Source organism: Crocodylus siamensis, chromosome 4 (assembly GCF_052110815.1).
Source record: "Crocodylus siamensis isolate JL-2025a chromosome 4, ASM5211081v1, whole genome shotgun sequence".
Taxonomy (NCBI): Eukaryota; Metazoa; Chordata; order Crocodylia; family Crocodylidae; genus Crocodylus; species Crocodylus siamensis.
Genome location: NC_143398.1, coordinates 159,624,373 through 159,738,113, shown reverse-complemented (window position 1 = coordinate 159,738,113; position 113,741 = coordinate 159,624,373). Strand labels below are relative to the sequence as shown.

Here is a 113,741-nt window from a genome sequence, read left to right as displayed (position 1 = left end):
ATCCGGGAATGTCTCCTTGATAAAAGGGAGGCATACACCCAATGGAGAGATGGGGTCATCACCAAGAAGGACTATGTTACAGTCGCCCGAGGATGTAGGGGGGCAGTCAGGAGGGCCAAGGCAGAGATGGAGATAGGACTAGCTTCCCAGATTAAGGACAATAAGAAGTCCTTCTTCAAATACGTAGGGGGTAAAAAGAGGGTCCCGGGTAATGTGGGGCCCCTGCAGGACACGATGGGCAACTTAGTCGTCATGCCAGATGACAAAGCTAACATATTTAACGATTTCTTTGCCTCTGTCTTCCTAAGTAGGGACCAGTTCAACCACCTCCCTGCTGGACCCCCCTCGGGCCCCGGGAGAGACACGCCTGGGCCAGGGGTTAGCGAGAAGTTAGTTAGGGTACTTCTGGAGAGGCTGGATGTGTTCAAGTCCGCTGGTCCGGACGATCTTCACCCTAGGGTTCTACAGGAACTGGCCGAGGCCATTGCGGGACCCCTGGCGCGGCTCTATGAGCACTCGTGGTGCTCTGGTGAGGTGCCGGAGGACTGGAAGAGGGCCAATGTGGTTCCTATCGTCAAAAAGGGAAAAAAAGAGGACCCGGGAAATTACAGGCCAGTTAGTCTTACCTCAATCCCGGGTAAGCTCTTTGAAAAAATTCTCCTGGCACACATCCAGGAGGGCCTTGCGGGGAATGCATGCTCAGGGGCAACCAACATGGGTTCATCAGTGGCAGGTCTTGTCAGACCAACCTGGTGGCCTTTTACGATCAGGTCACCAAATCATTAGACGCAGGGGTTGCTGTGGATGTAGTCTTTCTGGACTTCCGGAAGGCTTTCGACACTGTCTCTCACCCTGTCCTCATCAAAAAGCTGGGAGACTGTGGTGTCGATGCCCACACAGTCAAATGGGTCGCTAACTGGTTGGAGGGCCGCACCCAGAGGGTGGTAGTGGATGGGTTCTTCTCGACCTGGAAGGACGCGGGCAGTGGGGTTCCGGAGGGCTCGGTCCTCGGGCCCGCACTGTTCAACATCTTCATCAGTGACTTGGATGAGGGGGTAGAAAGCACCCTGTTCAAGTTTGCTTATGACACTAAGTTGTGGGGGGATGTGGGTGCACTAGAAGGGTGCAATAGGCTACAAGCTGACCTTGACAGGTTGCAACAGTGGGCGGATGAGAATAGGATGGGGTTTAACACTGATAAGTGCAAGGTGTTGCACATGGGGAGGAAGAACCGGCACCACACTTCAGGTTGGGGAACTCCCCTCTTGCCAGCACGGAGACGGAAAAGGATCTTGGAGTCGTCATTGACTCCACGATGAACATGGGCCAGCAGTGTGGGGAGGCAGTCAAGAAGGCCAACCGTACCCTGTCATGCATCCACAGATGCATCTCGAGCAGGTCCAGGGAGGTGATCCTCCCCCTCTGTGCGGCGCTGGTCAGGCCGCAGCTGGAGTACTGTGTCCAGTTCTGGGCGCCACACTTCAAGAGGGTCGTGGACGATATGGAAAGAGTTCAGAGGAGGGCCACTCGTATGATCAGGGGTCAGCAGGGCAGGCCTTATGAGGAGAGGCTACGGGACCTGAACCTGTTTAGCCTCCACAAGAGAAGGTTAAGGGGGGACCTTGTGGCCTGCTACAAACTGGTCGGGGGGATCAGCGGGTATTGGGGGAGTCCCTGTTCCCCCGTGTGCCGCCAGGAGTGACCAGGAATAACGGTCACAAGCTGGCGGAGGGTAGGTTTAGATTAGATATTAGGAGGCGCTACTTCACAGTCAGGGCGGCTAGGGCCTGGAACCGGCTTCCAGGGGAAGTGGTGCAGGCTCCTAGCCTGGGGATTTTTAAAAGGAAGTTAGATGAGCACCTTGCCGGGGTCATCTGACCCCGGTGCTCTTTCCTGCCAAGGCAGGGGGTCGGACTAGATGATCTACCTAGGTCCCTTCCGACTCTAGCTACTATGAAACTATAATTAAAACAAAACCCGGAAAAAAAAAATTAGGAGCAACCTCCTGTGTTGAAATCTATAATGACAGACCACCCCCAAAAAGTCCTTGGTCAGATGCATCTCAACCCAGTCTGACAGCAAAGGGAGTGTTTTGAGCGTCACAATACCACAAACAAGCAATTTTGGTATAACCAGTTTTATTGTCAAGCTAGGATGGAACAGGTTTAGGCAATGCTGCCTGCATTGGAGGCTATCCTGGGCCACAAATCTGCACACTCCTTTGCCACTGGGCCTGTGATGGCAGAACCTGGGAAAAAACAAGAAGAAAAAAAAAAAAAGTGTTAAGAATTAGAAAGAGCAAACATGCATATTCTACACTACCATGACGACTTTGCTCAGAGTGCTGTTCAAGCACTATTAATATTGATGGCTCTCTACTCTTCCACTGCTGGAGCAACCAGGATACCAGATTCTCCCAGTACACTGCCTCTGACTTGTAAGAAAGTGTGGGCTCTTGTCTTCTGAGAGAAGAACACACATCTTTGTCCAGCACGATCAGACTGTCATCCATACCTTTCATTTCTCCTTTGTTATTTACTATTACTCCTGCATTATCTTCAAAATATAGGAACACCCCGTCTTTTCTCCGGTATGATTTCCGTTGCCGAATTACCACTGCTGGATGCACTGCAGAGAGAAAAAATACATTCAAAATCCCAAGTTTTCAGGTACAGTTCCAACACCCAGGCACAAACTATTGGCATACCGAGTTAAATACTTCTATGTAGGTCCCATTCTCCCTATGTTTAAATACGCAATTGGATAGCAAGTGGCATTTTGTATTATTAATTCAGGGTGCCTGGTTAGTGCTAGCTGACAAAATTAGTGTCAAAAGACATTTATGATCTCACCAAGCACTGATGTCACAAAGACCAATGCCAACATCATCTTTGGCAGCCTTGAATCCAGAACAGCCTAGACTCCTCTAGGCTCTCAATGCAATATCTTTTGCTGGTACAACAACATGCATTTAAAGCAGGTTTTCATCCCAAACAGTTCTGTACAGATACAATGATTACAAGTCCTTGCTATTTAGTTTTAGAGCAGCTAAGTACACATCAGAGGAGCAGGCTTTCTCTGTGCAATGCAGAGGGAAGTATGCAGCTTAAAATGTTATTTTTCATAATAAACTAGCTCAAAGCAACATTACCTCTGAATCTACATAAGTACTTTACCATCCTCAGATTTTAACCCAGCAGTCTAGAGAGCCTCCAAGGTAAAATCAGCTCCATTACCAAATGCAAGGTCTCAGCATAGTATTCAGCAAGAAAACCTAGCATGCTACTATTTACCCAGGACATCTGGAATGGGAGCCATCAAGACTGTTGCACCACTGATTGAAGTTAACAACACATGCTGCTGCCACTTCACCCAAAAGCGATGCCTTTGCTATACCCTTCCACGACAACTCCCTGAGCCACTGAGCACAGACCCAGCAAGTGCTTTTCAGAAGGGGGAGATGCTGTTGGGTGCCTACTTCCCATCTCTCTTAAAGAGTATGCTCTGCTCCTCCTGTAAGAACCGGCTTTCTATCCTATACATGAAGGTCAGTCTACAATGCAACAAGAGGATCAATGTCAGGAGGCCTGATGACATCAAGCACCAGCATGAATCCTGGTTGTGTTTTGGGCACCTGCTGTAGTGTCATGATCTCTACAGTTACCATGTTGCTACTCAACATGCAAAACTGTATTTTATAATCACTTAGCATTCATTTTTGCTGGTGTAACACAACCAAGTTGTGTCCATACAGTATGTTCAACCCTACCCAAAAAGTGTTCTCACTTGTACTTTCTAGGCACTTGGACAATAAAGTATCCTTCCATGGTTGGAGCAGACAGCACAGCAAAGCATCAGCATGTGGAACAATGTTTTCTGGGATAGCCTAGAGCTCAGGGGCAGGATTTTCCACTCCGTGCAGACAACCTATGCCTAGAACTACTCACACTAACAGCTCACTAGAAAATCTATTAGAATGCCCTTGTATACACTAGACAAACTCACAACCTGTTCCCTGACAAGACTCACCCTTCTTCCTGAGCTCAGGCTTGCCCTTCTTGACAGTAGCCATAACCATGTCGCCTACACCAGCAGCTGGCAGTCTGTTCAGACGTCCCTTAATCCCCTTTACAGAGATAATGTAGAGGTTCTTGGCACCTACAGGGGAAATAAAATGAAACCCTTTGCATTAGCCAACCCACTAAAGAAGAAAGAGCCTGGAGACTTTTGTCACACCACTGATTGAAGTTAACAGCACAGGCTACCACTTCACCCAAAAGTGATGTCTTTCTATGCCCTTCCACGACAACTCCCTGAGCCACTGAGCACAGACCCAGCAAGTGCTTTTAGAAGGGAGATGCAACTGCTTCAGAGACGGGATGGAAATTCTTGACCTTGTTATTGAGCAGCAAGTTAAATATTGGCTGAAGCAGGTTACGGGGTTCACAGTATTCAAGGCCAGATAGACCCATTCTAATCATCAAGTCAGATTTTTTGGATAATTAGATGAGGAGGAAAAAAAAAAATCACATGTGTAGTTTCATTTTTGAGTTTGAACATCTTTTAGAAATCAATCCAAGCTTGCTTTAAAGACTATGTGGAGAATACACTATAAGATCCTCCAACAGCTAATCACCTTCTTAAGATCTGCACCTTGTTTCCAGAAATATTTCTAACTTCAGTTTCCAACCACTGGTTTCTTAATTAGATCTTAACAAAAAGAAATGATGCCCAATGAGGAGAGAAGTGCTGGATGAACTGCCTCACCTGTATTATCTGCACAGTTAATCACAGCTCCCACAGGGAGACCCAGGGAGATGCGGAACTTCGCACCGGATGAACCACCACGTCCTGCAGGTTAAAAACAGAGGACAACACATGACTGGGGAGCAGAACACTCACACTGTCACACACACACTTTATGCATTAAGTCAAAAGCCAAATTCTCATCTCAGATATTTCTCAAAAGCCCATAACATGACATTTGCTCCATAGACCTAAAGCTTTTATAGCAGTTATTTTCTTTTGCTTCAAAGATTCTCACATGCCCAAACAGAAGTCGAAAGACTATTACTAAGTTAGCTCATAATAATATTAACCTAAAGATACAATTGCTCTTGCTCAAATTAAGAACTGTAAGAGCTAAACAAGATACAACTGTTATTTAAAGAACGATCTTTAAAAAGAATGCAATAATTAGATTCCTCCACTGAGACCAATGCCATTTTAACGCGCCTGAGCACTATCCATGCAACTAGAACTAAAGCAAGTTCTAGCTTTCACGGGTCCACCTCTAAGATGCTATCCACCCTTGCTTACAAAGCAGCAGCATTTCTCCTCTGCCCTTCTCAGCATTTCGGTGCAGAACGAGCATTTCCACCTGTGGGGCCACTCCAGGCCCAGGACAGCTTGACTTAGACAATGCTCGACCCAGAGGATACATCCACATGAGCCCCACGACTCCCTTTCAAGCCTGGGGCCTCAATTCGAGGACACCCCCCTGCAGCCTTCACGCCCCCCACAACAACACTGCTCACTAATTCCTCCCTGCCGAACACGCAGCCAAAACCCAGGGGTTTCACAGTCTTAAGTGCCTGCCTGCCGACCCCCTGCCCAGTCCCGTGCCCCGCAAGTGGCCCTCCCCCGCTCCAGACACAGCCCCGCAGGAAGTCCGGGCTCCCCCCGCCCCGCCCCCGCAGGTGGCGAGGCCGCCCCGCCCGAGCGGCCGGAGGATGGCGACGGATTCCACCGCTCCCCCACCCCGGCCGCAGCCGGCCGCGCCAGGCCTCACCTCGCTTAGACATGTTGGTTCCGGGGAAAGAGAGAGGGCGGCGCAAAGGACGACGGGATATTCATTCATGACACGAGACGTTGCGTGAGGCCGGAGAGGGGAGGGGTGAGCACCCCTGTCACGTGACGAGGGAACAGCTTCCGAAGGGGAGCTCGCGACCCGTGCGGTTGGGTTGCGTGGACGCCCGCGCCGCGGCCTCGCAGCGTTGGTGGGGCATGTATTTTAGTAGTTTCTAGCCCTGGAGTTTTAACCATTGCACCTTTAGGCGTGCACACGTTAGATTGGCTTAAAATAAGTTGGCCTCACTAAGTGAACTTAAATTAAGCCAGGTCAGAGCATAACATGTATATCTGCTTGACCTGGTGGCATCCATTTTGTGAGCTAGGTTGACATATACACCTGTTCTGGAAGTGGGGGGTGCTTTAATTACTCCTGTAAAGTGCCACCTGTATCAACATCCCTATCCGGGAAAATAGCAGCAGGGGTTTTAACTAAAGCTTGTTGAATGAGCTTCAATTAAAGTGCCCCTGCTGCCATTTTTCAGTGCAGGGATGCTGATGCACTTGATGCTGAAGTCTGCTGGAACGTGGTAATTACTGCTCCAACAGACTTGATTGATGGAGCCTGTGCTGATGCACTATAGTGCAGCAGATTGGAGTGGCATTGATGTACCATCTTGCGCTGCATTTAAATCAACTCTGAGCCACATACATGTGCACACTCTGATAGTTAAGTCAACTTAAAAAAAAAATCTCAGCTTAATTGTCAGAAAGTACATGTGTACACACCCTTTGCTCCAGGCCTTATAAAATAACCCCTGGATACAATGCAGAGGAATCAATTTAGAAAGAGGATCCCTCCCACCCATTAAACTGCAATCGTGCAACACTGCTTGTTGTGATAGCTGGCTTTCCTTTTCAAACAACCGCAGTCACCATTTTTGCTTTAAGGTTTTAACTTGATGCTGAGGAAATCATGACCAAAGGTGTAGTCTTCTTGCAGTGTGTGAGGAGGCAATTGCATACGACTGAGGCATGCTTTTAAAAGCTCTGAAAGAAAGCAGGTAATCTTGTGGGAGATGGAAAATGATCACAGGAAAAATGCCAGAAGTGCAGGAGCATGAAAGAAGATGACTAGGTTCAATAAAAATTATTAGGTTTCTGCAGCGTGGAAGCATCAATTATCCAGGAAAAAAGAGAGGATGTTTCAAGACTCGCAGAGATTTCTGTATTGCAGAAGCTGGGCAAAACCTGACCCCAAATAAGGCCTTTCTGAATGCCTTTCTGGTGGTGGTTAGAATTCAGAAATAGATACGGGTTTAAACATGACTTCCAACACCTTTCTCCTTCCGATCAGATCAAATTAAGACACTCTGGGCATTTCTACATGTGCATATTAATATGCTGCAATAAACTCCAGCACTTATTGTGACAGAGTTTATTACTCCTGGGCACCACCTCTACACATGCCCAGGACAGGAGTACACTGAGCAAGGTTGGAGCATCCCTGACTGTCAGGGGGCCTGCCGGCCTGGGGCACTCTGGCCTGGCTCAATGTACTGCAGAGGGGCTGGCTGGGGCACAATGATGCTCCAGCGTGGGGCTAGCCAGCAGGCAGCTCCCCTACTCAAGCACTCTTGTGCCCCAGTCAGCTGGGTCAGCATCTACATGAGCACTGCTGCATAGTACTTGTACAAGTACTACCCTTCTGTGGAGTTTATAAGTTTATGCTAGCCTAATAGCCCTACATCTGTAGACAGTGAGACTGTTTACTGTGGAGCTAGTTAGTCTACTCTAAGTAAGTTTGGTGTACATGCACCCTCAGATTATAATGAGGCTGAAGTTGCCTCCTTATTTAGAAAAGGAGCTAGGAGCCGATTTCAGCCACATCTATAAAGAGCAGCTCCTAGACTTTAAATTAGGGGTGGGCAATTATTTGGGCTGGAGGACCACTTGAGAGAGTTAGTGAGCTGGCTGGCACACCAGCCTTTGAACTTGTAACCTCTCTGAGCTGTAATCAAGCAGTCAACCTTGAACTAACTACAGCACCTGGCAGAAGCAGGTCTATGACCACAAAGCTTTATTGCAGAGTTTAATAATTTAGCTAAAGCAAGCAGGATGGAGTCAACATTTTTGAGTTTGAATAAAGGAACAACTGCCTGGGGTTGTCATAAATGCTGCATATTTATAAAAATCCTTCCTATTCATTTAGCAAACATTATTTCTAGAAGGAGGAAAAAAGAGGGGGCACCCGGATTTGAACCGGGGACCTCTTGATCTGCAGTCAAATGCTCTACCACTGAGCTATACCCCCTTGTGGGCACAATGCTTGCTAAATCTTATACTTGTTCACTAGCTTCATGGAGTTTCTCTTTCAGCTCTACGAAATTTTAGTTGTTTTGGGTATTGATTCTTTTTCCCCTAGGAGCAAAAACTGGCAAATTGTGTACAGATTCTCTTTGAAAAACAAACCAGGAACTAGGAACCAACTTCAGCCTCATCAATGTTTCCCAGTTTCAAATTGTACTGCTTTATTTCATAGATTTCATAGACATTTGGGCTGGAAGGGACCCCGGAGGATCATCAAGTCCAGCCCTCTTCCCGAGGCAGGAAGTCAGCAGGGATCATAGGATCCCAGCAAGATAAACATCCAAGTGTGTCTTGAAGGTGTTCAAAGTAGGTGCTTAAACCACCTCCGGCAGCAGTCTATTCCAAACCCTGGGGGTTTGGACAGTAAAGAAGTTCTTCTTTATGTCCAGCCTGAATTGGTCGTGGAGCAATTTATGACCATTCAGTCTTGTCATCCCTTGGGGTGCTCTGGTGAACACACGTTCCCCCTGATAAACTTATAGGTGGCCACCGGATCACACCTAAGCCTGTGCTTTTCCAGGCTGAAGAGTCCTTTAGAACAGAGGCGGTTAATTATTTGGGTTGAAAGGCCACTTAAGGAGTTTTAGGGAAGCTATTGTAGGGCAGGTGTGGGGGAGTGCTGGCTCAGCCTGGGGGGGGTATGGGGGGGAATTGATCCTAACTGGCCCCAGCCCATCTGGCCCACACCCACTGCTGGGGGTGCTGGATGGAGCAGGCAGGTGGGGTCTCCCTGGAGACCAGCCTGGGACCCCTGCCAAGTGGATGGGATAGGGCCATAGGCAGGTGGGGAGCAGAGTCCAAGAGCTGGATGGGTAGGCCAGGGTGCCTGGGCAGCAGTGGTGACACTGGCAGCAGACCTGTCACTGCCAGGACTGCTGGGAAGCTGAGGCTGGCTGCCACACCATCCCAGCCCCACTGCACGCCCCAGGGACAGCAGGACTGGCTACTTAGTGCTTGCACCGCAGGCTGGGCTGCACCCCATGTCTGGGCCAGGCAGGGCTGAGAGACCTGCTGTAGGCCACATAAAATCCCTTGGCAGGCCAAATCTGGCCTGCAGGCCATATTTTGCCCACCCCTACTTTAAATGCTGGAGGATGCAAGTGAATGGGAATGGTCATCCCCAGTTCCCTGTCCCTTTCAGCATCCACTCTCTGCCGCTCTGTAACACAGGCCTATTTGATATGTCATGGGGTCATGAGCTTTCACCCATCATGGACAACTAACTGTAAGGTTCCCTTATAAGGGAGTCTACTGGAGACACATCAATTGATTACTTGGGACAACTAAAAAGAAAACAGGAATGGGGTAGTCACAGGTTAATAACAAGGGATTCAGAAGGGATCCAAGCAGAGTACGCTGGCCAGCACCCACCACCCCCTGAATGGAGGAAGCAGGAAGCCTGTGGACACAACCAGTGAAACTCTGCCTGGAGACATAAGTGGAGGAATGACAGAAAGACAGCTGCACACTCACCTGGATTGCCCTGGCCAGAATCTCCTTCCTGGTCTTATAGATGGCCAGCTTGGCCAGAGCCAGGAGGAGGTTGACCAGGAAGTCCCAGCACTTGGTGGCACAGTGGACAGGAAGTGCATAACAAAAAAGATGCAGGGAGAAATGCAGCCAGAACTTCCGCAAGTGGTCCTGGAGAAGGCAAAAGAGAAGCTGCAGCCTGGCACACTCAAGATAAGCATGCATCTGCGTCTCCCTCTGTTGGCAAAAGGGTGTCGGGGTGTCCATAAAGTGTGCCAGATACGTGCCTGTGGCAACAGCTCCGTGGAGGAGCTGCTGGGTTGTGGGATACATACTTGTCCACTGGGGACCCTCACTTGCCCTCATCTAGGGTGTCTTGCCATTTGTCCCCCAGGGAGGAATGTAAGGACAGGAGGATGGATTGTGCAGAGTATGAGCTTGTAGAGCTGGCAGCAATGGGTTGTTCAGAGGTAGACTGGCTCGGTATCCCCCAAGCCTGCTGGGTTGGTGTAAATGACAATTGTTATATTCATAAAACAGCTCTTGCAATTCTTTTCTAGATGAGGAACATGATACACAGATTGCTGAAGGCTACCTTCATTGCGACAAGGCAAGAAGAATTTAGGGCACAATTTCCTGTACATTAACCTATTATGCTTTGCCAGCCTCCCACATTAGGCTTTGAACCTATTAGCTCTTACAGCTATAATCAAACTTTGATACTGAACTAGATACAGTACCTGGCAGAAGCATGTCTATAACCCAATGCTTTGTTGCAGAGTTGAAGTTTAGTTAAAGCAAGCAGGATGGAGTCGGCATTTTTGCATTTGAATAATGGAACAGCTGGAAGGGTCTGGATTTTTCCAGGCTGGGTATTTATGAAATGCTGGGTATTTATGAAAGTCTTTCCAATTCATTTAGCAAGGATTATTTTGGGAGGAATAAACATGAGGAATACCCAGGTACCTTTTAATCGGCGGTCACCTGCTCTACTGCTGAGCTATACCCCTTTCCAATTGGAAAAGGAGCTAAATCCCATATTCATAGGCATGTAGGAAATACTTGTTTTTTTGGGTATTGATTTTGTTTCCTAGGTGCAAAAAAACCTGGGCCTGTTTGCCTGATGGCTTTGTTTCCAAGTGCTTATTTCTCCATTAATGCAAACATCTTTAAATAACATCTGAGGAAACTGGAATGATAGTTCCATGTTAATTGTGGTATGAGGCTCCGTGGAAACAGTGAAATGGAGATAGGAAAAAATTAAATCTTCTGTGCTATAGGATCAACAATAACTTTTTTGATTAACATGACTTTTCAACAGAAACATTAAAATATTTAGGTTTTTTGTATCTCAGTTAATTTTATTCTTAATGAAAATATTTGATTTAAATATTATTTAACATTTTGCATTTGTTTTGCCATGAATGACTGGTGCCTCCTGAGACTGGGGGGGCACCATTTGGAGGTGGCAGTGGTGGTGGCAAGTGATGAGTGGGGACCACCTGCAGATGGCAGCAGCAGTGTGGGTGTTGGCAGTGATGAGTGGGGACCACCCACAGATGCTGATGGCGGTGTTGGTGGTGGCGAGCAGTGAGCAGTGATTGCCTGCAGATGCCAGTGGCAGTGTCAGCAGTGGGTGGGTGGGGGTGGTGAGCAGCAAGCAGGGACTGCCCGCAGATGCCAGCAGCACCTTCAACGGTGAGGAGGGGGCGGGTGGTGAGCAGTGACTGCCTGTGGAAGCCAGTGGTGGCTTTGGCAGCAGCCAGTCTCAAGTGGGGCACATGCCCTCCCCCCATACCCTCCAACACATTGCCTGTGTGTTTTGTGATGTTTCAGTTTTGCTCCCCAACCTCTTCCCTTCCATTTTCTCTCAGACCCCTCCTTGAAGCCCCCCACTGGAAGAGTGGAAAGAAAGTTAAAACATTGAAAAGAAGTCATGCTTTCCTTTGTAATGTCCATATTTTTGCTCCCTCTCCTTTATTACAGTGGGAAAAAAAGGAAAGTAGAGAGAGAAAAAAGATCCAGATCAAACCCTTTTAAAAAGTATAATAGTTACATTTGAGTGTTCATATCAAAATGAAACAATATGTTCATTTTGTTTCAAATATTGTTGGTTTTTGATCGAGAACAAGAAAAAATATCACAATCTCCTTTTTGCTGTTCCCCCACTCACCTCAAAATGTGGGTTTTAATAGGTATGTACAACAACAGGAAATAAATCATACTTGCTTGGTCTGTCACGTCAGCAAAGAAAAGTAATACAAGACATCACAAGCCCTACAAGTACATTGGAGTCTGTCCCAGTGCCTGAGAAAGCAGGGAAAACTTACCAGGAGAGCGGGACAGGGGAGACGCTGCAACGGGGGGAGAGCCCGTGTGGCTCGTTAGCCACGTCTATGTACAGCTGCAGCCGGCAGCTGACGGTGACGTCAGATGCCGGCTGGCAGATTTAAAAATGGCGGCTGCCGCTCCGGGGATGGTGGATAGCAAGGGGAGCAAACAGCTGTCCAGACCGTCCCCGATGCTAGCCCCGTGAAATGGACAGAGAAGAGCCAGCGTGCCGGAGAGAGCGATGCCTCGGAGAGAAGGAGTGGCAACTGGATCGTCGGTGGATCGGTCTCTAAGTGCCAGATCGGGAGAGCAGAGGAGGATTGAGACAACCCAGGAGGATTCCAAGCGCCCCGAAGTAAGTGCCAAGGCGGTGCGTGCAGGAATCACTGAAGAGGGGCGAGAGGCCGAAGGATCACCTGGCTGGCAAGAGATCAGGGCGGGATCGCCACTGAGAATAGAGGATGCCGATTGAAGGATAAGGGATGCAGCTCTAAACAGCCGGGAGGCGTTACTCCCGGGCACGATCATAGGGAGCTGGTGGTGGGTCAGCGAGGTAGTTGGTACAGTAATACCCTTTGAGGAGGCACGTAGCACATGGTGTGTAGGGTGATGGGTCTGTGGTGAAGTATCTATTGTAGTAGGGCTAAGGCACCAATACAGGCTGGTGCGAAGGAAATGGTGTCAGGGCAGGAGTAATCCAAGGGTTTTGGGGAAAACTCGAAGACTAAGGCCGCTATAGAAGCCTGCAGGACCATCACTGAGCAGGCACAGGGAAGTGAAGGCCACAGGTGGCGTGAGGCCAGGGTGTAGGGGTGGCAGGAGCCCTGTGTGTAACCAACGAATCAGACCGCGGCCACTGAGGGACCCATGAACTAGCCCTGCCCCACTAGTGTAACAGCAAGTCGTGGCAGGTGAGAGCGGGGTTGGCAACTCGGGAGGACAAACGACCACTGTAACACCCACGCCCAGTAAAGGGAGTGGTCAATGACACGGAGAGCAAGACTCCTAGTAATGACTCACAAAGGCCCATCGGGGACAGGGTCATTCTCTTTTTAAAACCTTCATAGAGGCCACATAGAGTGATTATGCCCTTGCCTGGCAAGGAAGTGGTTAAAAACTCAAATCCCATTGTCTCATGAGGCTGAAATTCTAACTCCTTAGCATGTCTAATTCACTATTAACAACCTTAAATTGTGTAAATATTAGCTTTGAAAAACAAACCAGAAACTAGAAATAAGGAACTGGGAACCGGGACTAAGGAACCAACTTCATCCTCATCAGTATCTCCTTGGTCATGTCTACATGCGACTGACTGCGCAGTTGTTACTGTGCAGTTATTTCATACTTGCATACACAAGTTCTAAATGACTGCACAGTAACTGTAGTGTTTCCAAAAAGCTTTTTGGTGGCGCTGACTGCACAATAGCTCATTACTATTGTGCAGTAGCTTGTTATTACTGCACAGTAGTGTCATGTCACGCTTTGTGCCATGCAGCGCTACAGCACAGCAGTAACAAGCTACTGTGCAATCAGTGTCTCCTGTAGATGCAGCCCTTGTTTCAAACTACTGCATGGTTTAGAACAGGGATGGGCATTTACTTGGGCTGGAGGGGCTCTTAAGGAGTTTTGGTGAGCTGTTACAGGCCAGGGGAGGCAGTGCTGACAGGATAGTGCGGAGGGAATTGATCCTATCCGGCTCTGGGCCTGTCTTCCCCACACGCACTGCTGAGGGAGCTGGATGGAGTGGGGTCTTCATGGAGACCAGCCAGAGACCCCTGCCAGCAGGTTGTGCTCTGCTGGACAGAGGGCATGGGGCTGTGGGAGAGTGGGCAGGGAGCAGTGTCCGGGAGTGGGATAGGAGGGTGGGACCAGGATTGTGGGCCAGTGACAGCCTGGGATATACCCTCTGCACATCTCTGCAGTGGGCATTGATACAAGAAGGGTCCCTGGGAGGACCTGAAGAACTGGAGGTCTATAAACCTCCTAAATTTCAATTACAAGTCTTGCCTGAGCATCTCAAATCTGTTATAGGTACAGTGATCCACAAGGACCGGGCATGCATGGTACTGGGGTGACAGATCCATGGTGCCCTGATGCAGCTGCAGGATGCACTGTGGTACTGTCACAGGGAAAGTACAGCGAACAGAGCCCGAGGGGCTAAGGGGGAGTCCTGGGACCCAAAACACAACAGGGAAGACAAGGAAAGAGAAAAAGAAGCGGAGATTCCCTTACCTGTAGCTGACGCTGCGGTGAGACCAGAATTGGCGGTGGGACCCGCATGGCTTATTAGCCGCATCTTTTTGAAACTGTGGCCAGCTGTGGGGCGGAACAAGCAGAGCCGGCATGGGAAAATAAAAGGCAATGCAGATGAAGAAGAGGGGAGAGGAGGAGCGGAGCCGCCAGAGGAGGTGTCTTTGGAATCCCGCTTGGAGGTGAGAAGGGTCCAGATGGCCCTCCACGAAGCAGGAGGCTGCATCCGAGGCTGCCGGAGGGAGGATGCCAGCAGCGGGTCGGTGGATGCCTCTCTTCTTGGCAAAGGAGTCGAGGGAGAAGATCCAAGGGCTCCAAACGAGGAAGCTGACAGCAGGGATGGCCCCGAAGAGAGGGTGATGGAAGTCGAGTCAGCAACCCAGGTGGGATCGGCACGGGATTGGGAAGGCTCTCGGAGTCAACCCCAATGAGGACCAGAGAGCCTAAGCAGAGGGAGGGGCTGGAGGAAACAAGCTCCTACCAGCCGGAACCGCTCGGCAAGGGACAAAGTGGGCTGAACTGGTGGGACCACCAGTAGTCCCATTCAGCACTCAGGAGGGATATCAGCCATACCTAGGGGTACCCAAGGCAGGGTTAGTTGGGAGAGGAATTCTCAGGGCTAGAGCAGCCCATTTTGTGTGAGGCCAAGGATTTTTACTGGCAATGTTTTCCTTGATTTTGTTGTTTTGTTTCCCACTTTTGGAGGAGTAGGAAGGAAGGCCACAGTGGGCCTTATAAATGGCTTGATTCGAGGTTGGGTTAGACCTTTGACATCTGTACGGTGTGCCCAGTACATCAAGAGGCGAGGGTTAGACCAAGAGACCTCAGGAGCTCAGCGAGGCTGGGTATCAGGATGAGCTATAGGGGAGGTTGGAGCCTCGCAGAAGACTGCTGTCCACAGATTCCAGACTCCGGATAAGCCCCAGTAGTCAGACCGCACCACTGAAGGAATGAACAAAGTCGTGGCAGGTGAGATTGGGGTGAAGGCTACCCTGGGGCGAGATATACATGCTGTAAGACCACTGGGACGGAGCGATGAACAGTCTTACACACCCAAAGCCGGGCAGCATGGGACTGGATGTTTGAAGCCCGCCAGGTGCAGGTACCAACAGGAGAGGGGGTTGGACATAGCCATGGTGAACCTCGACCTAGAAAAGGCTCTCAACAGGGTGTCCCACCAACTCGTCTTTGTGACGCTGAGAAAGATGGGGGTCCCCCTGACCTTCATCACCTGGATAAGGATGCTGTACACTGATGTGAACAGCTGTGTGCTGGTGAACTGGTTCCTAACTGCTCCAATCACAGTGGAGTTGGGGGTCCAGCAAAGATGCCCACTCTCCCCAATCTTTTTCATTTGCATGGTGGAACCACTAGCCCAGCAGCTTAGGCAAGACCCCAGGATCCAGAAAATGGAGGTCCCTTGGGGCAGCAGGAAAGAAACATGAGTTCTGGCCTACATGGACATCCTCAACATCTATGCAGAGACAAGTGCTTGATGGAAAGAGTTTTGCAATTCACCTAGGCATATGGAATGGTTGTTCCTGGGCCAAGCGCCCGCCTTCTCGCCTGCCATGCCTTGATGATATCTAATTAATGATCTTAATTAGGTGGGAGACTGCCCATTTCTTGCCCCGATGCCAGGGGGCACTAGCTGCAGCTCCGTTCCTTCCCTACACTGCAATCCAAGCCATGCAGATGGCATCCACTGCTGTTAATCTCACCAACCCCACATTGGGCCCCAGAATCCTCCAGTTCAGGCCCCAACTGGATCCCTCCACTCAGGCAGTCTAACCCTGCTCTCATTTGAGGCTGCCTAGCTCCCTGAAACTATTTCCCTTCTTGGGCGTGGTCCCCCCAGGACCTTTGGCCACACAGGCCCTGGCCTCGCCTCCAAGGCCAGTCGGAACCCCAGGTCCTCAGCTGTGGGCATCCCTCATGGTGGACCCCTGGCCCTTTTGACCATTCTGTTCCTGGCCGCAACATTGACCAGCTGAGGGTACTCTCAGTCAGGCCTCTGAGCCTCTATCCCCACCCACTTTCATGGGTGTTCCTTCTGGCCCCTACTAGGGGATAACACACCCAGTTGTGGGAGCTTATTAAGTGGGGTTATTAAGATGCCACAATCCACCTTTCACTGAGGTGGTAACTGGCTTGGCATTTCCTGGAGGCTCCTGCGACACTGAGAACCCTACCAGGTCACCCATTCCCAGCAGGGTGCATTTTTAGGTCATGCCCAGGACCTAGAGCCTCTAAGCCATCTCCTACAGCTCCTCCCTTACCTCCAGATGTTCCAAGCAGCCCTGCAGCCAGGCAATGTTACTGCCTGCCTGCCAGCAGCAAACTGCTCTGTTTATATGGGCGGCCAGGGATCTAAAATGGCCGCCGTAATCAAACACCTGCTGTCTGCTTGGCTGAGTCCTTAAAGTGGCAGGCACCAACAGTGCCCTGCCACAGCATGGCACTTATTATGAGAGCACTGTTCTGCCATCTGGTGCCCCAGAAGAAAATACACATGACCCCTTGGATTCTATGGATGATTTGCTCAGGGGGAGACCAGTATGGCGTACAGAAGCATCACTAGTAACACTGCCCTCATGAGTGTCATGTGCTCCCATCAACAGGTGGCGCAAGTTCCGTAGTGTGTCTAGTTTCTATAAGAGCTCTATAAGACAAAATAGACTGGAGGCTGAGTAATGCTAAATGTCTGGCTGTTCAGTTCAGTCAGATCTTTAACCTGGCACCTGCAGCAGACTCCAAAACTGCTTGCTTTGTGAAATATTTTGCAGGGAACCTGCGAAGATGTTGGGGGGGTGTCCACACGGCCCAACCCATACCTGTGCACATGGGAACCATTATGGTTTGACAAGGTCCTGGAACAGTTTTGGAACAGATACGAGCTACAAAAAGAAGACAATTCATCACCTCCTTTGGTATTACCCATACAGCAATGAGGTGGGGAAGAGGGTAAGCCTACTGATGGTGACAGGGGCCAAGACAATGTATGACCAAAGAGACAAAGCTGTACAGGCACCTGACCAGGCAACAGGGGACCCCATCACTTGTTGGGCGGGGAAGAGGAGGAGGGGGCAGAGGGAGTGGAGGCGGCCCGGTGTGATTGTAATGGCTAAAGAGATGCAGATGGGCACGCAAGTGTGCAGATGCAAGTGTTGTAATAGTAATTTGATGCTGTTTGCCAGGGGCTGTCAAGTGAACCGGACTGGTCATGAGACAGGGCTGTGAAAGTAGAGGTGTATATCTTCTATACATCTAGGGTGCTAGGTCTGTGTTGTCATAGTTGATGGCAGTCTAGCTGGTAGTTTAGATTATGGTTGTCTGGGATGGTTTGGGTAGGGATGATCCTGCCTCAGGCAAAGCATGGACTACATGACCTCTGGAAGTCCCTTCCAGCCCTACTTCTCTATGATTCTATGATATACACATACTTCGGTTAATCCATAAGATATAAATCTGTCCTGCCTTCTACAGGTCTAAACATTACAGTGTTAAAACATCATGTGACAGCATAATATTTCTGGTACTGGAGGCATTCCAAGAGTTTATCCCCCTAGGGATATGACCAATAAACCTACATTAATTTCAGCTCATGGTTATATTACATACTGTTTCTAAAATATTTATAATATATGGATTTTGTCCATAATGTCACAGTTCCTGCTTAAACAAGCTTTGCCCAGGGAACTGTGACAGCTGAGGATATATGTATTTTGGTTGGTAGAACAATTGTCCCAGCTGAAAAGTTTCTTGGATTTGAGCCCAGGTGCCCTCTGAACATACCACATGGAATCTAACCATCACTAGTAGATCTGGGACTGAAAATACAAGAATTGTGCACTAGATTAAATTAATCTTTGTATGCTATTAGAAAGGATTAACACTTGTCCATCTTTTTAAATCTTAATATTAATTTTCAGCTCTAGTGATTCTGTGAATCCCTGTGCAATTTAACTACTACGCGAAAGAGATTTTTGCCTACAGGTGGTAAATGATTTTCATTTATTCTGGGATTGTTTAATCTAATTCAAGATGGCACTACAAGAGATACTTTTTGTAATATTTCATCTACCCAGTCCTCTAACCCTCCCTGCACAGCACTAGGAAAATAGCTTGACAGTTTGGAAGTAAATAATAGGAAATATATGTTTAAAATAATGACTTCAGTAGCAATGAAATACCCTGCCATTTCATGGCTGTATAAACAACCACTGACAGTAAACATGTGGTTTGTAAGAAATGAGAGCAATATAATGGAACACAGTCTTGTATATGCACAAATGTAATGCAGTTTGTACAGTGTCTTTCATGTAAGCTTTATCCCAAAAGGCTAGCACATAATTAGATCACCCTTGCAAAATCATCCTGGAAGTGTACTTGCCAAACCACAAATTCTATTTGCCTTTTATCAAGAAGATGAAAATCTTAACAATGCATAGTTGGGAAGAGACAATTTTTCTGTCTTGCTTATAAATTTTATAAACTGGTATTCTATCAGGACCATATTGTTACAGGATCTTTCGATAGTCGGGCTTACGCAGATCACCCTTTGCCTTATTGGTCAGGCTTAACTTTATTAATGAAGTGCAAAATAAAACAGAATTGATGGTGCTGTGTCCACCAGTGAGCGCACACTCACCACGTCTCACGCGCCCTAGCGACACATGAGACTGCTGTCGTGCTGGCGAGGTGTTTCCCGGATAGGTCGCCAGGATCAGGCGGGTCTGGCGTCCTCCCCTCCGGCTGGCCGGGCCGAAGGTCACTCCGAGTTCGATTCGATCCATAGGGTACGTTCCGTCGGGTGCGCAAAGACCCCAAAGTTCGCAGCGCAATGTCTTTTATACCCTCAGTGATGCAGGGCAGTCTAATCGCGTGTGGCGCTTCTTCATTGGCTCGGAGCGGTGACTGTCACGTTACTGACAGACCCTGGACTTCCCCTTGAGAAACCCTGTGTGGAAAATCCCAACCGCATGTTTCTCCTATACTGCCGCCCTAGAGTCTCTTATTCACTTAGCAGACCTCTAGCTGACGTATGCGAACATGGCCACCTATTACAAAAGGTTATAATGCATAACAAGTGCAAAATGATTACAACACATATGATTTACTGTTCTTCATTGGCTTAATGGCTTTCAAGGCCTCTTAATAAGATGGTGTTTCTGAAAGGTAGTTCTTAATTAGGTGTTGTGAAATGGTATCAATGCCATTTTCTTTGATATTAGAATAAAATATTTGAGTGTCAAATTATTTTGAAAATCTAGAAACATGAACAGATTCTCAGTGACTTGAGAGATGCCAGAATTGTTACCATATTCAAGAAAAGACTTGGATTAGATTGTAGCAATTATCATAGTATTGTACTCCTGTCCATAGCTGGGAAGATCCTCACCAGCTTCCTCCTCAGTAGACTTACTTGAGGATATTCTACCAAAGTCCCAATGTGGTTTCAGAAACTAATTGTTTTAATTAAACTGATGTGGTTTCAGACAGTTCAGAGGTGCAACATATATGACCTTTGTTGCTAGAGAGCAGCAGAAAAAGTGCTGTGAGCAACACTGAGATCTTTACATGGCCTTCATTGACCTGACTAAGGCCTTTGATTAAATCAACAGACAGGCTCCAGAGAACATCCTGATTAAATTTGGATACCCATCAAAATTTGCTACCATTATCAGACTTCTTCAAGACAACATGACGGTAACCATCCCGAGCAATGGCTCAGAAATGGAAACCTTCGCTATTAGAACTGGAGTCAAGCAGGGATGTATGATTGTACCCACACTCTTTTCCATCTGTATTGCATCTTATGGCTAATAGACTTCCACCTAGAGTCAGCATCCAGTATCACCTGACTTAAAATATCTTTAGTATCAACTGGCTGCATTCCAAATCCAAGTTAACCAACATCTCCATTACTGATCTTCAATATGCTGACGATTGTGCTGTGTCTACCCATGCAGTTGAAGGGCATCAGACTTGACCGCTTCTGTGAAGCATCTGAAATGCTTGGACTCACTGTGACCTTCTCAAAAGCCAAGATATTTTCCAACCTACCCCAAGCTAACCAGCTGCTTCTCCACACATTACAATTAGGGTGCATCTACACATGCATTTAAACATGACTAAATTTAATGCACATTAAGCTAATGTGCATTAAGCAATTTTTGACAAATGACTACACATGGAGAGACTTGGCACTAAAGTTATTTGCACTTGGCAATCAAGTTGGTGCCAAGTCCCTGCAGCCCTGCTTTATGCCCCTGTAGCCACCAGGGGGAGCTCTAGCCTCTGGCCACATGGCTGCCAGCACTTGACAGCCACATTGAAACCAGAGCCAGCTGCCAACACTTGGCAGCCATCTTGGAAACTGTGATCTGTGGCTAGCCCCTTCCCTGCCCAGGGGCCTCATGCCCAGAATAGGGGCAGCACATGGTAGCTCCCTCTTTACCCACCTTTCCTCCCCATGCCAGGTCTGCTCTAGCCCCTGCCCCTGCCAGTGACAATCAGCACCCTGCTGCTCCAGCCTGGCCCCTGCCAGTGACAGTCAGCACCCCACACTCCTGCTGGCCATGGTTCTGCCCTCACTGGCCCCTGAAGGCCTCCCCCACACCTGCTAAGGCTGACAGAATGGCTGTGCACCTACTGGTGGGAGCCAAGGCACTGGCTGTGGGAGGCCCTGGCTGACTCACTCCTGCACTTCCTGTTCCAGCATGCCTGCCTGTCACGGGGGCACTGGGGTGCCCCGTGCCTGGAGAGGAATCAAGGAGAGCTGCCGATCATCAGGGCAGCTCAGATGCCGGTTGCTGGGGCAACCAGGCAGGTCATGTGGCCAGAAGGGGCCAGGGCTGGGCCTTTATAAACAGCCCAGGCTGGAGCCTAAGAGCAGTTCCCTCCAGACACCTGCAGGAGCAGGAGCTCTGCGGGAGAGCTGAGCAGGTCAAGGGGATGGTTGCTGCCTGACCATGCTGACCGGCTGCAATGATGCAGGGGTAGAGAGGACCCTGAGGGAGGTATGGTTGAGAGCCAGCATGGTACAGGATTTGTATGATAAGCCTGGGGCTTATGTTATGTTGTAGCCGGCTGCCTAATAGTGTGGTTTAGTTACCATTAGACCGGAGGACCGGGTGAGGCTGTAGGGATGTGAGGAGGCCTCACGGGACCTCTCCAATAATCTGGGGGGTTCCTGGTGCCCAGAAGAGCACAGTGAGTGGTGCCGGGCAGGCACAGCTGTTTGTGCCAGTGGGGCGCGTGTTAGGGGGTGTTAACCCCTGCCCTAGTAGGGCCAGTAACCGAAATGGTGGTCCAGGGGGCCAGGCATGGCTGCGGCCACCTGAGCCCTAACTGGGTGTAGGACCAGGAAAGGGTCCTGGAGGGCTCCACAGTGCTGGGGCGCTCGAGTGCCGCAGTGGGCACAGTGAGCGAGCGCCGGAGAGGCGCTCAGTGTGTGGGGGTTGTAGCCCCAGCCTGAGAGGGCGTGCAGCACGGCAGAGGCCGCAGAGGGGGCAACGGGCGCGAGAAGCGCGGCAGAGGCCGCAGAGGGGGCAACGGGCGCGAGAAGCGCGGCAGAGGCCGCAGAGGGGGCAACGGGCATGAGAAGCGCGGCAGAGGCCCCAGAGGGGGCAACGGGCATGAGAAGTGTGGCAGAGGCCCCAGAGGGGGCAACTAGTGCGAGAAGTGTGGCAGAGGCCCCAGAGAGGGCAACAAGTGCGAGAGGCATGGCAGAGGCCCCAGAGAGGGCAACGGGCATGTGAAGCGTGGCTTAGGCCCCAGACAGGGGGCACTGGTGGTGAAACCAGCTCGGGGGCGCCAGGTAGGGCGCCGAAGCCCAGTGGGGCGAGTTAGGGAGAAGCCCCAGTTGGGCAAGCGAGCCAGACGGTGGACCAGGGGGCCAGGCATGGCTGCGGCCACCTGAGCCCCAACTGGGTGCGGGACCTGGAAAGAGTTCTGGAGGGCTCCACATGGTTGGAGACGCTAAAGAGGCGCCAGAGTAAGGCGCCGGTGCGTGACGAGCACAGGGGCGCCAGAGTAAGGCGTCGGTGCATGATGAGCACGGGGCGCCAGAGTAAGGCAGTGGGGCGTGACGAGCACCGGGATGCCAGAGAAGGGCGCTGGTGCGTGACGAGCACAGGGGCACCAGGTAGGGTGCTAAAGGGTAAGGACTTGATAACGTCCGGGAATAGCTGCGAGGCTTGGGGCATGCTGAAGGGGAGGTAGGAGGCACGCATCGCCCATAAGGCAGGGGTGCACTGGGGCACCCCACTCGGAATGGGGCATAGAGCAGAGCAGTCTCCAAGGCGAGACAAGGCAGCCTCCCATACTGAACTTAGAACATCAGAGACATGGCGGGCGAGTAGAGGGTGCTGAATTACCTAATTGGACACAGCAGGGGGTGCTAGGGAGCTTCACGGCCGCTCCTAGGCCCCACTCCATGACACTGCCCCACCACCCACACACCCCTACTCCCTGCACACCCCCAGCACCACTCTCAGAACACACACATGGTTGAAACAAAAAGTTTTATTTCCTTAACAGCATCCTCCCTTCCCCGCTCCCTCCCCAACACACAGAGCCCCATTCCGCATCAGCCAACATAGTCCCTCCACCACCCTCCCCACCCACCAACAATAAAAAACCCACTTACCATCTGAAGTAATCCCAGGTGGATAGTGGCAGGTCCAGGGTGAGGGCAGGCCAGGAGGTCTAGTGGGCAGGAGGTTCCAGAGGATCTCCTCCCAGGCCCAGGTTGGGGCCTGCTTCGGGGAGGCAGGCAGGACCCAGCGGCTCTGCAGGGCCATGGGCGGGGGCTGGACAGTGTGGGGCATGGATGCTGCTGCCAGGGCCAGGAAAGTATCCAGGACCTAGTGACTGGCATCCTCAGCCTCCACTGCCTGGGCCTAGAGGACCACTTGCTGCCAGAACAGCTCCACACACTCCTGCTCCAGGGCCTCCATTTGCACCCAGTGATCCCACAGCACCTGATTCTGCACCTCCTTCTGGCAGTCTCCCACTCAATATCTTTTGTCTGCCAAGCCTGTACCTACACCTCCTGCACCTGCACCTCCCACTTCCCTGCTGCTGCTACCAGCCACTGGAACAGGAGGATCCAGTCCATTGTGTGCTGATGGCATAGCTGGCACATCCTTGATGTGAGCTCTAGGTCTCTGCTACCCAGCACTGGAGCTGTTGGGATGTGCCAGCTGTGCCATCAGCACACAATGGACTGGTGTTGGTCCTGCAGAGGCAAGAGACAGAAGCCGTTTGTGAGAGTTTGCAACATTTCAGAGATAAGATGCTCTGCACCAGGGCACTGCACAGCCTCAGATTGGGGGTCAGCCATGCATGGGTGCCCAGGGACCATGGTAAGTCAGCCAAGCAGGCCTGGGCCCAGATGGCTGCCAGCTGAGTCCCCTCCCCCCTGCCTCTTCCCTGCTTGCTCCTGGTTGCTCCTCTGGGGCTGGCAGCCTGCTGGGTGCTGGCCACAGGCAACCTGCCTTCCCGGCCCCTTCCCAGGGCAGGACAGAACAGGCTGCTGGCAGCACTTGCTGCTGTAGGTTCAGACCCTGCTCTGCCTTACAAGCCACGCATTCTGCTGGGCTGCTGCCCAGACCATGGCACCTGGGTTTGGCACATGCAGGGCTCCAAGACAACTGGGACAAGGGGTTGGCTACGCTCCCACCCTCCCTGCAGGGGGCCTCTCTGGGGAGGTGCCTCAGGGCTGCCCCCCCGCCACTACTATGCCCCAAGTACATCCCTATTACACATGCCCCGAGCAGTGCATGATGAGCTGTTTGTACAGGCTGAGGGGTGCCCAAGCCACTATGTCCTGCTGGTGATGGTCCTCCTGGTGCCCCAGGTACACCTGCGCTCCTGGTTCAGGACCCGGAGCTACAATGGCAAGGGGGACAAGCCTGGCCTGCCCTGCAACCTCCACTGCCACCTGGAGTGCTACCTGTGGCAGCGCTACATGTCCCTGCCCCCTGCTGCTGAAGAGGATATCGCTGCTAGCATTGCTGCCTCTCTCAGGGTATGAGAGGCCTGTACCCAGCAGGCTTCTCTGTGTACTGAAGGGAGCGGGGGGTGGGACCCGGAACCAGGGGAGTGCAAGCAGGCGAGGCAGGGAGTGGGGGTGGGAACAGGGAAGGCCCTTCCCCAGTGCAGGACTTACTATGTGTCTGGGGCTGGCAAGGCTGGCAGCTTGGCTCAGGCCTCCCCATCAGCAAGGACAAGCACCTGTGCCCAGTGTCTGCAGCCTGCAGTGTGCTGAGGGCTAGCACTTGGCCAGGTCCCCTCCTGGGGTGCTGCTGTCAGCCAGCGGTAATGTTGCCAGCTGTGGCGGGCCAGTAGGGGGCACTCCTGGGTTGAGCCGCACACCTCCCTGCACCCAACCACCTTCCAGGCTCCGAATGTCTCCCTAAGGGCACCTTATGCTCGGCTGACCCCTCTCCCGGAGCACACTCGCTAGTCTGGGGGTAACGTAGCCGCCACCACCCCGAGAAGGGACTGTCTCGGCCCTGTGTCCTCGGGGAAACACAGGCCTAATTGTCCGATGGGTACTCGACCCGGTACAGGCACTTGGGGCACTTCCCCAAGTCAGGGGGCAAAAAGTAAAGTCTCCCTTAGTCTGCAGACCTAAGGGGTCTCTTAGGCATAATTTAGACCCACCCCTCAATAAGTCTCCCACACCAGTCACAAAGGAGAACTTTATTGATTACAAGGGGTAGGGTAAACTAGGGTACAGGATTGAGCAATACCTTAGAAATCCTAAAGAGCAAACAGTGTGGCTGAGGTAGCCATTTGATCACACATCTGTGTTACTGCCAGCTAAATATCTAATCAGATTGAGTAGCTTACTCACAAGCATCTTCCAGAGGCTGGTTGAGTTTCCCCTCTGGAGTCTTGGGGTGAGAGAGAGAGCTAGGTTCAGATGGTAAGGCTTCTCTGTCTCCCCTGCTTTGCTGCTGCTTCACCTCATGGCCGAAGAGAGTGAGCCTCCCTCCCCCCACAACCCATATAGCCCCTGTGACCTCATTCACCTGGTCCAGTGGAGGTCAGACCCAGTTGGCTGTCAGCCAACCAATTTGAAATACATCACCTGTTACCAGGCAGATTCCAGCTCCCCAGATAGATGCCCCTCACCCAGGTGGCTGATGCCAGTCACATAGGCCGAGGGAGCAGGCTTCCCCCTCCCTCAGGAATGCAGCCAGCTCAGGTTACCTAAAGAGACAGGCTGAGGTGTGAATCCTCTGTGCTGGCCCATCTAATCACATTGTCACAGGGCAGAGATTTTGGGGAGAAACCAAGGTGGCCTTCTGCCACACCGGCCACTCCTCTTGGTGCCACACAGCCACTGGCCAGGGCTCCCAAAACAGCTGCCAGGGAGAAGGATGGGGCAGGGTGATGAAGGCCCAAGATCCTTCTTCTGGTGACATGATACCGGAGGGGTCAGGGTGCTACAGGGGGTAGGGCAAGCTGCCCCTGCTGGTGACTGTCGCAAGGGTGTGGCCTAGGTTGCAGGGTGCCAAAATGCAGGTCAGCTCCTACATAAATACAATGGTCTTGTAGGCATGACCAGACTGACCATTGTAGTTGGTCATGGCCAACCACTGTGCCCACAAGGCCTTGACCTTCATGCGGCACTGCCATGCTGACTGCTCCTGCATGCTGTCTGACAGGGCATAAAAAATGTGGGCATTCGAGCACCTGCCCCATGCAAACTGCCTTGGCATGTCAGCACCACCCCAGAGCACCACGAGGTCACTAACCTCCTCCTGGGTCCAGTTGGGGGCCCTGGCAGTTGGCACAAGCGTGCACACGTGGGCAGGGCCAGGGCTTAACAGGGAGCAACTTGAGGACATGATGTCTCACGCCAGCTCTTTGGGCCCTGTGTGGCTGTCCCTGTGATGCCAGCCCTGGACACCAGCTAGCAGTACCCAGTACAGGGGCATGGCCAGGGACTGGGAGCCGTGTATCAGTGGCACTTCACCACAGGACCTACAAGGACAGGAGGTACTCTGAAGGGAGAAGGTGCTGGCCCTGCTGCTAGAGACAGCCAAACAGCAGGCCTGGGGAGATATCAGTCCTGGAGTAGGAGTGCAGCAAGCTGCAGCCCTTTGTAACACTCATCTGTGGTCAAGCAGCAGCTCTGGAGGGGGCAAAGGCTGCCTGTGGCCTGTCCAAGGGCACACAAGGCCTGCATTGGTCCTAGGGAGTGCATAGGCTCCAGCAGCCACCTGTGCAATGTGCCCCAAGGCACAAAGTGACTTTATACTCTGCAGCTAGGTGCTGCCAGAGAACAGCCCAGACCTGGAGCAGAAAAGATGACCAGCCAGGAGCCCTGGGGCTGGGCTTAGGCTGGCCCCTAGTAGCTGGACAGACCCAGCACTGAAGTTAGTGCTGGGTCACATTTATACATGCGTTACTATACGTTAACTAATTGCAACTAAATCTGATACCTGCATTTGCAGGTATCAAATTTAGTCACAATTTTCCATTTTTACTGTGCAGTCAGGTCGTGCTTATGTAGAAGCGCACCCATACTGTGCAGTAAATTAGGCTAATGCACAGTAACCCATCGCCTGTAGATGTACCCTTAGAGGACAATCCTTGGAGAATATTGAGTATTTCCTCTACCTTGGCAGCTATCTTTTCCAAAAAGTAAACAGACATGTATAGTCAACACTGGATAAAATCTGCCAGTGCTGCCTTTGGACATTTCTGAAATTGTCTTTGATGATCATGACAACAGAATCCAATCCAAAATTCTCTTCTACCAGGCCGTTGTCATTCCTACCCTGTTGTAAGCATATGACACTTGGATGACGTATTGGAAGTACATGAAAACTCTGGAATGTTACCAGTAACATCAGTGCCGTCTTCAGAAAACACCTCACATCAATTGGAAGTACAGAAAAATTAATACCGGCGATCTTGTTCAAGACAAAGAGAAAGAGCTATGACCCAATATCATCAGAATCTACTCCTTCCTCTTGCAACTCTTTGCCATGTGTGCAGCTGAACATGCAAATCTCTGATTGGCCTCCTCAGTCATCTGCAGACTCACTGCTGACTTCCCTATTTACTGGAAGACTGGCTTCCTCATATTGAGCGATTGATAGTGTTGATAACAAAAGCTTAACATTTCTTTTTACTTATGCAAGAAAAAATATGACTCTGAGTAAACTTGAAAGTAGAATTTAGGGAGGCCAAAGGAAATCTTATATTGATCATAAGAATTTAAGAACACAAGGGCATCTACATGTGCAATTAATGTGCATGAATAAATTCTGGAGTTTACTGCTCCCAAATGTTTTGCTTCCAGGTGTGCCACTTGAACATGTGCCCAGGAGCAAAAGACTTCAGAGCATACTGGCTGACCTGTTCCACTGGACTTTAAACTAAGCCTGCTGGGGAACGGGGGGACTACCACCACTGCTGGCCTGCTGAGCAATCCTTGCAAAGCCAGCAGGCCAAGGCACTTAAGGGATCCCACCCCTGCCCCAGCCCTGGTACAATCTGTGGGCAAGGCAAGAGCCCCCAAGGGGACACTTGCCTGCCTGTACACAAATGCCAGGAGCTTGGGGAATATCCAGGAGGAGCTTGTCCTCCTGCTCAATGCAAATAATTATGATGTCATAGGGATAACAGAGACCTGGTGGGACTATAGATGGCTATACCCTTTACAGGAGGGATCGAGTAGATAAAAAGGGCAGGGGTGTAGCTCTCTATGTTAAGGAAAGCTACATGTCCCTGCAAGCTGATGTTGGTGACCAGGGTGGATGACTGGAGACTCTCTGGGTTAAAATCCATGCGGAACACAGCACAGGGGACACAACGGTGGGAGTCTACTACAGACCACCCACCCACAGTCAAGAGCTTGACCAGGAGTTCGCCTGGAACTGGCTGAGGCTGCATGCCCCAGGACCACGGTTGTCATGGGTGACTTCAATTACCCTGACATCTCGTGGGAGGATCACTCAGCAAAATCCGAGCAGTCGCAAAGCTTCCTATTGTGTGTGGATGACCTCTACCTGACTCAAGAAGTCTACAGGCCAATGAGAGGTAAAGCGCTGCTTGACCTGGTACTGGCTACCGGGGATGACCTAATCGGCGACCTAGTGATCGATGGGAAGCTGGGTGGCAGCGACCACGAGCTGATCACCCTCACCATCTGCCGTAAAGCTGGCAAGTCAGTCAGCAACACAGAAGTCCTTGACTTCAGGAAAGCCAACTTTGACAAGCTCAGGAGGCTTGTCAGCGAGATCCTAAGGGACCATGACCCAAGGAGGAGGGGAGTTCAGGATGAGTGGTTGCTCCTCAAGGGAGCAATCCTCAATGCACAAGCTAATTCGATTGCATCTCAGAGGAAAGGCAGCAAGAGGGTACAGCAGCCCCCCTGGCTCTTCAGGGATCTAGCAGACTTCCTGAGGCTAAAAAGAAAGGCCTACAAAGGATGGAAGATGGGATTCACCTCCAATGAGGAATATTCTACTCTAGTCCGGTCCTGCAGGGAGCAAACCAGGAAAGCCAAGGCTGTAACTGAACTCCAACTAGCTTCGAGCATCAAGACCAATAAAAAGTCCTTTTTCAGATATGTAGGGAGCCAGAGGAAAAGCAAGGACAACATTGGACTCCTGCTGAACCAGATGGGGCAACTGACAACTGACACCCAGGAAAAAGCCAACCTATTAAATGGGTACTTTGTGTCGGTCTTTCATCAGTCCCATGGGACGCCCATGCCTGCTATGGGACAGGGAGGTTCAGGTGAGGGAAATCCCCTGCCCTCCATCACTGCTGACCTTGTGAAGGAACACACTGAGAGGCTGGATACCTTCAAGTCAGCCGGCCCTGACAACCTGCACCCCAGGGTACTCAAGGAGCTGGCGAGCGTCATAGCCCAGCCCCTGGCACGGATCTTTGAAAACTCCTGGCGCTCTGGTGTAGTGCCCGAAGACTGGAAGAGGGCCAATGTGATGCCTATTTTCAAGAAAGGGAGGAAAGTGGATCCGGCAAACTACAGGCCCATCGGCCTGACTTCTATCCCAGGGAAGATCTTAGAAAAGTTTATTAAAGAAGCTAACATCCTGAGGGATAGCCAGCACGGGTTTGTTGTGAGTAGGTCTTGCTTGACCAATTTTATTTCCTTCTATGATCAGGTGACCTGTCACGTGGACAAGGGCGAAGAGATTGATGTAATAGATCTTGACTTCAAAAAAGCCTTTGATCTGGTGTCCCATGATCACCTCTCGGTGAAACTGGCCAATGGTGGCCTTGGGTCCACCACAATCTGTTGGCTGGGAAATTGGCTCTGTGGTTGGACCCAGAGGGTAGTAATTGACGGAAGTCAATCATCATGGTGCCCTGTGACCAGTGGGGTCCCCCAAGGCTCTGTCCTTGGACCCATACTGTTCAACATCTTCATTAATGATGTGGACATTGGAGTCAGAAGTGGACTGGCCAAGTTCGCCAAACTTTGGGGCAAAGCATCCACACCAGAAGACAGGAGGGTGATCCAGGCTGACCTGGCCAGGCTCAGCAAATGGGTGGATGAGAACCTGATGGTGTTTAACACCGAAAAATGCAAGGTTATCCACCGTGGGAGGAAAAACCTGCAGCGTCCTTATAGGCTCAGCAGTGCTATGCTGCTAGCACTACAGAAGAAATAGACTTGGGGGTCGTCATTGGCCTCAAGATGAACATGAGCCTGCAATGCGATGCTGCGGCTAATAAAGTGACCAAAACGCTGGCTCGCATCCATAGATGCTTCTTGAGCAAATCCTGGGACGTCATTCTCCCCTTGTACTCGGCCTTGGTGAGGCCGCAGCTGGAGTACTGCGTCCAGTTTTGGGCTCCACAATTCAAAAAGGATGTGGAGAATCTTGAGAGAGTCCAGAGGAGAGCCACGCGCATGATCAGAGGTCAGGAAAGCAGACCTTACGACTACAGGCTGAGAGCCATGGGGCTCTTTAGCCTGGAAAAGTGCAGGCTCAGTGGTGATCTGATGGCCACCTATAAGTTTATCGGGGTGACCACCAGTATCTGGGGGAACGTTTGATCAGCAGAGCACCCCAAGGGATGATGAGGTCGAACAGTCATAAACTACTACAAGACCGTTTCCGGCTGGACATAAGGAAGAATTTCTTTACTGTCCGAGCCTCCAAGGTCTGGAACAGCCTGCCATCGGAGGTGGTTCAAGCACCTACATTGAACACCTTCAAGAGGAAATTGGATATTTATCTTGCTGGGATCCTGTGACCCCAGCTGACTTCCTGCCTTTTGGGCGGGGGGCTGGACTCGATGATCTTCCAAGGTCCCTTCCAGCCCTAATGTCTATGAAATCTATGAAATCTATATTGCTCCCAAGTTTATTCATGTACACCATATGGAGCCTGGTTGGAGCAGCCCTGGCTGGCAGAGGACCTGGAGAGGTCAGCCTGCCAGCCCAAGGCCACTCTAAACAGGCTCACATGCTGCAGAAAGCCTGGCTGAGGATAACGGTGATTCAGTGTGGGGTTATCTAGCAGGCAGCCCTCACACTGAAGCACCCTTGCATCCCAGCCAGCCATTCTGTAGCACATGGAGCCCAGTTGGAGCAGCCCTAGGTTGGCTGCTCAGGCTAGGCTCCATATGCTGTGGATTGGCTAGCTGAGGTACAAGGGTGCTTCAGCCTGGGGGCTGCCTGCTGGTTAGCCCTGCACTGAAGCACCCTGTGCCCCAAAATCATTGGTGTAGAGATTCCAGAGGAAACATCTCCAACCATTCTGTTCAATAGCCATTTATAGATCTATCCTCCATGAATTTATCCAGTCCTTTTTGAACCTGGCTATGCTATCTGCCTCTACTACCTCCTGTGGCAATGAAGTCCATAAGTTAACTAAGCATTGTGTAAAAAAGTACTTTTGCTTGGTCATTTTAAACCATCACTTAATAATTTCAGCAGGTCCCCCTATTTCTAATATTCTGGGACTTCATGAACAGCAGCTCCCTGTTCACTTGATCCATACCCTGCATGATTTTATAGACCACGATCGTATTCCCTCTCAGTCTTCTCTTAGGACTGATGAGTCCTAGCTTTTTAAGTAGAAAAATTAAGAAAAAACAGTCACTGAATGCAAGATGTTGTTGTCAGGGGAAATGAGAGTCAGTGAGGTAGAAAGGTACATGTGACAAGACCTACAGACAAGGAAGTTCTTGTACCAACAGTAGGGAAAGCACGGGCAAGAGAGAAGCCATGTATTAAATCCTAGTTTTTTTAAAGCAGGAAGTCCCTTTTTAACAGAAGCCTGAAATGAATGGAGATACAAGAGTGTTGATTGTGGCCTAGGTTGTTGTGAGTGTACTAGATTAGAATTGAAGCATACCTTAAAATAGCAATCATTATACTTCAAGGAGTAGGCATTGGTTTTAATAATGTGCTTAGAAAAAGGAGAATATTAGACAAATGTATATTTAGCTCAGTGATAGAAATATCATACATTTTATCATATAGACATGTGTAATATATTCACCTAAATGGTTTGGAGTACATACTGCTATATTAGACAAATGTATATTTAGCTCAGTGATAGAAATATCATACATTTTATCATATAGACATGTGTAATATATTCACCTAAATGGTTTGGAGTACATACTGCTCACCACCAACCTAGAACTTTAATTTAAAGAAATTATAACACATAATCACACACAGAGTGTACCAGTATTTAAACCAAAGGTCTTTTGTTCTACTATCTAGCTATATTCCTATATAGGTCCTTGGAGTGGGAGACTAGAAAATACGGCCAATAAGCGATCAAGTTTTTATGACTTCCCAAATGACTGTAAATGAATTAAAAATGAATTCAGAAGGACCTGAATGTATAGGCCTATGTATGCATGGAATATTTGGAAACTGAATCAGGTGCATAGACAGGTTGCTTACTATACTCAAACATTTGGGATGTGGCATGTCAACATGACATTAACTGCTGGGCTGGAAAGAGTATGCATCACGAATAAACAAGTACAGAGTCCACTGAAAACAGTTGAAAGACTCCTATTTGTTTCAATGGACATGTGATCAATTCTAAGTTATTGCTACAAAGATTGCTTCTCATTTACACCTGTGTAAACATAGCTCACTGGGAAGAACATATTACTCTAGCTCATATTGTCTCTTGTTTCAGATATACACAACTTCCATTTCTTGTTCACAGGCTCTAGTTTACTTTCCTACTGGAAAAAAAATTCCGTGTAAATTCAGAACATTTTGAAACATAAAAGTTGTTCCAACATCAGTTAATCCACAATCACAGTTGATAAAATGCGGCAGAACTTGGAAATGGGTTATAGTCATTGCTCACTGGCTGAGCATTTGAGCAAGTGTAAAGATCCCTAATTCAAATGCAGGAGCTCTCTGAAGCTTTCGAGGACTTTATCTGTATGTTCTTATGATATGCAGTTTGCTTTCACCATCTTGCTGATATATAATTCTGTCTCACATGGATTGTTCACAATAAGGACCATGCACTTAGCTTACAGTACTATAACAAGGAATTAATCTCCCTTCTTATAACCAAACTCCAACATCTGTGCAGATGTCTTATTTACCAGAAATTAAACAACCCCATGTATCATTAATTAAGCAATTATAAAATCTTACAGAACTTTGTTATAATTTTTAAAATTTTAATTAAAGCACAGGAAATGAGAAGGAAAGGACTAGCAAAAATGAAGTGTAGTTGTGATTGCTAATAAATCTCTTTTTAGTGGGCTAATTTGACTGTCAATTATGCAATGTTTTATAACATTAATCTCCAGGTCTAACATAGTTTTTGCTTTATTGTTTTTTAAATTGACCAGTGCTCATCAGAATTCACAAAGGTTTTAAGGAGGACATGAATGAGGCTTTGAAGAAGAAAACTTTAAATCCTTAATCTAGTGCTTGAATACCAAGCTATACCACTTCTGCTAGAGTCTAGCTAGTGGCCTGATTACAAAATATTTACACAATGTCATTCATTTTCATACGGATATATACACAAACATGTATATGCTCTTTCCCTCTGAAGAGCCCAGTTGTAAACTGTCAAATAAGTGTTTCCCAGAAGGAATCACTGAATTATTAAAGGGATCTATGTTGTAACCGTATTGGTCTGAGAAAAACAGATACCCAAAGCTCTTGGGTCAGAGGTGATATCTTTTATTAGGCCAACTGACTCTGACTCTGACATTGGACACTTCCAGGGAAGAGGACAGCCTAATCTGCACATCTGACCCAAAATACCGCCTCTGATCCAAGAGCTTTGTGTACCTCTTTTTTCTCACGCAAATACAGCTACAACATAGATCCTGAAACATGGAAGCTATTATATTTTAGCCATTTGAAAAAGTTGAAAAAGTAAACTTAAGTAAAAGTAAACTTGTTAACCAAGAAAGGATTTTTCACCTCCCTGACTGACTCTGACATTGGACACCTCCAGGGAAGAAAACAGCCGAAACTCCACATCAGAGAGCATCACTCTCACCAAAGGACTCTGAGATACCTAAGGGAATAAACTTTCACCCTCTACCTCCCCTGTGGAAAATGAAGTTCCTTTTCTATCTATGAGGACTTTCCAATCTTTGAATTCTCCGCAGCCTGAAGAAGGGTGTATGTGCCTGAAAGCTTGCAAAGAAAGGATTATTTTTTGCTACTGTTTAGTTGCTTTAATAAAAGATATCACCTATGACCCAAGAGCTTTGTGTATCTGAATTATTAAAGAAATTTAATGTGTACATACCCTCAAATGCTTAAAAGTGTTGCAGGCCAAAACCTAATGGATGAGTTATCCCTAACAAAATTGACAGTCTTGTCAAAGAGAAAAGACTACACATACCTTAGATATTAGTGTATATACTGACATCATTGTAACTGGGTATCCTTATAAAGACATTGCTAGTGCAGGTTATGGAATTGGGGTTATTACTTGGCAAAATATTGATTAGTTGGCACATCAGTTGGTAATTAGAAAACCAAAAGTTCTGGGTCCTGAATTATCCAAATACTGTAAATTTTACCAGGTTCACACACATGGTTTTGATTTTGGGTCTATTCTTGTTGGATCATTTCCCGGTATTAACCGAAATGCTACTTTTTTGTATCTATATTTTCCACCTTGAAACTGCTCAGCTCTAGCTCACTGAAAATAACAGGGCCAACTTAGAATCAAGGCCTGCCACTCTACTGCCAAGCAAGCTTATTTCATAGATTTCATAGACATTAGGGCTGGAAGGGACCTTGGCAGATCTTCAAGTCCAGCCCCCTGCTCCAGGGGCAGGAAGTCAGCAGGGATCATAGGATGCCAGCAAGATAAGCATCCAAATGTCTCGAAGGCGTTCAGAGTAGGTGCTTGAACCACCTCCGACGGCAGTCTATTCCAGACTTGGACAGTAAAGAAGCTCTTCCTTATGTCCAGTCTGAAATGGTCCTGGAGGAGTTTGTGACTGTTTGATCTTGTCATCCCTTGGGGTGCCCTGGTGAACAAACATACTGGTGAGCACCCTGATAAACTTATAGGCAGCCACCAGACCACCCCTGAGCCTGCACTTTTCCAGGCTAAAGAGCCCCATGGCTCTCAGCCTGTGGTCGTAAGGTGTTTTCCTGACCTCTGATCATGTGCATGGCTCTTCCCTGTACTCTCTCAAGCTTCTCCACATCCTTCTTGAATTGTGAAGCCCAAAACTGGATGCAGTACTCCAGCTGCAGCCTCACCAAGGCCAAGTACAAGGAGAGAATGATGTCCTGGGATTTGCTTGAGAAGCATCTATGGATGCAAAATGTATTATTGAGCAATTTAGTCAGTTGTCTGGTAAATGCAAGATACAGGCCTCCAGAGACACAAATAATATAAATATAATCTGCATTATGCTGTGCATAAAAAATGCGATGAAAATTTATGGCACTAAATTGTCTATATTTATTTATCATAATAACTGTTATTGTAAAATACAGGCTCAATATCTCACCCAAAGACACAAGACTATAAGGCAAAATATCCCTTACTGAAACATATTCCCCCTACTGGACATAAAGGAAAACTGGACACGTATCTCCACAGCACTTACTGACTTGCTGACGTTAAACATTTTTTGCATTAGAAACAAAATTGTGCTTTATTTTGCCCTGTCGATGCGACAGTCATAAATAGGATTTTAAGGGGAGGGTGGAGGAAAAGACAGTTTTAGAAGGGGGCACCCGGATTTGAACCAGGGACCTCTTGATCTGCAGTCAAATGCTCTACCACTGAGCTATACCCCCTCTGCTGGGCCAAAGCACATTAACAAGGCCTTAAGAGAGGACAGACAATTAATTGTGAACACGTGAAAACCAGAGGTGTCAGTATGCCGGGGGTGCTTGTATCTTGTTTATATATATTAGGCTAAAGTGGTGAAGGCAGAATTTCGTATATGTGTGAGGTGTGTGTGTGTGTGGGTGTGGGTGTGTATAGGGACATGTTTGTGGGTAGATACGTGTCCGAAGCATGTGCATTGAATTCCATAGAGACGTGTATGGGTTGAAAGAGGAGGATGTGCGCGTGCGTACGTGTGCAAAGTGTGTGAGCAACGACCTGAGGGGAAAGGTGTGCGTACGTACAAGTGTGAGTGTGTCGGAACGGGTGAGTGAGAAGGAAGGGAGGGGAGTATATTGTGTGTTGTGAGCCGGTGGGCTTAGGGGAGAAGCAAGCGCACGTAGGAATGAGTGTGCGCGAAGTGTGCAAGTGCGCCCACGAGGGGAGGGGGTGGCGGCGCCTTCAAGGGGCAGAAAATATGCACACGTACGGCAGGGACGGGGAGGGGGAAGTGGAGGAGGCGGCTGTGGCGCGGGTACGTGTGAGAACCGTGTGTGCTTAAACAGCAGGGGTGAAGCCTGCACTGCTGAGGAGGGAGAGGCGCGCGTGTCTTCTGTTGCACGGACTGTGGGCCCTAGGTGGTAAAAGATGCTGGGGGGGTGTGGAGAGTGCCTGCAAGTGTGTGTGTGCCTGGAGTTTGTGGGAGGGTGTGTGCGTGGGGATTGTGGCAAGGTACGTGCGTGGGGTATGTGTGTGGAAAGTGTGTGCAAATGTGTGTGCTTGGAGTATGTGTGCGTAGAGTTTGTGCGGGAGTGCGTTTGGGGGGCGGTGGCGTGTGTGGAGCGTGTACCTGTGTGTGTGTAGGTTCTGCGAGTGCGTGCGCGTGGGATGAGCGCGGAACGCGTGTGCGCATGGAGTGTGCACCGGTGTGTTGTGATTGGAGCCTGGTGTGCGCGCGCGCGTGGAAAGTGTATGTGTTCGGAGTACGTGTGCGTGGGGTTTATGTGCGGGAGTATGTATGTGGGTGGATGGAAGTGCGCGCGCGCGGACTGTGCGCCAGTGTGCGCGCGTGGGACGAGTGTGCCCGCAGAATGTGTGCGCATGGAGTATGTACCCGTGTGTGTGATTGGCGTTTGTGTGCCGGGGAGGGGGGAGGTGCGAGTGTGTGTGGAAAGTGTGCGCGCGCGCGGAGCATGTAGAAGCGTGTCCTTGGAGCACGTGTACCTGGGGTGCGTGCGTGGAGTTTGTGAGTGTGCGTGTGGAGCGTGTGCCAGTGGGAGTGCGCGGGATGAGCGCACGCACGGAGCTTGTACCGGTGTGTGTGTGTGCGTGCCTGGGATACGTGCACGCGTGCGTGGAGGGGGGGGTGGGCGCTGCGCGCGAGCGGGGCTGTAGGTGGAGCTGTTGTGCCGGGTGCGGGGGTGTCCCGGCCGCGGGGGGGGAGGTGAGTGTGACTGTGGTGTCCGGGAACGTGTGTGTGTGGCGGGGGAGGGGCTGCCAGCGGGGGTGCGGGCGCGCGCACTATAACGATCACTATCCTTCCTTCCCCGACCCACTTGCTCCCCCCTCCAGCGCATGCGCAGTCGCTCCCCCTCCTCCCTGGCCCCTCCCCGCGGTTCTTAGGGGCGAGCGGCGGAGGCGGCAGCTCAGGCTCGCGCCGGCTGCAGTGGCCGCCCCGGGAGCGCAGCCATGAACCCTAACTGTGCGCGCTGCGGCAAGATCGTCTACCCCACCGAGAAGGTCAACTGCCTGGACAAGGTGAGGAGAGTTGGGGGCTCTCCTCTCCCAAGTGGGTCTTGCAATAGGATCCAAGGGAAGAGGCGCAGGGGTTGTGGGGGGACTCAGAGGGGTCAAAGAGTGGGAGTGGGGGGTGAGAATTTGCGGGGGAGCGGGTGGTGGATGTCAACGGGGGGTGACACCTCCTCTCCCGTCCCACCTCCTTGCACAGAGCTGCTGACAGGCCCTGGCTCCCTCCCCTCCCCCCCCATTCTTACCCTGGAGGTACAGCACAGCCCCCCCCTCTTGCTGCAGGGTATGGGAGCTGCCCTCAGCCTTCTCTGCTGAGCCTCTGCCCCTATGCCCCAGCCCTAACATAGAGAGAGAGAGAAAAAGGGTGTCCCTTACAGAGAGGAGAAAAAAAATTGCTTCTGACTCCAGCCCAGCTCTTTGCCCTTCTTGGAAGAAGCAGCACATAGTTGGATACAAAAGCCCCTTCCTGATTTCTCTGTGAAACTTTAAAACGGCTCATTCTGGCACAGGAGGCTTATGGTTTTCGTTTCTTGTTTGTTTGTTTGTTGCTTTGCTTTCTTGCAAGACTGATTGAAGGTCAGAAGAGGTAGTCTGGAAATGACACCCTGAATTAAAGCAGCATTTGTTTATTCTGCTCTTCTAAGAACACTTAAAAAAAGGCAAATGGAAAGCTTTGTTTAAAAGCAGCCCATAATGGTAGAAATATTATTTTTATGTAATTAAATATAAAACAGTTTCTGCACTTCGAGGCAATTGGTAAAGGAAACTAGCTACTGCTCCTTTCCTCCTGTTAGCAGCGCAGCTGGGTGTCTAAATAGACAAAATGGAAAGGAACAGCTAATGCTTCCCCTCAAAGCAGAGAACCTCATCTGTTTTACATTAGCTGGGTTTTTCACTCCACCGCTCTGATTGATTTAATTCTGGAACTTAGCAACATCTATGCAGATTCTTGATACTGCTCTCATTGCCATCTGGACTTGAGTGTCTTGTTTTGGTGTCTTTTTTTTTTTTTTTTCAGACTGAAAGGGCGGGGAGGCAAATTCTCCTTTTTAAAGAAGCAATTGCAATTGTTGCTATAGATGATGAATCTGTGTGGTGCCCCAGGACAGAAGAGATTGAGAAAATGCTCATTCCATTGATTTCTACTTTCTTGGTTATGAGGACTTTTGGTTGCTGGCATATGACTAATAGTCACTGCCCCAGCAAAGTTTTTCATCATTTCTGCTGGATCCTTCCAAGCTGTTTGTCATTTTCTCCACCCACCCTTCCCAGGGTCTTGGGATGACCAGTTCTCAGGGACTAATAAAGGAACTTGAAGAATGCATGCATTTTGGCTGCAGCATTCCTGAATCTCAGTAGAGCCTATTGCTCGCATTTTTAGTGCATGATGTTGCCTTTTTTTTTTTTCCCCCAACTTAGGAATTTTTTTTTTTAAGTTGAGCTAATAAGCCATTCCTGGTTCCCTTCTTGTTCAAAGTGACTTACGTTGCTGGGCTCAAGGAACTGCACAGTGTCTGAACGGTAGACAACTGGGAGGAAGGATTGTTTTAATTGTATGTTTCAGCTTTTCCTCATGAGCATGTAGATGTTACTTTAGCGGAGTTGATAGCTAGCTTAAAGGCAACCGGGCTAGCACCAATTCTCCACAACTAATGTGGAGCCTGATGCAGGCAGGGTAGCCTATAGCAACAGCTCTTATCTTTAATAGAGAGGTGCAGCCTGCTTTGGACCTATCTCAGCAGGCAGTTTTGTATTAAAGAGGAAGCTGTCAATAGAGTGAAATTACAATGCAGCTTTCAGCTGCAACTTGCATCTGCTTCAGTTGATGAAAGCGATGAGGTTGGGCTTGTGGTGATTCCTGGTGGAAGCTAAATCTTACTGACTTCCCCAAATGTGAGGGGTTATCCCTTTTTTACTGTGTGAAGGTCAACCTGGTTTAACTGTACCCAGCACAGATCCTGGCAGAATTTACCATTGTCACTTAAAAACAGCCCGCTGCCTGCCTTGGTGCTGCCAGTGCTTCAGCTGAGAGAGGGAGCAGTGGCAAGGAGTTTAGGGGGGGGAAAGAGAATATAGGTAGACTTCCATTAGTGAATCTTTAATGTATATCAGGGTGCTATGTATCCTTCAGAACAGAAGTACTTTGGGGGAATATAGGTGGGCATGATCCAACTTTAAGCACGGGGTTGGACTACATGACCTCCTGGGGTCCCCTCCAACCCTAATTTTCTGTGCTGCTGGGATGGGTAAACTAAGATTTTTCTAAAAGTTTCCATTCTGAGCTGGATCTGGCAGCTCCATAGCAAATTGGGGAAAGTAATTGTTCTATCTCACTGAAGCTGCATTGCAAAAATAGCTGGAGAAATAAGAACTCTAGATACTGGAGGCTGAGTAGGTAGGTGGGACTCTGGCTGGTTGTTCTAGCTTCATTGATATTGACAAGGTAACAGCAGAACGAAATGTGTGTGTTTTTAGACAATCTGTTAGGATTTCAGGAAAGGACATATTGTAACTTCTGTATGCTGCCTCCCCCACCCCGTCTTGATAGAGTTCTATTAGTTCCAGATAAGATGTTTGACGAGGCTGACTTCCGCTGTGGAAATGACACGTCCTGTGTCACTCATAACTGGAACAAATGTTGCATGGCTTGGCAGTTGTGGCTATAATTGCTAAATTAAGAAACCCACAAAAAAACCTGGTCAGGCGACTTCATCATTATCTGGTTGTTTTTTGAGGTTTTGTTAAATAGAAGACAAATGACCAAGGGCTTATCTTGCACTTTAAGCAGAGAATTACTACTTGGCCTGAAGTGGGGATATGGTATCATACTTCTTTAGTCGTGAAGAGGTGTAGCAACTCATTCCTTGAGGCCTTGGTCACCAATAGGTATGCAGCCATAGCTGCTTTTGAGATAGCTGATGATCTTTCTGCTACTACTGACTTGACTAAATAGGCTGATACTGCACCATACTGAGTATCTACAAGTGGTCTGCATGAGCTACTTGCTAGCAGTCTGCAGAAGTGGTTAGTTGCAGCTGCTTTCCACTCTTGTACAGAGGTATAGTGTGAACAGGACCTGAGCAGCTTCTTCCTTCAGTTCATCAGAGTAGCCTGCTGAGAGAGACAACACTGCTGCATTGTATGTTGCAGTATAACTAGGATTGCTTCAGGGGGTTGGTGTGTGTGTGAGTTGTTGTTGGGGGGGTTTTTTGTCCCCTTTTCCCCTACCCTTGGGGAGGGAGGGGGAGGCTAAAAGTTACCAGATTTGAAGCTTCTACAGCATTGTACCTATTTGTGAGGTTCTCATGTCCTTTTTAATTAACTCCTGCGAGAGGATGAGTGGGAGCATTATTTGCAAACATGGGCAGTTCATTACCTATGTCACACATGCTGCTGTTCTTCTCACCTCAAGCGCTAGAGCAGGTTGCCTGGATTTCCTGAGTTTTAGATAGAAGGCTCCTCTTCCTTTTGGCTCTTACTGGGGACACTGCTGCAATAATCAACTGCAAATGATACATCAGTCTGAAGCGAGGAGAGGAGCATATGGCAATTTCTGGTGGAGAAAAATGCTGCCCAGACCCAGTACCTGCACAGTAGCCTACATCCAGCTTATGCCTAGTGTAGAAGGCTGCTTGTTGGCTGGATGACAGGATGAGCCCTGCCAGCTAGGAAGGAGTTCTCTGTTCCTTTTTGCTGCTGGAAGGCTGGGTATTCTCTTTGAGAGAAGGATCAGTTGGGATCATAAATACCTATGGTTCTCTCTGAATAAGGTGTTTGTGCACCTATTGTAATATGAATCCTATACAACTTAAAGACAAATTTGTCAACACCACTGCAAAGCAAGTCAGCAGCATCTGCATTTTCTAGATAAATGCTTAAATACTTCTAGAACTCGGGCCCTTAATCTGCCTCAGGCATTTAAGTCTTGGGTAACTCAAGTAAATTTAAACTCCATTGCTAAGTGACTCAGTCAAATCACATGGGTTCAGCCTCCTGTTGCCAAACTTCTTAGGTGTCTGCACTCCAAACATGATGCCCTAAACCAGGGGCCACACATGCCAAGCATGGCATACAGGGCCATTTTGCTCGGCACACCACCACCAGCCCAGGCTTTAAGCAGCTGCTGCCAGCAATGGAGCCCAGGCTGCTCCCAGCAGGTGGCTGGGAGGCTGCAAGGTCTGCTGCAAGCAGACTGGGCTCTGTGGGCCAGCTGCAGCCAGGAGGCCGCAAACAGCTGCTCCAGCATGGCGGCACTCTGGCACCTTCTAAAGTAGACATTATGAGTTTTTTTTGGCACTCCGGCCAAAAAACAGTGCCTACCCCTGTCCTAAACTATGAACTCTGTATGCTTTTCTTCCTCCCAAAATGAAGATGAAAACAAGATTTGCTAACGCAGAGCCCCTGACAAGGATAGGGAGCAAAACTCTCTTGGAAAAAATCTGCATCTATGAAGACATCCTCTTTCACTTGGGGAAAAGCAAACAGAAACCTGCATGTCGTGGGTGACTTGGCAGGCACACAAGGAAAAGTATTAATATGTTGCTTGGAGCGATTGAAGTGAGGCATTTGCCCTCTGCTTCAGCTGAGTCATAAACTCTTTTTTTGTGCTGTGGCTTTTTCAACAGGGTGTGGTACTGAAGTGCAGGTAACACAGACTCTCTTGAAGAGACTAGCAAAGCTGTTGCTCAGCCTTCAGCAGTTAGGCTGAAATAGTGGAAGCAGTGGTGGTGGGATGTGGGGGACCGAGTATCTTAAATGTGTTGTGCAGACCCCTGCTCCCCGCCCCCCCAATCCAGTAGCAAGTACAGAACCAGCTGTTCACCCTGAATTTGGTAACTCTCCCGAGCTGAGAGCTTTGCCTTGTATCCCCCACTGCATACTTGGAGGACCATGTTTGGTATGGGGGAGCAGTGTGCTGTTGGGTGTCAGTTTGAGTGTTTGTTCTTTTATGCTAGTTCTAACCCTAGGTCCATGGTGACCTGAATTTCACTCATGAAGCATGTAACTTGACACTGGAAGCTGCTATTTGCTTGGTTGTGCTCTGCTTTTGAGCTCTTTGCATCCACCATCCTCTAATAATTGAAGAGCCTGTGGGCATTCTATAGGCAGTATGTGGTAGCAGTTGGGCTTGCAGCAGTCCTTCATGCTTGGGTGGCTTGTGCACTTAGCAGCTGTTGCTGTCTTGGGAGACCAGCTGGGAGATGGGAGTCCAGGTTGGTTTCAAGGTTATTCTAGGAAAAGTCTAGAGTTCCAGTAGTAGCTTACAAACACTTTTTCCATGGGGCCTTTTCCAGTGGGAGGAGCTGGTCACATCAGTTGGGGCCAACTGCAGTGCTTGTTCTGTAAATGTTTTAGGTGTTAAACCAACAGTTTCTTGGAGTGTGGTGGCTGTCATAATTTGTAATGCTTGTGTGTCAGAAAAGTGAATCATGGTCTGGATTTCAAGACTGTTTCTTCTGGCCTTGGTATAAGTGGGAGTGTGCACATTGGCATCTGTAAGGGGGCAACTAAGCTGAACTAGTCCTTTGCTGTATGCATATGTTTAGACCTTGGGCCCTGAGCAACAGTGCAGGACAGGCTTGAGGCTGCTGTTGTGGGCCCCCACAGCAGATGTGGGAAACTCAGGATGCCACCATGCTGCCATTTTTTAAACTAGCCGAATCCTCTGTCTCTAGGGTGGGAGGAGAGAGACTTTCTTCTGCTGCCTTGCTTACGGCTCCCTTTTTTTTTTCCCCACCCCCATTTTTGCCTTCTCTTTAGGATCACAGATTCAGTGGTATAAGTGTAATATCATTCCTGGGTGAAACCTTCCCAGATGCTTGGCAGGTCAGAGCAAAAACATGCAGCTGCAATTAGTACTCCCATACCCTGACAGGGAGAAGAGTTGAGACCCAATAGGGGTAATCCTGTCCCTTCTAGTGATGCTAGGGCTCATGGCCCCCAACTATGTGAGCTCAGAGGAGAGACAGCTGGGAAGGGCCACCCAGGTTCAGCCAGCTGGAGTAGAGAAAAGCAGTTGTAGCTGAGATGCTTTGGTTGATCCTCATGTCAGACTGCTGGTTCTCTTGTTGTGTTTTTTTTTTTTTTTTGGGGAGGGGGTGGTGGTCTTATCTGGGACACTTTTTGTCCCCATGTTCATTCCCTTTCTCTTCCCTGAAGCCTTATTCCACCTTCCCTCTTTTTTTCTCCAATCGGGAGCCTTCCCCTCTTCTTGTCTACCATAAGCCCACCTGGGTAGGAATTATTATTTTTTTCCTCTGTACACTGCTCAGTATAAAGTGGGGGACCTGATCATGGCATAATCAAGGTGCTACTATACTACTAAGAATAATCATTCTGATTACTTTTCACTGTTTAGTCAAGGAATCAGTTGCCTGGCCTTCAAGGCTTAAACCATAGGTCCTATAGCACTAGGGACATTGTCGATCCTTGAAAAATCTTTTAGGGAAATCTCTCTCTCTAATCAGTGACCTACCTTCCCTTTCCCTCTCTCCTCCCCCCAGTTACTGACTGCATAAGCCAGAGGAGCAGTTTGAGTTTACAAGAGGTTGGTATGTGGTGTTGTTGGAACTAGGATCATATTCTATTAGAATTGCAGGATTCTCCTGTTAAGTTCTGTTTTTTTTTTCTCTTTCAGTTCTGGCATAAAGCATGTTTCCACTGCGAGACTTGCAAGATGACCTTAAACATGAAGAACTACAAAGGCTACGAGAAAAAGCCGTATTGCAACGCGTAAGTGTCTGTTCCCTTCTCAGCCTTTCAAAATTCCATAAAGTTTGGTTCCTAGTACCTTGGCTGTTTCTTCTGCCAGATTTCCTATAACTATGGGCAGATAACTTGCAGACAGGCAACTGATGATAGCTGTCCCTGCTTGCTTGGGGTGCGGGATGTTTGAATTCTCTGGTAATAGGGAGTAGGGTGGAAGAGATGAAAAATAGTAAAGATACAGAGCAGGAGTTCTCAAACTGTGGGTCACGACCCTCTGGGGGGTTGCGAGCAACTTAAGAGGGTCACAGATGTCTTGGGGGTACACATGATGGCGGCATGGAGTGCTATAAGGCAGTGATGACTGCTGCATGCAAACTCCCTGTCCCCCCACTGCTGCCATCCAGCACTCGGGGTTGCGGTACCACAAAGTTTGAGAACCCCTGATATAGAGTAAGAGGTAGGGAGGTACTTAAGGAGCACAGCTCCTTCAAGGTGCATCCTTTGAATAGGAAAGATGCCTAATGTGTTTCCAGTAATGGCCTTCTTTAAAATTCTCAAACAAGTTCTACCCCTCTGTCAATCTGAGACTAGTCAATTAAGTTATTTCTGGATTGGTACCAAGCTGCCTTTGACTCATTAGTCCTCACTGACCTTCTCAAGATCAGTATGCTGCCAAAGGGACTTTCCATCCTTTTTCTTGTAATGATCCTACTTAATGCAACACTAGGGGATCATTGTTTCACTTCTATGGAGATTTAAGTATAGAGTACTCCAAAATGGAACTCTGACAATGTTGAGAACTCCATTGATCGTTATTGTCCCTGACAGGTGATAGGCTCTTGGAAAGAGGGATAGAGCCATATCTAATATATAAACAAAAACCAAGGACTTCTGTAATCATCTCCTGTACAGGCACATTTTAGTTTTCAGTGTTCCTGTTGCTTCAGTCTTTTTGTGCTGTTGTGTCATGAAAGTGAAACTGACTGGAAACACAGCTTTTCATTGTAGCCTTGATGAGCAGAAGCTAACACAATGGTGATGCAGACTGTCTGCTATTAAGGTGGCAGTGGCAGCAGTCTGGGGCTGGTCCTGCCAGTTCTACTGAATCCACAGGTGAACACATCAAACTGAGTCTTAACATCTTCATAGAGCAGCTTGCACTAGAGGATTTTTGTAGTGGTTTTTCATATGCCATACAATTCTTTTTCTAAGAGCTGTTAATACTACTTGGCATTTGTATAGCATGTTCCACTTACAATTTACCTTAAACATTTAATCCTGACAACATCTCTATAAGATGAGTATTAAACCCACTTAAGGCAGAGGGGTGGGAAAGAGAAAACTAAGACATCTTGCTGTACCAGGTGGTCTAGCAAAAATGTCAGTTGCTGCAACCCTTGTACAGTGTTCCTGTTGCTGACTGCACCGATGAAGCTATAACCATAGCAAAGGGGGAAACTGCCAGTAGTGTGAGGTGGCAGCCAGAGATGATATGTGTCTAATGCCACCGGAATTGGTGTTTTGAAGTGTAATTAGACATGTAGTATTTGGTCAGTTATGACTTGATCAGATTCCCTGATATACAATACTATGATGCAGTGGAAGAATAAGTGAGACTAACTTTATTGGGTTAAACACTGGATCCTAGCTGTGTCCTAGGAATCCTGCTTCTTCATTTAATAGGTAAAATAGGAAACTTTTTTTGTAGAGCAAAATCTCCAGTTTGTACAGTTGTCAACTGCTAACTCCAGCTTTAGGGTACGACTAGTCGGGAGGGTACAAAACTTGAGCTCTGTGGAACCCTTCCCCCTTCTCCTTGTAATTGGGTTTTAGTAGCTGGCAGCTGATTGGTTAGCTATGGCTATGAAAAGCTCTAGGTTGGAGACTATCAGCCTGCAGGCAGGATCCGACCTGTGGAACCTTGGATCTGGCCCTTGGATGTGTGGCTTTGGCAAAGAAAAGCTCTGGCAGCAGGTGCCTCTGACCCTGGCTTGGCTGTTCCAGCTTGCTGTTTGGAAAAAGTTGCTTACCCTCTGCTCTAGGTTATCACAGGAGTACAGGGCAGGATTTGTTTAGCAGCAGGCAAGCCTGTTGGATTCCAGTCTTGATATCCATCCCAAACATCTTGTCTGGCTGAAAAAGCTGATTATGAATGTAGTATAGCCAGCCATTCAGGATCTCACTGAAAGCTAAACCTTTTGACAAGTTGCCTCTAAACTGCACAAAGTACACATAGGAAGCTTGGCCTTAACAGCCCTAGGAATGGACTTTGACTGGTGCCAAAGGTTGTTTACTTCATACAGATTTGCATGAAGTAACCTCTTCTCATTCTTGCCAAGTATGAGTTAAGTGAGAATGCTTTAGTGAGTCTAGAAGAAGAAAAACTGCCTCTGGTATCAGTACAGACTTGTGGAGAGCTTTTAACCTGCCTACCTGCTGTGGGCTGCAAATAGCTTTCCCCTCTCCATCCCTTTTCCTGTTTCATAGCTGTCTGTGCTACCCTCATACCCTCCTCTACAGCTGTTGTAGGCTTAAGCACAGAGGGAAGTAGGAAACGCTGCTAGGGAGTATGCTGTGGAGAGGAGCAGCAGTGTGGCACAGCTGCGTGCTGCCCAACTTGTCCCAGGCTGGGTGTGGCTTTCTGAGACCAGATCAACCTCTTTGCTGACCAGATCCAGGACCATAGGCTGCCCCCACCTGCTTTAAGGAGTCCTGACTCCATGGCTTTCAAACTTCCTAATGTCATAGAACCCTTTCACATCACTACTTGTGCATTGGAGCCCCTATCCCAGTCTTAAGACTGATGCAGAGCCAGGCAACTTGGCCCATCAATGGCGATTTCACTGCCTCCCGGTCTGCTCCGCCCTTACTCCCAATCACTTTGCAGAACTCCTGATGACCTGTCATGGGACCCTAAGGCTCCACAGAACGTGGTTTGAAAACCACTGTCTTAGCTTATAGTATAATCTTTTTTTTTTTATAAGACCTTGAAGCAGTGCATTGTTCCTTCTGACTGAAAGGCAGACCAGTATCTGGTTCTCTAGAGAGAAGCCCTGAGCTAACACCTAGGGTTGAGATCCCTTGTGTGGTGACTTCACCAAGGGTAGGAAGCATTCCAGCTCCAGTGGTGGCTGCTGCTCTGATGAGGATCTGCCTCTCTTGTTTCTTTGTGTAGAACTCAGGCTAAACTTAAGCCACTCAAACTTCAAGTAAAATATGTTATTCTTAATAGCTGCCTCTGGCCTTGAGAGGCTGGTAGCAGCATCACAAATGTACACGAAATTGTCTTCTGATAGGCTTCTGATTTATTTTTTTTTTGGGTGAAACCCAAAGCCAGCATCAGTAGTGCTGTGTGCAGAAGGAAGAGCCTGGAGTCCTCGCTCCTCTCCCCTCCACCCTTGGTGAAAGGGAAGTGGGATAATAATGGGAAATTCCTAAGATTCCAAGGAGTTTGCGCAACCCTGGACCCATCTCAGTTTCTCAACCCCTTCTGACCAAGAATTCCCTTTGATGTTGAGCTAGTGTCTTAACCCTTCAGTGCCCTGAGGGCATGGTTTCTGGTGAAGAGTTGGTTGTCCTGCTGAGTATCTGTGGGGGATGGGTAGAGTGAACAATGCAGTTAACCACATATTGGTGACTTAACAGCTGGGAGTTGGCGTTTTCTTCTTATCTTGTGTCCATAAATGTAATACAGGCCTTAAGTAAGATCTGTTCCGCTGCCAGATCTACTCTGACTTGTTTATAGGTTCTCATCTGCATCTAAACTTCTGGTTTGTTAAAATGTTCCTGTTCAGCTTGCTTCAGAACAGTCTTCTAGGCTCCAGGTGCCTGGTTCATGACATGGCTACAACCAACAACCCTACGGTATACATTAGTCTAAGGACATAGGCAGGCAAGGTTCTTTGGGTAGATGTAATATATGTTGTTAGACCAACTAAGTAGTTGGGGAAGGGGGGGTTCTTTGCAAGCTTTTGGGCACAAACGCCCTCCTTGGTCAGGCATGGGGAGACTGCTGATATTATTCTCCAAGGTAGAGAAGAAGCTAATTTACAATATGCAGGTCTGAAAATGCAAATGAGTGGAAGTTTGGAAGACAATGGGTAGAGATAGCAGGGGAGGAGGAGGAGAATGTAAGTGATCAGCTGTAGGCAGGTTACCTGGGGTATGAGATGTCAGGCAGGTTGTAATATGTCGTCATAACATGGTCCATGACGTATAGGAGATGACACTGTTAGTGACTTGGTAGCATGCAGGCTGCTTGTCTGCCCTTTATCTCGGGTAATGGGAAACTGGTGGTCCCATTTCTACGTGAGGTGGGTGTCTATGTTCATTCTTCAGCCAGGGAAGGATGATATAATTGGTTCCCATTGGACAGTAGTTTAGTGCCTTGTTTTACCAGAGGCATTCTGAATGACCGTGTTCAAGTCGTTTAATCTCTGCTCCCATTTGTGAGATGGGAATAATGGTGCCTCTCTCTGTTTACTAGGATAAATACACTAGACTGCATTGACCAAATGCCAGAGTAATACAAAATGGGTAGCTTCTGTTATCCTTGGCACTTATATGTCAGGGGGTATCAGTCATTTCAGTATCTGAGAACCTGCTGCTTTACTCTGGGTCTTAAGTCCTAGTTCAGCTGTTCCATTTCCTGGTTTTGCTTTCTCAGTTACTGTTGCTGTAGCTCTGTGGCTTTCCCAGAATAACCTGGAAAGGAAGGAGTGGCCAGATAAGGTGAGTTTGCCTTCATCTGACCCTGTGTCTGGCACTGAGAGAGTCTAGCTCTGCCTAAATGGGGCTCACCCTTTCTAAACAGTCTTCACCACTAATTGCTAAAAGTGCAGAGGGAACAGCTTATGTCTGCTAAGGGGGAGAAAAGCAACGTTTATACTGGCAAAGAGGAGACTGCTTTTCTGAACATGCCTTAACACAGGGTCTCCTCTGTCTGAGTGCTGGCTTCCTGCCAACCTCCTAAACTTCTCTTTCTTCAAGAGAGCAGTAGGAAGAAGGCTGGGCTTCCTCCCTGCTATCTGACATTACCCTGTAATAAATCTGCATGCAGCCTTCCAAGAAGCCTTGGCTGTTTCACTCTGCCCTCTGACTCTGTTTTCTTTAAGATGACAGGGATTTGTTTCTACTCATAACTCTCCTTTTTGCAGCAGCAGTTTGGAGAATCTTCCTTTTCATAAATCTCTCCATTGACCCCTCTCAAGCACTAAATTGACTCCCAAGCTCTTTGCAGAATGGGCTGAGCTCATCTAAAATGCCTTTCCATAGTCCTGCACAAATCCTGGCTTGTGAACAGTTCTGTGGAGTCGAGTTCCAAACTTACAGTGGAGGGGAAAGAATGTAGAGCCAAGGGAGAGACCTTGTTTCCAGCTGAAATTGCTGAAAGTGAGGAAAGATCAGGAATGTTATTCTAGATGGTAAGAGCTGTAGAGGAGAGAGCTCTCGTCAAAAAAAGCTGAAAACAGGCTTTGTACACAAGTTGTGCAAGATCAGCTTCAGCCTCCTTAAAGCGATTATATTAACCCATGGAGGCTTCTTAAGACCCTACAGGGTGAACTGCGGGGGAAGGGAGAGACTCCTTTGAAGGAAATAAGGAAATGATGGCATTCATTGTGGATAGGGTACAAACGTGATTCACGCCATAAACCCAGAGATCTCAAATTGGAATCTAGGCTGTTAAAAGCATTCTTACCCATTGTGGTCTTTCTAATTTCTTCACAATGGAAAAAGTGCCCTATTTTTTTTCTGTAGTCAAAAATCAAGTGAGAAGTAAGAGCTGGCATTTTCTGAGTGGGGTCTCAAGTATAAAAAAGTTGAAAACCACTGTCTTCATCAGCCCTAATGAGGTGGGCAGCAGAACCCTGCTGGAGCTGGCAGAGCAGAGATTTGTGGAATAGGGGATCTGGTAATCCTTGCTTTGAACTGACTTGGCCTAAAATTCAAATAGTGTCTCCAGCATTGCTGTGCTGGGATCCCTTCTTACATCAGCACACCCCAAGGGCTGTTCCAGAGCCCTATCAGCTCTTAAAGTCATGTGCATAAAGTGCCTGTTGCTAGTAGGGGGTTTCACGACACGTTCTGTCTGTTACAGCAGGGCCTCTATCCGTAAGCCTTTTTGAAATTGCTCTGCCCACAGCAATGGAGGCCTGACTGTGGAACTGCTGCTTTGCAGTTCTTGGAGCTGAAGCTAGGTACATTAGTCTCTGTAATGAGATCTGGAAATTCAGCATCATAGAAAATTAGGATTAGAATATGGTTTTGCTTTGAGCTCGGGGTTGGACCATTCTCAACTAGATCATTGCAGCCAAGGCTTTGTCTACCTGCGTTTTCACAACCTGTAAGGACGGAGATTCCCCAACCTCTTTGGGTAACCTGTTTTTAGTGCTTTACTACCCTCCTAGTTGGAAAGTTTTTCCTGATATGTAAGGGAAACTTCCCTTGCTGCAACTTGAGACTGTTGCTCCTTGTTCTGTCATCTGCCACCACTGAGAACAGTTTAGCTCCAGCCTCTTTGGAACTGCACTTTAAGTAGTTGGAGGCTGTTACTGAATCTCTTCTCCGTCTTCTCTTCTCCAGGTTAAATAAGCCCAGTTCCCTCAGCCTGTCTTCGTAAGCAAGGATCTTGGTATTCCATTTGCTGTAGAAAAACACAGATTTTCTTCTTTTGAAGGGGGGAAAAATACGGGAAACTCTGGGTTTCCCCTTGCAGGCTGGCAGAGTTCCAGTCTACAAGGGGCTGCTTGGGGCTGAAGGAAGCGAGAGGAGGGCTATCAGAAGCAAGTAGCACCCCATGTCTGTGTTCATGCATATGCGTGTGGTCAGCAATATGGCCCCAGGCAGTGTGGTGAAAAGTAGTTCCCACAGCTGCCTACAGGTAAGTCTTGAGGGGGTGGAGGGCACAATTTGTGGGGACATTGAGGCCACAGCTTGTGCCGAGTCCGCACAATGAGGGGGGGAGTAGGGCAGGGTTTGCAGCTAGGGCTGAGAGTGGTGTCCAGCTGGGACTGGGGCAGGAATGCACGGCCATTGGGCTCAGCCAGGGAGCGAGATGGAGCCATGGGAAGCTCATCCAGAGCCAGCTCCCAGCTGTTGTGCCCCTTCCTGGGGATGGGTCAGGTGCCAGAGGTGACACGTTGGGAGGAAATGGGGGTGGGGGACGGCATGTGCCTTCTCCAGATTTCTGTGCCCAAGTGGGGCATAGGGCTGCAGCCTGACTGGATTGGTGCCAGGTACAAGCCACCTCCGCAGCCCAGAGGGCAGGACCAGACACAAGAGAGCAGAGCAGGGCAGTGAGACTTGCTGCTGCCACCACCACAAACCACGTGCCACCAGGGTGAGGCGTCCACTGCTTGCTGCCACAGTGGGCACCTTGCCTTGGCTGCCACAGGGTCCATGGTGGCAGCAATGGCAGCAAGTCTTGCTGCCCTGCTCCACCTTCCCATGCTGGGTCCTGCCTGCTGGGCTGCAAAGGGAGCTCCTGCCTGGTACCAGTCTAACCAGGCTACATCCCCATGCCCTGCTGTGAGTTCTAAAAACTGGGGGGGAGCAGAATGTGCCCCCCAGTGCACTACCCCCTGCCCCACACTCTGGGGGTGGGGGGGGCAGTTGGGGGAGAGGCAGGGGGCTGTGGGTCAGGAATGAGGAGCACCTCTTGTCTGGTTCACTGCCACCTTCTCCACAGCTGCCTGAGCAGAGGTACCAACGTCCCCGCTCCTCCCCCACCTCACGGCCTTGGGCAGTTGCCTTCGTTGCCTGCCCCTAAGTCTGGTTCTGCATACAGGTCATGCTGGCAGGGAGGGGGCTACGGCTTGGGACACCAGCATATTGGGGCTACTTAGCACCACAAAGCATGGGGGGGAGGGATGGTGTGGGAGGAGAAAGCAGCAGCTAGACCTGCATCCTGGTGAGTGAAGAAGGCGGGGCAGCTCTGATTTTCTGTGATAGAAAACAAACAAAAAAGACCCCCCCCCTTCCCCCCCCCCCCCCCAAATCAAATGCCAAAATAGATACTTATCTAGAACTTATTTTGTTATGACTGAGGCACCGGTAGGCTTCCAAATATCTCTAAAGTTGTAAATATATCTGAAAACTGGACATGGTACTCTAGATGTGGCTTCACCAGTGCTGAATTGAGGGGAATAATCACTTCCCTTGATATGCTGGCAACACTCCTGCTAATGCCTTCTTGGCAATAAGGGCACAATGTTGGCTAATGTTCAGCTTGTTGTCCACTGTAACCCCCAGGTCCTTTTCTACAGAGCTGCTATGTAGCCAGTTGGGCCTCAGTCTCTACCAGTGTGTGGGATTTTTCTGTCTTAAGTGCAGGACTTTGCACTGGTTCCTGTAGACCAGAAGAAATCTCATGAGGTTCAAATCCTGCAACTTGTCTAGGTTTCTCTGAATCCTAGCCCTATCCTTCAGTGTATCTACTACTCTGCCCAGCTTGGTGTCACTTGCAAACTTGCTGAACATGCCCTCCATCCCATCTTCCAGACCACTGATGAAGATGCTGAACAAAACTGACTCTAGGGCCGCTCCACTAGATGCTGGCTCCCAACTAGACCTCAAGCCATTGATTACTACCCTTTGAGCCTGATAATCCAGACACTTTTTTTTTTCTATCCACCTTACATTCTATTTATCCCAGACTTCCTTTAGGTTGCTAGGAAGAATGCTGTGGGAGACCTTATCAAAAGTCTTACTAAAGTCATGGTATATCACATCCACTGTTCTCCCTACATCCACCAAGCCAGGTATCTCATCATAAAAAGCAATTGGGTTGGTCTGGCTTGACTTGCCCTTGGTGAATCCATACTGGCTCTTCCTAACTGCCTCTTCTGCCAAGTGCTTAGAAGTGGATTCCTTGAGGACCTGCTCCATGACTTCTTTTTTTCCAAAGATTGAGGTGAGGATGACTAGTCTGGTTCTTCCTTTTCTTAGAGATGGGTATTACATTTTGCCCTCTTCCAATCACCTGGGACCTTTGCTACAGTTTTTCAAAGATGATAGCCAGCAGCTCTGCAATTACATCAGCCAACTCCCTCAGCACCCTTGGGTATATTGCATCTAGCGCCATGGATTTGTACATGTCCAGCTTTTCTAAATAGTTCCTAATGTGTTCTTTTACCTCGGTTGGCTGTTCACCTCCTCCCCAAACTGCTACTAGGTGCAGTAGCCTAGTGGCTGACCTTGCCTGTGAAGACTGAGTAAAAAGGCATTGAGCACTTTTCTGCATCATCTTCCACTAGGTTTCCCCCCTCATTTGGTAAGGGACCAACACTTTACCTGATCTTCTTCCTTGTTGCTGACATACTTGTAGAAACCCTTCTTGTTACTTTTCCCATCCCTTGCTAGCTGCAATTCCCCTGTAGGATTACTGTATAGTACTGGCCACTGGGACATAGCAAGGGGGTCATGCTTGCCCAGTAATTATCCATTGGTGGAACTGTGGAAATCCTCAGGGGAATGCTATTCTACACTCCAGAAACTGAGTTGAAAAGTTTGCCTCTCTCCCTCTTCCTTGGGCCCTTCTCCTAGATTTCAGAGAGCAGAGCTTGCCTAACTAGTGTAGTAGCATCCAAGATGGGCCAAGATCTGAAAGGAAAGGAGGGACTCTAATGCTACCAAAGCCAGTATATTTAGGTCCCTTTAACCAAGAACAAGAATTGTTTCTGAACTTTCACTGGTGTGAATGTGATTGCATTGAGTCTCTCCACAGGTCTGACCCCATATGCTAGATGTCAAATGTGCAGTCCCCTTGGGTAATCCTGAGCTTGTGTGGCTAATCAGAAGGGTTGTCAGTCTCTGCCTTTGCTCTGTGGAACATACAGTTGCTTCTCTTATTTCTTAAATGCACTAGAATAGCTGGCAGGAAGCTAATGGCCTAGTTGCTCAGCAGCATTTCCCCTGGGGAACAGGACGCAGCATTTATCTAGGCAGCCTTTTCAAAACAGCGGCATCCTTTGTTTGAATTCATACAAGAGAGATGCTGCTGCTGTAAGACTCTGCTCACCTGTGCTGCAGTCATTCGTCCTGTCACCCCTCTGCTTACCCACACCCCAAAACAAACAGTGGGTCCCCCTTCCTCCCCCCACCAAAAGAGGGTGAAAGATCATATGTATTGCCAAATATTTTACACCAGGTAAATTGAAGGGATGTCTGCTCATTTGCTTCCAGTGTGCTTGCTTGATTTCTTCCCCCCCCCCCCCCCAAAATGTTTCTTTGAGGAATCCAGCTTTCCTTACAAAAAATGGCACACCTTAATATGGCTTTCCAGTTCATGCTGAAGCCCTCAGGAAGGAGAGGGGAAAGATTTGGGGCTCCCATCACCCCACTGCTACAGAGTTCATCACAGCCATCCTATAATACACAGATGTAGCAGTTGCTTAGTTGTGCTTGAGTTGGAGCTTCTTCTGCCATTGGAGAGTTTGAAGGGACACTAGTCGAGCACCGGACTTGGGTATTACATAGAATCCAACAGCACTTGCGGCATAACTTTTTTGTGTAGGACTAGAGATTCTTAACAGCTCTCGCTTCAATCATTTGGTCAGTGTCTTTCCATGTGGGACTAACGGCTGTCACTTCTGCAGCTAGCTTCTCTCTTGGAAAAAGTTAGCAAGTGTCGGGCAAAACTGCTCTTGATTTCAAAACAAGCCAGTGATCTTTGTTCTTGGCACTGTTAACTATTCCATCTGGTAGCAGCATATTACGCTAATAAAGTGACCCCTTCCAAGTAGGGAAGGGAGGGGCTTGTGGGGAAAGCAAGGAACAATTGTGTGGCTGGGATGAAGTCCAGGTGTTTATCCAATGGCTCTCTTTTTTGCTGAGTTCCTGGATTGGAATAACTGTCTTTCTGTCTTCATGTATACAGCTTCGCATAGCCGTGCAGCTCTGAACAAAAGCTGCTCTTTGTGCCCATGGAAATGAGCCTGTATTTCCATATGCTGTTGTAGGGAAAAGACCCCAAACATGGGTTTCTGACTGAGGGTGTGGAGGACAAGGCAGAGCGTGTGAAGGAAATGCACTCTACCCCTTGGAGCAGAAATTCAGAATAAGAATCCCTGACTAAGCTGCTTCTGGCAGGAGGGATAAGTGGTATTGGGGATTCCCCCCACTTCTCTTCTAGAGGAGACTGGGCTGGGAGGGTAGTTGAAGGGTGGAGTCTCTTGGGGGAGGGGGTTGGGGGCAAGAGTAGTTTTTATTTGTGTGTTGTGTTGTTTTTTCCTCTGAAGCAAATGAATGCTCAGTGCAGTTAGAGATTCTTCCAGCTGAAGTCACTGCTCCAAGCTGCCAAACAGCCTATGAATGCTCAGTGCTGTAAGCTACCTCTTACCACTCTTCCTTGTTATGGTGGATTGGCCTTCCCTGCCTAATCCAGGGTGTCTACTGAAACTTCTGACATGATGGATGGAGTTGGCGTGGACACTGGTTACATCATGGTGTTGGGCGGAAAGCAAGGGTCTTTCCTCAAGAGAGAGTACATCCCTAGCAGACCTCAACTTTCCACAAAGGCAAGCCAGATCCATTTACTTAGTATAGAAGTGCAATACAAGTGAAAGCCAAACATGTTTTGCTAGTTGCTTAGGAATGGTCAGCACCCCAGTCACTCCCTGGCTTGTTCCACCAGATCTGATTTCTTTCAGTAGATTTGACCCCATGCTCTTGTTTGTGGGCTGTGCGCACAGGCTGTTAAACACATTGGTATGCACCTATGGTGGATGGTATCTGCATGTGCCCAGAGGAGAGCAACAGCTTGCCCTCATAGGCTGAGCTGGGAAGGTGAATTCAAAGCAGCATTCCTGATGAGGACTGCCTACTTCAGTACTATTAGCATGCTGCATGTACAGGCAGTTGTAAGGTCAAGAATTTAGCAGCACAATAGTGATAGTTCTGTCAACAACTCAGGCATAACCCAGACTCCCTCAGATCCTAATACTGCCATCTCTAATTAGGATGGACAAGCTAGCCTGGCTGAAATATATTTCATTTATGCAATACCAGGCTTTTATTTGTTTGTAGAGCATCAGGGTTTCTATTCCAAGGAGCTCCAACCTCGAGTGGTGCTCAAGCAGTAGCATTTTAAGGAGCTTGGTATGAGCTGTATGAAGAGTTGGTACATATTCCCTCTTCCTAGAGCATGAGAAAATGGGGATGCAGCAGCAGCTTTCCCAAGGCCACACACACAGTCATTGGCCTGCTTTAACCACTCTTGACTGCTGGATTATAGCAGAGCTCTTGTAGCTTGCCTGGCCCTTCCCTTGGACCTCACTGTAGTGGCAGACTGTTAAGGGGTGTTAACTTTTTTGGATCTCCTCTGACCACCTTATCCCTACTCGATGCCAAAACTACCCATGGAAAAATCCAGCCTCTTTGCGATGCCCATTTTGTTCCCATAACGAAGCTCCAATTTGCTGCTGATGGAAGGCCATCAATCCTCACTTTGTTTCACCTGCTGTTTGAGGCTGAAACTGTCTGCATCTCCCTGTGTCCTGGGGGAAAAGAGAGGGCTTGGACAGGCAGAGCTTGTTATAGATGTTAGAAGAATGGAGGAGAGAGAAATAATATTGAAATCAAACAACCCTGTTGACCTTAAAGTTCTGTATGGGAACTTCTGGAGTGGGAGAATTAAGAATGCTCTTCTCACTTAAGTGACCCCTTTTTTATTTCTTTGTCCCCCACTTTTTGTTCCCTCCCCCCTCGCCAAAAATGTGGAATACAGCTCCCATTTAAAGGAGTTGTTCTGGATTAGTGAGAGTTGTCTTCCCAACCTTAGGACTGACAGACCACAATGAATTTTCTCTTTTGGCAGGTTGGGTGGGTCACCCAGAAAACAGCACTGAGAAGTCTAAATCCTTCATGGTTGGTCCTAGCTGGAACTTCCTGGGGAATAAAGAGATGCTAGTGCAATGCTTGTTCCCTGCCCTGGGGGAAAGGTTTGAGTGGCAGGAGCCAGTGTCTTAATTGGTACTGACTATCCAGTGGTGTGGCCAGAAGAGTGCAAATAAGTAGCAGTTGACCACAAGTGCTCTTGTAATCTAGGGGCAAGGATTCGCTTCTTCCTAGAGCAGGATGTGGTTTTCCTCATCAGCTGAGAACCCCCTGGGGCAAAACACAGCTATCTCCAGTGTATTGCCTTAATATGGCACTGATTTCCCACAGGCTGTTTGTTTGGGGTGGGAAGCAAGAAAGAGAACCTTGAGAGCAATTGTATATTGTTCTCTAAGCTACTTGACTTGAATGCAGCTGGTTTAGACAGGCAGGCTGCAAACGGATGCTTTTCTCCCGCAGCAGCTGTACACATGGAGAGCTGGCCCAGCCATCTCGGTGCCCTCTCCCTGGAATACTGTTAGAGGAACTGATGTCCCTCCTTCTCAGCAGCCACTTTTGGTTCAGCTGGAGGTTTTCAGGCTCTTGCAAGGGTGGAGGGAGGGGTTTCTATCTCTTCTCCCCCTCCCTTCCATTTTAAACCTATTTGTTTTAAATTTTGTCCCCAAGAATCAGCAACACTTGAGCCCTTTGAACAGCAGGATGTGAACTTCTGTGGCTCTCTTGGTAAAGCAGACTCTATTACTTCCTTTGTTTAACTTTGTTTTTACTGGAGTCTTAATACAGCTGTAAAAAGGTAACTAATGTCACCCCTGGAGGGAAGCTCTTCTGTATTCTAGGCCTGGAAAGGGGTGGGGAAGATAAATCCATAGGAGACCAGAGCTAAACCTCACAGGACTCTTTGATGTCTGGATCTATTAAAAGTTCCTCCTTGCGCTGGCCAGCATTACTGGTGTTTTATATTTGCACCATTTGAGCTAAGCATGGTTCAGTCATAGAGTAGTGTGTTTACCCTTGACCTGGTATAAAAATGGTGCCAAAACAAGGTGGAGGCTATGATGGCAGGAACAGTCCAAACACTCTCTCTGGCTCTGTTTGAGTTGGGGAAGAAGGAAGCTTCCTGTTCTGGGAAGCAGCTGCCTAATGTATGAGCTGCCTTATAAGGACAGGACTGATCTGGAAAGTGATAGGATATAAATGCTCAATGTTTATTTTGATTTTTAGTCAAAAGGGTGCACTGTAAACTAGGCTGGGGGGGCCTGAAGCCAGCTGGGTCTGCTTGGCTTATGAATGGCCAGGAAGCCTGATCTTGCAGATGGGTGTCTCTAGGAGGAAATTGAGGTGGCCATCTCTGATTGGTGTATGAGCAAGAGACTGCTCAGTGAATCTTGAAGGACCCTCTGAATTTTAAAAAGTAACCTCTCCTCCTGGACCTGCCCCAAGTCCTGCAGTCAGTGGGTGTGTTTTGGGTTTTTTTGGCTCTGAAGGTTTATCCAAGTGACTCTCCCCTGGGGGCATATGAAAGCATTGCTAGCTAGACAAGGAGCTGTCAAATGGCACAAAATAAACAGTCTTATCTAGTCTTAATCCAGGACCTGTGGTTTACAATAGCAGAAACACTTGGATGGTTCCAAGTTGAAGACCTCTGACAACTATTGTAGCTTTGGATTTTGCTGCAGAATCTACTTGGTTTTTCTGCTCAGAGTTGTTTAATAGACTCCTTTTAAACATGGGAATTTCACTGAGGATCTGCTTTTTTAAATCCTTCTTTGGGCTGTAAAGCTTCCACAGAGGAGATGTAAACCCACTTACTGGGCTTATAGCAAGACAATCCCTGTAGTTCTGTGTAGAGATGGTAGCTGTTGCATTAGAAGTGCTGCTGCATTACAAATGGAGCATGATCTCTGGTATTCACACTCAGACAGCAGCCCAGAAGACCTCTCGGTGGAAGAGGTGAGCTTTTAAAGGAGACATGACTGATCTGTTGCCTGAGCAGGCAAACGGTGACTGATTATCACTAGGTGGGATGGAGATTTGTCTCCCCTTTGTGAGAACACTTTCTTGTCTCCTTTAAGCTGACTTTTATGTTTCATTGCATTTATGGTGGATGAGGGCTGGGGAGGCTCTTTAATCTCTCTCTTGCTTGTATATAATCATCCTAGATCTCAGGGAGCTGTGGATTAAGGGGCTGTTGCTGTATCAGTCCTGGACAAAGATGCAAACCTGAAGAGGGAAGAGGCTGGATTGAGCATTGAGGCTCTACTTTGTCATGTGTGTCTGTGCCCTATATATTTAAATACTACTCACTGAATCCGACAGCAGCCCCCTGTGGCGGGGGATTTGGGGGCATCCTATTTGTCCGATTCATTAAACACTAATCGAGCATCAGCAGTGACTGCTGACATCCATCCAAGAGGCCTGAAGAGTGAGACAAATCCCACTGGCTAGCTGTTGGCACTGCCCCAGAGACCAGAGTGGCAGGCTTCTCTTAATCAGTAGCACTATATCATTAAAATAATCTGTCTCAGTGTTGCTGATAAAGCAGCTGTTGAGTTGCCAGGCTGGGAGGTCTTGGCATGTGCTCACTATTCCTGCTGTAGCTCATTCTTGGACAGCATCTCAGTGTTAAAATTACCTGTCCAGCTGCTGTAGAAGTGTTTCCAGAACTATGGATTACGTAACAGCTTCCATTCCAAGATCCCTGGAAGAAGCTCAGTTCATTAGCTCTAGTTCCCTCTTCACACTCCCCTACTAACAACACTTTTTGAGCTGGATGGGGCTAAGATGACTTATCTCTGTTTGGCTACTAGCAAAATGAGAAGCAAAATATCCTGCCCCTAAGATGTGGGGTGGGCAAAATGTGGCCTGGGGGCTGGATGTGGCCTGCCAGGCCACTTTATCTGGCCCACGGAGCCCCTAAAAATTTTAGAAAATTAATATTAATCTGCCCTGGGCTGCCTGTCATGTGGCCCTCAATGGCTTGTCAAAACACAGTAAGCGGCCCTCTGCTTAGAATAATTGCCCGCCCCTGCCCTAAGATAACATGGAGTTGGTAGGACCAGGAGTAGAATCTAATACTTCTGCTATGATGTTGATTTAGCTTCTGGGTGGATCAGCTGTCTCCCTCATACTATAGAAAAGGTTAATATTTTTGTCTGAGCTGCTATCACTTAGCAGCAGACTTTACACAAATGTCACCTCTGAGGGTGCGTGGGACTAATTATTTCCTTTCAGTTAGAAAAATGACTGCATTTAAGCAGCTTCCCCTGCCTTCTCAGCTGTCTGGATTTCTCCTTTCTGGAGAAACCCTGAAACTTTCTCCAGTAAGGGAAGGTTTTAGATCTTGTGATCCAGCACCTTTTGGTTTGTTTCTCTCCCCCCCCCCCCTTTTCTAACTGTTTCTGAGGCATTGTTACTTGGTTATGTATGCTTGTATTGGCCAGCAGTGCTCTGTTAATGGGATGTGGGAGGGAAAGAAATTGATCCAAATTAAGCATGAAGTAGGCTGTAGTCCAAGACCCTTGTTTCTAACCTCTGTCAGCATCATCTAGCCAGGATGCAACATACTTAAATTTCTCAGAGTTCAGTTCAGTGCCGAGAATAGTGGCTCAGTTAACCACACCAGTCTAAGCTTGCTGCACAGCTTCTTTTGGATCTGGTGGTGGGATATATCTCTGCTGCTTATAAAAGATCTCACAGTGGAGACCCAAGCACCTAGTGGAACACTTGGTTTCATATAGGCATCTTCTAGGCAAAGAAGAGTGACCCTGCATCTAGGCAGTCTACATGAGTAGAGTTCCTTGCAGTCACAGGTCACTGCATCATGTTATTTTCATAAATTGCAGAGCTTTGGGTGAATTGTTTTCTTTTCTTCTGAAATATAATAGGACTCCTTTCTGCTAAGAGCAGGCCCTTTAATGGTTACAGCAGTGATAGGCACACTGACTACTCTGGTCCTTGGCTTCTGATTTCAAGCAGAAGAAACAGTCCATAGCTTTTTCCCACCATAACCATGAGACAGACCACCCAAAGCAGAGAGGGACAGACCTGACCGCTCTATAAATCCCACAGGTGTTGAGGGTGCAGGATGGGAAGAATAGAGTTTGCATGAATACTATCTTGTGGACTCTCTTCTCTGAACCAAGGCAGCTCATCCAGTGCTTTTTCATTAAGATGTAATTTATTGCTGCCTATTATAATGGCTAATTCTCATGCATATGAGAGAGTTTTTCTGTCTTGTTCCAAGGATATTGGCTAAGCAATGGGAAGCACTGATTTCTTCTAGTGAGTAGCTAGAGTCACTACTCTAAATCACTAAATCCCTGTCATAGTGCCAAAGGGCTGAAGTGGCTGTTCTCTCTTGGTCATCCCCATATCTCTTATTTGTGATCTGCATTCAAGAGTATACTAATGAACAAGCACCAGCTTCGTTATTTTTGTATATTCATGACCAAACCAGAAAAACTGCCCATAGGAAGAAGCTGCTTCCCACGGTCATGAGACAACATAGTTTTACTTATTTATTTTGTTGAATATAACCAAGAGTTAAGCAGTTCTGAAGTCCATCCCTGAGCTGTCCTCCTCCCCCATAGCTTTGGGGTAAATATTTATCAATTTCCCTTTCTCCACCTGTAAGACTGACCTCTTACTTTGGCTTGATTAGCTGCAGTAGCCTTCCCTGAAAATGCGCAGTGGTAGGCATATTGGCTGTCTTCCTGGAATCCTGTTTTTAAAAAGAGCCCTTGCACTCCCCCACCACTTTCATTTGTAGGTGTCAGTAAAGGATGAGGTTGTCTCTTCCATACAGTTGGCAGAGCCACATAGGAAACTGGACTTTTAAGAAGAGGCCATAAGCAATGCTAGGGCTGGCTATATGGAATATGCCATGGAATATGCATAGACCCTGGTTCCTTGATGCAGCCAGCCCTCACCTTCACAAGCGCTCTTTTGTCAGACTGCTTGGCAGAATATGCTGAAATGGATGCGAGGAAAATGTACGTGCTCTGAAATGTGTCTAGTATGTTTTTCCACGATTCAGTGGTAGCATCGTGAGCAATATCTCCTCCCTGTGATGATGCTCTGTAGTCTATAACAAGGGCTGCTTGTAATGGTGTCTTGGCAAGGAGGAGGGGAGTGAGACCCACCTATATCAGTACCCTGACCTTCATGTCTCCTGGTTTGGGGTGGGGGAAGGGATATTGAGCAGACCAGTAAAATGTGACCTAGCTTCACAGGAGAGGATTTCAGTTCTGTTAGGCAGAAACTGCATTTCTGTTTGTTTTCAATCCTTTCTGTGACCACAACTTCTGTTGCACCCACAGCCAGAGGCCACTATTTGGAAGCGCTCTTACATTAGCATGCCCAGAGCATCAGATGTGGTTGCCATAGAAACATAATGATTAGGCTCTCTGCACTAGCAGATAGCATGGAGCTTACAGGCTATGAGCAAACCATAAATGGAGCTCTGTGTTGCTGGTGTGTGGAAATAGTGTTTCTTTTAAATTGCACTTCTTCATGTGGAACCTATATCATACTGTATGTAGTAAAGCAGTTCTCCTAGCCAGCTTGGGTTCTCTGTGTAAAGGTTTCTTCCTCTTAAGTTTTTATAGGGCAGACTTCCTTTCCTCATTCTGTTTATCAGGAAGGCCTGAGTTTGAGGTTGGGGGTGCACCCTTCTTTGGAAAGTGAAGAGTGTTTTTAATGGGACTCAATGGACATCTTCAGATATAGCTTAGTAGATGTGTACACAGCAACGCTAGCAGTACTGGGGCTACTTCAGTCCTGCTTGGTATCCTAAGAGAAGCTAAATTTGATTCCTGTCCTGATGACAGGCCCAGATAAGGGACTGCCCAGGAAAAGCCTGTCTTCAGGATGACTGCAATGAAGATGTGAAGGTTTGGAGATACTTTGGGGCCTATGCTAACCTTATCAACAGAGAATTGATCGTGACTCTCTCTTCCTAGGAAGTTTTGGATCTGAGTGAGTTAAACTGCACTCATCAGCATTAAAAGCAGGCCTTCTTGGAAAACTTACAGCTCCAAATCATTGAGCTGGGAACACCTTGGTATTTGGTATGAATTGGGCAATGACTTCAAGGGACTTTGGGATAAGGCTCCAGATGTGTACAATAATGGAAGTAAAAGCAGGCGAAGAAGGCTCCTGTCCTCTTCTGCCCTAATAAACTGGGGTAGCATAATCATTGGATTAACCCTACTGCTCATTAGGTCCTAATTGCTGCGGTAAAAGCCAAACAGCGGCTTGCTTCTAGCAGGAAACTTGCAGTTTTCAATCTGAAGCAGAAAAATGGAGTACTCTGACCTTTGCACCAAGAGCCTTTCAAAGATTCAGTGCAGTCTGCATTCCAAGCAGCGGAGAGGAGGGTTTCCTTGTCCCTGCCTACAGCCTGGTGTCTGGGTACTAATGCCACTACTTCAGTTTCATCCTCTGAAGCCTTGTGGGGAGGTTAGTTTTCCTTCTGCATAGTGTTGTAGGGACAGAGCTTTCTACCTTGGTAATGTCCACTAGAGAGTGTGTGGGTCAGGGCATTCCAATGGAGGGAGCAATGAGGGCACTCAGTAGAACCCTTTTTATCAGCATCACCATCAGACCTGCTCCTGTGCAATACCTGAAACTATTAGTTGGTTCCTTTTTTTTTTTGTTTTTCTCTTCCGTTTCCCTATTTAAATCTGTCCATGCCCTTTTTTAGGTCCTCTCCTTGCTAGGACTAAAACTGATTTGTAAATGCACTGAAGTCTGTTGTTACCACAGTCTCTTTCCATACATTTGTGTGGCCTTTTAGGTCTGAGATCTGTTCTAGCTGAGCATTCCCCTAGGTTAGCATCTAGATAAAGCCCTCCTTTGCGCGAAGCCAAGGGAAATGTTTATCCACATGCTAGCAATAGCAGTTGGACGGCTGCTGGCGCAGATTCAGTCCTCAAGTGCGCAATGTTAGTTTTTATTTTATTTAAATATTCCTGGTAAGGTTTCCTGCTGGGGGCATCTACCTAAACAATGTGCCAAGCATTTTAACAAGCATGTAACACAGCTGCAGGCAAGTATGGATAATGTGGAATCGAAAACAGGCTTAATCCTATTCACCTTGCATTCCCTCTGGAAGTGGCAAGTGCTTAGAAATCATGACTGAGCTGTCCAAAAAACAAAATGAAACAAAACAACCCGAACACCACCCTTCACCCCTCCCCCAACTTCTCTCTCTCTCTCTCTCTCTCTTTTTTTTTTAAATCAAATGAAGTTGCGAGAGGCAGAAGTACTAGTCTCACCCAGCTGCACCCATTGTTTTTGAGGGGAACTGAGATCTCTGGAAAAATCTGCTTTGTAGTCTGAGCTGGAGTAAAGTTCCTGTGTACTGCCGTGCAGGGCACAGCTCGGCAAACAGCATGCCCTGACGCTTGTATTGTGTTCAGAAACTCTGTAGCTGTGCCTGTAGGGCTCAAGTAGGGAATGGTGGAGTCTGCATGAGTAATACATATATCCGATCAGATTAATCTGAATTGGGATTAAAATAATGCCCCCCCGCCCTTTTTTTAAGCCGTTAGTGGTCTGGAAATGCTGTAGAACTGGTGCCCACTCTTTAGCCTTTCCTAAAGCCAGACTAGTGGTGGGGGAGGAGTACATGCAGACCAATAAGCAGATTTTTTTTTTTTTTTCCTGTCTGGACAGGGACATATTTCTCTGTTCCTGGTTGGCCTGGAAACTGGGACTGGCAGGGCTCTGGGTGGCTGGTGTCCTGACGTGTCTACCTGTCACTTGCAAGCAAAAATGTTGTTTCTGGAGGTGGAAAACAATTTCTTGTGCCTCGGGCCTCGAAGTCACTCCCTATGTTAATGTCTATTCTCAGTTGAGCCAGCAGGCTTCCATGTCTTTGCTGACAGGGTGCAGCCTGTTTATGACTTTGCCTGGTGGCAGGATTTTGTTTTGGGCATGGCTGGCTGGTGAATTAAGACGGTCTGCTGCCCCTTCTTGGACAACTGGAAACCTGGTGGGATCCATCCGGAAACCTGGTGGGATCCATCCCACGACTGGGCGGTACATATTGAGGGCTATAGATTGTACAGAAAGGACAGAGTGGGGAAAAGGGGGGGAGGGGTTGCGCTCTATGTTAAGGAGCAATATACATCAACCCTCATCAAGACAGAATCAAAGGATGAGGAAGTAGAAGGACTGTGGGTTAGGCTACATGGGGGGCAAGGAGAAAAGGATTTGGTGGTAGGGGTCTGCTACAGACCCCCACATCAAGGGGAAGAAATAGATTTGGGGCTCCTGAGGCAACTCTCAGAGACCATAAAAGCTAAAGAGGCGGTGGTCATGGGGGACCTAAACTACCCGGACATCTTCTGGGAGACACAGACAGCAAAGTCCCACCGCTCACGCAGGTTTCTAACCTGTGTACAGGACCTCCACCTGACGCAGGAGGTACATGGTCCCACTAGGGGGAATGCCTTACTGGATCTGGTATTGGCAACGGGGGATGACATAGTAGGGGACCTACAGATCGGTAGCCATCTGGGGGACAGTGATCACCTAAAAGTACAATTCAACATAAGGCGTCGAGTGGGTAAGGTAACCAGTAGGGTGAACGTGCTGGACTTTAGGAAAGCTGATTTCAGCAAACTCAGGCGATTAGTGAAGGATGCATTGCAGAGTAGTAGTTTTGAAACGATGGGAGCCCAAGAAGGGTGGCTGTGCCTTAAGGAAGCTATCCTTCTCGCACAAAGCGAGACGATCCCCGTGCGAGGTAAAAGAGGGAAAGGGGCCAGGAGGCTTCCCTGGCTGACCAGAGAAATCCTGGGGAGACTAAGGGCCAAAAGGGGAGCACATAAAAAGTGGAAACAGGGAGAGATCACCAAAGAGGAATATACCTCTTCTGCTCGTGCTTGTAGGGAGGCAGTTAGACAGGCCAAAGCTACCATGGAGCTGAGGATGGCAACCCAAGTAAAAGACAATAAGAAATTGTTTTTTAGATATATAGGGAGTAAAAGGAAGGCCCAGGGAGGAATAGGACCCCTGCTAAATGGGCAGAAACAATTGGTGACGGACAGAGGGGACAAGGCTGAACTCCTCAACGAGTTCTTCGCCTCAGTGTTCCTAAGCGAGAGGCATGACAAGTCTCTCACTGGGAGTGTAGGGAGGCAGCAGCAAGGCACCAGACTTCCATGCGTGGACCCTGAGGTGGTGCAGGGTCACTTGGAGGAACTGGATGCCTTTAAGTCGGCAGGCCCGGATGAGCTCCATCCGAGGGTACTGAAGGCACTGGCCGACATCATTGCAGAGCCACTGGCGGGAATATTTGAACGCTCGTGGCGCACGGGTCAAGTCCCGGAGGACTGGAAAAGGGCCAATGTGGTTCCCATTTTCAAGAAGGGGAGGAAGGAGGACCCGGGTAACTATAGGCCAGTCAGTCTCACCTCCATCCTTGGCAAAATCTTTGAGAAAATCATCAAGGCTCACATTTGTGAGAGCCTGGCAGGACAAATTATGCTGAGGGGAAACCAGCACGGGTTCGTGGCAGGTAGATCGTGCCTGACCAATCTAGTCTCTTTTTATGACCAGGTCACAAAACGCCTCGACGCAGGAGGAGGGGTGGATGTCGTATACTTGGACTTCAGGAAGGCCTTTGACACGGTATCCCACCCCATACTGGTGAACAAGTTAAGGGGCTGTGACTTGGATGACTGCACAGTCCGGTGGGTGGAGAATTGGCTGGAGGGTCGCACCCAGAGAGTTGTGGTGGATGGGTCGGTTTCGACCTGGAAGAGTGTGGGCAGTGGGGTCCCGCAGGGCTCGGTGCTTGGACCGATACTCTTTAATGTCTTCATCAGCGACTTGGACGAGGGGGTGAAATGTACTCTGTCCAAGTTTGCAGATGACACTAAGCTATGGGGCGAAGTGGACACGCCGGAGGGCAGGGAACAGCTGCAAGCAGACCTGGACAGGTTAGACAAGTGGGCAGAAAACAACAGAATGCAGTTCAACAAGGAGAAATGCAAAGTGCTGCATCTAGGGAGGAAAAATGTCCAGCACACCTACAGCCTAGGAAATGACCTGCTGGGTGGCACGGAAGTGGAAAGGGATCTTGGAGTCCTAGTAGACTCCAAGATGAACATGAGTCGGCAGTGTGATGAAACCATCAGAAAAGCCAATGGCACTTTATCGTGCATCAGCAGATGCATGACAAATAAGTCCAAGGAGGTGATACTTCCCCTCTATCGGGCGCTGGTCAGACCGCAGCTGGAGTACTGCGTGCAATTCTGGGCGCCGCACTTCAAGAAAGATGCGGATAACCTGGAGAGGGTCCAGAGAAGGGCCACTCGTATGGTTAAGGGCCTACAGGCCAAGCCCTATGAGGAGAGATTAGAGAAACTGGACCTTTTCAGCCTCCGCAAGAGAAGGTTGAGAGGCGACCTGGTGGCTGCCTATAAGTTCGTCAGGGGGGCACAGAAGGGAATTGGTGAGTATTTATTCACCAAGGCGCCCCCGGGGGTTACAAGAAATAATGGCCACAAGCTGGAGGAGAGCAGATTTAGATTAGATATTAGGAGGAACTTCTTCACAGTTCGAGTGGCCAAGCTCTGGAACGGGCTCCCAAGGGAGGTGGTGCTCTCCCCTACCCTGGGGGTATTCAAGAGAAGGTTGGATGTGTATCTAGCTGGGGTAATGTAGGCCCAGCACTCTTTCCTGCTTATGCAGGGGGTCGGACTCGATGATCTATTGAGGTCCCTTCCGACCCTAGCATCTATGAATCTATGAACTGTTTAAAGGAGTGGTGGAGGGGCTGTGACTTAGATCACACCATGGTACTGGAGGAGGGGAGAAAAAGGCATGCTGTTGCTTGTTGCTTTCTCTTTTTCCCTGAGCACTTGAGCAGGAATCTATTTTTAATCATGAGTTTCCTGCACTGTTGCTCTACTCAGGTATATTCTGTTCTTACAGGAAGTGGAGCAATGGCCTGTGGTTTGGTCTCTTGCTGTCCTGGTGCAGGACAGAACTATGCAAAAGCAACAGTTGTCAGCTAGGAAGAACTCTGCTTTCTATCTGGTTGAAGACTTGCACTTAATTCTGAAGTGTTGTTGACAGACCACATGATAGCCAGTCTGAGGTGGGGATGTTCACTATGCTATAGGTTGCAGAGTACTGCAACTGCTCTGATGGATCCCTTGCCTGACTCTCAGCCTCAAGCTTACACTGCTGTATGATGCATCTGTAACTAGATCCTCTGCCTGATTACAAACTACAGTGTAAATGGATCTGTGCTGTCAGGATGCTTAATCTGTAGACTCTCTCTCTGTGGGTTAACCTCTATAGATAGGGGACCCAAATGTGTGCATCTGCTAAGTCTCCCAAGTGCTGTTGTAACTAGGTCAGGAGTTGGCCCTATTTCAGCCCTCCTTATCTTCCCTCTCCCGTCCAATCTTTCCCAGACTTGGCTGGCTTTAGTGTTTGGGGAGTGGAGTTGGAGGCTACAGAAAGCTTGGGATTTAGGGACAAGAAAGTCCCTACTGGCCTGCCACTGTGGAATTAAGATCTCAGTGCTGCAACAAAGGCTTAACATTCCACAGGGAGACTTTTTAAAGACCTCCCACCCCCTCCTCCTTTTTGAAGCTTTCATTAGAAATGGGGTCAGTTTCTGTGTCCATTCACAGTGAGTTGGTTTGACATGAGGACTGTTTTCTTCAGAGCTAGTGCTATGGGGAGTTTAACTCATGCCGATTATGACCATGCTACTTAAGTAAAACAGCTGAATGTTGCCCTAAAACACACAGCTTGATCCCATGTGATGATATGTGTGGAAAGGCGTTTTCCTTAGCAGCTCTCTTCCTGGGCTCTCGTAGCACTTTATTTCACAAGGGTTGGATGTACCCAAGTGGCCTTCTCACACAGCTTGGCAAGATGGAGGAGACACAAGTGGGAAGTGACTGTTTCCCAAAGTTTTGAAGTCTGTTTCTAACTCTGCCCCTAAACGCAGGAGTCCTGCTGTAATGGAAAGCACTCGTGCTTCTCTTCAGTTATTCGGTCTACCCATCCCTTTCTTTTGTCCTGGAAAATCCTCTGATCCTTTTTGATACAAGAAAAGCTATGGATGCAGCGCTGAGTCTCAAATGTCTCAATCTAAATGCTTCAGTGGAATGTGAAGAGTTTCTCTGTGATCCCATGGAGGCAAATATTGCCTTGTCTTAAGTCCTAGGTTTCTCAAGGAGCTCTGTATGTGGAACAGTTGCACTGGACAACCACTGACTTCAAGGCAGTGCAAAGAGACCCTAGTCTTGCAGTTCTCTACTCCCCAGACCAGCACTACACCACTTCCCCAGGTATGAGGGCAAAGAAGTGCCCCAGACTAGGTCTGTTAGCAGTTGAGTTTCAAAGCATTTGTAATGTGAACTAGCTTATTGCATTTTAGACTGGACTAAACGTGACTACGCATGCAGTGGAGAGTTGTGCTTGTTCATGAACTGTGTGACTAATAGCCAAAGAATCAGTTTCTTGGTATATACTGTATGTGCCTGCCACAATTGTATTTTTCCAAGCTAAATGGCTGGAGAGCCAAGGCATCTTGTTCTCTGGACTAGAACCACAGTCTTAATCTGTTGCTCAGGTCTTGCTTGGAGTATGCCCAGCTATACAGTGTACCTGTCTAGCCTTTTTAGCTTTAACTTCACTCATGACTCAGTCCTATTCACATAAGAGATTCCAGACAAGACTGTGAGTCCTTCTGCTGTGGGAAAGGAAGTGTAGCAGCATCCTTGTCTTCCAGTTGCTGGATTCAGCAGTTGCTCTCAGTTGGTACTTGAGTTCCTCTAACTGCTAATTTTGTGTTGTATACAGCTGTGGCTGTGTGCACCATTCTGAGATTACTATACAGCACTCCAAAATAATAGCAGTGGGCTTGCTGCCAAGCAGGATAGCATTCTGTGTACAGCACTCCCATGCTAGACGAGTCTTGACAATGTGCTAAACGCAAGTCGTACTGCTTGAACTACATACCAATATTGTTGAGCAGTATAACATTTCTTCCCCATCTCCCCACCCTGTTTAGATGCTACCATACTGGCATAATTTAATCAGTGTAACTATTCCTGTAGAGGATACAGAATAAGACTCCTTTATATTAGTCCAACAGCAAAACTAGGGGATTGTACTGCTCTGACTTGAATAAAAAGTGTTATTCCTTCCCACTTAAATAGTTAAAATGAGGTAGTCTCCATAGACCAGATCTTAATATTAAAATCTGGACTAGTGTTACCATAATAGAAAATTGAAGGCCTTTTAAGAAGGGCTCATTCCAGATATCCAGGTTTCTTTCCTGCCTTAGAAGGGGTGGAGAGGTGCTTTCACACTGAGGGGGTGGGGGGGCGTCTTTTTTTATTATTGTTTTTAAAAAGATAACTGTTTTTGTCCAGTAAACTAACTACAGGTGAAAGGCACCAGACTAGCAGCTCTGAGGACTGAGAACTCTACCCAGCTGCTGGTATTGGTGCCCTACCTCCTGTGATGTGCTCCGGCTGAATTTTTTAAATAGGGCAGTGATTCCCAACCAGTGTGCTGTGGCACAGAAGTGTGCCATCAGAAATGAACAGGTGTGCTGCAGAGTTTTGCCATGGCAATGAGCTACAATAGGTATGAGGATGGGGAATGCCTTAACAGGTGTGCCACAAAAGTTTTTTATTAATGGAAAAGGTTGGAAAACCCTGAAATAGGGGACCAGTCTCCTAGGACCAAAAGGTTTCAGGCCTGTTCAGTCCTGGGTGATCTCAAGGCTGAAGGGGAAGGAGTAACTGGGAAGTGTATACAATGTGGGTGCTACCTCTGGTGTCCCAAAGCCCATCTGGCATGTCTAACAGTTGACCGGCTCTCTTGTCTCCTCTCAGACACTACCCGAAGCAGTCCTTCACCATGGTGGCCGACACTCCAGAGAATCTGCGCCTAAAGCAGCAGAGTGAGCTTCAGAGCCAGGTAAGAGTGCAGCCAGACATGTCTGAGCTAAATTACATCATACTTTGTACTCCATGCCTCCCACCTTTAATAACTGACTGAGAGCCTGAGGGCTGGAAAGCATTGAAAGAGGGGGTTCCTTGTCAGATATCAAGATTGATCTAGGCTGGCAGTGCCTGTGGTCCACGTAGTTTGACATCTGTCTCCAGTGGTCACCAACAGCTATGTGAGCTGAGAAGCCAGGGTGTCCTGCAGCCTGGTATCCTGTGTCATATCTCTGACTTTCTTGCTGCAGTATCTTCCGTGCTAAGAATCCCCCAACAAATATAATGAGGTGAAATTGTAAGTTGTCTCCTCGGCACAGGTAATTATTTTCCTGAAGTGGCTTCTCTAGCACAAACTCTGCAGGGCCGGAATCTGTCAAACTGAAACCAAAGAGGGAGAAAGGAAAAGGAAGCGGCTCAGAGCAAGATTCCCCCTTTGGGATAAGTGATTCCTGAAAAATGAGCCTGTGTAGGGCAAGTGTGACAATCTCCTCCCATTTTAGACCAGGGACGGACTAGAGTGTGTGAGCAGATGTAACTTATACTGACATAAGTTGTTCCAGTATTACTGCTACATTCTCATGCTCCACTAGCATTGTGGAGAAATACTGTTTTGACTTGTTTTATTGAGGCTAAAGCAAATTAGCTTGCATATATTATTATATGAACATGCAGACACCAATAACTGAGGCACTCTCCTGACTTGCAACTCCCCCTCCCTTTTTAAAGCCACTCAAAATTACGCCTATCCACTGCCTGAGTTGGCAGCAGGACCCAGGTCCTAGTTGCATTCTCACACAGGTAACTTTGGGTGATGGAGTAGGAGCTGGCTTTGGCCTTAGACCTTTTAAGGGTTAGTGTTGAGCCAAGATGTGATCTCTTCCATCCTTTTCTGCACAAGTGGAAACGCTTAAATCATAGTTTTCTGAGAAATGGTTTAAGGGCAACATTAGCTTTCAAACAAAGAGCAAGCGATCCGCATTGGTACTACTCCTCACAGCTTGCTCAGGATGTTGCCACACTGCTAAGATGACTTGAGTCAGAGGAGGTGACTTCAGACCCTGGTTCTTTGTTCTTATTTTAGTTGCCCTGGAAATCCAGAAGTCCTGTGGCTGTACCTCTTTGAGGCAGTAATACAGGAGACTAGTACCCTGAATACCTAGCATGTCAAGGAAAATGCATTCAGGCACTATGTTGTCTTGTGGCAGTCTCGTGAGCATGAGAGCACAAGAGGTGACCACTAGGCTCAGTAGAGGGGGCAAAAGGCTGCCTTGAAGGTTGCTGTTGATGCAGACTGACCTAGTTCTGCTGTTCAGCAGGCAGCTTGAGCTCTCGGAGGAACTGGGTAGCTGCTGTGCTGCACAATATTTGCCCAAATGGTGTGTTCAGGGTGAGAAGTCATTGTTCAGGACTGGCAGGCTCCCTCTTCCTGCTGTGCTGTGAAGGGCACAGTGACCTTCCTTTCTTCTCTCCCATTCAGTGGAAAGTGCCAGGAGCTAAAAAGCAGTTTGCTGAGAGTGGCTTCCTGACTAGGGATGGAGATGGGAAAGGCGCTAGGACTTCTGCCTTTTCCCTTCATAAGTAGTAGGCTTTAAGCCCAAGCATCTGCTGGGATGGGCCTAACAGCTGCAGTTCTCAAAACATCTGCTTTTATAAGGTCCCTTTCTTGGTAGAAGTTGCTCAACAGCTCCAGGACTTTCACAAATGCAGCTTGGCTCAAGCTGTTGGGGAGTTCTTGGCTACAGCACAGATGCGCTTTGTGTTGGAGCTGCTAGGGGAGGCAGCACTGCTTCTTCATGGCAATGGGCAGGATAACGCTATGCTGAGAGCCTCCGAGTTCCCTGCACAGTATCAGTGAGGCACTTGTGGTGCTCCTCTTACCCATTTTAGAGCGGGGTGGCCATCCTGTGGCTCTGGAGCCACATGTGGCTCTTCAGAAGTTAATATGTGTCGCCTTGAATCTTTGCACAAGCACACAGAGACTGGCTTCCATAGTCATCACATCACGTGACTGCTCGCAGCGAGCACATTACTCAGTTTGGACTTGGAAGTTTGGACTCCAGAGCCGTGGGTTGGCCACTCCTGTTTTAGAGAATCCCTCTTTTGAGAAGTGGACTGTCCTTGACATCCCTACCGGGAACAGACCTGTTCAGGCCCTGTCTGCAACTGACTCCCCCTTCCCTGTCCTTATGGGAGTTCTGCTTGTAGGGATTCTGGAGTAAATGCTGGTCTGTTGAGATAGGAGTGGAAAAGAAAACATTGCGACTGAAGTGTAGTCTCTCTCTTCCTTGGTCCTTGTCCCTTAAAAATGCACTCTTGCAGCCTCCCTGAAATGGAGATGCCTTTCTCTATTCCCCATCTGGCAGCACTCCCAAGCATGAAGCAGTGATCTGTGAAGGAGAACACACTCCATTTGTGACAGCAGAGCTAGTTGTGTTTTCACAGCAGCATACTTGGCCATATGACGGGCAGGACTCTGCAGTCTGAGCCCTGACTCACCAGCCCAGGCTGCCCAATGTGAGAGGTTAATGGTGGTCCAAGGTACAGCCTTTGGTGATAAAGAGAGCTCTTGCAGCCAGTGGACTCAGTACTGGGGGCGGTCTAAACCACCGGAGGGATAGCTTTGTGGAAATGTCTAGGAACCTTGTATTTTAAATCCTTGCAGAATCTAACCTGAGAGAAACCAAGTCTCATGCACCTTACCACAGCATCTTGGACCTTAACAAAGAACCTCTTCTCCTGGGATCCTTGCCTGCCCAACACCCATCATAAGAACAAAAGCTTTCCCCAGAACACTCAGACCTTCCCTACCTCTGTGCAGTCTTCTCTATATTACCAGCGTCCTTTCTTCTCTGAGGAGGCTGTGTTTTTGTGAAACTTTGTGCTTATTAGCTGTAAAGTATCTTCACAAACTCCAGCATGAATTCTGATGTGGATGCATTTGATGCTGCTTTTCCTTCCTGCCCATCCCCTTTTGAGGACAGCATTGCTATGTGGCATGGCAGGGGGTAGGAGACAAGCTGGGTGCCAGCTTTGCTGGTATGCTGCCTACTTCATGCTGAATAACTGAACCCCAGGATATTTGTTTCATTCCTCTAGGAGGCTGGCATGAAAGCCTACCTCATCCCACTTCCTTCTTAATCTGAAGCTGCAGGAAATCTTGTTTTGACCCAGACATCTGTGCTTGATTGGAATGGCTACCCAGGTACAAGAGAGATGAAAGGGCCAATACCTCAAGCAGCAGTAGCTTGGAGGAAAGAATCTCACTGGAGCAGGATCCCACTCTCCTCTGGCCCTCACAAATTGCCTAATGGCTTAGAAGGTTCCCCTTGCCTGAGTGGTGCATGCAGAGCCCGTCTAGGGAAGAGATTTCTTCTGAACTGATGTAGAACAAGCGTTTAAGAAGATTCCCAGACACTTGGAAAATACTAAATTTTATGCCTTGCTTCACCTATTCTGCATCCCACCATTTTCCAGGGTGGAAAAAGGTAGCTGTTAACAGTGCACAGCAGTTCTTGGTGGGCAGCAAAGGCCAGTGGAAAAATCCGGGGGGACTTAAGAATCTACCAGTAGAGATTTAACCTGGAGAAGGAAGAATTGTGCCAGGCTAGGTACTGGACATGAAGACCTGGTCTGATTCTCTAGTATCCTCTTCTGACATTTTTTGCAAGTCACTAAATCTGCTCTCTGCTTTGTTGTTCATCTGTACAATAGGCAAAATCCTTCCCTTCTTCCTAGGTGCACAGTGGTGTGCTAAGGGCAGCTGTATAAATAGCCTAACTTAGATGCACAGGTTAACTCATTCATTCCTGTAAAAGTCAGTAAAGTCCTTAGTGACAAATGAATTGGGGGACTAAAGGCCCCCTAAAATTGGGCACCCAAGTCTTGGTGGTCTGGGTTTTCAGACTTTACCTGTAGGCACTCTGAAGCCACTAAATACTACCTAATATCCTGTCCCCATCCCTCTCTCATGAAAGGCTGTTCTTTCCTGAAATCACCTTTTTAGAAAGGATTTTCCTATCCTTGGTTAAGAGAGTTTGTTCAATGAACTGGTATACTGTCAATGAGACAGTATAATTCAATGGTAGTCTTAATGTTCAGTGAGACCACCCCTATACTGTCAGGATTTCCTCTGAGATCTCTAATTGGTTGTGAAATGTAGGTGTGATCAGTATGTCAGACTTAAGGATTCCACCTGTGAGCACTAATACCAAGCCAGAGTGATACCAAGATACCACTTTTTCTGAGCCAAAGGGAGGAGAAGCTGCTCTTAAGGAGGTGTTGGCAGATCAGATTACAATGGAGACTTGCTGCAGCCAGGAGAGCATAGGAGAAGAGGGTTAGGGACAGGTGTGGAAGTGAAGGGAGGTCGAATAGTTGAATTGGACAGAAACTGCTCTCCCCACCCCCCTACAATCATAAAATCACTATAGGCTTTCACGGAAGAAGGTCTGTGAACATACTTGTGATTTTAAGATCTTAATTCCTCTTTGCCTTTGTTCTGCCTACACAGGGAGGCTCCTATTTTCCAAACACATGCTTGTGTCTTAGAATATTTTAACTAACAGGCGCTCTTTTCTCACCTAATGTTCCCTCTAAAGACATGAGTAGCTGCAGAATTTGTTTAGAGTATAGAATATCCTCTAGGGCTTGGATTGTGAACCCTGCCACCTGCTTCAGTTCCAGGAGGCATAAATAGCAAGGTTAGGCCAAAATTTAGGAAGGGTTTGCTGGAATAGCTGTGCTGTACCCTAGCCACGGTTGCCGCTAGCAAGAGTGTGCTAGGGTGCCAGCCAATATAAATGTTACGAAATTGTGCACTTTACCAGCCAAAGCTTTTAGATGTAGTCCTGGCCTTAGGAGGAAGATTTGGGGCTTGCCCTGTGAAGTAGTGTCTTCCTTTTTCCTGATCACTGTGCAGGGCTCCCAGGTTAAAGTCCTAACCAAGGCTCAATGGCTGAGTACTTGATCTAAAGCCAGGGTGGGCAACTTATGGCCTGCAGGCAGGATCCCATCAACTAAGCAATGTCATTTGGCCCATAAACTAGCCCTGCAGTCTTGGATTGAGAGTGGGGTTCTGGCAAGGGGAGAGGCAGACTGCCTTCAGAGCCAGCTGCACTAATTTGGCCCACCACTCATAAAAGGTTGCTGACCCCTGATGTGAAGCTTCAAGGGCCAATGCAAAGAGTAGCATTATTAGAGTTGTGGTTGTGTTCACATGTCTCACTTCAGCCTTTCCAAAGATGGCCAGGAGGCTGGGGTAGTACAGGTGCAAAGGTGCATGGTTGACAGTCCAAACGTTGCAAGTTTGAGGCCATAGAAGAAGCGCTTGCAACACAGCCCTGTCAGATTCTGATGAGTCTGCCAATTCTGCTAAATACCTTGTCGCAAGGACTCAAAAAAGGAAAGGAAAGAGATGGCCAGGAGTGGGGCTACAAAAAGAGGAGTGAAAATGGCTGGGACTCCTAGACAAGAAATGGGATGTTTCCAGAGTTGTTTTTGGAAAAACATAACCAATGCTGGGGCCACCTTCCTCTGAGACACTCCTGCTGACCTAGTATATGGTAAACACAGGCTGTAATAACTTCCCGTTCCTGTTGGCAGATGATCAGATTCCAGTGTGATGAACTTGTATATTTAATCCCCCTCCAAAACACCTCCTTGCTCACTTTGTTCTGAGTGAAGAAGCTTACCTGCTTACCAGAAGTCCACATTTGAAACTTGCCTGTGAATAGAAGAGGCTGTGGTGGAACTACCTGCCATACTGGAAGTGTTAACACAGTGCTTGGTCTCTATTTATGTTTACTGAGAAGGCGTCTCTCTTTCCGGTCACTGTCAGAAGCAGATAATCAGCTCTTGTGCAGCTAAACTAGTCTTCCAAAGTGGTGGCTTTTACGCTTTCAGCCCCCGCTTCCCTCCCACATGTGGCAGACAAATCACAGGCTTTCAGGTCTGGCGCTTTCCTTTCAAACTTCTGAAATTGGCACCTTGGGATGCTATCTTATGTCCCAGGGTGGAGGCTCCTGTTGTGGACAAGACGGGCAGTTTGCCCTTGAGTTCTTCCTTGTGTTCCTGTTACTGAACTGGCGTATCTGTGCCACTCCTGCTGCCTGTGGTGAGTTCAAAGGCTCAGATGCAAATATCAGCTTGATAATAAACAAGCCAAGACCTGGGCATTGTAAGGTGTGGAGCGCTTTCCTAGCTGCTGTTAGGCAGTGGTTGGATGCACTGCATTAGCCATGCCAGTCTTTGGTTCAGCACATTATCTTCTGGGAATGGAGGGAACATCCCATCCAGAGTGAATTTGGTTCCAAATCCCATGTTCTGACTGCAGAAATCACATGTGCAAGGGACGTGAGTGAAAAGCTGTCAGCAGATGCTATGACAGAGCACCACTGTTTGCATCTACACAGTGCAGCAGTAATAGGCAGCTTTGATGTTGCAAAGGTTGGGTAGAACCTTGTTCACTTTGAGCCAGGAGACTTCTTAAATGTCTAAATTGGATCCAGTGATGGGGAGGGAGATGATCAAGGTGGCAGGAAGTTCTGGCTTACAGAGCTCTGTTTGGCTGCAGACCTCTAGGTACAGTTTGTCCACTTTTGCTGTGACCTTAGACAGGTTGCTCCCCTTAAATGATGCCTTCCTTGCTGTGATGTTCTCTGTTAACGTGCTCTAATGTCTGCAAAAAGATTCCCCACCCCCTCCAGCTAAAGCAGTGCATCACTGACTGCTGCTCAAGGGAGCTTGGAGCCCAGTTTAAAGAGGGTGAATTTAAGAAATCTGTAGCCCAACCTGTCAGTTCTCACCAATCTCTCTGTAAGTCAGTTGAACTAATTACATTGGAACCTATTGCCTTTGTCAATCAGGCTCGTGTATACAAATCTCCAGATAAACTAATTGCTTTCTTTTTGCTTTTCCTGCTTTCCCCTTGGCTGTTTTGCTCAGGGTTGGGAAGAGGGATCCTTCTGACGGAAAGCAATCTCTTTTTTTAAAAATGTCTCTTTAAAGGCTCAGGTGAATGGAATTGCTACAGTAACGGAGGAGTGTGAGAGCTGCCTGGGAGGGGGCATCTCCCACCAGCTTTCTAACTTCCTCCTTGATGCATTTTTGCCTCCGTCTCTGAACACCCCCCTCCCACACCCCTTTCCCTTTTTTCATGGCTCATAATAGTCTGATGCAAAGCAGTACATGGGAAAGTGCTGGTTCGCCTGACTCTTGTCTGGCCTTCTGCAGGCAGCAGCACAGCATAGACTCCAGCTGAGTGCCCATATAAGGGCAGAAAGAGCTGAAAGGCTGCCTTGTCTGAGCACTTCCTCCCTCCTATGTTGCTTGCTTAACCCTTTCAAGTGTAGCACCACAGAAACAACACTCTCTCTTCCTGTACAGGCATACCTCGTTTTATTGCGCTTCGCTTTATTGCGCTTCGCAGATATTGCGTTTTTTACAAATTGAAGATTTGTGGCAACCCTGCATCGAGCAAGTCTATCGGCACCATTTTTCCATTGGTTAGCATTTTTTAGCAATACAGTATTTTTTTAATTAAGGTCTGTACATTGTTTTTTTAGACATAATGCTACTGCATACTTAATAGACTACAGTATAGTGTAAACATAACTTTTATATGCACTGGGAAACCAAAAAATTAATGTGACTTGCTTTATTGCGATATTCGCTTTATTGCGGTGGTCTGGAACTGAACCCGCAATATCTCCGAGGTATGCCTGTATATGGAGCCTGTGGCCTGCTAAAGCCAGGCAGGGCCAAGCTTCCTCCTGACCATCTCTCACCCCCCAACCTTATCCCCTATGCATTGTGCTTGAGTAATTGCAGGACGTGCTGAACACAAGGTCATGACTAGTCCACCACCCCTCTGTCTCACCGCTGTACTGCAGGTCCGTCAAGCACTCAGATTTCACTTGCATTGCATTGCGTGTGTGGGCAGTGCCACCATTGTGGAGATCCATCCTTGCTGGCTGGCAGAGCTGGTCTCAGAAATGTTCTTCATACCAGTCCTGCATAGGGCTTTCTTTTAGCTGGGGCTGATTTGGGATCTGAATTTGCCCCCTGCTGCTGCCAAGTGGTGACGTGTGAATTTCTTGTGTTATCGGAGAGAAGTTCCTGGCAGCTGAATGTTAAAGGAGAAATCTGGAAGGATTGGAGGGGGAGCCACATGGCCTCAGGATGGGAAATGTGGTGGGTGTAATCTCTCACACAACTTGACAGCCAGTGTGGATGTATTAGGTTCATGACTTGGGTTTCCACATCAGTTCTCTCTGGTTACTATAACCTTTGTTTCCCTACTCCTTCCACTTCTCCTAGCCAGTCAGGCTCCTTTGTGCATCAGATTGATATCTGCATGGTGCCCAATGGGAGACTGGCTATGCTGAGTGTCCCCAAACGGGTTCTATTCTTCCCCACAGCCTCTTGCAAGGGGTCAATAGATTCTGTCCTTTGGGAGCTCAAAAGTAGCGACTCCTACAGCCCAAGTCCTGACTCAACACTCTGAATGAAGCCAAGGTTTAAGAACAGAGTAAATAGGGTTAATATACAACTTTGACTTTCTAACATACCAAGCCAGTTAGTCATAGGCTAGAGGACATACACCCTGGGCCTATGATTTGTCACCCTGTATAATGGGCCAGTTATACCCATTCAGGCTGGGGGATGAGAGGTGTCACAGGTTCTCTTGCAACTGTATTAACTTGGTTGCTTTTTGGCTGGCTCATAGTAAACTTTCCTTGAGCTGCTTCTTCCTACTTGGTGGTGTTCCCTGTGGCTGTCCCTCAACTCAGCTGAGTGGATTTCTCTGCTTCTCAATATTTTTCTGGGCAGGCCAGCTGGCTTGCTGCTTCTAAGGGTGACATATCCAATACAGTTCACTAAGCCTTGCTTTTGTAATGTAGTGTTAGGATGAAAAATCTGTCATGGAGTGGATGGACTAACTCCTCAGTCAAAACTATTTTGACTTAATCGTAGGCTTCTGTGATTCCAGCATCAAAACCACTGTAGGCAGCACTGCACTGGTGAAAGGTCAGAGTCTCTTATAGAACTTATAGAAAACTTCCCATTTCAAAAGCTCTCTGCAGGTGCTATGCCGAGAGCCATGTGAAGGGGCATCTCTACAATCCATGCACCAGCTGCCATTGCAGGGATTCTGCTGCTGCTGCCGCCCCTTTGGGCAGACATGCTGGGGAAGGGGTGCTCTTGACTGGAGCCCTGCTATTTGCTGTTGCCTTCAGGATCCATTCTTGCGCCCTGGACCTGGGGGAAGGAGGAGGGAGCTCTGCACTGATGTGGTGGACCTCTCCCTGCAAGTAGAAACGCACCAAGTCTGAGGGCTGCTTCTAGTAGCATGCTGTCTGGTATAGTGCACTAGGAGTGTGATGAGACAACCAGAGCAGCTGAATTCCATACCAGCCCTACGCTTCTGTGAGTTTCTGACCAAGACTTAGAGGTACGGTATTGGAGGGTGCTGGCCAACCCTACTGTAGACGAGGCAGCATTTAGTAACTTTTACTGAGTCACCAGTGCCCTATGCTGCCTTGTCTGCACTAAGATTAATTATCAAACCCCCATGAATCCTAGCACAGACAACACAAACTGTAGGCAATGCAGTGAGCTACTCCTGCTTCCAACTAATCCACGATGCTAGCTTTCATTGCTCACTCTCTGAATTTTCCAGCAGCCTTTTTGCTTTTTTTCCCCGCCTGTGTTGCCTTTAGTCTTGGGAAGAACTCCCCCATAAACATCAGCAAAGTCCTCTTACTGCCAAGAGTGCTCTAAGGATAATGTGCCTGCAGGAAGCTTGGCAACATAACTAAGTGCAGTCTATTATGCTGACCAGTGATATCTGCATCTTTTGCCTTGTGCTCCCACATCTCTTTCTGTATCAATCTAAATAACTGGGGGCAGAGACCATCTCTCTCTCTCTCTAGTTATCTTCATATACTTCTAGCACAGAGGAATCCTGGTCTGGGAGTAGGGCTCTGAGGTCAGATGCTAACACTTTTGTATTACCACATGCTGGCTAATGCTTGTGAAAAATGTCCTCATATTTTGTCCACATCCTATTTCAGTTTCACAGCAAACATCCCAGCAGCGGGGACCACATTTTTCATTATTCTTATGCAGCAGTTTGACCAAACTGAACACCCTCTTTCAGTGACTTTCCCCCTGGGGCTGCTGAGGTTAATTATAATGAAATTGTCCTATAGTAATGTAGTGAGCGGGCAGAATTAAAACTAGAGGGGAATCTGGGGTTCAAGTTGTCCAGCTCAGTGTATTAATTGCATTTTGTCTGGCCTCCCGTGCATCCTAAATTGTGCTAGCTAACCTCATGCCTTTAGTTTGGGCAAGTCCAAAGTGAATGAGGCTTGCATGGGAAGATAGGCAGACAAAGTTCTTTTGCGTGAATCTGATATCTTTTATTAGACCAATTTAAATAGTTGGAAAACAATTATTAAGCAAGCTTTTGGGTTCCAACTATTTAAGTTGGTCTAATAAAAGATATCAGATTCACGCAAAGAACCTTGTTTGCCTATGTCTTTAGACTAGCATGGCTACAACCTACATCCCTGTTGCATGGGAAGAAGCACTTCTTGCTTATTGGCTTTGGTAGACACCAGTAAAAAATATTCTGACCCCTGTGTGAGGCTTTCTTAGGTTTGCTGGGATGGTCCTCTTAGTTTCTCTGTACAGAGCCTGAGAATCAGGGCTTAAGATGGCCGGGAACCTAGAGACACTGGAAAATGCCAGTTGCTGGAAGTTTTTTTTTAAATGATTGTTACAGATACTGGTCTGGTTTAGGCAAGATATTTCTGCCCTTGGGCATGGGTGTGCATAAGGTAACTGACCTCCTGAGGGCTGTTCCAGCCCAATTTCTTCCCCCCAAATGATTTTATTGAAAGTCTGTGGTAATGGAGTCATTGGTCGTCTTCCTTAACAGCTCAATAGGTTTTTTGTCTCCCCAGCTCTGTCTGTCCTGTGGACAAGCAGCCAGGCAAATGGAGTGGTGTAGTCTTCCTGAGGAACTGTTCTCTTCCCTCTGAGTGAATGAGCAGCCCTGAGTGCTCTGTCATGTTCCTCCTAGCTTTCTCCCCCACCCCCTTAATATTACTGATCAGGACCTCAAAGCTTTCTGGGCTTCTGAAAGACCCTGCTTGCAGGTTTCTCAGTGCTGCATGCACACAATTGGCTGAGGGCAGGATAGCAAAGGGTCTGGAACTTGCTCCCACGAACCCTTTCCTTGCATAGGCAGCCATTCAGCCTCCTGAATCCAAGCTTGGCAGTCGGCATGAGTTTTTTCTGCTGGTTGTGGGATGGGAAGGGTTACAGGAAGCTGGCTGTGCTGGCCAGACATTCTGGTGTCTGGCTGCTGCTTGGATGAGCACTCCCCTGCTCCTAGGTGAGGAGTGGGAGGGAATGACTGTCCTCATATTCCCCTCTCTTTTCCTGCTCTTCTTGCCCTCCCAGCCCTTTCTCCTTATAAGGAGGCTTCTGCTCCAATTCCTTGTGGCTGCAGTCAGAAGTGGGGGCTGGGAAGGGGCAGTATCTGAAACCTGAAGGAGACTGCCTGAAGGCTCGTTCCCCAAGTGTGCTGTCTGCGCCTTCCCCTGAGAGAAGCAAGCGCTTAAGACAGTGGTTATCACTGTCCTTGAGATACCTCTTGGAAAATGCCAGCTCTTACAGTTTACACCTGTTTTGTTGTGTTTTCTCTTGGGGGAGTGGGTGGGTTTTTTGACAACAGAAAATTAAAGGGAGCAATTATTCTGTTGCAATGGATCTGGACTACAGTGGGTCAGAATGTTTTAGACACTGTTGGAAATCCCTGGGTGTATCTTGTGAACTGCAAATCCCTGGGTGTATCTTGTGAATTGTTTGCACGCCTAACAGTGTGGTACCCCGTGGCACCCTTGAAAGGACCTCAAGGCACTTCAGGGTGTTGTGGCAGCCTGGTTGAGAATCAGTGGATTAGGAGCATCCAGGTTAAAGATAAGATAAGGCACTGTACGCTTTGATGGCTTTGCCTGCTCTTGCCACCTATCACACTGGGGAATGGACAGTTAATCCATCCAAAACTATCAATTTGGAAGTTCAGTGGAGACAATAACTCTTCAGTGCAGGACAGGGTTGTGCCAGTTCTGGGAATACTCTGTGGTAGCCTGTCAAGGCCAGAGGTTCTGCTTTACTAGGCTGTTAGTGCAGTTGTGTCTGTATGTGGGGAGGGGGAGGTCAAGGTGTTTTTGGTGCCTCTGGAAGCATCAGAGGGAAGTGTGGTTTGTTGTTTTTTTTTTTTCCCCGCAATTTCCCTGTAGGCTTCTAGAAGGTGTTGGTTAATACAGATCCTCCTCTGTACACGTGTGCATGTGCACCCCCCCCGCCCCCTTATCCCAAGTTGACTTTTTTTTTTTTTAAATATGGGTTTCCTTAAGGGGATCCAAAGGGACTGTGTAGAAGTCCCACGATGCTCCTTAGGCATTTCTGAAAATTCCTCTCAGTATTTCTAGGGCTTCTTCCCCTGTGGTGCTACACTGCCAGCTGATCCTGGTATGCTAGGAAAAGCCCAGGCACTGACAGTTCACTCCTCAAAAGGAGGATGAGTGGGATCTGGGTGTTTCCTGACCTAGGCTGGCACTTTCAGCTGGAGTTTCTATTTGGAACTTCTACTCTATAAATAACCAATGAGCAGTCATGGAAGCTGCCTGCACCTGTGACCATCTCACTTTGTTGTGAAAATGGGGATCCTTTTTCTGCTGGCTGCAGGTGAAAGCCAGCAGAGCAGCTTCCATCAGGTGAGGGCTTAAGCATTCCTTCCATGCAGAAGGGGCTGAGTTCATGACTTGGTCTTCAGCCTCTGTAGAGGCTTGTTATGGCTCTGGGATGGTGGGGATGTGTGCACATCTGTCCTGGTGTGGGGTAGGATTTTGCACAGACCCCTGGCAGTCACTAGAGACAAGGCTGTTAAGAAGAACTGGGTGGTAGCCTGTCAGTGTGTTTTAACAGTGTGCTGCTGGAACCCCTTTCTGAGGAGGGATGAGAGCCAACATAGTTTTTGTATAAAGCAGTAAGGAATTCCAGGTATTTCCAACTGGGCAGTGGGTAGGGAAGAATGTTGACTTCGGTATAATGACCTTTTAATCTGGATATGGTTGATATATTCTGTCTTCCTCATTTCTCCTGCCGTGTAACGTAGCTATGATCTTTCTGAATTCTACCACAGAATGAATGGATGTCATTCATTGCAGAAATGCCTCACTGGTGGTTTACAAAAGCCCTCTTAAATACCATGGCTCTACCATCATTTTTAGGAGCGTCTCCTTTGTGGGCCTGTAGGCTGGCTACAAAGGCTGTCCCCCAGTGCCTGGGAAAGATGGGTCTCACTGACATTGGGTCTTGCCAAACAGGCCCCTCTCTCTATGTGATTCTCACCATCTCACTGTTTGTTTCCATTCTCCCCTTGTACCCAGATTCGCTACAAGGAGGAATTTGAGAAGAACAAGGGAAAGGGCTTCAGTGTGGTGGCTGATACCCCCGAGCTGCAGAGAATCAAGAAGACTCAGGATCAGATCAGCAACGTAAGTCATTTTTAGTCATGGTAGATCGTATTATGGCTGTCAGTCCTCTGGGGCTGGGTGGGGCTTGGACTACACAATGGGGGACAGAAGAGCAACTCACTAATTAATACAAACCCATTAGCTGTCTTGGGGAGGGGGTGACTGGGGACAGGACACACTTCATGAATTTTTGTTTATAAAATGTGGAGTTTTTTCTCGAGGCCCTTCTGTTAATATACATAACAATGGTTTAAATTTTTAGTTGTTCTGCTGTAGAAACAAATTCCCTAAACTTCATATTCTGTGACGCTTCCTCATTTTTCCCCTAAGCCTTGAAAAGATGGGGAAAGGGGTTCCATTATGGAGTACGGTACATGTGGTGCTGCTGCTGTCTGTTGTTGTGCCCCCTGCTGGTAGCAAGCAGACTGCTGCTCCCTCCCATGGGAGTGCCAGAGCATAGAGTGATGGACTCCAGTTTACCATCTGTGTGTTCTCTGGTTCATATTTCTTCATGGACACTCCAGCCAAATGCACAACTCTTCCTTCTGCCTCCTGTCTCTTAAACAGTTGTGCAGTGTCCTCTGCCAGCTTTCTCTTGCCTTGACCCCGCCCCTTATTGTGTGAAGCCGGTTTCAGCTGTCAAGCTGGTTTTTGGAGGTTTTTACTGCAGCTGCTGCTGGCGCTGTCGTGTGCGTGGGTAGAATAGACGTGGCCTCCACAGCAGTCCCAGTACTTGCTGCCACGAGCCCCACTCAAGCAGGACAGGCTACATAACCTGATTTCCTGTCTATCATTAAAGCTGTGATCAGGAGGCTGAAAGCTGGCCTTGCTGGAGGGATGCAAGCTGAGCGCCAGTGTGCTGGCTCACCCCTGACCCAAGGGGACCTTTTTCTGGGGTCTAGCCTTGTGGGTCCTGATCTCTGCCAACTCTCCCAAAAGGAAGTTTTGACCTTGGTTCTGGTAGCTATTGGCTTCTAGCACCTTTCCCTTTTAAGGACCCATACTCAAGTTCTTGAATTAATCTCCAAACAGTGTTTTGGTGGCCACTATCTTCAGCCATAGGTTGTCCTGCAGGGCACCAGCTGTGACTCCTGTATCCACTTCACCTTAGCATTCTCTACTCCTCACATCAGTTGCTCCCAGTTAATGCCTGCTGCCTCTATAACTAGCCCTAATGATAGTCTTGGATGGGTTTGGGAGAATATTAAACTAATAGTTTAGAGACTTTACTATTAAATCTGGGAATGGCAGGTAGCATTTAACCTGGTAGTTCAATCTGTTGCAGAGAGTAAGCTGATGCCCTTTCTACCAGTTAGTGATGCTGCAAAACAGTGATTCTCAATCCTTTTTAGACTCAAGGCACTATCAAGGAAAATGCCAGCCCTTAGTGTTCATTTGTTGTGTTGTTTTTTTTCCTGAAGAAAAATAAGAGAGCAGATCTATTGCAGAGAAGTTGGACCACATCAGGTCAGGATGTTTTTCACACTAGATTTCTATTTGAAATCTCTGGGTTTATCTTGTGAATCATGTTTACACACCAACAGTGCTAATGTTGTGTGGCACTCTGTGGCACCCTCAAGGCACCCCAGAGTGCTGCAGCAACCTGGGTGAGCATCATTGTTCTAAAAGCTCTGCCACTGAAGGTTGCTGCCCTTTCTTCACAATGAAGTGGTTGGGAGGAGGGTCACTGCATGGCTGGTGTACATGCATGCTGGCCCTGTTGCAGTAAGTACTTTGGGTTTAGGGTGATTTATGCTGCATTCTCTTATATCTGTGGGGAGGACCGGTCCCTGCTTTCAGGTTTTCTGGGGTTTGTTGTTGGGGAGGTGGCAGCAGCATTGGCTTCCTCCAGAACAACAAGGGTTAACCAACCTTTTAGCTGCTGATTGAATGTCATACTTGTGCTAGAATTCCCTTATCAGAGTCCCAGAGACTGTTGCAAACCCTGGCCTGGTCAAGGACAGGATCCAGAGTTCTGACTTCTGGCTGACCAGCAAAACCAGCTCCAAATGCTGCAGCTTTCCACGTGATCACTTTACTTTTTCCACTTGATAAGCTGCTGGCATTACTCACTTCCCCTTCCTCAAGACCCATGGGTTACAGGGTCAATGCCCTAGGGTCCCTTCATGTTGGGCTAGCCAGCACAGGGGGGCTGCAGAGCAGCTGTAGTATTCCTAGAGTGCATTCCCCTGTGATACCCAGGGTGCCCCTTGCCAGGTTGGCTCTATGCCCGTCTCCCCTATGGGGCTGGAGCATTCCAATGCGCTGACACCCCTTCAGCTGCCACAGTGCCCAGAGTGGCCATGGCAACAAGGGTACAAGTTGGGGCAGACCACACAGCTGTCTTCACACATGGTCAGCTTTTGAATTATTTTTCCAGCAGCCCTGAGGTAGAGGAGGTATAAACTCCCCTCAGCCTTTCTGTAGGGCTCTGTGCAGGGAGATTCTGGCTCAGTGTTTTAGGGGGACTATTTGGACTCTAGGAAGCCGCACCCTATCTCCCTTCCTTCCCACCCAACAGGAAGTTGAGGGCAGACTGTTGCCCTTTTCAATGTTCGGGTGCGGAGATCCTCCCACTGTGACTCTCATGGCCAACTACAGTCTAGGCTGCTAGGGACGGGTAGAGCTAGAGTGGTCTGGGGTATAGAGGATCCTTCTAGGTGCTACCTGGTGTGTTGCCCTTCCCTGAGTGGAGCAGGGCAGTGTACAGGAAAATGCAGAGACCCTGCCAGCGTTCACACAAAGTGCAGGATCCCGATTGTTTGTTTGGCTGCTCTCTTCCCACAGGAATTCAAACTACATTTTGCATAAGCTTAAGCAAATGCCTGACAGGCAGAGTTCCCATATTCCTCTTCCTTCTGACCTCATTATGTGGATTCTCTTGCTGGGGACTGCAAGGACAGGGCCCATGCCTGAGTGACAGGAAGAAGCAAATGCTCCCCTGACTGCAGTCTGCATCCCTGCAATAGCCAGTGAGCAGGGAGGCCTAGTGATCCTGCAAGGGTAAGAGAAAAGGACTGCTAAGGTAGGGGCCCACTTTATCTGTGGGAAGGAGAGCCAGAAGCTCTGCTTCGGAGAGGGAAAGAAGCAGTGATGCCTTGCAGTTGTATGATATGTTGTTACATGAAAATAGGCTCTGGTGAATGGAGAACCTGCAGCCAGTTCACTTCCCCATGGGTTGTTTCAGTTGGCCTTTTAGCCATTAACTCACTGGCAGAGGAAATGTTGCTTTCTTCCCCCAAAGCACAGTCCCCTTTTGAAACTGCATCCTGCCCACCTGCCACATTGCCTGGGCCCATGTTGGGAGGGGGTGATGGGTGGTGCTTATAGTGCTATAGAAAACTCAGTTTTGAGGAAGATGTGTCAAGGTTAGTAGTTTCTGCACGGTACAGTGAGGAGTGGAGAGCCAAATAGAGGCAGGGAAGGAGCCTCCCAGCAGATAACTCCTGGAGGGGGGCTATTCAGTTGGCTGCCACTGGGACTCCCTGTTGTCCCTAACAAAATCAAGCAAGTTGTGCTCTGGTTTTCTTTCTGATTTTAGGTTTGGGGCTCAGCCCTGTCCTAAGGACCACCTGCACAACCTCCCCATTCACTCCTAAGTCTGGGAGCAGTTCAGAGCAGGAGCTCCCTATTATACAGTCTGGCTGGCTGTCCTGCCCTCCATAAAGATGACCTACTTTCGTAAGAAAACCCCCACTCCAGACCAAGGGGCCTGACAGCACAGGCTCATGAGGGAAGCTGGCAGCTGAGAGGGCATGGGATCAGTAAGGTGTCCAGTAGGACATTAATGTTCCTGGAGAAGGAGCAAGGCTGACAACTTCCCTTCCCATCCCTGAGACTTCAAAGCTGCTGCATGGCTCACCTGCTGAAAGGTAACGCTGAGGTTCTGGAAACCAATGGTAAAATAACACCCCTTTGTTATGCCCTGTGGAAGGCACTTGTCCAGGTTTCTGCTGAGGGAACTGACCTACTGACTGAGCCAGGAACTAAAAACCAGTGTTGGCTGTGGCCAGTACACTGAACTGGCTTGTTGCAGGCAGAGCTGTCCCTGGTCAGGATTTCAGGAGATAAGTCCAAACAGGGTGCAACTCTTGCCTTGCTGTGTTATGGGGGAATTCCCTTCCCAGCAGCAAGGCTCTGTTCCAGGCTTTACTTCTTGCTCTTGCCTGTGCTGGCAGAGTTCCTGTTGCTCCCTTCAGTAAATAACTGTTTAACCAGCAAGTGAATGGGCTCCAGGTGTTGTCTGATTGGCTGTGTATTTGTTAACACAAGTGGCTATTAATTTTTACACCCACGCCCAGACGGTTGGAGTTAACCCTTCCCTTCTGACCTATGCTCGGAGAATAAAATGAGAAACAGACTGCACTGGAGAGAGCTCTTTCTATGCTAGGTATCAAAGGCTGGGACTAGTCATGTGTGTCCTGGCAGCACCTCTTGGCTCCTTCCCTGATCCCACTTAGCCCAGTGAGCCAGAGGTTGGGACCCTTCAAACTTCTATTTAAAAGTGAGGTTTCTGGGACAGATGTTTGCCTGAGAGGTCTTGTTTCTGGGAGGCTGTAACAGATGTGATGAGGAGACACCAGACCATGAGTCTTGTGGGTGGGAGGGAGGGGAGGAAACAAATATTCAGAAACCCTTGAGGGTACTTCTGACTGAGCATGGTGCCTCTGGAGTCTAAGTGCTTTAAAAAAAAAAAAAAAAAAGAAAAAAAAAAAGATTGAGTGTGTTCACTTCTAAAACTGACTGTTTCTGTTTTTATAGCAGGCTTAATACTTCCTGAGTTGTGGAACGAAGTTGGGGGAGGGGGGGGTTCTTTTGGTCTGTCCACTAAGTTTTTCCCTTCCTAACTCTCTATATACAGCAAAAGCTTTCACCACAGGGGAAATAGCTTGCTCTGTTAGAGACTTGCTCCACCCTTCCAGATGCTGTTATGGGCCTAAGCACCTGTGCCACATTGAGGCACTTCTCAAAGCTGTTTAGCTTCCCCAGGGGCATAGAAGTTGGAGCTGGTGGTGTCCCAACAGGATGCATCAATCCTTGATGTATGACACCTAAAATATAGGCCGCTTTCTGGAGCTCTGCTGAAAGCAATACCAGTAGGTGGGCTAGTGTAGATGTGACTCCACTGTGTAGGACAGCCAGCAATCCTTTCTGTGGCCCTTGGGCCTGATGAAACGCTAGTTCTTTGAATGGAAAACAGAGTCCACAACAGCTAAGAGTCAGGCTGCTGCTTGCCAGACAAAGTAGAGAATCTCTTCTTGCTTTCAGTTGCAGGCAAGTCCTATGTCTTCTCTGCCTAAGGCCCACCTGGCTAACTAGTAACCCCAGGTGGGGCTAATGAGTGAGTGGTACAACTAAATTCTTGGGGCAGCTAAGGGAAAAAACAGGATAGGAGTGTTGTGTGGGTCAAAGGGTGAAAACGTGAAAATAAGTGTGCCTGAGGGAGACACTGAACAGAGTCCCCTGGGTGGTCCTCAGAGGCATCCAAGGAACTGGTGGACACTGCCCACTGGTGCTCTGCCCAGAAATGTGAACAGACAAGTGAGAGGCAAGCAGCCCTGCAGTCTCCAGGCCAGAGCCTCCTTCCTGGTCGAATACAGGGCCCACTTGGCCAGGGCCAGGAGGAGTTGACCAAGAGGTCCCAGGACTTGGAGCCACAGATGAGGTGACCAAAAACAAAAAGGTTGCAGGGTGAAATTCAAGCAGAACCTCAGGAGGAGGTTCTGGAGGTGGAGGGGACTATGAAGGACACCTGGAGGAGGGAAGAAAGGAATAACATATCATTATCTTAATGGGCACAGAGGAAGCTGTTGCCACTAGAAAATGCAGCATCTCCTTGTTCCATGTCTCCCATCTCCCTGGCCCTACTGCCACTTCAGGGCTCTATTTATAAGGGTTTCTCTTCCTTGCACTTCCTTGGAGATTTCTTTGTAGCCAAACATGACCTCATTGACCTGCACTCCTGGGTTTGCTCTGGTGCTGTAGAATGTTCTTGCAGCTCCACTTTGTGTCCGTCTCTGGTGACAAAGATCTGGTTCAGGGGACTTGAGTGTTTTGTCTTAATGTGCCAGAGCTGTCTCCTGGGGGCTCTGAAGGGAGATGGGTTTGGGTTTTCATGTAGTTCCGTAGCAGAACCAAACATACTGCTAGGCTGCCTTCAGGGGACACTGAGACTGGAACAACAAGCATGGGCATTAGGACTAAATTGTGTGGGATTAAAAAAAAATAAGGGGGCTGTGTATGCCTGGTTCATGCTTTAAGCCCTTTGGCATTTTGCCTAGAATATATGGGGCAGAGGCTGTGGTCCTTGCTTCCGTCTCTGGCAATACTGCCTGTGAGGTGACAGAAGGCACCAGTCCTTGCACTTAACAAGAGGCTTCCTGAGTTTTATATTCAGCACAGTGAATGGTAATCCTGCCTGTCCAGCTAAAATTGACTCCCACCACATGCCCGTCCCTGGCTCTGGTTACCATACAGGCACAGAGTGTGGGAGCCTTTGTCTTAATTAGCTGTTGTAGCTTTCTCCTCTCTGATCTGTGCTGTACTAGGTCTGCAGATTCACAGCTAGACCATCAGTCCCTTCTCTTTTAATAGCCTCTTCTGGCTGCAGCAGAGCTGGCATGGAGGCCAAAATCAAGGGAGCTAAACTGAGGTAGTGGGGCATGATAGTTCCAACCTGCAACCCTCCCTGGTAGGGGTTCCCTTCCTGCACCCTCATTCTGCCTCATTTTTTTTTGTCTGTGCTTGAGTGTTTTGGCCAAGTCACAGCCCACTGTGTTTCTGGACTCTGCTCCCCCTTGGCTTATCATGCTCCTGGGCTCCAATTAGATGCTTGGGAGTGTTCCCAGCTGAAGTAATCTGAGGCCAAGCTACTGTGCTTCAGAGGTCAGTGTCAGGAACACAGGATCTTCGCAGAGTGGCTGAAAGAGAAAAGAAACCAACAGGGCTTGAGGGTCAGATCAGCCTTGGTACTATTGCAAGCAGGGGTGAGCTCCGCTTCCCTGACCAGTATTGCAGTACCTCAGAGGTGCATCCTTAGTTTGACACAGCTCAGCTCACATTAATGCTGGAGGAACCCCTATGAATGCCCACAGAGGAAGCAGTTCTGCACCCCGATTTGGTTCTAATCATGGTTTGATAACAGAAAAATGTGGATTTGGGGTTACTTTTGCTAACTGAAAATTGGGGATTTTATTTTTTAAGTCAGAGAAAACCAGTTTCTTTGGTGATCAGGCCAAGCATTAATAGCTAAAGTATCTCCAGCCCAGTTAGGAAGGGAGCAGTATGGACTCCGACTGAAGGTGGGGAAGAGGGGCAAGGACATGTGGTGTTATGTGAGGAGCTGTGTACTGGACTTGCTATGTGATTGGGAAGAGGGCTGGGCTGGACTTCGTGGCACGTTTTCTACTTTAGTTACCAGGAGGGTGCGATTGCACGGAAGGTTCCTGATGCTGTGGCAGTACATAACCTGCCACAGGGTTACAGGTAGCTGCAATATGTAGTACACAGGGTGTACTGTAACAAGTCCAAAGCATGCCTGCCAAGCCAGGCTCTTCATGTGTGGGAGTTGTAAGGTGCTTGTTTGCAGGTTGCAGTACCCTGCCAGAACAGGACATCTCACCGAAAGCTGCAGGCCCCCCGTCTGGAAAAACTGAAGCAAGTTCTCAGCTGCTCCTGAATGCTGTCCCATTCTTGACTGTGTAAACTCCTCAAGACGGGGGGCTGTCTGCTGTTTCTGTAACATCAAGCACCACAGTCTTGTGTGCATGTACAGCTGCAACTCAAATGATGGATGAAATGGGCAGAAGTGACTCAGATTTCCATCCCACCCCACCCCCAAAAAAAAACCTGGCCTGAGCAGGGCCTTGTATCTTCCTGGCCTGAGCAGGGCCTTGTCTCTGCAAACAGGCTCCTGGGCAGAAGTTTTGGCATACCTAGCACACTGTCTGTTTCAGTGTACTGTAGATATTGATCCCTGTGGGTACTGGGTGCTCTACAGACTTGGGGCAAAGACAGTTTCTGTTGCAAGGAAGCCTGCAGTTGGTGAGGGGTGGCATGTGGAAACACTAGGGGAAGGCAAGGGAAAAGTGGCAGTGCCAGATACTGGGAAGCAGTCTTGGCTATCTGTAGGGTAGAATAACAGGGCCACAAATTGACCCTTTGCTGAGAGGCCAAAAGCAAGGAGCAGATTCTGGACAACAGAAAAGAGAGCCTCGTTATAGGTCAGAGCTTGTACCCGTCTCCATCAGTCCAGACCAAGTGCATGTGGAAAGGAAGTTCCCTTAGCCCCAAACAAACACAGCTGCCTGGTCCTGATGCCTTTCCAACTGGAACTGCTGAGAGTCTCTGGCACCCTCTTCTGGAGAGCAGCATGAACAGCAATTACTTTCTGTGGCTATATCCCAGAGGTGCCCTGAGCTTTTTGCAGCCCTCCACCTCTGATGGGATGTGGTAGGGGTCTAATGTCCTAAAGGGGCACAGCATTAACATGCCAAGATGTGAGGGGTAGCTAGCTGAACTTGCACAAGAAGTGTTAGGGCACAGCCTGGATGTCATGGCTGTGGTTCAACAGCCTGTTTGGTGGAAAGAGTCACGGGCTCTTCCCTGACCCCCAAAGTGTGCTCTCAAGTTGCGTGGCCCTTTGGCACCAGGCCATAGGCATGGACCTAGGTCAAACCCTGGGATGATTCTTTCTGCAAGGCTTGATCCAAGTGAGGCAGCACCTAAGGCAGTTTCCTGTTTGAGATGTCTGCATCTCCAGTGGCTACAGCAGTGCATACCGTGCTTCTTGATGAGAACAGGATCTGTGCTAGCAGGTTAAACACGGTCTGTAGCCCAGCTGTCTCAAGCCTAGGGAAGGAGCCAGCAGGCAGCATCCTAATTGCTGCCTCTTTTTTCCTCTTGTAGATAAAGTACCATGAGGAGTTTGAGAAGAGCAGGATGGGTTCCAGCCCCGGTGAGGGTGGAGAGATGGAGCGCAGGAACTCTCAGGATGGCGCCAACTACAGGAGACCCACGGAACAGCAGCAGCACCACCAGCAACCTCATCACATCCAGCCCAGCAACCCTGGTAACAAGCTATAATCATCTGGGGGGTGTAGTTTGTCTGGGAAAGCCCTACTTGTCCAAGGTGTAGTCTGTCATCTACGCTGCCTTCCCTCATCTGATACTGGGATCTTGGAGAAGGCCAGGCTCTGTCATCAGACCACAGAAGAGCTATTACTAGTTTTGGGTGCACTGACTTTTGTAGCTTTTCTGTAGCTCCTTTCCTTCCATGTTGAGGCCCAGACAAGCAATTTCATAGTTGGTAGGGTCAGAAGGGACCTGAGCAGATCATTAAGTCCGACTCCCTGCCATGGCAGGAAAGAGTACTGAAGTCAAATGACCCAAGCAAGGTGATTTGTCCAGCCTTGTCTTAAAGACCCCCAGGGTAGGAGCCAGCACCACTTTGCTTGGAAGTTGGTTCCAGATCCTAGCAGCCCTGACTGTGAAGTAGCGCCTCCTGATGTCTAGCCTGAATTTACCCTCTGCCAGCTTGTGACCGTTATTCCTGGTCGTTCCTGGTAGTGCTCGGGGGAACAGGGACTCCCCCAATGCCTGCTGGTCCCCCCTGACTAGTTTGTAACGAGCCGCTAGATCCCCCCCTCAGCCTTCTCTTGTGGAGGCTGAACAGGTTCAGGTCCCGTAGCCTGTCCTCGTAGGGTCTGCCCTGCTGCCCCCTGATCATGCGAGTGGCCCTCCTCTGGACCCTCTCCATGTTGTCCACATCCCTCCTGAAGTGCGGCACCCAGAACTGGACACAGTACTCCAGCTGCAGTCTGATCGTGTCGTGTAGAGGGGGAGTATCACTTCCCTGGACCTGCTTGCGATGCATCTGCGGATGCATGACAAGGTGTGGTTGGCCTTCCTGACTGCCTCCCCACACTGCCGGCCCATGTTCATCTTGGCATCGATGATGACTCCAAGATCCTTTTCTGCCTCTGTACTGACAAGGAGTTCCCCAGCCTGTAGGTATGGTGCCGGTTGTTCCTCCCCAGGTGCATCACTTTGCACTTGTCAGTGTTGAATCCCATCCTATTCTCGTCTGCCCACCCCGGTAACCTGTCTAGGTCCGATTTTGTAGCCTATTCCTTCCTTCTAACATGCCCACATCCCCCCACATCTTAGTGTCATCATTATTTGAGCAGGGTGCTTTTTTACCCCCTTGTCCAAGTCACTGATGAAGATATTGAACGGTGCGGGCCTGAGGACCAAGCCCTGGGGGACCCCACTGCCCACATCCCTCCAGGTCAAAAATGACCCATCCACCCCCACTCTCTGGGTGCGGCCCTCCCGCCAGTTGGCAACCCATTTGACTGTGTAAATGTCTACACCACAGTCCCCCAGTTTCTTAATGAGAACAGGGTGAGAGACAGTGTCGAAGGCCTTCCGAAAGTCCAGGAAGACTATGTCCGCTGCTACCCCTGCATCTAAGGATTTGGTGACCTGGTTGTAGAAGGCCACCAGGTTGGTCTGACAGGACGTGCCTCTAATGAACCCGTGTTGGTTGCCCCGAAGCATAACCTGCCCTGCTGGCCCCTCATGGACATGCGCCAGGATAATTCTCTCAAAAAGCTTACCCAGGATCGAGGTAAGACTAACTGGCCTGTAGTTCCCTGGGTCCTCCTTCCTCCCCTTTTTTGAAAATGGGAACCACATTGGCCCTCTTCCAGTCCTCTGGCACAACACCAGAGTTGTGCTTGTACAGCCTTGCCAGGGGTCCCGCAATGACCTCAGCTAATTTTGTGCTTCTTCCTTACAGAAGGGAATGCCCTTTCATAGTTGGCTGTCCCTCTGAGAGATGCAGAGCTCAGTGTCTCCATCCTTTTGCACACAGCAGCACTTTGTGGCTAATGGGCACTGTTTCCTTTTACAGCCTACCAGCAGCAGCAACAACAGCCTCCATCTCATTCCTATGGCTACAAGGAGCCTGCTGCTCCAGTCTCTATACAGCGTAGTATCCCTTCCGGAGGAGGGGTGAGTATTGCCTGGAGGATAACAGTGATACTGAACAGGCCTAGCTGTGATGCCAGTTGCCCAGTCCTTAGTCATAGCAGATGGTGTAGGTCAGTGTTTGCTCCAGTCGGATATGCTCTTCCAGCTGCTGCAAACTCTCCTGCATTGACAGGGAAGAATTTAGATTCCCTTAGCTCTCTTGCTCCCTTGATGCTGTGGTGAAAATGATGACAAGTCTCCTATGCTTTTGCTGCCTTGTTTCCAAGGCTGTGGTCCTGAGCTCTGCCTCCTGCATTGCTGTGCTTAACCTGGGGCCCTACACTGCTGCTTACTGACGAGGGGAGGTGTTTCTAGGTCTTTTACTGACCTTTGCACAGCCAGCTTTTCCCTCCTTGCCTCCCTCCTCTCCCCTTGATTTGCAGGCTTTTCTCTTCTGTACAGCATGTGGCTGCTCTGGGGATGGGATGTTTTTGTCTGGGTTTTTTTGTGTGTGGGGGGTGCCTTTTCATGGGCTGGGTAGGGGCTAGAGCAGTGGTTCTCACTCTCAAGAGACTCAAAGCACCTCTCAGAAAATGCTGGCTCTTCATTTTTCATTTGTTTGACTGCAGAAAAAATAATAGAGCAATTCTTTTGTTGCAAAGAACTTGGACTTCAGTGGGTCAGAACACTATGGATTCCCGCTTAGGTTCTCTAGCTTTACCTTCCAACTCATGTAGGTGTTTGGAAATCTAACAGTGTTAATGTGTCATGGGGTGCCAGGCAACCCTTAAAATGATCTTGTAGCACCCCAGGGTGCTGCAGCACCTTGGTGGAAATAGCTGTGCTGGAACTTCTCATGTGTTGCTGACTCGTTTCTCCCTACCCTGCAGAAGCGGTTCCGTGCTGTCTATGACTACAATGCAGCTGATGAAGATGAGGTCTCCTTCCAAGACGGTGACACCATCATCAATGTGCAGCAGATAGATGATGGATGGATGTATGGCACTGTGGAGCGCACAGGGGACACCGGCATGCTCCCAGCCAACTATGTGGAGGCCATCTGAGCCTTGAGGAGAAGGGGGGACACAACCCAACACCCAAAGCACCCTGCTCGCACTGGGGCCCCCCCATCGCGTGTACGTGTCTCATCCAGCACCCTTCTGCCATTCCTCCACCAGAGCTGCATCCCTCTCATGTCCATACTTTGTGTTCTGAAACTCTGCAGCTGTCTCCCGGTTTCTCTTGCCAACGTAGCTTTTGTTTCATAGATCCCATAGCTCTGTTGGGACTCTGCAGGAGATCTGTCTAGTGACCACACCATATGACCCAAAAGCCCAAACCATTGCAGCTTTTCTTCCCCCTCCTACCTCTTCCTTGTAACTGTCAAGGGGTTTAGGGCACCAGTTGGGGGCCCTGCCTCTCCAGAGGCACTTTCTGACTGGTGGAAACAGGTTGAGTCACTGGGATCCTGAACACTGGGAGAATCCCAGCTACACCCCCCCCCCCCGAACAGGAGCAAATCCATCCATCACTACTAGGGACCAAGCCAAGCAGTTAGAGTAACAAGGGACCAAATGATTGAGGGGTTGCTGCTTAGCAGCAGGGGTGAGGAGGGCTTGTGGCCTGCTTTCTGCCTGGTTAACTAGGGTTTCTGTTCTTTAGAGCCACAAGCATCTCCTGCCTGGAGCTGGTAACACCCTGGCCTGTGCCGCTTTTGCTCTGGGCCACTTCCTAGTTTCCACATCTATCTCCTGTCCTCTGCTAAACATTCCCAGTGAGTTGTTGTTCTCCCCATCAGCCTTTCACCACTACAACTTTTAGTGAGAACCTTTTTTTTAATCTTTTCATGACCTGAGTCAGTAGATCCAAAAGGCTCTTGAAGAGGCCTTGTGCTTAGTTTTGTCTTGTTTTTGGTTGATCATTGTTCTGTGCTGCCTGTCCTCCATGGCACTGAGGTCTGTAAGGTCCAGTGGGGGATGGAGGCAGCTGTGGCAGGGAGCAAGGGGGTCAGGGGAGACTCTACTTTTCCCCAAACTGGGACACTGCTGCCAAGCAAGAGGAACAGTCACTGGCAAGCTTCCTGCCATTCCATGGCTGCAGCTGCCTTCTGTCTCCAGGGACCCTGCTCACTGTCATGCCTGACCCCTCCTTGCAGTCAGCTGGAGCAGGCACACATTTGACAGCAATTGCTTCTAGCCTCAGTGGCCATTTAGGCCATAGTAAGATGTGCATCTGGCTCAGATTTTACTTTCTGTCCACAAACAAACCAAGCCAAGGGCAAAATAAACCATTGCCACATTTCCTTCAGCCATTTGTGCTGGGAACAAAGGGCAGGTGATGTGGAAATAGTTTTTGCTGGGGCTGTGGGTTTTCTTTAGGCTTCACAATAAAGGTGAAGACTGGGATTTTTATCTCCACCAAGGTGCAGTTCCTCTCTGCTTTAGGTTGACATGTGCCTCATGCTGCCGTGGAGTTCAGCAGGTGCTACTAAAGGGTCTGTGGATTGGAGAACAGGAAGGGGGCCAAGTTGGAGGACCAGTGCTCTCCACAAGAGGTTCTCTTGGCCTGATACTTCAGCCACCACCCATTAGAAAGAGCAGCGAGAGCCAGCTAGTGCCACTGTGCTGCTTGTTTTCCTCCCTCCCTCCCCATCCCCGGGCAGGCGTGCTAGTTCGCCTTACATTCCATTTCCAGCCTTTCGGCCTGGAGAAGACAAGCAGTGGACAAGCGTGCTCAGCCCTTGCCTTCTGCACTCTCTCCTTGATCTGTGCCAGCAGTAGATGTCTTGAGGCTGCTGCTGGCTTGGATCACATCCTGGACCAAAACTTCAGAGCACAAGCCCTGCTCCCTTTCTGGTTTGAACTAAGAGCTCTTGGAACCAAATAGCAGGGGCAACTATAACTGGAAATCTCTATGCAGGGAGGGCAGAAAGGATGGTGCTGCATTATCCTGGGTTTAAGGCACTTGAGCATTTGAGAATGGTGGTGAATCAGCGCCTTCTCCAGCTCAGTCCACTGGGAAGCCCCCTCCACCTCACAAACTAGTTATGCCACCCTGTTTGGCTTGGCCTAATGGGGCCTATATTCCCTGGTGCCTTTCTCTTACCCAAGAACTCCATACAGCTTAATGGGTCTGTGGAATAACATAGACTACTGCTCCATTCCTGAGAAGGCTGCATATGGTGTGGCCAGTGAGGTGGTCTCAGCTAGGCCCAAGGGTCTCTTTTTAATGGATTGAGTTACTACCAGGCTTCTTAAAAGCAAGTTCTGAGCCCCAGTGAGGTGCCATTAGCTCCCAAAACCTTCCAGATAGGTCACCCCTCCCTGATGGGGTAAGGGGATAGGGGCAGAGGACCACCACATGTTTACAACTGCACTGTGCCAGGCTTTCACTCTCCTGGCACCTTGACCAATGGAACCATTTAAACCTTGATGGGAGAAGCTGGATATTAGACAGAGGTGGCCAGACCCCTGGAAGGATGCAGACTGCCATAGACTATCAGTTGCCCGCTAGCACAAGGATACTGGGCTACAGACAAATCCCTGTCTCTTTCTCTTCTTCCCCTCCATAGTGGTGCTCATGCCCAAGGTGAGGGGAAAGAGTCTAGGAGCCAGGGGCTACCTGGCTAAGTGTTGTATGGAGATTAGGGATCTTTCTGCCTTTTATTATCGTAATTATTATTTTTTTTTTTTTTGGCTTTTCCTTGCAAACCATTCTGAAAATGGGGACAGCCAGCTTTTGGCAAGCAAAAAAAATTTCGCATCCTCCCTTCTCTTGAGTTCTTGCTGTTTCCCTTCTCTCAAAAGCACAATGGAAACAAAACTGGCAAAAAAACAAAAACCTGAATTGAAGATATGTTGTGTCTTTTATACCGTGGGGGCCTAGGGGTGGGATGCAGTAGTGTGTGCAAAAACCTCCGGCTCAGATTCCTCTCACGCTGCTGTAGTAAGAGCGCCAATCGGGGAAGAGGGTCTCTGGAGCCCGGGGATCCATTGACTGAAGAGTGACAAGTCAGTTGTGTCCCAAAAGGGGAAGATGCAGTCAGGAGTGAGAATGAGCCTGGGTGGGGTGAGGAAATGAGAACCTCTGATTTCTCTTTTAGTTTAATTTTTTTTTAAACCAGCTTTCCTAGCAGGCTAAGGACTTGCAGGGGCATTGGGAGGGGATGCGGTCAACTGGGATGTGGTTCTTGAGGGCAGTTTCCACGTGGCTGAGATGGGCTCTGGGGAACTGGAATCCCTGTTTGGTGCTAAAACACGTGAGCACAGGAGCTGAAGAAGGGGAGAGGTGAATATCCTTTACTGCTAACGCTGTTCTTAAAGCTAGTTATGGGGGGGAGGAGGAATAACAATGTGAATAAACTTTTTTTAATGGACCAAATAAATCAAGGAAATTGAGTTTTGGTATAAAACTTTTTTAATGCTACCTTGAGTCTGTTGTCATTCTCTCCCCTTTCATCCATCTGCCCCTTCTCTCCTGCCATGGGAAACAAACCTCTTTACTGCTTGATTTCTGCCTTCTCTCTGACTTATGCACTTTTTTGCCTTTTTTCATAGCTGAAAAGCACCTAAACCTGTATTTAAAATAAATAGAGAAAATGTTAAAAAAAAATACAAGCTAAATTGCATCAGTATAACCATTTCATCAGTGTGTAAAATAAATCTTGTACATCTTAGCTTTCCACGTTGCATTTCAGTGCCGGGCTTGATCAGTTTGTTGTTTGTTTCTGGTTTGTTTGTTTTGTTTTTTTCTTTTTGATTAGGTTCCTGTCTTTGTGTATTTCTTCCCATGGGCTCAAGTGCCCAGAAATGAAACTTATTTGGCCTTTTTAACTGAACCATTGAGCGGAACAAACCGACAACTTCTCTTCCTGGTTTACTCAAATTAAAAATAAAAGTATAATTTTTACCTACTGACTGACCTGGTCTTAATTGTGTTTAACTTTCTCTCTCCTTCAGCTGGAGGAAGGGCTAGCAAGGGCTGTGGCTGTGATCAGCGTTTGAGTATAGCTTAGGACCTGGGGTCCCAGGGTGTTGATGCAGCTCATTCTAGCAGCTATCTGCTTGGCCATGCTGTGAACGAGAATGTTCTTGCAACACCTGAGTTCTGCCATAGGCTTCCTTTCTGATCTTGCACAGGTCATTTCACTAAAGAAAATGCAGCATCTCTAGCTGGGTCCAGGTGGTGGAGGCAGAGGGCAGGTTGTTTCTTCCTTGGATGTCTCCTGCCTCAAGATTAGTGCCTGCCACTCCTGGAGGTAACACCTTGAATGTATTCATCGATGTCTGTGCCTCCATTAGCTGTAAAATACCTTCTCTTGCCCATAGGTGTGGACAGAAATGTATTCAGTTGTGGCTGCTTAATATTATTAGAGAGGTGCACCTCCACTGGACTGGATGCTCTGGAAGCAAAGGAACAACATTGACTTTATATACTGCCTGCAACACAGGAGAAACAAACAGTGACAAAGCATCTCTACTTTCCAGGCCTGGCTGTGATCTGTGAACTGTGGCACGTGTATTACAGCATAGTAGAGCATTATAATTAAGGGTAATTACTGTGTTGCCTGCTTGCAAGGAAGCTAATTTTTCTAGTAACTCTTTTTATTTTCCCCATGATTCCCAGTATAACCAAATATGCAAATAGGGTGTGACAGCAGCGCTGTTGGTGGCCTTCTATCAAATCCATTTTAAGGATGAGTGGAGATTTGGGCATTCCATTTCTGCAAGAAAGCAGGGCTGAGGATCAAGTACCTCTTCCTTACCATGAGAATTTATTTATTCTTTTCTGGTATCTTCTGCTACAAGCTAAGGAACTAGAAGTTGTTTGGATTAGCATCTGTTCCTATTCTCTGTGTTTATGAATTAACTGATCTGTTGGTTATTAGGCCTAATTAAACAGGTAGATAACTAACACTTTTGTGATCACTTTTCTCTGCTTATATCTGGTTTTGTTTCCTTTAGGTGGTAAGCTGTGTCCATATCCCTTTCTTAAAGGAGGTACTGCACCAAGCAGAATGGGAGGTTGGTCTCAGCAGGGGCTTCCCAACTAGAAGCTGTAGCGGGAGAGAGGCAGGGGCTGGATCATTTTTTATATAGATTTCATAGATGTCACAGACATTAGGGCTGCAAGGGACGTTGGAAGATCATCAAGTCCAACCCCCTGCCCCAGGGACAGAAGGTCAGCTGGGGTCATAGGAGCTCAGCAAGAAAAACATCCAGATTTCTCTTGAAGCCATTCTGAGTAGGTGTTTGAACCACCTCCAGCGGCAGGCTATTCCAAACCTTGGCTCGAACAATAAAGAAGTTCTTTATGTCCAGCCTGAAATGGTCTTGCAGGAGTTTATAACTGTTTGACCTTGTCACCCCTTGGGGCGCTCTGGTGCTATATGCCTTGCTTAAATACTCTTCCTCTTTAGCTTTCACTTTCTGTCACTGTAAGTGGCAGGTTACTTGGCTAGATGACAGGGCCGGACACGGGCATGAGTGAACTGGGCAGCCACCCGGGGCCGGGACGGGAAGGGGGCTGGAAAATGGTGAAAACAATGATGATTATTATTTCCATCATCTCTGGCAAAGGCAGGCCCAAAACTAAAAGTTTGCCTGGGACCACCAGGAGTCTAGGTATGGTGCTGCTAGATGGGCCCTTAATGCAACTCAGTGGGTGCATCTACACGTTCATTAATGAGCCACAATTGCAATGCATTGTTTAGTACCTGTAATTACAGGTACTGTCTGTGTCGTAATCATTGCAACTGCACATTAGTGCTGGCATATGGGTTTTTTTGTGATGCTAATGCACAGTAGGTTAATTCTACTGCACATTAGGGCATTGGCGCAGGTTTTGCCCACTGTGTTAATGTGCAGTAGAATTAGTCTACTGTGCCTTTAGCGTCTTGTGTAGATGCACCCAATATGGCATCTCTTATGATCTCCAAATATTGCTGCAATTCAGATCACGCTGGGTCCATCCAAGGGTGAAGGAACCTTTGCTACTTCAGGTGTCTCTCTCCAGGCTGGAAACCGTCCTCTGGGTTTGTTCAGTGTCTGTTTTCATTAAAGCTGCTTCTTCCAAAGAACAGGTTAATTGAGGGCACAGAGCAATTCAATCTGCTGTGAGTTTGGCAGGGCATTGGCCTGGCTTTGCCTCTCCTCTTAGGGAGATCATTAATCAGTACAGACATAAAGTGAAGTTGGGATTTTTTTTCCTGGAGAGGGAAAAACAACTGTTCCAGCATGACATGTCTAACTTTGGCTTTGAACTCCTAATCCATGCTCATTGTTCCTTCAGGCTGCAGCTAAATTCATTGTCAGAAAGCAGTTGACAGCCACTTACGTGGTTTCAACAGCAAAACCTGTGATTTCTTCTCCCCTCCCCCCATCCCTCCAGCAGGTCTTGGAGTGGAAAGTCCCCTTATAAGATGAGCTGGGGGCTGGGAGAGGAGAATGCTATTTACAATCAATAAAACGAACAAGATCCCAGTGGATGTTGCCGTTGGCATAAATTTGTCTTTTGTTTTTCTGTGGGCCAAAGCTGCTAATTTTAACTGCCTTAAAAAAAATCCTGAAAACAGATGTTTTGACAAAAATAAACAGAGTAGAAATGGATCTTTGAGCACCAGAAACATCACAAACAGGAAAGTGCAAAGCTTTGCAAGTCTCTTTTTTTTTTTTTTTTTCCCCAAATTGATCCCATGTCACTTGCCTCCAAACAGCTGGCAATAAATTAAGCCAATTGGCCCCTTTGCTCACAGGCATAGGGACAGGGCACCAATCTGAGAGTCTACAGACATGAGTCTGGTTCCTAGTTCTAGATCCCACCTGCTGTGGTCTCTCTGAACCTCCTTTGTCCCCTTTGGTGAACTGAGGGTCATGACATTTTGTCCTCTTCTCAAAGCTTGTTGAGACCTGTGCATGGAGACTGAAGTAGTAAGTCAACTCTGCAGGGGGCTCCTCTTGGTCCTCTCTCATGAAAGATGTTTGATAGCCCAGAGGAGTCCAAACCCCCTGTCTGCTGTGAGGAACGGGTAACACTCCTCCCTGATATCTGCCACGTTCAGATAAATCTCCAGTACTAAGTGTTCCCTGCTTCAAACCCACCCCTCTTGCCTCACTTTCCCCTGCTCACTTCCACTCCCTGCCTTCTGCCCTTCTTTGCCATCCCTTGGAGAAAGCATAGGCCTCTGGAGGTCTGGGTTCCTGGTTCCTACAGAGGTTTCTGTGATCTTGGGCAAGGCACTTAGTTTCTCTGTGCCTTGGTTTCCCTGTTGGAGATAATGCTGCTTCTTTCCCCCCCATTCCTGCATCTGCCTTGTGTATTTAGATTGGCAGTTCATTGGGGCAGAAGCCAGCTGTCTCTGTGTATGCACAGCACCTACCCCATTGTGGCCTTTATCTTGGCTGGGGCTTCTTGGTGCTGGGGTACAGAGCTCTGTGTATGCCCATGTAACTTAATAACACTGTTTCCATAGGTTGAACAGGCAATCCCTACTAAACAACTACTCCTTTGAAGCACAAGTACATGGATGAGTCTGGCCTCTCTCTAGCTGTTTCTCTCTTTTTCTCTCTCTGGGTTTTCAGGCAAGGCTCAGCGGTCATGTCATCCAGCAGCTGTTTTGCCTGTATGAGTCTCTACCCAGGCAGTGCATTTATACAGTTGTCTCAGTTGGTACTCGGGGCTTAGAAGGGCCCCCAGGTACTGAAATACCCAGGCTGCATCCAAGTTTCCCCCCACTCCAACAATTTATGGTGTGAAAAGTCTAGTCTGATCAAAGAAGGGGTAACCCATCTACTCACTTCCTTTTGGGGGTCACCCCTTAGTCCAAATCTGCTTATCCTAGTGCCACACCCCGCTTTCTTGTGGCCTCTTGGGATGTGGCCATACCAGGTTCCCCAAGCCAGCAAAGCAACTCTTCTAGGAGGCAAGTTGCTTCCTTTGTCCCATGTGTCTGTGAAGCCCCTTTAGCAAGGAGCTGGGCTCATCTCAGTCTTTCCCATTCAAAGCTTGTCCTAGACACACCCCCTCTTCCATCCTCCTCCTCCTTCACATTTTCTTTCAGTCTGTCATCTTGTTGATGGAAAGCCAGCTCAATCAGATCAGGCATCCTCTTTCTAGCCTGGGCACAGCTCGGCTGGCTGTCCTCCAGCTGGGAGGGGAGGGAATTGCTGCTTGGCGGGGGGAGCTGTCGTCCATTCCCCACTTCTGCCATTGCATGCACCTTGCCTGCCTTCCCGCAGCAGTGAAAGCAGCCTCTGCGGCAATCCCAGCCTGAGCCTGAGGAACACAGGCCGCCTTTGCCACTACCTCCTTCCTCTGCCATCATGCTGGACATCTTTATCCTGATGTTTTTTGCTATCATCGGCCTGGTGATTCTCTCCTACATCATCTACATGCTCTAGGAGCTGCCAGGAACAATGGAGCTCTGCTGCCGGCCCGCCTGCCAGTCAGAGCATCCTCCAGGTGAGCCTCCTGCTCCCAAGCCAGTGAGTGGCAGTGCCTGGTTCAGCGCCCGGGGCTGGAGAAGTGAGGCAGGTTTATTTCTTAATACTATTGTCTTAAGTCATTGCTCCACCCAGGCTTTCTGAAAGAGAGGAGCTGCTGGCCTCTGTGCAGCTCTTTCCTGATCAGTGGCTGGGAGGGGGGTGGGGAATCCATCCCTCTTTTTTTTTAATATAATCAAATTTAAACATACATCATCTCTTGTTGAGAGGTTGCGGGGAGGGTTCTGCTGTGGGGATCTGTTTCCCTCCAATCCGGAAAGGCGCTCTGCCTTTTCTAACATTGCTCTGTGCCATAGGGGTTTTGTCTCTTATGGGGAGAAGGAAAAAGGCAATTGTTATAGAAGAAATGAGGGATTCTATTTGCATGATTCAAATAGAGATGAAATGGGCACCTTGCCACATCCAGCTCTCATCGGTTTAGCAGCCAGTCACACACTTCCTGTGTTCTGCCCAGTGGATGGAAAGCTGATGCCTTGTGGCATCTGTGTGTGTTTACACCCATGCCATTTTCTCATCCATAATGTGTCGGGGGGGTTTCTGCCTCTCTCAGGCCCAGCTCAGACAAGACTTTCCTTATCTTCACCTACAGCAGCAGCAGTACAGATCTAGTCCAGAGCCTTCTGGAAACAGAGTTAACCCTTTGCAAGCAAATGTCTTTCCAGGTTGGAGAGAGGGAAAACCCAAGAAGAACAGCAACTGATCACTGCAGCTGTCAAGGAACATAGATGTCCTTGACACGATGGCCGAGCTGTCATAAGCCATCGGAGGAGCAAATGAAAAGCAGCGCGATGGATGGAGAAAGTGCACTGGAATGAAGCCTTGCTACAGGGAAGTGTGGTGTTTTGTCTGAGGCTGGCATTCAGCACATGTAACTTGCCCTGCTCCCTGGCCACGTAGAAACACCTCCCCAGGAAAAGGAGCTGCAGTTTAAGTCCTAGGAAATATGTTTATTGAATTAAGTGTCCAGGCGAAAATAAATAAAAAGTTGAAAAAGCACCACAAAGTGAGAGTAAAGCCTGACTCTAATCACTGTATCTTATGTGCATGTTACTCCTCAGCCTAACTGAGCATCAACTGCTTTTTGTCCTGTGTTGCTGAAATGCAGCTACTTCTGGCGGGGAGAGATTGTGTTAGGGAGCACATTGCAGGAATGTGGGGAAAAATTGGGGGTAAGGGCTCTGCAGGTGAATCCTTGCTCTTGAGAAAGCTGACAAAGGTTTAATAAATAGAGTGTGAAAGACTGACAGAATCTGTAAACCACTTTAGTAGATAGCTCTGATCAACCTGTTTTGAACGTGAGCAAGCAGTATACCAGGAGAGGGATTCAACCAACAGCACCATTAGCTTCAGAAACCTCTGGGCTGGCTACCTCCTTATGGGTCAAACCAGTGTAAAGGATTGCCCTTTATGAAAGGCACTGATGCCCTCATCCCATCTGTTTTGAGGGGGAGGTCTGATGTTCAGGAGTGCTGAGTCTCATAGTTGCAAATGAACCCATGGGAGACCATGGGGGGCTCCCTATCTCCTTACAAATCAGACCCTAAATGGGACCTTGGCTCTTAAGATATTACCCAAACATGACCTCTTCATTCTCACCCATCCCCTCCCTCCACACACTATCCCCCAATTATGTCTGCTGAATGGATCAATTATTGTTTGAGACGTAGCTGTCCTGGTCAAGAATGGAGGGGCCCTGCTGTGCCTGCTATTGCACTTGCACAATGGAACTACATCCCTGCCCCAAGAAGCTCTGCCTCACATTTTCAAAGCTAGCTTGCCAATTTAGACGCAACTTATTCATGAGAGTTGCATGTCTAACTCTCTCAACTTGCCGTGCCAGGACACAGCTCCATGGGATGAAACTATAGCTGGTCAGGAATTTCCCATGAAATGGGGTTTGGGCAGAAAAGGCCAACTTGTCAAAACTAAAACTTTTCATTTTTCACAGAAAGGCATCTGTTTGGAATCAGCTTTCAGCGGGAAAAGCTTCTTGTGTCCAGGATGGACATTCCTAGTACAGAGGTGGTCCTGTGCAATGGAGGAGTTAGTAGGCCTGTGCAAATACGCAGCTATTCAATTCGGCTTTGGATCCAGCCGCTTCAGATGCCAGGGATACGATCCAGAGCTCCAGACTGGGTTCCCACTTCGATCCGTCCAAAGCAACTCCAAAGCTTCAGAGCTGCCTTAGAGATCTGGCCATACGTTATAATGGGGAATCAATGAAATATCTATAACTTTGTTGTCTTATGTCTGATTTTGGATGAAACTTACAGGGGTGGTAGCCTCTACTGAGAGCATGAAGCTTGCCAGGTTTCAAGAAAATCGGTGCAGGGGTTTGGGAGGAACTGCACCCCAAATTCTTGAAAGCAAAAATCATGTCATGTGTATGTGTTACACCACAGGGGGGTGAAAACTGCAGGAGTGGTGGCCCCCAGTGAGGCCACTAAGCCTGCCAAGTTTCAAGAAGGTAAGTGCAGTGGTTTGGGGCGAACTGCACCTCAAGCTGCGGACAAGCAAAACTCATGACATGGGTAACACTGTGTGTTATGGTGCAGTGGGGTGACAGCTACAGGGATGGTGGCCCCTGCTGCGGCCACAACACCTGCCAGCTCTTACAGGGATCGGTGCAGGGGTTCTGGGGCCCCCTGTCCATGGGAATGTGATGGGCCCATGGGGCCCTACAGCCCTAGCTGCTGATAGGCAAAACTGGTGACATGGGTGCTTGTGCAACTGGCTGTCTCCATCTTGGGACAGTTGATTGTCTGTATTGATTATTTCTTATCCTTAGTGGTAGTTTTGTAGGTGTTAATCTTTGCTAATTAACACCTAATTAAGACCTACCACCCTTGCAAGTTTCATCCAAATCAGGCAGAAAACAACGAAGTTATAGATATTTCACTGATTCCCTATTATACCCTATGGCCGGATCTCCGAGGCGGCTCTGAAGCTTTTCTAAAACAGTCAGAAGTTCCGAATCGCTTTGGAAAGCCTAACGAAGCCAGCGCTTCAATCCGGACATGTTGCTTTGGATGCAAAAGTGTCTGAAGCTTCTCCAGATCCAAAGCACAGTCCGAAGCTTCACCTGTTGGGATTGGGCTCTGGGGCCCCATGCCACTTCTGCTTAGTCCCAGTTGCCAAGATCAGGGTCCAGGGTCCTGTGCTGTCCCAACCTGGTTCCTCATGCCAGGACTGGACTCTGAGGCCCCACATGCCCACAGGATTGAGCCCCCCTAGTCCTGGCTCTGCCATATGCAGAGGATAGATTCAAACCTGGATTACCCATGTCTCTGGAAATTGCCTTCAGCACCAGGCTGTTGGCTGCTCTGGGGTGTCCTCCTTTCACCCTTTCCTGTTGGTGATGTTTCACTTCATGCAGGTCATTAAATGTTCGCCAGGGTGGGAGCACTTTCTTCTTGCTTTCCCAAATCCTAGATAACTGCCCTGAGCACCAACACATAATGTCAGCCTCCCTCTTCCTTTGGCCAACGGAAATTCAGTTATTTATACAAAGTGAAAATGCTCCAACCGAAGCAAGCAAGAGCAACCCACCCCAGGCTCTCCTGCTGGTCAGGACACTTGCCTGTGATGCAGAAGACCAATATTTTGAATTGGGTAGAGCGGTAGAGTAGTACCTAGGTCTCCAGCAGCCCAGAGGAGTGATGTAAATGCAGGTGTTCTAGAGCTGATCTCTTTCTCTTCCCAAAGAACATCAAAAGGTCTCGGTTCCTCTCAAGGGAGAAGAGCATTTTTTAAATCTCAGAAATTGTCACCAGCTGAAAGAACCATTTAAGAGGAAATGGTTGCTGCTGGAGTCTGGGAGAGGCTTTCCCCCAAGGAAATTTACCTGTAGGCAAGCCTGAGCGTGAGTGGACTCATGGACTCTCTATACTCCTCTTTTGTATGTCACCTCCTGCTCTCCAGGGCTTGGTGGGGAGAGAAAAAAGCCTAAACGTTAGGGTCAAGATTTTTAAGACGCTCCATCAAGTCTTAGTCCCAAACCTGCACAGTCCACCTTAAAGGAAATTTTGACCTGTTCTCTGTGTTTGAATTAGCAAAAAGAAAATGATACTAGGCCCCTCTTCATGGAACAACATTGTATTTACTTGGTTTAAGCACTCCAGTTATGTTTAATCTTTAAACATTCTCCAAATTGCTAGCCTGCCTTTTGGATTATAACAGCTTCAGTCTTACTGTAGAAATAATACAGGCCATTTATTGAGTTGCTGGAAATAAAAAATGGCTTTGAAAGTAACCATCTGAGAGTAGTAACCATCTACTTAGGCTTAGTACATGTCACATGTAATGTTTATTACAGACTGTACTTTAAAAACTAAATCATTCTCCTAGAAGATGAGAATTTTGGAAGCCTGGTTTCCCCCTGGAATTAATGCTTGCTGGTAAGCAATAAACTCCTGGAAATAAAAGTTTTGTAATGGAAAAATCTTGCTGCACCATAAATTCACATGGCACCATTATAATTAGGAAAAGATTTATCTTGGGTTGTACAGTGTTTGTGGCTTATATAAGCAGTTTTGGGGGGTACAAGTATTATTTGGTATCAGTTGATCAGATTTATTGAAAAGCATACATTTACATAAGAAGTGTATTTTAAGAGCTCAGGAATGCTGGAATTATGGTTATCATTGCCAGCTGAATACTTTCATAGTTCAATTTCCTGTTAGTAAAAATCCCTGGGGAAAGGCGCACTGTTTGTAACTTTGCCTTGTGGTTCCAAATTGATGTTCTCAAGTGCATTCACTTCAACCTAAGCTATATTACACAGCTCTTCGACTGCCAAGACCCAAGTGTCGGTGACAGGCAGGCCTTTAAAAAAAAATGAGAGAGCCTCCTTCCCCTTCCCTCCACCAAAAAAAATGTTGAAATGGAAGTCTGATATATTATGGGAAGAATCTGTTTAATATAAATACAATTTTTAATGACCTCAGTTTCATGTGTCTGTATATGTCAACATCTACAATGATGAAGAATGAGAGAGTAACCGGGAATGTGTGGAATGGACATTCAGCTTGTTGTAAAACCAAGGACAGTAATTATATCTTACTATAAATGCTTTTCTTTCCCAAAGGACTTTACAGACCCAAGAAGCTATGTGGGACAATCACTCCATCTATGCCCAAAGCGCAGCCAGTTCTGTGGCAGAATGTGGTAACCAGCTTAGTGTTACAAGTGAAGCAACACAAAACAGCTGATGATAGAAACTGATGAGATCTTGATCCAGCTGAAACTGTGAGGGAGTTCTGTGTAGGTGGAGTGCAGTTGCCTGCAATGAAATTTCCCCTGGTATGAGAACTGACGCCCCTGACTTTTTCAAGAGATTCTATGTAAGCTTTACTGATCAGAACTGTAGTCATACAAAAAGTGTCAGGGTTAAATTCAATGGGAATTAGGCCAGTGTCAGTGGAACCAGGATTTCACCCAGAGTTGCTAGAAAAAAAGCACACCCTCCTTTTAACAACAAGCTAGCATGCCATTTCGGAATTGAGAAGAGAGAGTATCACCTTGTGAATTGTCATTATCACCAGTTCCCTTAGCTGGCTGAGTTTTTCTTGAAGGTCTTCCATCAGAATATAGACTAAACGTGCTTAAGACTGTTTAATTTGTGAGATCTAATAAGATCCTAACACAATAACTTGGCAGTGCTGGGATGTTTTCCAGTTTAAATAAAATCAGTTTGGGAAGTCTTATTTCAGGGGTTTCAGTCCATTGAAAAGGAAAATCCTCTTTTGGCAAGAAGTGCCAGAACAAGCACAAATACCATAAAAATTGGAACAAATGCCAAAACCTCAATGCAATGATGATGATGATACCCACAATGTTTGTAATATTTCAACTTTGGCAGCCCCTTGAAACTTGAGTGCCTTGAGGATTAGCTGAAAGGGGGTGCGTCTACTCGAGATGCTTTACTGCACAGTAGCATAATTTACTTCACAGTAAAAAGTCACCATCTACATGTGTGAGGCATTTACTGTGCAGTAAATTAGTCTATGGCACAGTTAGCTAGAACCTGAAGATAAAGGCACTAAATTAACTGTGCAGTAGCTTCTGTGCACTACCACACATGTAAATGCTGACCAGCAGCATTTTCTCTAAGCTGTGTGGGGTGCACAGCTGTGCCGGTGCACCTGGCAGTGCAGCATGAGTGTGCCTGTGCAGCCATGCACGCCACACAGCTTAGAGGGAATGCAGCTGATCAGAAAAAAAATTTGCTCCCAGTGAGCCACACTAGTAGGGGGTTAGCTTCCTGCCTGGAGCAGAGCCACATGGCTGGGAGTTCCTTCAGCCATGTGGCAGGGATGCCTCAGTAGCTGGCTTCCAGACTGGCCTTCAGACCCCTGGTCTGACCACCAGGACCAGTGCCTCCAGCTCTTCCCTGGAAGGGGCCACTGCTGGGATGGCCACCGTGCCCCAGGGATACTGTAGACAGCCGCACCACCTTGCCATCATGAGAGACAAGAGTCAGACAGCCGGGACCACCTGTCATGCCCATCCATTAAGCCCTGCACAGGGAGGAGGGCCAGGGGAGAAGGGGGCACTAAAGCCACCTGTGACCATGCCAGCTGATATTTCCATTTTCAACACTACCCATTACTGTCTCCCTTTATCCAGTTCCTTACACATCTTACAGTTCTTCTATTAATGCCCATCTTTTGCTTATCAAATAATTAACATTTTCCAATGTGGGACCATATCTAATGCTTCACTGACGTCCCAGTAGATTAGATGTTGGAGTGCCCTGATAGAGATTTTGGGGGCCAATACCAACAGCTGATTTTTAAGGAGCCACATCGGCCTATACCGATCTGATTTCCCATACAGCTGAGTGCAGCTGGTAAGTCTGTTGTGGTGAAAGGGGAAGGAAGAGGCATGGGGGGACGGGTCAATGCCCCCTCGTGGTGAGGGAGGGAGCGGGGCTAGGGCTGGGGTAGGTGCTTCCCAGCCAGGGTGGGGCAGGCATGGGATGGAGCTGCAGCTTATATGAGCGGTTTGGGGGGTGCTCCTGCCACTTGTCTGGAAGAGCAAAGAGGGGGGGATGTGTGCCCCTGGATCTGTGCTGGGCGGGGGGGCAGACTGTAGCACTGCTCGGGGCAGGTGGTGGCAGTGCTGGGTGGGGAGCTATGGGAAGGGGGGCTGCAGCCACCCCAAATTTCACCATAGCTTTCTCATAGGCCCCTTCCAGTGCAGCCAATGCCCACCTAAAGCACAGCGCAGGGGTTTGAGGGAAACTGTACCTCAAGCAGTGGGCAAGCAAAACTCGTGACACGGGTAATACTGTGTGTGCTAAGGTGCAGCAGGGTGAAAGCTGTAGGCATACTAGCCTCTGCTGAACCCACAAAGCCTGCCAGCTGTCAAGGAGATAGGTGCAGGGGTTCTGGGGCCCTGAACCTCTGGCAGCTGACAGGCAAAACTGGTGTCATGGGTGCTTGTGCAACTGTGTCTGTCTTGGGGCACAGAGGGGAGGGGTGGGGGGAACTCCTGCAGGCCTGGCTGCTAGGCCCTGCTGTGGCCACAAAGCCTGCCAGCTGTTGAAGAGATAGGTGCAGGGGTTCTGGAGCCCTGCATCCCTAGCTGCTGACAGATAAAACTCAAGACATAGGTGCTTGTGCTAGCAAGCTACTGTGTTACGCAAACAATCATGCTTCACTCAGGGACCAGCTCAATACACAGTAGCTAGCCAGGATAATGAGTTAATGAGCAAGGATTAACAGCTACAAAACCACAGACTAAGGAGAGGAAAGAATCAATACAGAGCCAGGAACTGCTTTTGCCCCAAGACAGAGACAGTCAGTTGCACAATCACCCATGTCATTAGTTTTGCCCCAGAACCCCCCTGCAACTATCCTCTTGACAGCTGGCAGGCTTTGTGGCTGCAGCAGGGCCTAGCAGCCAGGCCTGCAGTAGTTCCACTGCCCTCCCCCCCTGCCCTGTGCCCCAAGACAGACACAGTTGCAAAAGCACCCATGACATGAGTTTTGCCTGTCAGCAGGTAAAGGTGCAGGCCCCCAGAACCCAGATCCCCCCTGCACCTATCTCCTTTGCAGCTGGCAGGCTCTGTGGCCTCAGCAAGGGCTAGCAGCCCTGCAGCTTTCACCCTGCTGCACCTTAACACACACAGTGTCACCCATGTCATGAGTGTTGCTTGCACACTGCTTGAGGCGCAGTTTCCCCCAAACCCCTGCACCTATTTCCTTGAAACACGGCAGGCTTTGTGGCCTCCAGAGGGGCTAGCGTGCCTCCAGTTTTGACCCTGCTGTGGTTTAACACATACATGTGACACGAGTTTTGCATTCAAAATTGTGGGGTGCAGCTTCCCCAAACCCCCTTCATCTATCCCCTTGAATCTTGGGAGGCTTCATGCCCTCAGAATGCACTATCATTCCTGCAAGTTTCATCTAAATCAGGTGAAAAATGAAAATGTTATAGGCTATTTTGTCCTTCCTCATTATAGCCTATGGGCAAAACATTGAAATTGAGTCAAAACAGCAAAACGTTTTGACTTGCCTCATTTTGTTTCGAGGCTCTTTCGACTATATCTGTTCCATTTCAATATTGCTGTTTCGACCTTGAAACGGGTTGAAATAGTGTCAAAACAAAACTGGCAGCTAAATTTCGTACAGCCCTACTATGTACCATACTATGTTTTTTAAATAGGATACTTCAATAAAAACAGTGATCTTAAGTACCTGCACCCTTCTTTGACTTAGTTAAATTGAAAAAATATGTATTTTTCCTGTGTAAACAATCTAGTTATTACCCACATTTAATAGCTAGGTACGTTTGAAGCTGGTTCTGTTTTGTCATCCAGTGTAAAAATTATTTTTGTCTTCTTTAACCATAAAGTTAGGGCTATATTCAAGGATGTTTCCTGAGCTAAAATCTAGTGAA

At 48.2% G+C, this 113,741-nt stretch overlaps 2 protein-coding genes and 4 non-coding genes across 7 annotated transcripts; 1 reads left to right on the top strand and 5 right to left on the bottom strand.

The window, feature by feature from the left end:
- Positions 1–2,121: 2,121 nt before the first annotated feature.
- Positions 2,122–5,909, bottom strand: RPL23 (ribosomal protein L23). The gene is made up of 5 exons (XM_090041208.1): positions 5,792–5,909; positions 4,768–4,851; positions 4,030–4,158; positions 2,515–2,628; positions 2,122–2,248 (listed from the first exon to the last, which is right to left on the bottom strand). The coding sequence occupies exons 1-5, from the start codon at positions 5,802–5,804 to the stop codon at positions 2,166–2,168; spliced, it is 423 nt and encodes a 140-aa protein (XP_089897334.1). The 5' UTR covers positions 5,805–5,909; the 3' UTR covers positions 2,122–2,165.
- LOC149866990 (small nucleolar RNA SNORA21) lies at positions 3,322–3,457 on the bottom strand. The gene has a single exon (XR_016442169.1). It is a non-coding gene; the product is annotated as a small nucleolar RNA SNORA21 (small nucleolar RNA).
- LOC149866989 (small nucleolar RNA SNORA21) lies at positions 4,226–4,356 on the bottom strand. Its single transcript, XR_016442168.1, has one exon. It is a non-coding gene; the product is annotated as a small nucleolar RNA SNORA21 (small nucleolar RNA).
- Positions 5,910–8,032: 2,123 nt separating the features above from the next.
- Positions 8,033–8,104, bottom strand: TRNAC-GCA (transfer RNA cysteine (anticodon GCA)). Its single transcript has one exon. It is a non-coding gene; the product is annotated as a tRNA-Cys (tRNA).
- A 4,041-nt stretch (positions 8,105–12,145) lies between these two features.
- Positions 12,146–100,253, top strand: LASP1 (LIM and SH3 protein 1). Of its 2 annotated transcripts, none has more exons than XM_090044557.1 (7): positions 12,146–12,316; positions 43,918–44,012; positions 70,703–70,787; positions 84,277–84,384; positions 93,271–93,433; positions 95,279–95,379; positions 96,228–100,253. In XM_090044557.1, the coding sequence occupies exons 1-7, from the start codon at positions 12,203–12,205 to the stop codon at positions 96,399–96,401; spliced, it is 840 nt and encodes a 279-aa protein (XP_089900683.1). In that variant the 5' UTR covers positions 12,146–12,202; the 3' UTR covers positions 96,402–100,253. The 2 variants fall into 2 exon arrangements, with proteins under 2 accessions (XP_089900683.1, XP_089900684.1); XM_090044558.1 differs by lacking the exon at positions 12,146–12,316 and adding an exon at positions 37,131–37,289.
- Positions 35,429–35,500, bottom strand: TRNAC-GCA (transfer RNA cysteine (anticodon GCA)). The gene has a single exon. It is a non-coding gene; the product is annotated as a tRNA-Cys (tRNA).
- Positions 100,254–113,741: the final 13,488 nt, after the last annotated feature.

Excerpts from the sequence above, each read along its gene's own strand:
- RPL23 (XM_090041208.1), bottom strand. Across the intron at positions 2,629-4,029 it reads GCCTGAGCTCAGGAAGAAGG|TGCATCCAGCAGTGGTAATT; the intron begins GTGAGTCTTGTC and ends TTCTCTCTGCAG. Across the intron at positions 2,249-2,514 it reads TAACAAAGGAGAAATGAAAG|GTTCTGCCATCACAGGCCCA; the intron begins GTATGGATGACA and ends GTTTTTTCCCAG.
- LASP1 (XM_090044557.1), top strand. The coding sequence starts at position 12,203 with ATGCCTCGGAGAGAAGGAGTGGCAACTGGATCGTCGGTGGATCGGTCT. Across the intron at positions 12,317-43,917 it reads AGGATTCCAAGCGCCCCGAA|TTCTGGCATAAAGCATGTTT; the intron begins GTAAGTGCCAAG and ends TTTCTCTTTCAG. Across the intron at positions 95,380-96,227 it reads GTATCCCTTCCGGAGGAGGG|AAGCGGTTCCGTGCTGTCTA; the intron begins GTGAGTATTGCC and ends CCTACCCTGCAG.